The 144,179-nt window shown below is 36.9% G+C and overlaps 3 protein-coding genes and 1 long non-coding RNA gene across 16 annotated transcripts; 1 reads left to right on the top strand and 3 right to left on the bottom strand.

Moving 5' to 3' along the window:
• Window positions 1-1,244: 1,244 nt before the first annotated feature.
• Miga1 (mitoguardin 1) lies at window positions 1,245-71,437 on the bottom strand. 9 transcript variants are annotated; one of them, XM_074079705.1, is made up of 17 exons: window positions 71,373-71,437; window positions 69,541-69,656; window positions 59,987-60,164; window positions 57,480-57,616; window positions 56,304-56,430; window positions 52,524-52,657; window positions 51,658-51,781; window positions 29,574-29,674; window positions 20,534-20,707; window positions 18,281-18,399; window positions 17,956-18,028; window positions 17,087-17,173; window positions 15,014-15,112; window positions 12,981-13,115; window positions 11,175-11,228; window positions 7,027-7,143; window positions 1,245-5,069 (listed from the first exon to the last, which is right to left on the bottom strand). In XM_074079705.1, the coding sequence occupies exons 2-17, from the start codon at window positions 69,637-69,639 to the stop codon at window positions 4,851-4,853; spliced, it is 1,977 nt and encodes a 658-aa protein (XP_073935806.1). In that variant the 5' UTR covers window positions 69,640-69,656; window positions 71,373-71,437; the 3' UTR covers window positions 1,245-4,850. The 9 variants fall into 9 exon arrangements, with proteins under 9 accessions (XP_073935806.1, XP_073935804.1, XP_073935803.1 ...); XM_074079703.1 differs by having other exon boundaries at window positions 71,340-71,408; XM_074079702.1 differs by having other exon boundaries at window positions 71,312-71,394.
• LOC141424908 (uncharacterized) lies at window positions 37,111-41,564 on the bottom strand. Its single transcript, XR_012449854.1, has 2 exons — window positions 39,272-41,564; window positions 37,111-38,553 (listed from the first exon to the last, which is right to left on the bottom strand). It is a non-coding gene; the product is annotated as an uncharacterized lncRNA (long non-coding RNA).
• Window positions 71,438-81,419: 9,982 nt separating the features above from the next.
• LOC141424877 (uncharacterized) lies at window positions 81,420-82,181 on the bottom strand. The gene is made up of 2 exons (XM_074079577.1): window positions 81,965-82,181; window positions 81,420-81,847 (listed from the first exon to the last, which is right to left on the bottom strand). The coding sequence occupies exons 1-2, from the start codon at window positions 82,179-82,181 to the stop codon at window positions 81,420-81,422; spliced, it is 645 nt and encodes a 214-aa protein (XP_073935678.1).
• Window positions 81,635-138,431, top strand: Usp33 (ubiquitin specific peptidase 33). Of its 5 annotated transcripts, XM_074079714.1 has the most exons (25): window positions 81,702-81,835; window positions 96,826-96,994; window positions 97,978-98,109; window positions 98,280-98,333; window positions 99,070-99,132; window positions 100,163-100,315; window positions 101,822-101,924; window positions 104,104-104,173; window positions 105,857-105,970; window positions 106,554-106,632; window positions 108,062-108,479; window positions 110,974-111,114; window positions 114,160-114,272; window positions 116,029-116,201; window positions 116,300-116,394; window positions 117,387-117,420; window positions 118,953-118,998; window positions 119,623-119,803; window positions 120,540-120,666; window positions 121,250-121,419; window positions 125,095-125,176; window positions 126,380-126,488; window positions 135,316-135,418; window positions 136,776-136,844; window positions 137,265-138,431. In XM_074079714.1, the coding sequence occupies exons 3-25, from the start codon at window positions 98,029-98,031 to the stop codon at window positions 137,420-137,422; spliced, it is 2,736 nt and encodes a 911-aa protein (XP_073935815.1). In that variant the 5' UTR covers window positions 81,702-81,835; window positions 96,826-96,994; window positions 97,978-98,028; the 3' UTR covers window positions 137,423-138,431. The 5 variants fall into 5 exon arrangements, with proteins under 5 accessions (XP_020028917.2, XP_020028916.2, XP_020028914.2 ...); XM_020173328.2 differs by lacking the exon at window positions 96,826-96,994 and having other exon boundaries at window positions 81,635-81,767; XM_020173327.2 differs by lacking the exon at window positions 96,826-96,994 and having other exon boundaries at window positions 81,645-81,835; window positions 116,324-116,394.
• The last annotated feature ends 5,748 nt before the right edge of the window (window positions 138,432-144,179 follow it).

Raw genomic sequence — 144,179 nt, forward strand, 5'->3', positions numbered from 1 at the left:
ACAGTTAAAAGCAAAATGTTGAGGTGATATTTGATGTACCAATTGCTTTGCTATAGCTTTTAAGTAAAGAATAAAAAGCATCATAGAAGGAAGGTTTGTTCCTTTTCTTCTTGGTACTAAAATGCAGCTGATGTTACTGTGGATGTAGAAAAAAGACAAAGAACTTCAGCAGACCAAAGAGCTTGTGCAGCCTGATCAAAGATGTCAGTAGCATAGGAGAGTAACAGATCAAGGGGTAAGCAGTGGTAGGGTAACAAATGAAGGGGTACAGGAAACAGGAAGAAACTGGGGGGGAAAAACACAAGTCAAAAGTGGTGTAAGAGCAGTAAGAAAGACAGTCAATAAACAAAGTGTTTATACAGATTTCCAGCAAAACCCTTCCAATAATGTAGTAATAAGACACACATGCTTGCAGAAAAGCATTTTAGATACCTGAGAGTTCAGAGAGATGTTTAAAGTGCAAAACATTCAGTTCAGAGAGCATAATCAAAGAGGATGTATGAAAGAGCAAAGAATATGGAAGATAATGGCACAGAAAACAGAAAGTGAGACTGAGATGCAGATCTAGGGCCCCACTCTACTTCCCATGTAGCAAAAGACCCAACTCATGTTTGTATGACTTGCTTAAGTAAAACACTTCAGTCTATATGTCCAATGAAAAAACTTTGAAAACAGAGGTGGGTGAATGGTTCAGTGGGAAAGCTCTTGCCCAGCATGTACAAGGCCTTAGGGTCAGTCTCCAGCACTACACACACACACACACAGAGCAGAAATTAAGAATGTAACTGCACATGTATCTATATGAAACATATTTAATTATTCTAAAATAAACCAATTTATTGAATACTGTTTCATGTCTAGGTGAAGCCTTTCTGCGCTGTTAACTAGAGTCATCCATCCAGACAGCATCCCTCCCTCTCCCGGACTAAGTGGATCTGAAGACTTAACCAAGAAACGATGAGGAAGGAGCTTCAAATCATGTATTATATTCAATGGCATGGTTCATCAGAACACTTTGAAATTAATTAGGACACAAGTACTTTGTCTTTATTCATTATAAACTACCTTTTGTTCCATGTTAGTACATAATGACAATATTTGATAAAATTTTACTTTACATTTGAATTCAATGCTTCTGCAGTTTGTCTGTGTTCTCTATGCCTGCACATGGGGCCTTATGCTGACTGTAAGCTCTCACAGAGTCTAAAGAGACAACGTCAATATTGTTTAAAGTATGCAACAAGTCACCAAAATGTATCATCATTTTTATTTCACAGTAAGAGAAACACATCCATGTTACAGTGCTTATTTCAGCTAAAGAGCCAGTGCTATTTTTTTTCTGCTATTGTAGTGCTTCACTTTTACACAAATTAATGAGTTCAGTCCTTACATTTAAGCAATAGATACATTTCCTGATATCAGCCAAAAAAAGCTAAAACATGGTTGTTCTAAAACTAAACAAAACAAGAATAGGAACAAAGAATGTCCTCACTGCTATTTTGCATATTATATAAACTTTTAATCTCACATGTATATATCTTAATCTGATTAATACAAGTAAAAACAGAATTTGAATTTAGCCTAATTCTTATAATCACTTTAATTTTACATCCTAATTTCTGAATACATGTTCACATTAAAATGAAAGCAAATGGGTTATAAACATAATTTCAAATTTTTCATCATGAAAGGTTACACAGAAGTGTATTAAATATTACTTTGACATTTCTATTTCCTAGGCTTAAAAGAATAATAAGCAAATAATTCTTCTGTAATGCAAATAATCACTTTTAGAAATTAAGTAGAAAATGTCGTATCTTAAGGCAAGAAAACGTCTATATACTTTTCTGTGCTCAACAAATTAATAGAGTCATAGCAATTGGATGCAAATAACAAAATTCTTTGGAACTAACTGTAACAGTATGCAAAACATGGTATCTTTTTAAAAAGATAGTTGCATTTTGACATTTAATAAACAATAAACATTATTAACCTTCAGGAAGCAATAACTACCTTGTTAGCTGAAAAAATATAGAGAGAAACCAAATAAAAAAAAGAAATATGAAATATAAATCAACTGAACATTCATCCTTTTTCTTCCAGCAAAGAGGCAGAAGTAATCTCCTCAGGACTGATTCTTGCAGCTTACATCCGAAAGTCAGTGGTAAGACTGTTGGTGATAATACCACCATGATTAAGTGTTCAGCAGGGTTTTACCCTAAAAGGCTCTAGACTTTCATTTAAAAAAAATTTTTTAAAGCATTGCTTTTTCTATTTAATCCAGTTTTAAGGCAAATGAAAACTGGTATGTATATGTTAAATACCCTTCTGCAGTCATTAATTTTGTATTTAAAAAGAAGTTATCTTCCTTTAAAAAAAAAAAAGTCAAGTTTCTTCTTTTTCTTTTTCTGTGGTACTGGGTTTGAACTCAGGGCTTACACCTTGAGCAACTCCACCAGCCCTTTTTTGTGATGGGTTTTTTTTGAGATAGGGTCTTTCAGACTACTTGCCCAGACTGGCTTCGAACCGCAATCCTCCCCATCTCTGCCTCCTGAATAGCTAGGATTACAGGCGTGAGCCACCAGTGCCCAACTTCAAGTTTCTTTACTTAACAATAACAAGGGTTTTTTTCCCCTACACTTATTGCCCTGAAATCCTATTTGGTCATTCATATCTCTTTTGTCAAAGGCCACAAAGAAAGTACCTTGCTAATGTGGTAACTGTTGAACTGAGCAGAAGCTAATCAAACTGGCACTGAATGAGAAATCAACTTCCTGAAGATGGGTGATGTCTTTTTAGCTAAAATGTAAAAGGAGGAAAAAAAAACAAACCTAGACACCGTCTGGAAAGCCATTCATCTGATGAATATATTCCTAGGAATTTCCTTATGTAGTAGCAGCATTATTAAATAGTGCAATTCTGCAAGACTGATTTCAAACAATATTTTAATCAAATAAAAACTAAAAGGTAATTAAGTTTTACTTATAGCTTTGTTTATAAAACCATAGCATAAGACAGACCTGAAATGAGTAAATTAATATAATTACCAAGTGTCTTGCTTACATAGGAATGCAGATGCATGCATACACGTGAGTGTGTATCATTCAAAGCTAGTGATTCCTCAGCAACAAGGTAAAAACATATAAGATTAAAATAAAAAGTAAAACATTACATAAGGGAATCTTTCATTTTGGTACTTCTAATCATACTCCTCCATAGGTAAGAATCATGAATAGGCAATTATTAAATTAGAGATCTATGTAAGAAAAGTCAAGGAGCTACATACACAAAAACAATTAGAATAATATTTCATATGTTTAACATTCTAACCCATACAGTACATGCAAAACTGCATAAAGATTCTGAGTTTTATATTTTGAAATTAGTTTATATAATTGTTGCACATACATAAATGTGTAATCTTAAAAATTATGCTTTTTTCACTTTTTATTTTCTATTCACTAATCTGAATCTAGGCACTTTAATCTAAAAATGCATTTTTTAAAAATGCATTTTAGGCCCTTCTGTGTAGCTCACTCCTAAATGAATAAAGCCCACTTTACAAATCTAATCCACTAATAGGTACACTGTCAGCCACCTCAAACAAGCAGCTCTGAGAGGATCTATAATCTACTCTGAAGAAGGCTCACTGTTAAGACGACCCATTTGTTCATATACTTAAAGGACACACAGTATACTTCCATATCATTAAAAAAAATTTTGTTCTACACAAAAGAGAAAGAAAACCTTTAAAACCTAAGATTCATGGCTGGAGATGTGGCTCAGGGTAGAGTGCTTGCCTAGCTTGCACCAATTTCAATCCCCAGCATTGCAAGAAAAAAAAAATCGAAATATGGATATTTTTTAAAATGTGGGATAATACGATAAATTCCCAATGTGCTGAGTTCTCCATGGGAAAAACTAAAAGTCCATTTTGTGGAAGTAGAAAGGAGAAATTATTTTACTGTAGCAAGTTTAATATCTTCAGATGTTGGGAGCCAGTCTCAAAACTTTAGTAAATTTTATACTAAATTAGCCTAAAAATTATACTAAAAAAGAGTAAATTTTTAATTGCCTTTCTTAGTAAGCAAATGCTACCTTTCCAATCAATATTCACTCAAGAAAAAAATGTTCTAATTTATAAAATGATAAAAAGTATATCAGTCTCTATTGTAACTTTTATGACCAAAATAATGTATTTTGGAAACTATGGATAATCTAATATTAAGTTGTAAATTGTAAGCTTCTTTATGTCAATTCATTATTGTGTAACAATACTCAGTGATTACAATTTCATCGATTTAAATGCATGAGCAGATGCATAAGCAATAATGTAAGCAGTAAATATTAAATACCACTATTGCCTAAATTTGATTAAACAAATGAGTAACTTTACAGTTAAAAAGACATTTTCAGGCAAAGTTAAATGTTGGCACTGGAAGAAATATATTCTTGCGTGTGTGGCCCACACAGGTTTGGCTAAAATGTGTATTTTCAAGATGCGAGGCATAAAACAGAGGTTTTGAGAATGATAACAGGATATTTTGGACAGCTTGAAGACAATAAGCTCCCAAATACTGGCTTGAATTCAAGCAATATTCCTACAAAATACACAACATTTCACAACTTAAATTATTACCTAAGGACAATGAAGTAGTTGCTCTAGATACATTACATAGGGATTCAATGGAAGAATTTCTGTTTAAAGGCAGACAGTCATTCATTCTTTTTGAGTTTTTTTCCCCTCCCTGAGTCCACACCCATCAATTCTGATTTTGCAATACACATGCCAGAATCATAGTCATCTTAAAGTACTTTATATACTCTAACTGGATGGGTTCTTATGGTATTTATTGTGCTTTGGCTTCCAACAGCCCACTGGACATAACATGATCGTGACTACTTGTACAACTACTTGTGTGCCTCAGGGCATCTGCTCCAAGATATGCCATTAAAAGTTCAGTGCGACGAATGAGTAACTGCAGGAGGTCTTCAGCCAAAGTCTCTATACTTGAATAGCGCACCTTCTCAAAGTCAAAAATGTCTTTGAGAAAGAAAATAACTTGATTCTGGAAAAAGAACACAAATTGACATTTATTAGACCAAAGTTATATTAAAGAGTTAATAATATTGTAAAAGGCATTGAATCAGGAGTCAGAACATCTTAGTTCCGGGGCACATTTCCTGTCTCATTTGAAAAGAGATCTTGAACAAGAGACCTTTTCCTATAAATGCAGGATAATATCAGTCATCCTACTTACCTGACACCCTTCAAAAAGATCGTGTATGAGAAGTGCCTGTGAGCCTCTGAGCACTGGCACCACTTTAAGACAAAAGAATAAACCATTCTCAATAATCCTATGATTTTAGATATAATTTTTATGTACAAAAAACTTAAGAAATAAATAAAAATAATTTCAGGTCTAAAATCAGTAAAAAATCTTGAAGAATATTTCATTTCAGTAAGTTAATACTTGTACAAAAATACATTTTAAGTAAGTTGCATACTATAAAGTATTAAAACTCAGCTGTTATATCATTATGGAGGAGAAAAGTCATTCCAAACAGTAAAAAACAGGAATAATGAATTTCTGTACTCAGAAACCAAATGTTAAGAACAAAGACTTCACAGATTCACTTGAGTCATTAGTTAGCAACTTGTCAGGTCCCCCATTTTATAGATGAAGAAAAGGACCAAAGAATGATTTCCCCCAAGTTAGACTGCTTATTAATGACACTTAATTCCCAGCTCCAATTTTTTCCATTAAAACAAATGCCTTACATTTGGAAGGTCAAGAAAGCTGGTTAGGAGCCAGGTGTCAGTGGCTCACACCTGTCATTCTAGCTATTCAGGAGGCAGAAATAAAGAGGACCATGGTTTGAAGCCCACCTGAGTAAACAGTTCGAGAGACCCTACCTGAGTAAATAGTTTGAGGGACCCTATCTTGAAAAAACCCATCACAAAAAAGGACTGACTGGCAGAGTGGCACAAGTGGTAGAGCACTTGCCTAGCAAGCGTGAGGCCCTGAGTCAAACCTCAACGCCACAAAAAAACCCAAAAAACTGGTTAAAAAATAATGTCTTCTGAATGACAGTAAAATGAACAACTCCTAAATCCATTTACACAAATCTTATATTAACAGCATATAAGCATGATTTTAAAAAATGAATAGTATAATGAAACATCCAGAATTTCCAAATTTATATATTCTTTTGCTCCTTGAAACTCAGACCAAACTCAGAACTTGGCACTTTGCCAACAAGAAAATTCTGTAATGAGCCATGACTAGCCATGACATTACATGGCAAATGTAAATGTCTGATGTTAGGATACAACATTACACTCCCATGTTACTTCTCACAACTTGGATTTCATCACTCATATTACCTTGAACTAGAATTTATTTTAACACAAATACATTGATTGATACACGCACAATAAAGACAGATGTTATATTTCACAAGTGCCATTGTAACATGACATTACGCAAGGCCATAATAGAAAATTTGATGAGTGGATTTATTGAATCTATTCTAGAATAAGGCACGAAATACATATTTTAAAAGATTCATCATAATACTAGTGATATTATAAAATGCCAGTAATTTAATATTGGCATCTAAACACTTAATTTATGTGGCCTCTATAAGTTTTCTTTTAAATAACATTCTTGGTCCTGTCTGGAGGTTGGTACCAGTGGGAGGGGGGAGGATATAAGGAAAGGGTAAAGGAAGATGAATATAGTAGAAATATTATGCACTCATGTATGAGAACGGAACAGTGAGACCTGTTGAAACTATTCCAGTAATGGGGGAGGGGAATAAAGAAGAATGATGGAGGAGGTAAATTCAACTATGATATTGTAAGAACTTTTGTAAATGTCACAATGTACCCCAAGTACGTTCAACAATAATAGAAATAAATAATTAATTAGATTAGCATTCTTTTTTAACAAAAACGAAACATAAAAAACTGTATATGCTTTCTGATTTAGAAAAAAGCAACGATTCAAAGTCTGAACATACCTTAAAGAAGCAGCATAAATCATAGAGAGAATTTCTAGGACCCAAAAAGCCCCAGGCTAGGACAGGGCTTATGTGCTCACAAATAGCATAAAAATGGGCAAAAAATCCATGTGAGATCTGTTAGGAAATAAAGGAGAATCAAATCATTTTTACCTTCTTGTACTTGCTTTCTCTATCTAGTAAGGAACTGAAATTGCTATACATGAGCAGCATTTTTTTCCCTTTTTTTTTTTTTTTGGATGAGACTGTTTGAACTCAGGGTTTCATGCTTGTTAAGCATGCACTCTATCACTTGAGTCATACCTCTAGGTCATTTTGCTCTGCTTATTTTGGAAATGGGTCTCTCAATGTATTTGCCAGGGCTGGACTTGAATCAAGATCCTCCCGATCTTGATTACAAGTAGGTAGGATTAGGTGTGAACCACTGGCGCCCAGTTCATTGGCTCTTTTTCAGGCAGACCAACCATTATCAGCAGGCAGCCTATCAGGAAGGTTAATAAACTTACATGTAACTTTTACAGTCGATGTTTGTATGCAGATTTCATACCCTAGTCAATAGCTTCTGATGTACTGACAAAACCCACCATTTTCTAAGAGGCGTTTATTCACCTTATAAAAATACACGTTGAGTCTTCCTTATCCAAAATGCTTGGAACCAAAAGTATTTCAGATTCCAATTTTTTAAAAATTTTGGAATATATGCATATGCTTAATGAAGTATCTTGGGGATGAGATGTAAGGGTAACCATGTAGTTCATTTGTTTTATGTATACCTTATCACATAGCCTGAAGGTAATTTTATACAGTATTTTTGGTTCACCTGCATTTTGACTGCAACCCATTACATGAAGTAAGGTATGAACTTTTCCACCTGTATCATCATTTCAGCTCTCAAAAAAGTTTTAGAGCCAGGAAGCAAAGGCGAGAATCAGCACAAGTTTAAGGCAGCTTGGTGTACATAGTGAGTTCTAGGACAGCCTGGACTACAGAGCAAGATCCTGTCTCAAAAAACAAACAGGAGTTTCAGTTTTTAGAACATCCTGAATTTTCAAATTAGGGATGTTTAACCTGTACTTCATAAAAGAAGCAACCATATAATGTTGTAACAAAGTAACAACAAGAATGTTATGCTGTTCCTTAGTCACATCATTTCTAGGAGTACTATGACTACTGTGGTTCAAATTATTTAAAAGCCCTACTCAATCACTTAATTGTCTAAACCAAAAAAGACAAAAACAAGCATAAAATAATTAAGCTCTAAATTACTCTTACTAGAAGTTTTTGGTTTTTTTTTCTGTAGTACTGGGGCTTAAACTCAGCCTACAACTTGAGCCATTCCACCAATCCTTTTTTTTTTTGAAATAGGGTCTCATAAACTATCTGTCCAGGCTGGCTTTAAACTGCAATCCTCCTGATCTCTGCCTCCTGAGTAGCTAGGATTACAGGCATGAGCTATCAGTGCCTGGCTTCTTACTAGAATTTTAACCTTTACTTAAGAAACCCTATGTTATTTAGACATTTAATTGTACAATTGACTCTTTTTATGAAATATTAGTATGTATATTTATTTGTGTTTTAAGAAATTCCCTAAGTTTATTAGTAACTGAATTTCCTTTGTTAAATAACATTCTGTGGGATGCATCACAGAACACTGACTGGAGATAACCATGCCTGAAGATTCTGTCTTTTGAAGGAATTATTTTGTATTTACAATCTCCAGGAAAATCTTTTAAACCTCGGTTTAGAAAACATAAGACAATAGCAATTATCACTTAATGAGTACCCATAATACACCAGACAATATGATACTCTATTTAATTTGCTAAACATTCTTAGCAAAGTTGGTCATGTTAATACCATTTTAAATACGTGAAAAGTATACTTGAGAGGTTAAATAACCTGCTCTGTATCACACATAGCTAATTAGTGAAGGCCAAAGAGCAATCAGGGGTGTGCTGAAATTATTCTAGTCTAAAAGATGTTCTCCACACACAGTAAAATTCTAAATCTCATAACAGAGTCTAAGTGTATTAGGAGTTCACAGAAGTGAGAAGTGTGCTGGAGTAGAAGTACAAGGAATAACTGAGAGCTGAGCTCAATAGTAGGTAAGGTTAATTTAAGGACACAGTAAGTTTGGTCTTTCATGTATGGAAAAAGTTCTGCCAGAGGTGATATGTATATAGGTACCTGTGGCTATAGAAAGAAAACTAGACAGAGGCACAATGTTTATTCTAAAGAAGTGGGAAACAGACATATTAATAATATTATTATCATTATTATGGAAACTATCATTTACTAAACTCTTCAGACTACATTTAACTTTATGTTCAAATTAAGCTTGTTATACATTGTTGATGTTTTTTCACTTTGTCCTTACAGCAACTTATGAAGTAGGCATTAATTCCATTTTGCAAATGAGAAAACTGACTGATGGTCAGTCAGTACTTGTCATGATATTGTTAGCTAGTGAGAGAATTAAATACATGTCTTTAAAAGTCTGTCCTCTAGTCCTAAACCAGTGGTTCTCAAACATTATATTTTATCATTTGGGGAACTTGCTTTTAAAATACAGGGACTCTGATCTGATCAAAGTATGTTTTATATATATATATATATATATATATGTATAAAAATATCACAAAGAAAGTGTTTTTGCACAATACACACTTTTTAAAAAATAAAAATATACAGGGTCTGCAGAATAATTTTAAACAAGAATTATCAAAATATTAGAATCAATGGAATTATTTCGATTTCTTTTCTACACAGGTGCTCCACCACTTGAGCCACTCCACCAGCCTGTGGAATTATTTCTAATAGCACCGTGAGGCAAGCATCTCCAGTATGCTTCAAAAACCACTGTGCTTGGCATTATAGGCTCAAAGCTATTAACATTAGATTGAAAAATACGGATATAATAAAACATTACAGATCCTTGGGCAAATAACAATACGGTAACAGGCAGTACTCCCATAATACACTATTCTAAGCATTTACATTGAAGTATTTGCTTTTTTTTTTTAATTGGAAATACGAGGGTTGGAACCCAAGGCTTTGTGCATGCTGGGCAAGTGCTCTCCCACTAAGTTATACCCTCCAGCCCTAAGGACTTTACATCCAATCTTAAAAAACTTTATGAAGTAAATACTGCTACTATCTTCTATTTTTAGAGATGAGGAAATTGAAGCATAGAGATTAGGCAATGTCCAAGGTCACACCATAAGTAGCCTGCGATCCCAGCCAGTCTCACCGCACAGAACACATCCTTCACCACTAACAGTGTGTGGCAAGAGCAGCACTTGGTGGAGGAGATTGGCTACAGGGTATGGAGGAGAGGCAAAATATAAATTTTGCAATTTTGGGGGGTAGAGATTCTGAACCAAATAAAGCAACTACTAATCAAATCATTATTCCTCAGCTGGATTATATGAAGAAGAGGCCAGTATATTAAACAATTTTTAAAAATATTAGTATTATTAAGTGACAAAACCAAAAGCCAAAAGCTCCCACAGGGCTATTTCTAACCCTAACCCTCCCACTTAGCTGAAATCCCACACAAGCTTCAATACTCGTACAGAGCTGTACCGACACTGAGGAAAAGGGAGAAGGCACTCGGAAGAGCACTCAGTACTGTAAGACACTTAGCTAGCTTGAGAGACAGTTCCTGTTATTAGCTGCTATGCCCACACGTGAACTGACTCAGCTGTTCATTAACAGGCTCCTTGAATTATTTCACAGAGGAACTGCTATGGTATGAATATGGTTTATCCTCCACCAAAATCAAGCTGAAGCTTGGTTCCCAATGTAGCAGTGCTGGGAGGTGTCTGGGTCATGGGAGTAGAGCCCTCAAGGACGGATCAGTGTCTTTTCTCCAGACTCACTGGACACCACAAGAACGGTTGTTATAGAGCAAGGCTGTCCCCACTGTTTGCCCCTTTCACATATGCCTGCTTGCTCTTCTGCTTTCCATTATGCACTGAAACAGTACAAAGCTGTTTCATGTGCTGCTGGTAGGTTTTAGACTTTGTAGCCTTCAGAATGTGAGCTGTATAAACCTCTTTCCTTACAATTTAGCCAGTCTCAGGGTATTCTGTTATAGCAACAGAAAATGTACTAAAGATAGGAATCCAGAGCATGATGAATTTTACCTTCATCTGCTGCCTTTTCTGTTTCAGCACTGACCAACAGCTTGAAGCCACAGCCTAAGCAAATGCAGAAGAGAAAAGCAAGATTTAAATTTATAGCTATATATAAATATTTCTTTTCAGAAAAGAGTAATTTTTATTAGAATCAAAAGCTTACAGGTTTTTGGCTACTAGGTGCCAGTAGCTCATACCTATAATCCTAGCTACTTGGGAGGCTGAGATCTGGAGGATTGAGGTTTGAGGCCAGCCTAGGCAAATAGTTCACAAAACCCTTCTCGAAAATAACCAGAGCAAAATGGACTAGAGGTGTGACTCAAGAGGTAGAGCTCTTGCTTTCCAAGTGTGAAGCCCTGTGTTCAAATCCCCAAACTCCCCCAAATAAATAAAAGTTTCTGGGTCTAAAAAAATTCAAAATATTAACAACTAATAAGAAGTAAAGCAGAGGGTGATAGTGCACACCTGTAATCCCAACATTTGGTAGGCTGAGGCCTTGAGGCCCTATAGCAAACATCCCCTTTCCCCCAAAAAAAGAGTTAGTTCAGGCTCCTTATATCGTTTATAAACATTAATGAAAAGATACTTCATTTTTATAAATTTAAAAATTAAATACAAAGTCAGTAAAGGAAAAAGGTTGAAGTCTGATACCAAGGAGCTTGGCAATTACAACTCAGTTCTAAAGAATTCTTAAATTTTGTTCCAATGGGAAAACACTGAAAATACATGTAAAAAGACATACATAAGCAAATATTCTAAGTCCAATAATGAAGACAGTTATTTTTTTCATTCAAGAACAGTATTGCTGAAATATTTATAGGCAGAGCTAACAGTTTAAGAACTATTTCAACAATGACAAGACAAAAGCAAAATGTCGTCAGTGAATCCTAAAGAAACCTGACCCTGCTCTGGCATGACCCAACTTTGATCAAGGTCACTTTACTATATCAGTCACAGAAATGAAGAACATGTATTTTTTTATGATTAAAGCATACTTTGAAGAAGAAGTAGATTTACCTAAAATGCTTTAAAATTTACTGTCAGGAAGTTCCAAAATAATTATGAAAACTGCCAATTGGAACATTATTTAAAGGCATTCAAAGTTCATTATGAAGCACGATATCCACTCAATGTTACTTCTAGGTGTACACTTAAAGCCAACAAAACCTGTATCACACAAATCTGATATAAAAAAAGAAGAAACTAAAAACATTCAAAGTATAGAATATAGTTTAAACCTGCCTTATTTTTTAGTGGTACTGGGGTTTGAACTCAAGACCTTGTGCTTGTGAGGCAGGTACTGTACCACTTGAGCCACTCCACCAGCCCCCTTTATTTTTTTTTTAAATACTGTAACTACTGTATTTCAGTTTAATCATTTAGTTATTTCTGTTACTGATAATTTTTTGTTAGGTCAAACTCATTTGAAGTCTGGATTTATTCAGAAATAGAGACCTAACAAAATATTAGGTTCTCTAGGTCAAGGTTAAAACTGGCAGAAGGGCCAAAAGGAGCATTTGTTTTTGTTTTGAGACAGGGTCTCACCATGTAGCTCAGGCTGGCCTCAAACTCATGATCCTCTTGCCTCAGCCTCTGAAGTACTGGGATTTTTGCATCACCATACCCAGCTGCAAAAGGAGAATTTCATCTGAAGGCATTATATACTGTACTCATCTGATCCCAGTATCAAAGGATGAGATCAGTTTCCCCAATCTAGTCAGTCATTCCATAGGCAAGCATATATGTAAACTTTATTAATCTTCCCAGTTCTGACCATTTTTCATCAAATTTTAATGGTTAAAAATCACCACTCACTGTTTCTTTGAAGGAAGAATTTAGCCAGCGATTATTTACTACATTCTGTATGGATGTGGGTGGGTTTTCTAAATCTTCAAAGGAATCCATTAATATAAAATCCAGAACAACATCATAAAAATTTAGATTTTTCACCTGCATTAAATTGTAAATTAAAATAGAAATTATTGTTACAGAGAGCTGAATAAAATCGATCTAAGGCTTCATACTTTATAACAGCAGGGCTTTTTAAGTTGATCAGATTAAATCTCTGAAAGAAACAGAGGAAGAGATAAATGTGAAAATTTACCAGCGGAAATTACAATTCACATGGCAGCTGCTCCTTCCTAGCCCCGTCAAGTAAAATTAATGCTCCTATTCTCTATTTTAGGACTCTTGTACTCATGCTTCTCTTAGAGCATCCACAATGCTCAATCTGCTTTGTTACTCTGTGACTGATATGTCTGCCTATCACATGCTGTTCCAGGTACTCAGACTTCCACAGCAAGCAAACTAGTTGCCTATGGTCTATAGCAGGAAAACAGACAACAAAAGAAGCCCACAAATGTCTAAGTACAAACTCTAACAAGTACAATAAAGGATAAAGAAGCCCACAGTGGAGATTCCGATTTTAAGCTAGATGTCAGAGAGAGCTTCCGTTAGGGAGTGAGGCTTCCCAGAAAGAGGGCATTCCCATCAGAGGACTTCACGGGAAGAAAGAACACAAGGACAATGAATTGATAGAAATCGTTGAAAGTGTGATGCAGCTCTCCACAAGAAAAAGCCCAGAGGAAAATGGTGACAAACAAGGAAGGGTTAGGTCTTGCAGAGATTTATGGCTCAGATGAAGGATTTTTCTATTTATTCTCATGGTACTTGGGATGGGGGATGGGTTGGCAATAGTGGAAGGGAGATGGATGATCAGATTGTATCTTGTAAAGATCATTTTGTAGAAGTGTAGAGACTGGAATAGAGGGGAAAGAGTAATTCAGGGGAGGAGGGCAGTGGGCAGGGAATCGGAATACAAAGATACTGAGGTAGATCTGGGGAAAAATAGTAGAAACTTAGGTCAAGATAGAGGTGGCAGGAATAAAGAAAAGCTAAAGAAAAATTTTAAAAAATATTTAGAAGTTAGAGATGAATATGAAGTGGGTAAGGACCAAGGAAGAGAGTGAAGGAACGAGACTTGGGTTTCTGGCCTGCAGAAGTAAATGGACACTGACTCCACTCACTAAGAGAGGAACACTAGAAAGACCATGCCTCTGTGGATTTGTACCTACTGCTTTCTCTGCCTAGAATGCCTTTCAGGGCCTTGTAAATTCATTCTTTATGCTTCTACTACGAGATGCTCCAGGCTCAGTATCTATTCTTCCTACCTACAGTACTGAAATAAGCATTTTTCTAAGGAGTTCTAGTTCCATTATATTTATTTATTTTGGTGGTACTGGGGTTTGAATTCAGGGTCTCACATTTCCTTTTAGTGAAGTGATAGAAGTAGAGATCTGTGTGCTGGGATAATTTCTTTTGTACTGGTGCTGCTCCCAAGTTCTCTCAATGAACAAGGGTAGGAAGTATATTTAGGTACACCCAAACCTTTATATTTATTTCCATAACTATATATTACAACCTATGAATTCACCATGGCAGTTCTAACTTCAATTCTAACTTTTTATACCTCCCCATTCAGACACTGAGAATCTGGCTCTAATTCAGTAGATCTCAGTAGATTCATTTGTTCAATCCCTAGCTCCACTGAGCTGCTTGTTGTCCTGCTACAGCCTGACAATTAATTTGTAAATGAAAGGAAGAAAGAAAAGAAGGGTGGGAGAGAGGGGTGAACAAAGAAAAGGAATTATTTCTGAAAAACAATTATTTACAACAATTGACCCAATATATAGAGAATATAGTTTCTAATATTTAAGACTGTCAGAAAAATGATTTTGTCCAATTGGTTTGACTGTCATTTAACAAGGATAAAGAAACAGTGGCCTTAACTCATGTACACACGTGCAAATAACTAAGAGGAATAAATATTATATGAAATTTGAATTTACCCCTCTAGCAGCAAGCTCCATTTCAGTACTATCCCAATGATCAGTCTGCTCTAAAAAATATATCATTTCATCAAAAACGTCTTCAAACTTCTTTGGATTCTACAGAAGAAAACACATTTCAGTCCTAAACTTAACTTTATAACAAGACTCAAGCTTACAAAATAAATAAGTAATCTTCGAGTAAGTTGGTTGAATCGTCATTATTTTAGGTAACTGAATTAGAAAATATTTAAGGATTGTCAAATTATCTACTATTCATTTACTATTTTGTTGCTATTTTGCAGAAACCAAGAATCACAGTGTTAGTAAAACATCACAGCAAACTGTTTTTCACTCAAATGTATATGTTTATGTAGGTCATTCTTAAGATGAAAATGTGGTTGTTGTAGATGCCGTGTGATGCTTCTGATGAGCTCTGCTCCTTTTGGAAGCACTCTAGTGCAAATCCCTTTATCTGTTAAGGGAAGACTGAGAGAGCAATGTAAGATTCACACTGGGAATTGCAAGGGGTTCATACTGTGTTACATTTATTTATTAGTACTTTACATTTTCAATTACTTTCCCACTTATCATTTATTTCATCATAATAACAATCCTCTGAAATATGGTAAGATAAATATAATTCTATGATACAAATGACAGAATTGAGGTTGAAAGGGATTGGATCTGGAAACCAGGTGAGCAAATGGCTCCAGGAAGGCCTGTTTTGTGCTGTTTTTTTTTTTTCTCATCATCTGGAGAAACCTTGCTTAAAGTAAAGTAGTTCCTTAGAATCTGAATGAAGTACTTGTCATTGTTTCTCCCTCATTCAGACCCAGGAAGATGAGTAAGACACAGATAAATTTGTAGTCCAGATTTCTGAATACACTATTCCCTGTAACCCTGTTCCTGAATAGTACCGGGGGAGTTAAGAGGAGATATTAGAAATAATAGTAATTGTGGTTATAGCAGCAGCAAATTCTGAATAATTTATAAGAAACAACTTGGTCAAGAGAGTATGGACTTTATATACACAAAAGAACCCAAGTGGAAATCAATGCTCTTTGGATTATTTTTATTTGTTTATTTAGCTTTCTGATGGTACTGATATTTGAACTTGGGGCCTTGCTCTTACTAGGCAGGTGCTCTACCACTTGAGGCATGCCCCCGTCCTTTTTTGGTTTATTTTTTATATAGGGTCTTGTGTTATTTGTCCAGGGCCATCTCAGGCCATGATCCACTTGCCTATGCCTCCCATGTAGCATCGATGGAAGGCATGAGCCACCATGCATGCCCATTTTTGGGTGTGTGTGTGTGTGTGTTACTGCGGATCAAACCCAGGGCCTCATGCATGCTAGGCAACCACTAAATCACTGAGCTATATCCCCAATCTGATGCCCAGCTTTTTGAGATGGGGTTTGGTTGACTTTTTGCCTAGGCTAGCTTTGAACCACAATACTCCAGATCTCTACCTCCTGAGTAGCTGGGATTACAGGAATGAATCACCTTGCTCAATCCTTGGGTTATTTTTAATATGTGGGCCTTTCTAACCATCTACAAAAATTTTTCCAACTATTAAAATTTTAAAGTATTTTAGTGAGCTGTCAGTGGTTCACACGTATAATCCTAGCTACTTAAGAAACTGATATGGGAGGATCATGGTTCAAGACCAGGTAGGAAAAAAAAATATTAGCAAGACCCCTATCTCAATCAATAGCTGACCACAGTGATGTGTGCCTGTTATCCCAAAGTACACAGGAGGCTAAGATTGTGAAAATCATGGTTGCAGGTTATCCTCGGCAAAAAAATTTCTTGAGACCCCCATCTCAATGGAAAAAAGCTGGGCATCATGGCACATGTCTGTCATCCCAACTAAGGTGGAAGGAGGAAAATAAGAGTATCATGATCCAGTCTGGCTTGGGAAAAAGTAAGGTCATACCTCCAAAATAACCAGAGCAAAAAGGACTGACTGGAAGTGTGGCTCAAGTGGCTTACTAAGTGCAAAGCCCTGAGTTCAAACTTAGTACTACCAAAAAATTATTTAATCTTCAGTTAAACAAAAGCAGTAATTTAAAAAATTGTTTACAAGTTTACCTTTCGTGCTTTCACAATTAAAGCTGATAAAATTTTTCTTCCGCTTTCAGCAAGGAATATTCTGTTGGCTGTTTCTGAAAGAATTACCTAAAAAAAAAAAAAAATCCCCAAACAAAGCAAAAAGAGACCTATAATGAATGTGGAGAGCCAGTTTTATAGCACATCTATACAGAAATCACCCTAACACAGTTAATGCACTGCATGTGGTACTATGTCAACAGGCAGACCACAGAAAAAAGTCCAAATTTCCTAAAATAAAAAGAGCTCTTTATAGCATTCAAGGTATAATCAGAAAAAGATTAAAGGGAGATAAATATGAATTTAAATTTTGTTTAACATAAGTGGAAAGTCTAAAATTATTTTATATAATTTTAGAAAAGCATAAAAGATATTTCATTATAAATTGACCTTATTTCTTTTTAGAAAATCAGTAATTTTAATCACAGATTCAAATTTTAAAAACCTAAAATACAAACTAATTGATAATAACAAAGAAGATTTTTATTTTTTTTTCTTTTTTTGTGGCACTGGGGTTTGAACTCAGGGTCTTATGCTTGCTAGGCAGGCGCTTTTACCACTTGAGCCACTCCGCCAGCCCAACAAAGAAGATTTTTAAGCAGCCATTTTAATACACCTATAGCATCAAAAAATCCTGATCGACAAAGTGTGGTGGACCTGGGAAGCTGGGATAGGATGGTGACAAATGAAGACAAAGTGGTAGGAAGAAACAAACTTAGTAGAGTTCCCATCTGCCATCAGCAACAGGGATAAGATAATAAGAGCCAGGAGCTGTCTGCATATGTGCACTGGACTCTATAGCACAGGTGGAGATGGGTGGCCAGGCAAAGTGCTTCATGTTTAAAAAGTACCTGAAAAGCCTGTCGAACACAATGAAGCTTGGCAAGGAAATCACTGTCTCCTAGGCACTCCAACATTTCAGTTCTGTGTAATGAACAGGGGAAACAATTGTTAAGCTTCATTCATGATCAAACCTACTACAAATCTGGACTCAAACAAGGCTTAACCGAGCGCTTAATGTAAAACACATCTTCTCCATACTGAGAACAAAACTCTTTACTTGGACCAAAAGTGATTTTTTCTTTATTCTCATAAACATAATTTAATAAATGTCACATAAACACAGCAACAGCCCCTTAAGGCTTTCCACTACCATAAGCAGAAATGGAATGGCACCTCAGTACTCGGGAGTAAATTTTTCCTTCTTCAACTAAATGCATGGCTTCTTCGTAAAAAGGGCAGCGGCAAAAAGATTCCAGGCTGTAGGTATGCTGCACTTCTCTGTGGTCTGCAAGCTAAGAACATAGTGAATTAAAATAATTACACTGACGTAAGAACTATAAGGCAGGCACCAGCGGCTCATGTCTGCAATCCTAGCTACGTGGTGGGCTGAGATCAGGACATTGAAGTTTGAGGCAGGCCTGGACAAATAGTTCTATCTCCAAAATAAGCAGAGCAAAATGGACTAGAGGTGTGGCTCAAGTAGTAGAGCACTTACTTTGCACAAAGTCCTAAGTTCAAATCCCAGTCCCACCAAAAAACAAAACAACAAAAAAGAACTAAGAAAGAAAATAGGATTTCCCTATTATCAAAATATACTAAATGAGATTAAACTATAAAAATCATTCATTAATATTTTATAGCCAAGAAAACCTAAATTTATTTTACTTCAAAATGCAGTTGTTAGTTTCAGGCCAGTCTGGGCTACACTGCAAGATCCTGTCTCAAAAAACTTGAATTGTTAAAAAGAGTAAAACTTTGTAGCAAGCTTAGTTCATTTTGAATTCAACTATTTAAATCCATAGAATGCACAAAAAACAATGTATCTATCATCATACTTTTCACCAATAAGATGAAGAGTAAACATTAGAGAGAGGAGGATTTATATTATCCAAACAGTACTTAAAAGTACAGCCTATGAAACAAAACTTTCTACAAAGATACGGAAATAAGCTCAACTTGGCTGTCCTAAGGAACTCTGTCTCATACACAGCTTTGATAACCTTTGTAAAACTAAGATAGCCATGTTCTGTGACTCTACAAATAGTCTAACAACTAATTTCAGTCTTCTGATAGCTCATTAAAAACAACAAACACTATAGAGTAGGTGCCTGCTAAACAGACGTTCTATCATTTGAGCCACACCTCCAGCCAAAAATTCACTCTTTTAAAATACAGAACCTAGTGGGTTTTTTATTTATTCACAGAGTTGTACAACCAATACTACTTTCTAATTCCAGAACACTTTGTCACCCTACCAAGAAACACCTTCTCCATTAGTAGTCACTTCCAGCTCCCCCTGTTCCTAATTTCTGAAGAAACCGCTACTTCAGACTCCCTGGAGTTTCATATTCTGGAAATTTCATAGAAATGGACTCAAACCATATGTGGACTTTTGTGTTTGGCTTCTTTCATTTAGTATAATGTCTCCAAGACTCATCTACAAAGACCAAGTTTTGTGGCTGAATAAAATTCCATTGTATCGATCTACCACATTTAGTTTCTTTGTTTCTCGCTGAGGGACATTTGGGTTGTTTCTACTTGTTGAGTATCATGAATAGGCTATGAAAATTTGTGTACGAGTTTTTGTGTAGATGTATGTTTTCAATTCTAGGAATGGAAGGCTCAGATGCTAACCTACATTTTATTTTTTGAGGAAATGCTAGACAGTTTTGCAAAATGGCTGCTCATTTTCCAAATTTTTAGATATCCTCAATAACAACTGTAATTGCCCCTTTTCAATTTATTTATTTATTTATTTATTTTGGGTGGTACTGGGGTTTGAACTCAGGGCCTTACATTTGCCAGGCAGGCACTCTACTACTTGAGCCAGTCTGCCAGCCCTTCACCCATTTTCAAATTGAATTATTTATTATTGAGCTTTAAGAGTTCTTTATATATTCTAAATGTAAGCCCTTTGTTAGATATATAATTCACAAATATTTTCTCCTTTTTTGGTGTGACTGGGATTTGAACTCAGGGCCTCATACTTGCTAGGCAGGCACTCTTGCTTCTGGAGCCACTCCATCAGCCCTTTTGTGATGGGTTTTTTTCAAGATAGGGTCTAGTGAACTATTTGCCCCAGGGCTGGCTTTGAACCATGCTCCCCCTGATCTCTGCTTCCTGAGTAGCTAGGATTCCAGGAGTGAGCTACTAGTGCCTGCCTGGAAATTCTTTAAATACTAACCAGTTTTAAAGTTTTTACCACCTTCAAAACAAACAGAATCCATGTACATCTATTAACAGGGGAAAATCCAAAGAAGGAAATCTGGGCTTCAATTAAACCCTTTACATAAAATAATTTATACTATTAAGAAGTGAGCAGAATGGCTGTTCCCCAGAAGGCAGTGTCACTTTGTAACCTCTTAGCCTCAGTATCCAGAGCACCAGAAAAGGAGCATTTCAAGTCAGACAGAATTTTGTATGTACCATTTCTTTGGAACCTTCAGCCCTCAAGATCCCAACATCACAACCATCAGCTTCAGCACAGTTACTCTTAGTCCTCATTTCACAGCTCTTGGTTCTGCCTGACATGGAAGCGGGAGAAGCCAGAGATGATCTCGTGGTAGGTGTGGTTCTCAGCATTACAGGCACTGGTGCATGCTTGGAATGTAAGCATGAAAGAGAAATGGACAGATGTGACTTTCAAGGGCCTCCTGAATCAGACTTCACCCTAAAAAACCTTGTACTACAAAGCTACAGCTTTGCTACCTTAAGTTTCCCAGCAGTGAGTAAGGTGGTTAGTTGTTTTCCATGAAATGGAAACAGATGGGTGTTTGTTAAATGAGGAAAAATGTCTTCCTGACAACAAATAATGCCTAGAAAAGTGCAGCCTATAATTTGTATCTACTACTTAGAAAGTGGGTCAAAGGTTACTTAAATTTGAGTAATATTTCAGTTTTAGAATTCTCAAAGCACAAGAAATAGAGAAGCTTTTGCCCAGAATCTAGCAAATAATCACTGTCTCCTAAACCACTGAAGAGTCTTTTCCTTCATGTTTTATTAATTTTTATCTTTCAAGTTAATATTATACTTAGATATCAAATAGCCAAAAATTCTAACTTTTATCTCTGGGGAAAAAAGTTTAGAAAAATATATGCAAGGTATCTAATACTGAAATGGAGAAAAATTTAATGCTTAAAAAAAAAAAAAAAAGAAAAGAAAAGAAACCTTTAAGCCGGGTGCCTGTAATCCTAGATACTCAGGAGGCAGAGATCAGAAGAACCGTGGTTTGAAGCCAGCTGGGGCATGTAGTTCGTGAGACACTGTCTCAAAAAAAACCCAACACACACACACACACACACAGAAGGGGCTGTTTGAGTGGGTCAAGGTGTAGGCCCTGAGTTCAATCCCAGTAATGCAAAAAAAAAAAAAAAAAAAAAAACCAAACCTTTATACTGATAATGAAATGGAGAAGAAATTTAATTAAAAAAAAAACAAACCCGTACATCAATGGTGAGAAGTACTATATTGATTTAAATCCATTATGCTTCAAAAAATAAATCAGCAAATCCAACAATAAGATTCCAGAGTCAAATCTTGATTTAATGGCCTATCCTGCTTATTGTTGGATGGATTAAAGTATTTAAATCAGTCTCCTAAAATAGGCTTTCAGCTGAGAAAATGTATTAAAGATTTGACACTAGCTAACAGAAACAATTATTTAAATCTTTACTCTTAAATTTTTAAGCAAAAAAGTCACTGAAATGTTAGTTTAAATTTTCATTTTAGAATAGGCTTTATAAGAAGAAGTTTTCAACTTTTGAAAAAGTTTCAGAAAAGATTAATAATTAACCAGAGTTAATATGCTACCTCAGAAGCCGAAGTCAGAAATAATGGGCTGGGCTTGGTGGCTCATGCCTATAATCCCAGCTACTCAGAGGCAGACACTGGGAGAATCACTATTCAAGACAAACTCGGGCAAAAAGTTAGAGACCTCCCCAAAGTCAACAACCAAGCTGGGCAACTGGAGAAAGCCTGAAATCCAAACCAGTGGGAGACCCTGTAGGAAGATAGCAGAATTTACCTAGCACAGGCAAAAAAGTGCAAGATCCTATCTGAAAAATAACTAAAGTAAAAAGGGCTGGGGTTTGGCTCAAGTGATATAGCACAAGGCTCTGAGTTTAAACCTTAGTATTGTCAAAAAAAAAAAAAAAAGGAAGTCAATAATATGGCTTAATTCCAGATATGGAAACATGTAATTTATCATGAAAGGGATCACCTTTTTCTTTTTGCTAGCTCAAACTTGTTCTAAATATTTTGTTCTAAAATATTCTTTCTCAAAAGGGCACATTTCAAAAACTCATCCTTTCAAAAAGAAAAGTTAATACTATATTAATTTATATTGAAATATCATCCTGCCTTATTAGTTATCCCCCATATTTCACAAGTATTCGAAAAATAACCATAGAAGAAATCAAACAAATCAATAACAATAGCTACAATTTTTAAAAACCAGACAAAATAGATAAATCCCATAGATGAAGCAACCAGTGAAGGCAATGTTTTGAAATCAGATGAAGACTTAAGCATGCTACGTATTTCTCTTGTCCTCCATGAGGTGTAAGAGGGATGCAGTCTTATCTTCCTTGACATATGATGACGTCACTGAACAAGAAGTCATATTTTTAAAGTCTTAAAGTCTTAATCATGTTACTCCAGACCAGAGTATGAATGAAATAGCTTTGAAGTTCCAAATCTATTAATAGGCTAATTTCCATTTAAATATGGACCTCTTTTTACATGTTCACATTTTCCTTTCAAATCCACCACTTACAAGTAGGACCTACAGTTAAAGAAAGCAGTCTGTTTCCCTATTTCACTAACAGGAAAGAAATATAAAAGAAAATAAACCAACAATAGTTCCTCTTTAAATTATTGGTCCTCAATGATTCTCTCATTCATAGTCCAACACTGGACAGAGCTAACCAATATGCTGTAACCAACAGCATATTCTGGAAATGATGGAGTGTGATTTCTAAAGAAAGGTGGTAACAGTCATCCCTTCTACCTTGCTCACTTGTGGATCATTCTCCCTAGGGTGAAGAAACCAGGTGCCATGTCGTGAAGATAATCAGTCCTACAGAAAACTTGAGAAACTTAGGTCCCCTGCTAACAGTTATACCAACTTACCACTCATATGAGTGACTGAGTTATCCTGGGAGAGGATCCTCCAGCTCATCACACCTAACACCTCCATACTTTCATAGAAGAAAAACTTTAAATGGCAGATGCTATGGTTTGGACATGAAGTGTCCCTTCCAAAAGCTCATGTGTTAATATGCTTGATTGTCAGCTAGTGGGCTTCGGGGAAGTGATTGCACCATGGGGGCTCTGACCTAATCAATGGATTAATCCACTGATGGAATGGATTCATAATCCATCAGTGATGGCATTACTGGAAGGTGGTAGAAACTTTTGGAGGTGGGGCCTAGTGGAGGAAGTAGGTCACTGGCAGTGTGTTCTTAAAGGCTACATACTGCAGGGCGCCATTGGCTCACACCTGCTAATTCTAGCCAACTGGGAGACTGAGATCAGGAGAATCGAGGTTTGAAGCCAGCTTCAGCAAATAGTACATGAGACTCTATCTCCAAAATAACCAAAGCAGGACTGGTGGAGTGGCTCAAGTGGTTTAGTACCTGCCTAGCAAGCTTGAAGCCCTGAGTTCAAACTGCAGTACCACCAAAATAACCAGAACAAAATGGACCGGAGGTGTGGCTTAAATGGTAGAGTGCCTGCTTTGCAAGCACAAAGTCCTGTGTTCAAATTCCCATGCTGTTAAAAAAAAAAAAAGGCTATCTATTGTCCCTGACCCCTTCTTCATGTCCCTCTGCTTCCTGCTGCCACAAGGAACAGCTGCCCTCTGCTATGCCCTTCCACCATGAAGTTTCTGCCTTATCATGGGCCTAAAAGCAGTGGAGCCAGCAGACCATGATGGAAACCTCTGAAACCATGAACCAAAATAAATCCTTCCTTCCTTAAGCTGTTTTCTCAAGTACTTTGCCACAGTGACAAAAAGTGACTAATCCAGAAAAATTGTACTGAGAGGTGGGGTCATTACTGTGATTTACCTGACCATGATTTTCAAGTCTTGGGACCTGGTTTGCAGGAGAAATTTGGAAAAGTTTGGAGAAATGAGCTAGAAAAACCTTAGAATGCTGTAAGAGGTACTTAATGAGTACTTCTGATGGGAACTCAAAAGATCAGATTGCCGGGCAAAATGTAGACAGTAAAGACAGTAAATATTGCTAGCTGCTTTTAGCGACATTTTCAGTGAGAATCAGGAGCAAAAAGCATTTGAAAAACTTAAGTTTGGCCAGAAAAGGAGCATGGTTAAAGCTGGGGCCCAGGAAGGTATGCTTGTTAAAGAGATTGTTAAAAAGAATCCAAGTATGCACCAGGACAATAGAAAAGATAACTTGAGACTATCTCCACACTGACCAGACCCTACCCATTACAAGCTCCAGGGTGTAAAATCATAAGTTCATTTGAAAAACTTTCCCGAGGGCACCCTGCTGGCACAGGGCCACCTAGGAGTTTCCTCATGATTCATTTCACTCACTCAGCCCAGGCACTCAGAAGTTGCTGCAGTCATTGTCTAAGGGGGCCCAGACACTGCTCAAGCTGGCAGTAGACCTTGGTATTATCTACCTGATGCTAGTTTTGCAGGTAAGCAGAATTTAAGAGTTACTGGGTCACAGAGACTTCAACCAAGATTTCAAAGAAAGACCTGGGAGGCCAGGCAATGTGAAGCAGAGTAAGATTTCCTGCAGGCAGTCCCTTAGAAGATGATGCATGAAGCTGTAAGAGTGAAACCCAAGAGCCGCTGGAGGTCCAGGAAACTAGAGATGCAAGGAACATGTAACATCTCCTGTAGGAAGCAAGCAGAGCCAGCCCAGAAAGAGTGGCCACGTGAGCTACAGTCACCAAGACCACAGAGGCAAGACTGCCAAAACCTTCACATCATACTGTTATATGCCCTGGATGGACAAAAGCTGCAGGATTTAATGTTTGCCTTTCTGGGTTTGGATCTTGCTTTGGTCCAATCCTTCCTTGATAGTCTCCTATTCCTCCCTTTTGGAATGAGAAATTGACCTTGGGCCTGTCCCACCCTTTATGCTGGAAGTCTGTAACTTGCTTTTTTAACTTTGCAGGGGGCTCACAGCTAAGAGTTTGCCTTAAGTCTCAGAGTACACTTTGGACTTGGACTCTTGGGAATTGCTGGGGCTACTGAGACTCTGGGGATGGACTACTGCACTTTTGCATTATGAGATGGCATGAGCCTGTTGGGGCCAAGGGCAAAATGTTATGATTTAGATACGAATTCCCCCAAAAAGCTGATATGTTAAAATCCCAGTTGCTAGCTGATGGACTTTTGGAAAGTGATTGTATCATAACGGCTCTGATCTCATCAATGGATTAATCAATTCCTGGGTTAAATATTTGATGATATTATTGGAAGGCAGTGGGGACTCAGACAAAGTATTTCACTGCGGGGGGGGGGGGGGGGCGGGGCGGGGGGGTGTCTTATCCCTGGCTCCTTCCTCAAGTTTCTGCTTCTTGGATTTCATGAGGTAAGAAGCTCTTCTCTATCATGGCCTTTCACCATGATTTCTCTGCCTTGCCATGAACCTAAAAGCAATGGAACCAATCAGCTGACCATGGACTGAATTCTCTGAAACAGTAAGCCAAAATAAATCTTTGTCCTTTCCAATTGTTCCTCTCAGGTGTATGTCACAGTGGCAAAAAACTAACTAACACAGTAGCTATAGTTTCCCTTTTCAGATTATTATCATTCTAAATATCTTTGTCATTTTCTATGTTATTTTTGGTGTATTTTTTGCATTGCTATAAACAGATGCTGTAAACTCAGATTAATAGATATAGCAAAAAACTTCCCACATTTCCATCCAGAGTATGAGTAGAATTATAAAAATAAACTTTTCTCTTTAAAGACAAGTCTAAAACTTATAAAAATGCTACACACAGTGCAGAGTGATAATTCTAAGAAAAACTGAATCTATAGCTTAAGTTTCTCTTAGCACAATATTAGTTTCTATCTGTTAAATGACAATCTCTTTAATAGATGGGAGGGTTAGAAGCATAATGTGATGGTCTTCAAACATTAATAAGAAAAACGTTCATTAATTATCAGGAAGCACAAAAAAAAATCCCCATGGAATATCATCTCATTCTAGCTAGACAGGGTATTTCAAAAACCCAAGGGTTGGAGGTATGGTTCAAGTGGTAGAAAAAAAAAAACAAAGGTTGGAAGACTGTGTCAAGTGGTCAATATTCTATAACATGGTAGGGCAACTATGGTTGACAATTAGTTGAATATTTCAAAATAACTAGTAGAGAGATTTTTAATGTTCCCAACACAAAGAAATAAGTGTCCAAAGTGAGAGATATGCCAATTACCCTGATCTGGTCATTACACATTATATACCTGTATCAGCATGTCACCCTATACCCCATAAATATATATGACAACTAAGTCAATTAAAAAATACATACTAAAAAAAGACTTTTCAAAACTTGAAGGAAACCATAATGCAAAGTAAAAGCCAAATATATAATTTCAAATACTATATGATTCCATGTACACAAAAAGCCCATAATATGGCAAATTCAGAGTCAGCAGGTAGATTACTGACTTCCAAGGGCTGGAGAGAAAGGGGAGAAGAATGAATGCTCATGAATAGGGGTTTATTTTGGGGGTAATAATATTCTGGAGGGGCTGGGGTGTAACTCAGAGGAAGAATGCTTGCCTCGTATGTGCAAGGCCCTAGGTTTGATCCTCAGCACTGAAAAAAAAAAAAAAAAGTTCTGGAAGCCTGCCACAGTGATACACGTCTATAATCCCAGTACTCAGGAGGCTAAGGCAGGAGGATGGAAAGTTGGAGGTCAACCTGAGCTATATAGCAAGTTCGAGGCCAGCCTGGGCAACATAGCAAGACCCTGTCTATACATATATTGGAATTCAAAAATAGTGTTGGTCGCATAGGTCCAAGACTATTATTATTTAAAAACCACTAAACAGTACACTTTAAAAGAGTGCATTTTATGCCACATACATTACATCTTGACAAGCCATTATATTTAAAAAACTGTGGTTCCGAATCAATGTTTGGCAACGTTTATATTGAAAAATCTTGTTAATCACTTTCACAAATGATTAGCCTAACTTAGAGAAAAGCTCACTGCAGGAACTGTCTTAATCTAAATAAACAAGAAATCTTACTGCTAATCCTAAACAAAGCTCTCAAACGATTAAAAACTATTTAATTTTTCAGAATTCTGGTCCCATTTTCTTAATGACTTTTGGCATTAAAATAGCTTTCTCTAATTTAAGCATTTCATACAGAGTAAATATAGTTAAAAATAATTTAACAAACATTCCTTATAACGTAAAAGAATTTATCTTGGAACATTCGTATTTTGAGATCATACAATTGTACCCTAGAAGCATTCCTAGGATGTTTCTTTGATATTGAGTCGTTCTTGTATACATTCATATACTTTGTTTTCCATGAGAATTTTTTAAAAGTATTAAAACTCTGTAATTTAAACAAATTTAAAGTGAGTCCAATGAATACTTGAATTTTTTTCTTTTTGGTGGTACTGAGGATCAATTCCAGAGTCTTGTACATGCCAGGCAAACACTCTAGCACTAAGCTGTACCCCAGCTCCCAAAATATTTTTAAAAGTTATATATTAGAAAGAAACTTTAACTGACAGGCATGGTGTTATATGCCCGCAATTCCAGCACTCAGAAGAATTGTGAGTTTGAACCTAGTCTGAGCTACATAGTGAAACCCTGTCTCAAAAGAAAAAAAAAAAAAAAAGAAGCTAATACAAATCTTGAGAGGATGAAAGAGATTATATAGACAGTACTGCTTTAAAAAAGGGAGAAATGGGTTGTTTTCATCTTCACTCTAGAGACAAATAGCTTTCAGTCTATTGAAAATGTATTTTTTTCCTGATAAACTTTACCATTAGAAAAAGGGAGAAATAGGTAAGGGTATATGGTTGATGGACTTCATATATTTATATGAAATAGGACAAAGAAATCTCTTGCAACTGCTTTAAGGGGGATGGAGAAGACTGAGGGGGAGAGATGTTGGGGGGTGATCTAACAAATGTACAATATAAGCCTAACTGGAATTGTCATATGAATCCCCCTTTGAATAATGAACATACCAATAAAAAATTTATAATAATAAGGGAAATAATAAACAAATAAATAATTTTTAAAAGGGAGAATCAAGGTTCAGGATGCAAAGCTATGCCATACCTACAGTTTTCTGTACTATAGAATGAATTCACGCATCAGTTAAAGGTATGTAACACTACTTATATGAACAAGTCAACATCTAATATCCCAAATCTACCACAAAATGTAAATATTCTAGGATAAAATTGGACAAATGTGATTTTAAGCTTGTTTTTTGTTTTTTTGATGGGACTGGGGTTTGAACTCAGGGTCTTGCACTTGCTAGCAGGTGCTCTGCCACCTAAGCCACTCTGCCCCCCCAATTTTTAACGAATTAAAAGTAGAAAAAAAAAGAAAAAGAAAAGATGACTTCTTTCTAAGCAGTATCTTTTGGTACAATATTTAAATCTCATTAGAAAACAAATTACCCATTGATTTAAAATTTAATGGTCACTAGAGTTCCTGCCTAGCAAGCATGAGGCCCTGAGTTCAAACTTCAGTACTGCAGAAAAATAAAATAAAATTTAGTGATCACCACTGTTTACACATTAGTGTTTTTATATCTAGCTTTTTTCTTCTGCCTCTATGCCTGCATAATGTATCACTTTAAAAATTAAAGTCATACATTCTATATAAAACTTTATGAATTATACTTTACTTAATATATGTTCCCATGCCACTATAAATTATTAGAAAGATGTTTATGGTTATGTATTTCAAATTACAGATGTCCACAATTTGGCATTTAACTGTTTTCAGTTTTTCATTATTATTAAAATGCCATAGTAAATATTTTTATATATATGTTAGAACAGAAGTATGATTTGTGAATCTGAACATTTTCCCTTTGAACATAAACTGGAAATTGCTTTCCTTTAAGAAAGGACTTCATGTGCTTCATTCATAGTTCACTATCTAAGTACCCACTGAGCATACGTGTACATGTCCACCTCCTTACAAGACTCCTGTGGGAGGCTTATATTCATGCTGTATTCATCGCCGGATCTTGGTATTTACCATAAAAATAAACAGCAACTAGCCAGTAGCAGAATACACTTGTAATCCTAGCACTTGGGGGACTAAAGCAGAAGAATCACAAGTTCCAGGCCAGCCCAGGCTACACAGCAAGAACCTGACTCAAATTAAAAAAAAAAAAAAAAAAAAAAAAAGCAACGGACCTGATTTATAGCACAATGACAAAACTATACTCTCTTACTGAAAAAGAGATCCTCACTGCAAACATACATGTCTTACCTCTGCTGCTGAAGCAAAAGAATCAGTTGAGGCAGTGCTCAAGGTGTCTCGCAGGCCAAAGTCATCCATGGTCCCCTTCACTGTGGTATCTGTATTTTTATCTTAAAAGTGAAAAAGGTGAAAAGTTCAGAAATCAGTATTCTTTGTCTCTGCCATATTTCACTTTCTATAGCTTGATTCTTCCCCAGTCTTTAGTTAGACAGTTAGGATCTAAAAGGCAAACAGTAACAAAGCAATGGGGTATAACCTGGGACAAGACACTCAAAGTCTATCCACTGTTTAACTGACTCCGAAGCACTGCCAAACACAGGAGAAAATGCTATAAAGCACACTTCAGTTTTTAATTTAGAAAGAGATTAAGCATAATTTTAGAGTAAAGGGGCTTTTGAGCACATCTTGATTATCTACATTATTTTGATTCATGGTAAAATCAGAATATATCAAAACTAGTTTAAATCCAAATGATTTTTTTGCAAGAGGTCTTGTCCAAAATAGTAGAACTGTAAGGTTCATTCAAATCAACTAAATTCTTAACATAAAAATATCTGGTCAGTCACTTGTAGTAAGCTGATCAATTAAAACAATTCCAGAAGTTCGATTTTAAAAACCTACTTTAAGAGCTGGAAGCATGGATCAAGTGGTAGAGCACCTGCCTAGCAAGTATGAGGCCCTGAGTTAAACCACAATACTGCCACAAAAACAAATACGTAGATAGATAGATAAAAAGAAAGAAAAGAAAAAGTTACTTTAAAAAGCAGAACAGCAGTCAGGCACAGGTGCCTCACTCCTGTAATCCTATCTTCTTGGGAGGCAGAGATAGGAGGAGATAGGAGGACTGAGGTTTGAAGCCAGCCCTAGCAAACAGTGTAAGAGACCCTATCTCAAAAATATGCAACACAAAAAAAGGACTGGGAGCACTGGTTCAGGTGGTAGAGCCCTTGCCTAGCAAGTGTGAGACCCTGAGTTCAAAACTTAATATTGCCAAAAAAAAAAAAAACAAACCTGAACAGCCAACAAAGATCAGAACTAGGTCCCTGACATTCATTCTGCTTACTTATTTAAGGGCCAAATATAACTGCCTCAATGATTTAAAGGGCTGAATAAAAGCTTAAACAGTTTGGAAATTATTTATCTGGCCATACCAAGACAGGCTATTTGCAGTATACAGCATTCTGAATATGGATGTGAAGAGCTTCACATCAGGAATCTAGTCAATGACCCTTAAGTTTTCAAATAAACATTCTACTTACCCATGTGATTATACTGTAAAAACAGATGATATACATCAAAATTATCACAGGTATAAAAAGCAAAGGATAAAATATATACAGCTTTTTCCTATTTTGATTCTCAATGTGTTAAATTTGTTGAGCACTTTATCTCTTAAAAGAAACCAGAAATTTCCTTGACTTTCATTTATCTAAATTTCTATTCCATTCACTACCTTTACCAGAAATCTTTCAAGTTCTCTTTAAAACCCCTAAAGTACACCAGACACAGTTGGTTCATGCCTTTAATCCTAGCTTCTTAGGAGGCCAAAATCAGGAGCCTGGGCAAATAGTTCCTAAGAACTCATGTCCAGAACAACCACTACAAAACAGACTGGAGGTGTGGCTAAGTGGTAGAACACCTGCTTTGCAAGCACAAAGCCCTGAGTTCAAACCTAAGTCCCCTGAAAAATAATGAAAAAAACCTAAGTACCAGAAAACATCATTTGTGACTCACAGGGAAGTTTTTTTTTTTTTTTATTCAAAACAAGTTGTGCAAACAATTATATTCCAAATTCTAAGCCAAGCAAGAGAGGATAAGCCTCAACTTACACAAATTCACTCCTATTAAGCATCAAAACAACCACCCACATTGCATATTTTTTCCTACTTTATTTTTGGAAGGACCAGACTCCACATTTACTTCTAAATTTAAATTATAATTGTTTTCAGGTAAACTTTATATCAATCCTTTGGAAGTATCTAATTTTTAGCTTAAAATCATTCTACAAAGCCAGGCATGAGGGTACATGCCTATAGTTCCAGCTACTCAGGAGAAAAGAGGACCTCTTGAGGCCAGCTTTATGACACAGCCAAGCCTCAACTCAAAAATGAATGAATGAATGATAAATAAATAAATAAATAAATAGATCTTCTACCAAATGATTCTTAGTGGGACAAAATCTGAGGTGAAATTATTCTATTTCAAAAATATTATAGAAATTTACCATTTTCCATCAAACTAGAGAATAAAGCAACATAACTGCTTCACACTTATAGCTACTTATAAAATTGGTATCTTTGGACACTCAATTATGGGAAAACATCCAGTAATTATCTTTTCTGTGCATATAAAAGTTTTTAAAATTATACACACACCAGGCACAGTGGTAAATGCCTATAATCCCAGCACTAAGAAGGCAAAAGGCAGAACTGTGAGCTCCAAGCTGGCCTGTATTCCACAGCAAGATTCTGTCTCAAAAAACAAAATGAAAGAATATACATACTTTGAGATTATTTATGAAATTTAACCAGTATGTAAAACTTTTAGAAGTTTTATTATTTTCCATTCTTCCTACTACCTGTGAAAAAAAGAAATCACAGTACAATCTTCATTGTGTCACAGCATCTTCAAAGCAGGATTAAATTTACAACCATTTATCTCTTGGTTCCATATGCTTTTTTGCTATTTTCAGAGTGGGACACAAACGTTTATCTTCTGCCACTTTACCTTTCAGACAATACCCAGGAGCTGCTAAAAGTCTGTTTTACTTCCATCAACAGTACCAGCCATTCAATGTCATTCCAATCAGTTACCACTGTACTTTGAGGGGGGGAAAAAAAAAAACCTAACAAAAATGGTTCAATTCCAGAAGAACTAGATTTACTCATTAAATCCATCTCCATAAATCACAGAGCATACCTCTTATTTCAGTAATTGTTACGAATCATAACAATAATTATGAAGAGAAGTAACCCATCTGTTTTTCAGATGAGCCAATGAAAAGTAAAAAAGTAAGAATCTTTGGTACTATCCCAAACTAACTGCTTTCATGTATCCAATTAAAATTTTAAATACTCTTTCTAAGGGCCAGTGGTGTGGCTCTGTGGTAAGAGTGCCTGCCTAGCAAGTACGAAGTCAAATTCAAACTCCAGTACTGTCCCAACCCCCAAAAAACTCCAAACAACAGCAACAACAAAAAACTCTTTCCAAAACATACCAAGTCTTTTTTATTTGTTTCTTTTGTTTTGTTCTGAGACAAGTTCTAACTATGTAGTCCAGGTTGGCCTTGAACTTGTGATCCTCCTGCCTCAGTCTCCCAAGCCCTGAGATTATAGGCATGTACTATCACACCCCACTTAAAAAGTATCAACTTTTGGTTGTGATACTGAAAGACAGGGTCAGCATGAAAATTTGAAAACTAAAGCTTTCATCTTAGTCAATAGTTTTACAAACTGCTTATTAAATTTGTCTTAGTAGGAAAAAATGCTAAAACCATAATGAGGTATTTATATACCAACCAGAATGGCAATAATTGGGAAAAGATGGCAATTTTTTTTCCAGAGGTGTACTGCAGTGGAAACTCTAACATACCACTGGTGAAACCATCTACCACAGGTAGAACTATTTTAGAAAGGCTGGTATTATCCACAGAAGCTTAAGATTGTGTTCTCTATGCCCTAGCAATTCTACTCTTGTTTGTTTCATAGAAATGAATGCTTGTATACATAAGAATGTTTCTGACAACTGTTTAGCTCCAACTGGGAAAAAGCTGTCCATCTGCCATAGAATGATATACAAGTTAGTATACAATGAAATACTATGCAACAATAAGAATGAATTGCTGCTACACACACGAACATGGATGAATATTACAATATGCTAAGTGAAGGATGAGATGCATGACTTCTTTCATGCAAAGCTTAGAAACAGCCAGAACTAAACTACAGTGGTGAAGGCTACAAACTTCATCAGTAGAACTATGAAGAAAAGCTAGGTTATGAGCATCAGGGCAGTGGTTAGTTCTGTGGGAAAGCAGGATTGGGAAGGGGTAAAAGGGCACCTGGGGAGTTGGTGGGATGTTTCATGTTTTGATCTATGTGATAGTTATATAAGACCGTGAGATAAATCACTGTACTTTTTTGTTTTCTGCACTTTCCACTAAGGATATAAATAGGAAAGAAAAGAATGTTGATTATATATCTTGGCCCCAAAAGGCTGAGAGCAGAAAGGCGCCTCAAGAAGGGGAAGAGGGAGACATAGGGGCAAGACAAAGAATGCTTTCCATATTTCAGTGCTGGCAATGGTGTTATAAACTGTTATTAGACATGAATTTTATTGCCTGATAGAGGAAGAATCTGTAATGATGCTAGGCTCAAAAAGTCAAGACTTTTAAGTCTATTAGGTATAATAGCTAACTGAAAATAATTTATCTGCACTTTATGGGGAAACATCAACAGTTGTAGAGGTAGTAGTGGTGGTTGTTGGTGGTAATGGTTATTGTAATAGCAGTGCTGGTGGTAGCAGTGGTGGTGGCAGTGATGGGGGTAGTAAAAGTGGTAGTGGTGGTGGTGGTAGTGATGGTGTAAGCAGTGGTGGTAGTGATGGTGTAAGCAGTGGTGGTAGTGGTGGTGGCAGTGATGGGGGCAGGTGAAGCGGTAGTGGTAGCAGTAGTGGTAGTAGTAATAGCAGCAGCCATACAGTAATTATCATGCCAAGCCAATACCACTCACAACCTTTTTTTCTCCTAGCTCATTTACTTTCCTTTGCTATTTAGTGCCTGGTTTAGAATTTAAATGGAAATATTTGTTTATCAATCTATCTGCTTTAGCCTCCCAAGTAGCTAGGACCACAAGCATGTACCAGTACACCCACTTTAAATGGGAATGTCTAGATGAACAAACAGAAATATCTTTGAGAAGAAGAAAACATGGAAACTAATGGATGTTTACTATTTAAGAACTAAGATAAGTATGATGGCACACACCTGTAATCCCAGCATTTGGGAGGCTGAGACAGGAGCTTTGCAAGTTTGAGGCCAGCCTGGGCAACTTAGCAAGACCCTGGGGATATACCTTAGTGACAGAGCACTTGTCTGGCATGTGCAAGGCCCCAGGTTAGTTGTCTGGTACAAGGAAACAAAAAACAAAACTGCACTGTAAATTACCACAATTAACACACAGTGTGTGAAGTAAAGTGCCTTTGTTGGTAATCTTTTAAAATAAGTAAATCTAAAAAAAAAAGTTTTTTCTTAACCTGTCTCAATCACCCTAAACTTTTAAAACATGCAGAGACACAAACAGTGTTCTTTGGAAAAACACTGAAACTGTAATGTTTACTTTTAACTAAATTGTCACATTTTAGGCCAAAAATCTGACTGGATTCAAGCCTTCTTTCTTTCACAACCTCATAATTCAAATATTACTTAAGATTTTTTCCAAAGAAGGATTTGTTTTAAAAGCTTTTTTAGTTTTTGTTTGTTTGTTTGTTTGTTTTAACAAAGAAGAAGAAAGAGAAAACACTTCAGGCCTTGGAACTTGGAACTTGAGGCCTGGATCTATTTCCTCAGACCAATCCAAGTAGGTTTTCTGTGCCTCACTCTTGCTGTCTCTAGGCACATTCTATTTTCTGCACTGAGAAGGCATTGAGTCTATTTTAACCTCAGCAGGCTCTAGTTGAGATTCCAAAGATGCCACTCTTCTTTTAAAACCCAAGCTGTCCACTGTCAACTTTATAACACAAGCACGAAGACGAAGCCTGACAAATGTCTCAATGTCATTCTGACTTCTATGCTGATGGCTATTCTCTACCTGACTTTTACCAGGTTAAGTAAGATTTAGAACTTTGGCTTTTCTGTGGTTTTATTAAAAATGAACAAGCTTCTGCTGCCAGCAAGTATTTTAAAAAGTCTACTGTAATTTTTTCAAATAACCGGGAGTCTAGAAAACTGCTGCTCTGGGTATTTTGTGTAACAATTTGCTCATCCACACTGTAAATAGCTGTTTTCTAATTTGTTTTTAAATGCCAGAGTATAGTTTGAAAGAAAGAACAAAGTTGAGTACAAAAATCAAAAACAACTACTTCAGAAAGTGACAGAACTTAAGTTATGAATTATTTCCTCATTTTCCCCTCCATGTGCTTTCATATTGCAGTGGCACTGAGATACACTGAACCAAAAGAGGACTGCTCAGCCCTTGATGTGTTTTGACTTAGACAGCTTCACCTATGTGAGAAGATAATACATGTACAAAAACACTCACTACTATGACTCCCCAAAAGGAGGTTTCTACAACTGTTGTCTCTGACTTTCCTTATTTATCAAAACTTTCATATACCATAATTGGCCAACATAACAACTGTGATTCCTAACTGGGAAATACAGCTGCCAGGAACAGGAGGAAAAAGGGGCCACTCATATTTTAGATGAGTAACAGCAAAGAAATGACTGGAACAAGAAGTAATCATGATTAGGTTTCCAGTTATAAAACTTTAATAGAAAAACTTGGTAACATTGGTCATTCTATACACTATAGCAGGGTCCCAGGTCAAAGGGACAAGTGGGAACAGAAATCCAGTCCAAATACTGAGTCTTTGTCTTCCTGGAGAAAGGTGAATCTTTTTCTTAGCACCAAAGGTGTCTTATGCAGGCCTTTTTCCAAATCAACAAAGGCCTGTTTGGCCTACTGAAGTCTAGATCATGGAAATCCAAGCTGTGAAGATTTAACTTGAATTAAGAGGAAAAGGCAAGCACTGGGAATTGCCCTTGTTTCTGGGATCCCAACAATTTTCATTGTATTGCTGTATTCTCTGAACCTATTTTGACCTGCAGAAAAACATAGCAGTTAGGCTCTATTTTGTGGCATAATTATGGCCTTTGAAATTAAGATTATGAGTCTTACATTTGAGAGGAAATTACTAAGCCACTTTCTCATGTTGTGCAATTTGCCCTCTGCATAGAGAGCTGAGTATACAACTTAAGTATGCAATTCATATCACTCCCTAAAAATAAATCCTCAGGGAGTTTATCCTCCTACCACCATGATTCTGCAGGAAAGGGGAGGACTAGCATCAACTCTGGGCTGACATTTGATGCAAGATGACAGGGTGAGGTGCTTCCTCTTGCAGCCTAGCTCATTTAATATTTCTAAATGTTCTATCTGTCTGCTTACCAAAAAAAGAATAACATCTCTCGGGTGGTCAGCAGGTCCCACTTTACAGCCTTTCCTATTCTTTGCCAGAGAATTTATGCAGTCAGTACTAGGCCAGAGATGTCTCATTGACTCAAAAAATCTTATATAAACAGGAGGCACAAGAAAGACAGATAAAATATTTAAACTGTACTGACCACCATTCTAGCTTCTCCTTCAAGCATATAAATTTGATCATGATTTCTATATAATCTCCAAGGGTTCTCTTTTGCCTTAAGGGTGAGAAAGTACGGAACTTCATGATTTACCTCTTACCACTCTACTATATATTTTGTGTGTAATTGCCTAGATACACTCCTTTCTGTGTCTTGATCCATGTTGTTCCCTCTGCTTAGGAATGCTTGTGTGTGTGTGTGTGTGTGTGTGTGTGTGTGTGTGCACGCGTTTGTACTACTTTGGTTTGAACTCACGGCCTTGTGCTTACTAGGCAGGAGCTCTACCATTTCAGCCATACTTCAGTCCAGACATCTCCATTTTTATCCCTCCAATGCCTTTATACCATTTCTGATATACACTAAGGAATTAAGTGTGTGCTATTTCATATTTAAGACTCTATGAGTTCACTCTACTCAAAAAATAGATTATGAGGAGGCCTAATATCTCAAATATGCATATTTTATAGCAATGCTTTTAAGCTATAAAAATTCCTGCTTTGTTTTTAAGGTCTAAGTTTGTTCCTACACATCAGTATAAAAGAATCTCAAAGACCTTTGCTTCAGCCAAAAAAACCCAACATTTATCATACTTACAGCTTCAGAACTATCTGCTAAAACTGCTATTGCAAATACGTACCACTTTTTATAAGAAAATATAAATACAAAAAATTAATCTTGGAAAGAAATTAAAGTATAGATTAATAAGCCTGAACTTTATTCATGTAAATCATTATCGACTAAAATAAGGTACCCAAGAAATGGTGAGCAAGCTCCACCTATTGCTAATCAGTTTATTTTTAAACTGTTACTAAATTCAGTGATTTGGTCCTACCCAAATAGGACCTCTAATTAAAGAGAGTAAAGACAATCTTGAGGCTGGGGTATAGCTCGGTGGTACAGCACTTGCCAGCATGTATGAGGTTCTGCGTTTGATCCCAGCATTCCAAAAAAAAAAAAGAAGAAAAAAGGAAAAGAAATCTCAATTCCTAATTATCCTGTTAATTTTTTGGTAAGGACACATACCCTGCATAACATAAATATAACACATACTCTATACACATACAATAACAGAAGTCTCTTTTTAAAAATAAAAAATCATTCCTTGGTAAAGGTTTTAGTCCCATATTCTACCAATCTAAAGTCTAATTTCTACCAAAATAATTCAGAAAACATAGTCCTGTTTACTGTAAGATACACATAGATACTTTCATTGTATTTCACATATATAAAACTATGTATTTTTATGTGTATGTGTATGTGTTTGGGTTTTGTGTGTGTGTGTGTGGTATTGGGGTTTGAACTCAAGGCCTTGCACTTGATAGGCAAGTACTCTACCACTTAAGTCATGCCCCAGTCCTAGATGTGAACCTTGAATCAAAATAATACACATTTGTGAATCTGCTACACATTTATACTCACTTTATTTTTTGGTGGTGCTGGGGACCAAACCCAGGGTGCATGCTAGGTGAGTTCTCTACCCCTGTTCCATCCCCTATTCTTGTTTTTTTAGTTTGACACAGGGTATCACTATGTTGCACAGGCTGGCTTCAAACTCAGATCTTCCTCCCTGTGCCTCCTGAGTACTTGGATGACAGGCATGTATTCCCATGCTCTGCTCACTTTTCAAAACTTACAAAATTTATTTGTTAAGGAAAAATAATATAATTGTGCAGAAAACACTACTGTACATGGCTTTTTATTTGATATTCATGATATTTGGTTCTCCAAATGAATTTTACACATCTTCAGAAACAGCAGCAGATAACCAAAGAATTAACTCATGCCTCCAAAACCAGACCTGTTTACTTTCACATTCTTATCTCAGGCTCTTAAACAGGCAGCTTTCAGTTGTGAGGATGGGAAAGAAAAGAGGTGGAGAGGAAAAGTTAAAGGCTCTTCTACTTTCCACATATCCAAATCTAGATCTGTTTACTTTCAAGTTCTTATCTTATGCTGTTAAATAGGCAACTTTCAGTTATGGGAATGGGAAACAGATAGAAAAGAATAGTGAAGGGATATTCTGATTTGTGGTGGGAACTTTAGGCCCTGAGTCCTATGAAACAGCTCAACATTGAAGAACATGCTAATCTATATTGCTTTCTAATTGCTTCATAAAACCAAGTCCTAACTGGCCAAGCAACCTGAAGATAAGGACCTTAGCCTTGTTGCTTACATATTCACTTCTTTGATCTTCTAGTAGTTGACTTTTTAAAATGTGTATTACTGTAACAATTAAATAAACACTTGCAAATTGATTTTGAAGCTATATTTGCCTTAAAAAAATTCATGTGACTCCCTCTGATGAACATTCCTTTTCCTTACAGGAAGGCTATAGTCACAAGGATACAGTTTTTGATTCTATGCAGTAGGCCAGCTAATTTATGGTCCTCCTTTTTACATAGCTCTCTTCAGTGACAAAAACAGTGTAAGGATCTACATAGAATAGTAAGATTGGGGTGGGAGAGGAAAGAAAGCATAAGGGTTAGAAAGAAACAAAAATAAACATGCTATCACTCACAGATAATGCTCACAGAAATTCCAAAAGAACCCATGACAAATTACTAGAAGTAGAACAAATGGGTTCATCAGTGTGTTAATATTCAAATACAAAAATCAACACTAAGGTACCACCAATAAAAAATCAAAAATTGAAGACTTTAAAGAACTCCATTTAAAATGACAATGAAACTATAAGGGACCTACGGAAAAAGCTGTATAAGACCTTTAAGGGGAAAATTATAAAGCATTATGAAAGACATAAATGAAGACCTAATTCAAGAACCGTATCATGTTCCTAGCTAGAAAGATAAATATGATGAAAATAAAAATTCTCCTACAGTTGATCAATAAATACAATGTAATAATTAAATCCCAAGAGAGTGTTTCATGAAACTTGACAAGCTGTCCTAAATGTCACATGGAAAAGCAAAGGGCTAAGAATAATCAAAGCAAGTCTTTAAAAAAAGAACATAGTGAATGGACTCACTCTGGAAGGTATCAAGATTTAATATAAAACTATATAAAGTACAATAATTAAGACACTGAGAAACCAATGCAGGAATGGATAAATGGACCAACAGAATAAAACAGCCCAGAAAAGACACACATATAAAGGAGATTTGACATATAACAGAGGAGGCATTTCAAATCAAGGAGAAAAAGATATATTATCCAATGAGTGGTGCTGAGGCAACTAGCTATCCAGATATTAAAAGAAAAACAATAATATACATTTTTAAAACATCAACTTCTATAAGATCAGACAAAAATATGAAAACAAAAACTTTCCAAGGAAAATACTTAAATATTATCTTATGCCTTCTAAACAATACTCAAAAAGTCCCAACCATAGAGAAAAAACTGATAATTTTGATGTTTAAACATCAAAATTCAAATTTTTAACAAGGCATGGCAGTAAGCACCTATTACAGCACTTGGGAAGCAGAGGCAGGAGGATCATTTGATGTCAGCCTAGACTACACAGTCGTCTCAATAAATACACAAACATCTTGGTGCAACCAGACAGACTTTAAACAAAATGAAGATATGAAAGGGAATTCTCACATACTGCTGATGGGAATTAAATTTGGTATACTCTAGAGAAACTTGGGATATCCACTAAGGCTGAACCATGGCATAAACTCACAAACAATTCTAAAACAAATTAAGAACCAAAAAATTAAGATGGCTTCTGCATGCAAGGAGTTTAAGATCTGGTATAAGAGATTAGATATGTATAGAAATAATTACAATGTATCACCAAAAGTAACCAATGCCCATTAAGGAAAACATTAAACCCTACCTACATAATTTCATAGGGGAATTCCATCTGTCCTCCGAAAAGCTCTACTTGTTTATATTTTAAGTAGCTCCCTTCACCTCTTCATTTGCTCCTCCCTATGTGAAGAGCTGAAGCTGAGAACCTGAGTGCCATTAAGCAAATGGATGAAAGTGAGGTAAAGTTACCGTCTACTACGTGGCTTTGAGTGTGCACCAGTACTCTCCCCCTCTCAGACCTTCTAGAAAAATGTGTGGATCAACAAACCCATCACTTTTGTGCTGGATCTCACCCTCCTGAACTAGAGGGAGTGCTGCCAAGGGTTTTAAGACAGGCAGGGAAGCCCTCCCAGCTGGCTGGGTAAATGTGCCAGGAATTTGCTCTGCATTCCCAGCTCTTCTCCAGAGATTTTTTTTCTTTTTTTTGAGACAGGATCTTCCTATAGCCCAGGCTGGTCTCAAATTCATAATCCTCTTGCTTCTGCTACTATAGTGCTAGAACTACAGTAATGCACCACCACATCCAGCTTTCCAGAGAATTTTTTTTGAAGCGAAGGGAGGATGTCTTAAGAAGCCTTACCACATTGTTCAACCCAGTTATTACGAAAAGGGTTTTTACACAAGGGGATTGGACTTTGAGCACATGATAAAAGCGAGAGCATACAAGGGAGGGGTGAGGATAGGTAAGACACCTAAAAAATTAGCTAGCATTTGTTGCCCTTAACGCAGAGAAACTAAAGCAGATACCTTAAAAGCAACTGAGGCCAATAGGAATAGGGGACCAGGAACTAGAGAAAAGGTTAGATCAAAAAGAATTAACCTAGAAGGTAACACACATGCACAGGACATCAATGTGAGTCAACTCCCTGTATAGCTATCCTTATCTCAACCAGCAAAAACCCTTGTTCCTTCCTATTATTGCTTATACTTTTCTCTTCAACAAAATTAGAGATAAGGGCAAAATAGTTTCTGCCGGGTATTGAGGGGATGGGGGGGAGAGGGAGGGGGTGGAGTGGGTGGAGTGGGTGGTAAGGGAGGGGGTGGGGGTAGGGGGGAGAAATGACCCAAGCCTTGTATGCACATATGAATAATAAAACAATTTTAAAAAAGGGGTTTTAAAAGTTTAATTTTATAATTTTAAACATTAAAAAAAAAAATGTTTTGGTGGTATTGGGGCCTGAACTCACGGCCTTGTGCTTGTCAGGCAAGCACTCTACCATTTGAATCATACCCCAGTCCTTTTTGCTTTTGTTATTTGTGGAACAGGGTCTCAAGTTTTTGCCTGGGCTGGCCTGGACCTCAACACTTCTATTTAATCCTCCAACACAGCTAGGATGACAGACATAGGCCACCATGCCCAGCTTTTTTTGGTTGAGATAGAGTCTCATTAAATTTTTGTCCAGGCTGGCCTTGAACTGCTATCCTCCTAATCTCTACCCAAGTAGCTGAGATTACAGGCATGACTCACTGTTCCCAACAATATCAAAAAATTTTAAATGAGGGCTGGGGGCATGGCTCAGGTGGCAGAGTATCTGCTTAGCAAGCAGGAGGCCCTGAATTCAAACCCTAGTACCACCAAATAAATAAATAAATAATAAAGGCCATTTGTGTTCTCAATGTATTGTTTGTTTACTTATTGGTGGTACTGAGGTTTGAACTCAGGGTCTCTGCTTGCTGGCAGAAGCTCTTCCACTTGAGCAAAGACCCAAACCCTTTTTTGCTTTAGTTATTTTTTTATATAGGGTCTCATGCTTTTTGCCTGGACTGTCCTTGAACCACGCTCCTCCCAATCTCTGCCTCCCAAGAAGCTGAAATTACAGTCGTTAACCACCACACCCTCGCCCTATGCTCTCAGTTTATCTACAGCCCAGAAACTGGTGAGTCTTTGAATAACACTTCAAAGATCAACAAATGCCATTACAAAGAAACAGAGAAAGGTATGAAAGGTTTCCTCTGGCTTAAAATGCAGATATAAATACATGGAAGAAGTAGCTTTAAACAGAATTATGTTCTATAGACAAAAAAGAAAAAGTTAAGAGCCTGCTGAACTATGCAAACAAATAGCATCAGCAAGAATGAAAGAACAAGGGAAATTTACTATGTTGTTGAAGGTGATTATAACACTGAAAGAGACTTTGTACAATTTGGCTGGAGTATATGGGAAGCTATAATAAAAAAAATAGGTTGGAAAAGTGGTCTGAGAACCTGGGAGTGACAAAATCAGAGCTCTGCATCAGAAGGTAACTGTGGAACACGGTGCAGATGTAGCAGGAGGAAGGTCAAATAAGAGGTGATTGAATCCAACCAGGATATAATGAGGGTGCAAGGAGAGTGCATGAGAGCAGGATGATGGTGGCAGAATTTACTAAATAACTGGATGTTCTCATAAGAAGGAATATATCCAATATCATTTTTTATTTCCCCGTGCATGGCAAGATCAGGGATCAAAGAAAGCCCAAATTCAGGCTATATCTAAAATAATGCCCTTTGTAAACCTTTTGAATGACATTATTTTTCTAACACAGAAAAAGTAGATTTAGCTTTTTGTGTGTGTGTGTGTGGTAGTGGGAACTGAACTCAGGGCCTTCCACTTGCTAGGCAGGTGCTCTACCACTTGAGCCACATCCCCAGTCCAGAGCATCATTTTTGTTATTGTTTTACTTTCCTGAATTAATGACTTTAAACATGGCTTAAATGTCCTGTTTAAGTAAATGCAAATATATACTATTACTCTGAGAAAAACAAAATTAATTCTCAGAAAAAAATTAATGTTTTCTGGAGAATATGGCTGAACGGTATTACTATAAAACAAGTTATGAATATATTACACCCACCTACCCATAACCACACAATTTTTAAATCATCCTAGAATAGGCATCTTTAAACTGCTAGAATAAAATTACAATAATAGATAATAAATGATCACTATTTGTCTATGTTAAATACAACAAATGTTATCTTACTTCATCCTCACAATTCTACAAAGTTGATCTAATACAGTCTTACATCTTACAGATGAAGAAACCCAGTTTAAGAAAGGCCAAGGCTGTTTAAGGAAGAGGGGTAGAACTAGAATTTTTTTTTTTAACTGATAAAATCTTTTATTTCACTTTTGAATTTTTATACTAATCTGTGTAAGGTGAAACTAGAACTCTTTAGGACATACACAAATCTAGTTTACCAATAGCCAGGGACTTTTCTTCTTTCTATACTATTTAACAACCACAGGTGTGCTCGCTGGACAATATAACCATCACAGAAGCAAACATTAGGCAGAACACTAGTAAGGAAAAACAAAAGCAAAGAGCTACCAGATATACAGACAGGTTTGGTTCCACATTCACTATGGCATTTATGTGGTACTGCACATTTTTGCATAACCAGGATTTGAAGCCATGTTTGTTCAATGTCAAAGCTCACACTCCTAATTACTAACCTATACCATCCATAACTGAAATTATATTGGAGGGTTTGGTTGATTGAGCCTTCAAAATTACAACAAGAAGCTGGGAATGATGGTACATACCTATAATCCCAGTATGTAGGAGGCTGAGACAGGAGGATCATGAATTTGAGGTCAACCTGGGCTACACAGCATAATCCTGTCTCAAAAAAAAAAAAAAAAAGAATTACAATAGTAAAATTATAACGTGACAAATGTAATTTAAGAATCTTTTGAAAAACAAAAACTACAAATAAACATAATACTTCTGGATGCCATTGGCTAGAAAAACTAATACAGCAATGGAAATTTACACATTTACATTACTATTATTTGAAGTCATCTGTGCATAACCTTCATGCTTTTTGTCACTTTGAGTTACAGCAGCAGGTGTACATAAAACGAACCAGAGAAAATGTGTACCTAAATTTAACTCCCAGTGTTACCAGCAGTACAGCATGGCACTCAGGAGTCCTAAGTATCCAGTGGGTAGTAAACTGTGCTGCCCTCTAGTGATTTTAGCACCGCACTTAACACTAAACTCAAAAATGACTAAGGAAGATGCTTTCATATTACTAGAGAACTAATTCAACTCTTCATTTGTTTGTGATCATCTGACTCCTACAATAAGAGGAATAGAACAAATAATTATTGTTTAAGCCAGGAGTAAGCTTTCAGTGCACAAGAGCTTAGAAATACATCTAATAAAGATTCTCTAATTCAGAATGGTTAAGGAAATGCCAGCACAGGACGGGGCTAAAAAAAAAGTTACAGAATATGGGTGGTTACATTTTATGGGCAAAGCTCATTCCTTAAAACTTAATTCATAGCTATTTCCTAATCAAAAGAATAAATGAGAGGTTGAAATACCATATAACTACTCTACTATATTTTTGAAGCATTTTAAAAATGTACAATCAATTATTGTAATAAATCTGCTTTTAAAACACAAAATATTTGGAGCTTGCATGTAGTTCAATGGTAGAGCGCTCACCTACTATGTGCAAGGCCTGGAGCTTGATCCCCTCACCACACACACACACACACACACACACACACACACACACACACACACACAAATAAACAAGATATTTGTGGTAAAATTTTTTGTATCAGTATCACCTCCTTTCCAAATATCAAAAATATTTTCTACTTTAACTCAGCTATTAGCTTGGCTTAGGAGTACATTAGAATTGTTGAAATTTTAGAGCCAGAAATTTTTCATTTTTAAAGTATAAGTGTTCCTACTTCAATGTTCCTCTTCTGATTTTCTCAGCGTTAGTTCAATGTTTCCAACATGTTCTCTCTGCTAAATTCACAGGAGAAGTACTAGCAGTTATCTGATCTCTCAGCACTTATCATATTTAATGACCATTTAGATGACAATGTTCAGAATATTAAAAAAACAGTCAATTCAAAGTAAAAATAGATTACTTGGAGAGAAGGAGGGCTCAGTAGGAGAAGGGAGTGGGAAAAGAGAAGGTTAATGAGGGCTTAAAAATAATGGAAATACATTGTATACATGAAAATGTCATAATTAAACCCATTATTCTGTACAATTAACATACACTAATAAAAAATTAAGTGACATTAGAAAAGTAAAAATAACAGCACAATAATCACTCAAACCTCTTGCATAAGTTCCCATGCATGTAAACACTAGTATATTTCACAGATATTGACAAAAGAAAGCTGGTATTTCTGGTTACCAGCTGAAGCATAACTACCACAGTGTCACAGCAGTAACATAGCTCTTAATTTCAGGTTACCAGCTTTGAACCTAAGTGATTCTTAATGAACTTTCAAATTTTTCTTGGGATTTGCATTAAAATTTTAGTACAAATTGCTATTTTGAAGTATTACCAATTAATGAAGATCTACTTACTTAACTATAACTTAATAGCAACCATTCTGTATCTTTGTACAGAATGTATAAATATGTATTTTGTTGAAGTACAATTTACACATCACAAAATCCTCTCCTCTTAAGTGTACAATTCAGGGAATTTTAGTTAAATGTATACAACTGTACAACCATCAGCAAATCCAGTGTATCATACCATATGTTCTTTAAAAATTTTTGTTATTAACTTAATCTACATAAAGTAACCCAATAATTCACAGTACTACCAACTCAAAGCCTTTGGCAAGGTTTAAAAAAAAAAAAGAGTAGGCATCACTTCTTAATAAATACATTGTTATCTACAAAGAAACAATGTTAAAACTATTTTAAACATGCTAAAAGAATCATGCTGAGGACCTGAAAGAGTGGCTCAAGTGGTAGAGTGCCTGCCTAGCAAGCTTGACACCCTGAGTTCAAGCCCCAATATTATAAAAAAACAAAACTAAAAAAATCATGCTGAGAGAATTTAAACAGTCTCTCTCTATTGTCATCCAAATTTAACTTGGCAAACTACTCTATGCTTCTATAGTTAGTACCAATGTACAATTAAGTGCAGCTTCTATTCAAATTCTGAATTTCACATTAGTGAAGGAAGTTTTGCTTTGTTTTGTTACAGAAAATAAAATCTGACACATGTGCCCTCTAAAACTCAGATGATCACAACTGAGTAAAGCAGCTAGGAACACTTGTTGGCAAGTATTTACCTGCAAAAAAGCTTGGCATTGGCAATATTTCCAAATAATGTGAACTGATATTAACCTCTTTTTCAGAGTCTATAGTTTCCTAAATTACTAGATAGGCAGATAAATATAGTTACGTTTTGGCATAATATACAATAAAGTATCCCATGATCTCTCTGTGATCAAGATGAAACGATGTAAGAATAAGTTGAATTTATACCTGATTAAATAAAAAGTGTCTTGGGCTGGTGGAGTGGCTCAAGCGGTAGAGTGCCTGCCTGTCTAATAAGCATGAGGCCCTGAGTTGAAACTCCAATACCACCAAAAAAAAAAAAAATTTGAAAAGAAAAATAAAATAAAAAGTGTCTTTTTAAAAATCAGTTTTGTGGTACAATTAAACACATAAAACCATGTATCTTTAAGGTGTAAAATACCAAGTTTTCAGCCATGGAACTATAATCCTAACTACTCAAGAGGCAGAGATCAGGAGAATTGAAGTTCAAAGCCAGCTGGGGCAAATAATTCAAGAGACCCTGTCTTGCAAAACCTATCACAAAAATGGGCTGGCACAGAGGCTCAAGTGGTAGAGTACCTGCCTAGCAAGCATGAAGCCCTGAGTTCAAACCCCAGTACAGACAAAAAAAAGAAGAGAAAAAGAAAAAAAAAAAGCCATGTTTTAATATACGTATACATTGTGAAGTGTTCACTACAATCAAGCTAATTAACATATCTATGACATCTATAGAGTTACTCTGTGGGGGATGGGCAAAGATTTAAGATCTATTCTTAGGGCTTGGGGATGTAGTTCAGCAACAGCAGGTGCCTTTCTAGCAGGCCCAAGGTTCTGGATTTGATCCCAGCACTGCAAACAAAACAAAACAAAACAAAACAACAAAAACCTACTCTTAGTAAATTTTGCATATATAATAAGGTATTATTAATAATGTCACCATGCATTAGGTCTCCAGGATTCATCTTACATACCTGAAACTTTACAAAGCATCTTAATTCTTTGTGACCTACAGAAACGTGGATGTGTCATGCCTCAGTTCTGTCTGTCCATTTTAACATTTTTTATTAAAGGTTTCAAGGCCTGCACTGATAACCAACATAATTAACCAAACTAGAGAGTGACAAAGAGCTGGGAGGAATAATTTATACATTAGATACCAAATCAAAATCTAAAACTACTTTAACAATTCAGAATGACTCAGAACTGATAATTTAGTGAAACAAATAAATATAACATTAAATTTGGGGTCCAAAAAACAACTACACAGCAACAAAGGAAGGAAGATGTAGTTTAACAGCAACAAATCCAACACAGCAAAGAACTTAGAAATTCAGTTAACCATAAACTTGACATTAGCAATGTTACAAAAATCAATATACTCTTTATTCAGAATTTCTAGCTCAGGATGACAAACAGAACACCTTCTACTTCAAAAAGATACTACTGAGTTGTGAACAGTAGTATGCTGGCATGAGACCCTGAGTTCAAACTTCAGTACCACCAAAAGAAAAGTCATACTGAGTGTCCCTGAGAAGTTCCAAATTTCAAGTCACTACAAATCAATAAACATTACTGCCCTGTCCTAGAACTTTGCATATAACATTTTACTCAAGTCTCACAATTAGTTTATAAATAGGTATGCTATATGCCCATTTTGCAGATGAGGAACCAGAGGCTTGGACACATTATACAATCATGCAGCTAAAAAATGGTAATGCCAGGATTTGAATCCAGTTAGTAAGAATGCAATGTGTACTTTTATTTTTATTTTTTTACAAAACTGGGGTTTGATCTTGGGTCTTTGTGCTTGCAATGCAGGTGCTCTACCATTTGAGCCATACCTCTAGTTCATTTTACTCAGGTCTCTCAAACTATTTGCCCAGGCTGGCCTCAAACCATGATCCTCCTGATGTCAGCCTCCCAAGCAGCTAGGATTACATGCATGAGCCACTGGTGCCCGGCCAGAGTGTGTATAGTTATTATATAAATGTAAGCCAAAAGGTAATCTGTCAAAGTTCAACCAGCACAGTCTACCTCAAGTAAACAGAGTAGCTTTCTTCTTTTATTATTTGATTATGCTTTAATAAATTCTATAAAATGTGTAGCCAGCCTAGAGAGTCTAAAGGGCCTGAAAGAGAAGGAAAGATGAATGAGTTAACTTCAGATCCCCACATAGGTACAGAAGAAGAAAAACTTTATAAACAAGGGCTGGGGATATAGCTCAGTGGTAGAGTACTTGCCAAGCATGTACAACGCCCTGGGTTCAGCCCCCAACACTGCAAAATAAAAAGAAAAATAAAAAGGAAAATCCACACTAAAGCATACCACCACCAGAAATGAGATTCCTTATTCTGGCAGTGTGAGATTTTTAGGCTGCCTACTCCAATCCTGTATTTCCTACAGTGAATTTTGTTTACAGATATACTATGCCCCCCCAACAAGAGTTCATAATCAATCCTCCTATTCAAAAATGCCTGTCTTATAAGTGGTCCCTACAGTGTGGTGATTAAGAGTGGACTCTGAAGCTGGAATGGACCCATAATCTGCCTAGGTCCAAATGTGGGTTCTTCTACTTAAAAGCTGTGCAACTCTGAGGATGTCACTTAATGTCTGCACTTCACTTTCCCCACTAAAAACAGGGAGGATCCCATAAAAGGTGTTATGAAGATTAAGTGAGATAATTTTCACCAAGAATAGTGAGAAGAAACTATAACGTGCATAGTGCTCAACAGAAAGCTGGCCCATGAGAACAAGCAAACATTGGCAGCTATCAGATCATAAACACAGAAGAAGAGGAGAGAAATTAGAAACTGTCCAAACTTGAAAGCCTATCAAATTCTTGAGAGAAAAATTAATTTCATCAAATAAGACAGAGATTCTAAAACAACAAAGTATTCACTAAAGCCGCATCAATACTTGGTTTAAATTCACCTCTTGAGCCTCTGAAGGCATTTAAGCTCTCTTGATTTACGACTACTAACTATAAGTTACCTTTCAATAATACAAATTAAATGTATGAACTGAATTTAGAAAATGAGAAAAGTTAACTCCTAAGCAACTTTGATTAATGGCAGGTAATAGATACAAAGAAGCTACTACTCCCTCACCAAAGTGCCAGACAAAGTCAGTTCTCTCAATCTAAATGTTCAAAAATAGAAACTTGCAATATACAAACAATTCTTGAGAAGGAACAAAATATAACAGCTTCAGGCCAACTGGATTCTCCAGAGAGACAGTGAAGCTGCAGGTAAAAGCCAACCAGCCTAGTCGGCAGTGAAAGCCAGGTTAAGACACGTGGGTCAGGAACACATTCCAGACCTAAGCTAAATGTTTGGATTAACTTTAGGGCCCATTCTCAAAACCTTATTTAGAGTTCTAAATTAACAATGATTTCCTCAGAAACAACTTGAAGACTTGAGAAGTTAAGCTCCTGGCCTGGAGGTCTTCTTGTCTAGAAGCAATGTGAACTTAAAAGCAAATACCCTGGGGTAGTAGCCAAGAAATTTTTTTTTTTTTTTGGTGCAAAAGGGCTTCACGCTTGTAAAGGTACTCTACTGCTTGAACCATACTGTACCATACCTCTAGTCAATTTTGCTCTGGTTTTTTTGGAAATGGGGGCATCATGAATTATTTGCCTGGGCTGGCTTCAAACCGTGATCCTCCCAATCTTAGCCTCCCAAGTAGTTAGGATTACAGGCATGAGCCACTGGTGCCCAACTCCAAGAAACCTTTGTAACATGAACAGATGACAAATGGACCTCACCAACCTCAAAGGAAGGTGACAGAAAAGAAATGAAACTTTGGGCATGCCAAACAGAACCAAATCTGAGCTACATGGCACAAGACTAAAAAACCAAAAACTACACATTTACATTATCCTTCTCACAAGGCTGGCAGAGACTAAAACAGAAGATTAGAACAGTGTGTGCAAAGCATTTCTACAGTCAAACATTTAAACTCCCAGTTCTATTCCTTTTCCTACATCATTTTTTCCTATTTTGCGTTCCCTGTGACTTTCCTTGTCATTTTCTTATCCTTTCTAATTGTGCCATTTCCATTTTACATAGAAAAAAAGTAAGGCCTTTATTATTCTTGTCGACAAATTGTATTTGTCGACAAATTCTATTTGTCGACAAGAATATTGCCTACTTGATGGAAGTATGGCTCAAGTAGTGAAGCACCTGCCTAGCAAGTACAGGCTCTGATTTCAAACCCCAGTACTGCAAAAAAAAAAAAAGTTGCCTACTTCTTTTCTCGTCCATACTCTCCTAGATATGTCAAAATATTATGCCTATATTAATAACAGAGGAACTATTAAAAACACTCATCAAGCTGGACGTGGTGGTTCAGTATTCAGGAGGCTAAGGCAGGAAGATTACAATTTCAAGGCCAGGCGAGCTTGGACTATGCAATGGAATCCTGCCTCAAAAACACCAAAAAAAAGCCAGACATGGTGGCACAGGCTTATAATCCTAGCACTAGGGAACTAGGGAAGATAAGGCAGGAGGATAGCCAGCCTGAGCTAGATAGGGAGACACTGTCTCAAAAAAATAGAAATAAAGAAAGAGGAAGAGGAGGAAGAGGCCACCAAGAAAGCAGGACATTAACTGAAGCTAGGACAGCGAGTGGAGAAAACAAAGAATGCCATAAATGATGAACATTATTTTTTCATCTAGAGTATATTTTTAAAATGTCACAGCCCTACTATGGTAACTACTTTAATTTACACTTTAAAGACATCAAGTTCACTTGAAAAATAAAACCAAAAGAAAAAAAATACCATAGAATTGCTTCCCCTTAGCTATCTTGTAAAACATGTAACTTATTAATATACAAGACACTTAAGCAAATGACTTCAAGAATCTGAAAGAAGAAAAGTCATGCATTTCATAAAAACCACAAAAAATATCCACATTACCAGTATCATTAGCAAGAGAACTAGGATCAGATCCTCCAAGGGTAGCTTCAAACTCCTCTTGGAGCCGATATGCTCTTTGCAGCAGAGCTTCAAGTTTATGGATGAATTCAGTGCTAATGATATCCTACGAAGACAGAAAAAGTACACACAGCAAGTATCAGATGTTATTAAAATTCTAAACATAGAAAATGTGTACTTTTTAAATAAAAACAAGGAAAGAGAAGGACATTAAAACAATTATTAGGCAGTAGAAAGAAGTTGTGAGGCTTGGGTTTTAGCCGTGTCTTTGACAAAATTATCTTCTTTCCTCAGGAATCAGTTTCTTTATCTGTAAAATTAAGAAGTTAGAACAGATCAGGGGTTCTCAAAGCAAAGTACCTCGACCAGCAGCATCATTAACCAACTGGGAACTGTCCAGAAATGCAATTCTCATGAGCCACTCCAATCCTGCTGCATTAGAAACCCTGGATGTGGAGCCCCTAAATCTGTGTTTTAATAAGCACTCTAGGTGATCATGATGCATACTCAAGTTTGAGAGCTACTACTCTACCTAATGATCAGTAAAGACCACCCCAGTTCTACCTTTAAGTGATTTTTACGAACATAAGAATACAATTAAATCCAAAGCGCAAAAGAGACTTTTAAAAAATCTTCTGGAAATCATATTCCACAATTCTAGAAAAGTCAAGAAATTTGATGAATGGAAGCTAACTAAACCAAAAATACCAATAGGGAATATGTGAGGGTGGGGGAAAAGAAAAAAACAGTTCTTTTAAATGCCAAAGAAAGCAAGTAAACTGAGTCAGCATTAAAAACGGTTTAACTCTTCCAATATCATAAAGACCACTCCTCAATAAATCACTCACATCTACACTTTCTTCAGCAATGGCATCTCCTGCACCCAGTTTAACGGAACTGCAGGCTTCATCTTCAGCCTGCCTATTGCGAAAGGTTAGAGCTTGTTCCCATCGACGCAATGCCTCTTCAAACAACTCCATACCTAAAAATTAACAGTAGAATGATTATAATGTATAGTTATCACCAATATCATAGTCTAACTGTAATTCTGATACTAAAAAATGATTTCATGGGCTGCGGCTAAAGCTCAGGTGGTAGGGCGTCTGCCCAGCAAGTTCAAGACTCAGAGTTTGAACTCCAGTACTGCAAAAGAAATTTAATAATATGCACATATTATCTCACAGCAGGATCTTGATTTCCAATATATGGTAGGCCTACGGTTCTAGTGAACCAAAAATCAGACAGAAAATGACCAGTGTTTTTATGTTTTAAAGTAACGTAACTCAGGTTGGGCACCAGTGGCTCACACCTATAACCTTAGCTACTGAGGAGGCAGAGAGAGATTAGGAGGATCATAGTTTGAGGCCAGCCCAGGCAAAAAGCGACACCCTATTTCAAAAATACCCAGCACACAAAAAAAGGGACTGGCAGAGTGGCATAAGTGGTAGAGCGCCTGCCTAGCAAGCATGAGGCCCTGAGTTCAAACCCCAGTACTGCCAAAAAAAAAAAATTAAATTAAATAATATAGTAACTTGGGCTGGAGGTGTGGCTTAAGTTGTAAAGCACCTGCCTAGCATGCACAAAGCCCTGAGTTTAAACATCAGTACTGCCAAATAAAAAAGTAAAATAATGTAACTCAAATATATGTGATGCTTAGAATTTTTCTAGAACATTATCATAAATTCATCAACTGTTCAACATTTTGACTAAGTTTTAGTCATACAACTATATTTCAAAATATTCCCCTAAGATATACCCAAAAGACTGTGACACAGGTTACTCCAGAGGCACCTGCACACCCATGTTTACTGCGGCACTATTCACAATAGCCAAGTTATGGAAACAGCCAAGATGCCCCACCACTGACATGGATTAAGAAAATGTGGTATCTACACACAATGGAATTTTATGCAGCCATGAAGAAGAACGAAATGCTATCATTTGCTGGTAAATGGATGGAATTGGAGAACATCATTCTGAGTGAGGTTAGCCTGGCACAAAAGACCAAAAATTGTATGTTCTCCTTCATATGTGGACATTAGATCAAGGGCAAACACAACAATGGGATTGGACTTTGAGCACATGATAAAGGCGAGAGCACACAAGGAAGGGGTGAGGATAGGTAAGACACCTAAAAAATTAGCTAGCATTTGTTGCCCTTAACGCAGAGAAACAAAAGCAGATACCTTAAAAGAAACTGAGGCCAATAGGAGAAGGGGACCAGGAACTAAAGAAAAGGTTAGATCAAAAAGAATTAACCTAGAAGGTAACACAAACGCACATGAAATTAATGTGAGTCAACTCTCTGTATAGCTATCCTTATCTAACTAGCAAAAACCCTTGTTCCTTCCTATTATTGCTTATACTCTCTCTTCAACAAAATTAGAGATAAGGGCAAAATAGTTTCTGCTGGGTATTGAGGGGATTGGGGGGGAGAGGGAGGGGGCGGAGTGGGTGGTAAGGGAGGGGGTGGGGGCAGGGGGGAGAAATGACCCAAGCCTTGTATGCACATATGAATAATAAAACAATAAAAAAATTCCCCTAAATTAGAAAGAATACTGATAGATTAACAAGAAAAATCTATAAGCAGCTATAGAGTTTATAAGTTCTCAGGAGGAAGCAGTAAACTGAGAGAAAAGATAACAGCATAGAAGTACAAAATGAAGTCTTTGTTAAAACTGCCCCCACCAAGAGTGTCATAAACTATTATCTCAATTTACTGATCTGAATTGATAAATGGTGTCCCACAGTTAAAAATGTACAAGAGAGTGAGTGACTCCATAAAGAGTTAAATACAGTCCAAGCGGGAATTTCTCAGCCCTGCTGAAAGCTCTTACAGGGAAAAAGGTGAGTATGTACAGCTTGTTCTCTAAGTAAAAACAAAATAATTATGCACTTCAGGAAAAAACAAAATATATTAAAACTTCAACTTTTCTGCACATATTAAAGGAAAAGACCTTTAAAATCTGTTAAAGAATCTAGGCAACTCATTCTGAAGATGTTTTAGGATCTGGTAGGGAAAGAATCCCTCTCCTCCAAAAGCACTTTTTCAATTAGCTGTAGAATGTAGAAAACTAAACAAACAAAATCTTCATATGCAATGCAGGCCTTTCCTTTTTTGATTTTCTGTAGCAAGGGACGTCCTTTTGATTTTCCTCCTAAAAAAAATGTTTGTACTTAAAAGAAAATTATACCTATTAAATTACATTTAAAAAATTGTATCTACCCTCCTTTCTAAATTCATTTCTTTTTCACACTTTCACTCTCTATCCATTTGATTATTTTGGCTGAAGACAAAAGAATTTTCTAGCAGCAGAGTTGTCTAAAGAGAAAGTACAGTGTCCGTCTTCCTACAGAACATAGCGGAGACTACCACTTATCATCAGTGTTGTAAGTTCAAGTCAAATGTCACTGATTTCTTTTAAATGTCATCAGTTTTAAAAACAGAATTGAAGCAATAGATAAGTAACCAGAGTAGGTCACTTATCAGAGCCATAGGGCTCCTACTCATCTGAATTCTATGATACAGAAACCTTCTGCAACTTCTCTAGTTTTACCTTTTCTTTAATTCAAACTCTGGGTGTTTCAAATACAAGCTGGGAGTACAGGTCTATTAGCTATAGCTACAGTAACCTCTAAGAATAGTAAGCTTAATTCTTTAAGAGACCTTTGGAGAAGATGGTACAAGAACTAATCTTCCTTTTTCCCACAGAAGTACTTCTATGGTACCACTGGGGGTGATGTAGCCTAGATATCCAGAGTGTGGGAATACATTCAGAAGTACACAGTCTTCTGCCAAATCCACCCCTTTACTGCTTGTTGGCCAGAGATAGAGCAAGAATTTTTGGTTTTATTTTATATTAGGTCTTCATTTCCTTTAAAGGAATGTAGCCCAATGCCTGTAATCCTAGCACTTGGGAGGCTGGGGCAAGAGGATCACCAATTTGAGGCTATCCTGAGCCACATAGCAAGTTCAAGGCAAGCCTGGGGGCTACACAGTGATATGGTAAGACCCTGTCTGAAAAAAAAAAAAAAAGAGAGAAAAGGAAAGGAAAAAAAAAAAAATCAACCAAACCAACAAAAGGAATGTAGCCTAAAACAGAGAAGAATGATGAATCCTCTGATTCAACATGAGGCTCAGGTTAGGCTTGGACTAAGAAGAACACTGTGTGTGAAACATGGGTTTTCTGTTTGATTTTTTTCTGCCTATTGGAAGAATGTATATGGTAGCTATATAAAATATTATTCAAAGTGGATTCTGACAGATTCATTAGCTGTTATGTAGATTGGATTCAACATATGTAAGAACATTTTAAAATTACAATTGCTAGGGCTGGAAGAAGGGCTCAAGCAGCAGAGCACCTACCTAGCAAGCATGAAGTCCTGAGTTCAAGTCCCAGGCTAAAAAAAAAAATTACAGTTGTTTCCCTTTGAATAATTCAGGAGGTTTCTTGTTGTTGTTGTTGTTGTTTTGTTTTTTGCATGCTGGGGATCAAATCCAGGGTCTTGTGCATACTAGGCAAGCATTCTTACCACTGAGCCATATCCCCAGTTCCAATTCACTGTTTTTTTCAGTTTCAAATTAAGTATGAGTACAGTGTCTTAAAACTTTGTAATGTTATTCCTACCCATTAAGTATAAGTTCTCAGGAGTGGTCACAGGAATATTGACAAGTTTAATATCATCTTCATCTGCTTTGTCCCATGAATTAGAATTGCCACAAGCACAGCCAGGACAAGAATTGACACTCTGGACCTAAAATTAAGATTGATAGAAGTTATTTCAAAATCTGTGTCAGACAGGATGTTGTAATGTTTCATATTTACCCATCATTTATATACTCCTATTTATATACATTACAATCCAAGTAATTCCTACCTGAAGAAATAATTCAGATTATCTTCAATATCAAACTTAGCTGTTTGCTCAAAAATACACAAGCTGAATGATATTTTGAACATAAAACCAGTTATTTCCATAGAAAAATCAGGCAGTTATTTTTATGTTTACTGTTTTAAGTAACTATTTATAAAATTTATCTATACCTACTATACTCTTTTAAGTTTTTAACAATGACAGCTCTCTGCTAAATGATAACTAGAAGTCATCATCATTGTATATGCCTTTCCCCAGCAAGGTGTACTGTGCCCATCATTTCAATCACATCCATAAAGATGATTCCCACACCCCTAATTCCAGTTGTTCTCTTGAGAAATCAAGACCTACATTTTCATATGCCTACTAGGTGACTCTGCTTGGCTTTTCCGCTGGCATCTCAAACTGCCTTATCATAAACAGAGTTAAGCATCTTCCCATGATAAAAAATTTTTCCTCCTCCCAGATCCATTAACAGTACTCCCATTCCCATAATTTCTCAAACTAAACACCAAAGATCCTCCAGATCTCTGCCTCCTGAGTAGCTAGGATTATAGGTGTGAGCCACCAGTGCCCAGCTTTCTTTTTTAAATAAGAAAGCATCTCATTATAATACCCAGCCAGCCTTGTACTCCTGGGCTCAAGGGAGTCTCCTGTCTCATCTCCAGAGCAGCTTAAACTGTAGGTGTGTGCCACTATGCTCAGCAAAATTATATTGATTTTTTTTTTTTTGAACTGGAAGTGTGGCTGAAGTGGTAGAGCACCTGCTTTACAAGCATGAAGCCATGAGTTCAAACCCCAGTATACATACATATACATACATACACAAGCACACACAGCTATAGGTGTGTAACACTTTTGAAACTAATATTCAAAAAGAGACATATAAACAAACATAAGAAAAATAATAATATATACTTTCTACTCACGGAGGCCAAACTCTGTGCTGAACCTGAGTATTTACTGAAAAGTCCTCCATTAGCATAGTTACAAGACTGAGATCCTTTGTCTTTGGTGGAACTTAAAGATAATGTCAAATTGTGTCTACTACTGGAACAACTTGAACCTATTAAATAAACATACAAGTATTAAAAGTATCAACAAATCAATGATAATTTTCAGGTAAAATTTGAAGTTATATATTACATTCATTCAGAAAGCTTCTAATTTTTAAAACATACAGCATTCAACTGTATAAATGACCAAATGTGAAACATGAAGTCCTAGGTTCAATTCCCCAGTACCAAACAAAACAAAACAAAGCAAAAAAAAGTCTGATGTTTTTTGCACTGCTAAAATCTCCTCTTTGAAATGAAGAGTAAAACATTCACCTAATTAATTGCAATGCTTTTGAATGGCCTATTATAATCAGTATAAAAATGTTAGCAACTATGGACCTTCAAAGTATAAATTTAATAAAATATAAGTATTTCCCCTCCTGAGTATACTTAAACCCCATCTACTTGCATTAGATTGTATTTAGTTTTCTGTGTTTCCATTCATCTTAACACATCAGATAAAACACTCTTGGTTTCAAACTCCAATACTTATAATCTGTATGACATTGGATAAGTCACTTAACATTCCGTATCTCTATTTTCCTTTCTTCCTTTCTTTTTTACCCTCCTTTCCTTCTTTTTTTTATTTTTTCCTTTTCTTTTTGGAAGTACTTGGGTTTATTCTCACAGCCTTGGGCTTATAGGCAGGTACTCTACCATTTGAGCTGTGCTCCCAGCCCTTTTAATTACTTTAGTTATTTTTTAGGCAGTGTCACATTCTACCTAGGGGGCTGGGCTAGCCTCAGACTGTGTCCTTCCTACCTATGCTGTCCCGAGTAGCTGGGATCACAAGGCATACCACCACACCAAGGTTATTGACTGAGATGCGGTCTCACTAACTTTTTGCTTGGGCTGGCCTGGAATCTGAATCCTCCCAATCTCTACCTCAGAAGCAGATGGGATTAAAGGCCTGAGCCATCTTGCCTGGCTACATTTCATTTCTTTTTTATGTATAAAATGGAAGAATAATGTAGAATTGTAGGCATAATTCCTAGGACTGCTGTAGAATTTAAATAAAATACTGAATATACAACACCTGATAAAATCTCAATAAATGACAGTGATCACTATTGCAATGCTCATTAAATTTGGCACAGTGACTTATTATGTGCTGGGCAAATCAATCACTAAAGCATAAAATTCACTAAATAATTAAAAACCAAGAAATGTAGCATGTGCAAGAAATTATTTTTATTGCTAAAATTTAGCAATAAATAGCATATATCTAACAAAAATTGCAAATCCTTTAAAAGCTAGCAATTGTTTTAGAATTTTAAATACTATGGAAATAGACAAATATACACAAAACAAGAGAAACACAAGCATCCTGAAAGGAGCAATTAAGTAAATCAGATTACATGTGTACAAATTTAACACTAATTATACATTTAAAATGATAGCATAAACATTTATTTATTGACCTGGAGAGATATTCATATATAAAAGCAAGCTATGAAATGTATGGTTAGATTTTTACTTTAAATATATAATTTACCTACATATAGTATAAAATTTTACATCTCAATTTTACAACACACCTGTGCCAGGTATGGTGGTACATGTCTATAATCCCAGTACTCAGGAGGCTAAGATAGGAAGATAGCAAGCTTGAGGCCAAACTGGGGCTACACAGGCTAGTGCTACATTTTCTCAAAAAGAGAAAAAAAAGAGAAAAGATATTTAAATAGAAATATAAATGGATAAATATACACCAAAGTATTATCAGCAGTTATTCCTGGATAGCAGAATTTCAAGTGATTTTAATCTTTTACGTTTATTTATCTATCTTAGCTAATCTTTCTCTAATGTTCTTTTTGTTGTTTTGAGATAGGATCTCCTTACGTAGCCCAAGCTGACCTCAAACTCAAGTCCCTCCTGCCTCAGCCTCCCCAGTGCATGGATTGCAGGTGTGTACCACCACGCTCAGCTTTAAATTTTTCTATTACTTTTGAGTTCAATAACAAGGAAAACAAATTGGAGGGCAAGGCATGATGGCTCACATCTGTAATTCCAGCTACTCTATAGGCAGAGACTGGGAGGATCACAATTTAAGGCCAACTCCAGCAAAAAGTTAGTAAGGTTCCCATCTCAACAAATAAGCTGGGCATGGTAGTACACACCTGTTAGCCCAGGAATGCAGAAGGTGTAGGTAGAAGGATCACAGGCCAAGGCCAGCCCTGAACCAAAAAACAAAAAAAATCTTGAAACCCTGTCTGAAAAACAACAAAAGCAAAAAAGGGCTGGGGAATGGCTCAAGTGACAGAGTACCTGCCTAGTGTGACACCCCACTCCAAATCTGGAGAATAAATCACTGTACTCAAGCTGTAACTGACACATAGGATTTCTTTTCTAGACTTAATTCAGCTATTTCCACATACCTTTGTCTGACGCTGCCCTTTTAGTATATTCAAGTATTAGGTGCTCTGGTTCCCATGGCAATATTTTTCCTTTCTTCTTTCCACGTTTTCTTTTAAAGTGATGAGCCAGAAAAATTACAGATATAGCACTCACAGCAGTAACCACAAACAACTTCTTAACTATTGGTGAAAACTTGATCTGGAAAAGATGTAGTTAGTTTGAAAAAAAAAAAAATCTTATTTGTTCACTATAAACAGAGACATAAGAACTAAACTTATTCTGAATCTAACTTGTTTCTAAATATTATGAAGAGACTGTAATTTTACTCATTCAATGACAGTTAACCCATTTGGTTTTTTAAAAGATTTTTAATGTGTTCGGCACAGTGGCTCACACCTGTAATCCTAGCTACTCAGGAGGTAGAGATCAAGAGGACTGAGGTTTGAGGCCAGCCCAGGCAAAAAGTTAGCAAGACCCCATCTCAACCAATAAACAGCTGGGCATGGTGATTTCAGGCCTGTCACCCCAGCTACAGAGGGAGGCATAAATAGGGACATTGTAGTCCAGGCTGCATGCACATAAAAGAGAGACCATATGTGAAAAATAACTAAAGCAAAAAGGGCTAACAGCCTGGCTCAAGTGGTAGAGTGCCTGCCTAGCAAGCACAACTTCCTAAGTTCAAAACCCTGTACTGTCAAAAAAAAACTTTTTAATGTAATAATTTATGACTCACTGTATTCAAAAATCAATGGGAGCTGGTGTCAGTGGCTCATGCCTATAATCCTAGCTACTCAGGAGGCAGAGATCAGGAGAATCAAGGCTCAAGACCAGCCCAGGCAAATAGTTTGTGAGACCCTTTTCGAAAAAAACCCTTCACAAGAAAGGTGTGGTGGAGTGGTTTAAAGTGTGGGCCCTGAGTTCGAATCCCAGTATCACAAAAAGAATTTAAAAAGTCAACAAGAAAAAAAAGTCAATGGGACCACAAAAGAATTCAACCCCATGAAGATTGTTGAGCAAGTAATTATTTCATGCAACTGAATCTACTGTCTGAATCATAGCAATATTTTTAGCTATAAGAATGACCATTTAATTTATATTTTGCAGGGCTAGGGATGGAATGCAGGGTCTCATGCAAGTAGGCAAGTGCTCTACCATTAAGCCACAACCCCAGCCTGTAACTATAGGAATGATCAAATCAGACTTTTAAACTGAGCCCTTTTTTTTTTTTTAACTATCTAGGAATGTGAAAAAACAGAAGCTAACTCAACTTCTAAATACCATATAAACAAACCATTTTACTCATGAATTATTCAACAACTATTTCTGAGAATCTTACAAATTAGGTACAGTAGGGTATGACTGTAATTTCAGCACTTAGGATGCTAAGGCAGAAGGATCAAGAGTTTGAGGTGAGCTACATAGTTTCAAAACAAAAATGAAAAAAAGAATCTTAAAAACTACCAAGACTAGGCTAGAGGTGTGGTTCAGTATTAGAAAGCCTGCCTAGCAAAACAGTTTCTGCCTGGTAGAGAGGAGTTGGGGAGGTAAGGGAGAGGGCGGGGGGAAGGGGGGAGAAATGACCCAAACATGAATTAAATAAATAAATAAATAAATAAATAAATAAATAATAAAAGAAAGCCTGCCTGGCCAAGGAGAAGAAATAAAAGGAATACAAACAGGTAAAGAAACTGTCAAAACATTTCTATTTGCAGACGACATAATCCTTTACCTCAAAGACCCTAAAAACTACCCAAAAACTCCTAGACACCATAAACAGCTTCAGCAAGGTAGCAGGATACAAAATCAACTTACAAAAATCATTAGCTTTTCTATACACCAACAATGAACAAATTGAGAAAGAATATATGAAAATAATTCTAATCACAACAGCCTCAAAAAAAAAAATCAAATACCTAGGAGTAAACTTAACAAAGGATGTGAATGACCTCTACAAGGAGAACAACAAACCTCTGAAAAAACAGATAGAGGAAGACTACAGAAGGTAGAAAGATCTTCTGTGCTCATGGACTGGTAGAATCAACACAGTACAAATGGCTATACTACAAAAGCAATCTACATGTTCAACGCAATTTCCATCAAAATCGCAATGACATTCGTCACAGAGATTGAAAAATCTACCCTAAATTTCATTTGGAAACACAAGAGACTGCGACTAGCCAAGGCAATACTCAGTAAAAAGAGCAATGCTGGAGGTATCACAATACCCAACTTCAAACTATACTACAGAGAAAAAGCAGAAAAACAGCATGGTACTGGCACAAAAACAGATATGAAGACCAGTGGAACAGAACAGAGGACCTGGGTATGAATCCACACAGCTATGCCCACCTTATTTTTGACAAAGGCATCAAAAACAATAGCCTCTTCAACAAATGTTTCTGGGAAAAGTGGTTATCTGCCTGCAGAAAACTGAAACAGATCCATGTTTATCGCCCTGTACTAATACCAACTCAAAATGGATCAAGGAACCTTCCTATCAGACCCAAAACTCTGAAGCTAGTACAGAAAAGAGAGGAAACACTCTGGAAGCAAAAGGTATAGGCAAGGACTTCCTCAATAGAACCCCAGCAGCTCAGGAACTAAGAGAAAGGATGGACAAATGGGACTACATGAAATTAAAAAGCTTCTGCACAACAAAAGAAATGCTCTCTTAACTGAAGAGACCACCTACAGTGTGGGAAAAAATATTTGTTAGCTATACAACAAACAGACAAAGGACTGATAATCAGAATATACAAGGAGCTCAAAAAACTAAACCTCCCCCAAATCAATGAACCAATAAAGAAATGGACAACTGAACTAAACAAAACTTTTTCAAAAGAAGAAATCCAGAGGATTCCAAGATGGTGGCTAGAGGGAGGAAACAGAAAGCGAACCTCCTATAGTGAAATCTTGGAGAGACACCGGAGACACACTTTGCAGGCAAAATCACTGAGAAGAGGTTAGATCAAAAAGAATTAACCTAGAAGGTAACACACACGCACAGGAAATCAATGTGAGTCAACTCCCTATATAGCTATCCTCATCTCAACTAGCAAAAACCCTTGTTCCTTCCAATTATGGCTTATACTCTCTCTACAACAAAATTAGAAATAAGGGCAAAATAGTTTCTGCTGGGTATCGAGTGGGTGGGGGGGAGAGGGAGGGGGCGGAGTGGGTGGTAAGGGAGGAGGTGGGGGCAGGGGGAGAAATGACCCAAGCATTGTATGCACATATGAATAATAAAAAAATAAAAAATTAAAAAAAAATTTTTTTAAATAAAAATAAAATAATAATACCTCTACCAAAAAAAAAAGAAAATGTGGTATTTATACACAATGGAATTTTCCTCAGCCACGAAGAACGAAATCCTGTCATTCGCAAATAAATGGATGGAACTGGAGAACATCATCTTAAGATAAGTTAGCCAGGTTCAAAAGGCCAAAAATCGTATTTTCTCTCTCATATGCAGACTTTAAACCTAAAACAAATGCAGTAATATTATTGGACATGGGTCACACACTAAAAGGAGAACACATAAATGAGGAATAGGGAAAGGTAGGAAACCCAAAACTTGAAAGTGTTTGATGTGTCCACTGTAGAAGAGTTAATATAGTATCCTTAAAATGACAGAGGTCACTATGGGAAGGTGACTGGGAAGTAGTGAAGAGGTCTGCTAGAGATGAATCAATTCGGGTTGTAATACACATGTGCATGGAAGCAATGCTAGGAATCTCTCAGTATAGCTATCCTATGTCAAACTAGAAAAAAAGCTATGTCTTATTATTGCTTATGTCTTCTCTTCAAAAAAATTGGAGAAGAGGACAGAATAGGTTCTGCTAAAAGTGAAGGGAGTGGGGGAGGGGGTGGAGGAGGGGATGGGGGAGGAGTGGGGGAGAAATGGCCCAAACAATGTATGCACATATGAATAAAAAAAAAGCCTGCCTAGCAAGTGCAAAGCCCTGAGTTCAAACCCCAGTACAGCCATAAAATAAACAAAAAAGTATTAAGACTGCACTATGAATTAAAATCTTATTGTAATTCTATTCAAGAACTGTATGTTGAGTACCCACCACTGGTCATGAAATGACAGTGTACAGAAGGCAAAGATGTTGCTTCCCTCAAGCAGTGTGAGAACCAATAGTAGACACAGATAAACTGGTGAATAATTACAACATAGCATGATACACACAGTTATACAAGGACTATGTACTAACGTGAGAGCAAGAAGAAATTAACTTTCTCTTGGGGGACAGATACTGCAGAAAAACTGTAGCGTTAACAGAGTGCAATATATAGTGCTGTAAAAAGTTACTGCTGAGGGCTGGAGGTACGGCTCAAGTGGTAGAGCTTCTGATTTGCAAGCAGGAAGCCCTGAATTCAAACCCCAGTTCCGCCAATAAGAGTCACTGCCAAACTTTCATCCAGACAAATGGCAAGTTCTCAACTTTTCTTGTACCCATATATCTAAACAAAGTATTAAGAAAGATACAGTAGAGCTGCAGTTTACTCGAGACCAAATGCACCTAATGGACATATACAGAATGCTGCACCCCACACCTGGAGAACACACACTCCCGTCAGCACATGGCAGCTCATGCATGGGCATCAAACAAGTCTCAACACACTTTAAAACTGAGATCATACTAAGTGTCTTTTCTGACTACAGTGCAATAGAACTAGCAATCAATCACAAGGAAAACTGGAAAACACAAGTACATGGATATTAGACACCTTACTCCTGAATAACCAATGGATGAAGAAATCAAGAAGAGGGCTGGCACAACGGCTCACATGGTAGAGTGCCTGCCTAGCAAGTGTGAGGCCCTGAGTTCAAACCCCAGTGCTGTCAAAAAAAAAAAAAAAACAGAAATCAAGAAGGCTTGAAAATTTCTTGAAACAAATAAAAATAGAGTCACATACACACAGAGCCTCAGCAGTGCTGATGGGAATGTCAGTAATAGACGCCCATATCAAAAAACAAAACAAAACAGAATGATCTCAGAAAAACAATCCTTTGCCACATCTCAAGGAACTAGAAAAGGAAGAACCAAGCCCAAAATCAGAAGGAAAGAAGTAATAAAGATCAGAACAGAAATAAGTGAATTAGAGACTAAAAAAGCAATGTTAAAGATCAATGGAATGATGAAGAGCTGGTTCTTTGAAAAGATAAAATTTATAAACCCTTAGTTGGTCTAAAAAGGAGACTGAAGATTTGTGTTAGCCAAGCTTTCCATTACTGTAAAAAAATAAAAAAATAAAATAAAACAACCTAAGACAAACAACATATAAGCAAAAAAAAGACTCAGTTTCTCAGTTGGCCCAGTTGCTTTGGGTCAGGAGCACGTCATGGAACAACACAACACATGGTGAAGTAAAACCACTTCGGGGTTAGGAAATGAGAGGGAGAAGGGGGCTAGGATCCCACAATCTACTCAAGGGCATGGCCCCAATAACCTAAAGCTCCTAAAGCTCCACCACCTTCCAATAGTGCCATGAGAGGGCTAGGTGCTATGAAATGTGGCTTTTGCCACATGAGCCTTTGAAACACTTACCAAACTATAGCAAGACTCAGCGATAAAAGGGACACATTATAATCAACATCCCAGAAATCAAAAGATTAGAGATTATTATGTATAATTACACACCAATAAATTTGATAAAGTAGAAGAAAATGGACAGAAGCCAGGCATGACAGTGTATACTTATACTCCTGGAACTTGAGGGGCAGTGACAGGAGGATCATGAGGTCAAGGCCTCAAAAAGCCAGAAAAAGAAAAAGAGAAAAAAAAAAGTCAACAAATTCCATATACTTTATCAAGGTTGAATTATGAAGAAATAGAAAACCTGAACAGACCAATAACATATAAGAAGATTTTATTACTAATAAAAAGTCTCCCAAGGCCAACAAAACCAGAAAAAGGTAAACAACAGCAAAAAAAACTACAGGCCAGTATCCTTGATGAACACAGATGCAAAAATCCTCAACAAAATACAAGCAAACCTAATCCAACAGCTCATTAAAAAATTATTCAGACGCAGGTACAGATGTGGTTCAGTGGTAGAGCATTTGCTGAAAACACTGAACAATGTTTTGAAGAAATATACCTTAACATTATAAAAGCCATATACGATAAGCCAACAGCTAACAATATACTGAGAGGGAAAAAGCTGAAAGCTTTCTAAGATCTGGAACAAGACAAGATGCCCACTTTTAAACTTTTGTTAAATGTGGTAGTGGACATCCCAAGCAGGGCAATCAGACAAGAAGAAATAAAGATTATCTAGCTGAGAGTGATGTCACACACCTGTAATCCCAGCACTCAGAAGGTTGAGGCAGGAGGATTGCAAGTTCAAGGACCGCTTAGGCTACATGGCGCATTCCAGCCAGCCTAAGCTACATAATTAGACTGTGTCTCAAATAAACAGAAACAAGAATTTGTATGGAACGACAAAAAAATCCCAACTAGCCAAAGCCACCTCAAGTAAAAGGAACAAAGCAAGAGACATTACACTATCTAACTTCAAATTATACTATACAGCTATAGTAATCAGAACAGCAAGGTACTGACACATAGCAGACACAAAGACCCATGGCACAGAACAGACAACTGAGATAAACCTACCTATTTCATCCAACTGATTTTTTTTTTTTTTGGTGGCACTGGGGTTTGAAATCAGGGTTTCACACTTCCTAGGCAGATGCTCTACCATTTGAGCCACTCTGCCAACCCTTTTTTGCTTTAGTTTATTTTTCAGATAGGATCTCATGTTTTTGATGGGGCCACCCTCAGACTGAGACCCTCCTACCTCAACCTCACATGTAGCCAGCTTTTTTTCTGGTAGGATTGGGGTTTGAACTCAGGGCTTCACACTTGCAAAGCAGGTGCTCGACCTTTTGAGCCACACCTCCAGACCATTTTGCTTTGGTTATTTTGGAGATAGAGTCTCATGAACTATTTGCCTGGGCTGGCCTCTAACCTTGATCCTCTTGATCTCAGCCTCTCAAGTAGCTAGGATTTCAGGCATAAGCCAGCATGCCCAGTCTGAGTTTTGAAAGCTGAGTTTTGAAGCCAGCAGAGTTTTGAAAAATGTGCTAAGAATACATATTGGGGAATGTTGTCTTTTCAATAAACAGTTCTAGGAAAATTGGATATCCACATGCAAAAGAATGAAACTAAACCTCTCTCATCAATTACAGAAATCAGTAGATTAGATTATGAAACAACTAGAAAAAATATAAATGAAATGCTTCAAGACATTGGGATGAGCAAGAGTTTTTGGGACAAGACCACAAAAGCACAGAACAAAAATAAAATAGACAAATGAGATCACATCAAACTAAAAGGCTTCTGCATGGTAAAGGAAACAATCATTAGAGGGAAAAGACAACCTACAAAATGGGAGAAAATATCTGCACAATATACATATAATGAGGGCTCAATGTCTAGAGCACAAAGAACTCAACCTTAAAGAATTCAATTAAAAATGGCCAACAGGGAGCTGCAGGTGTAACTCAGTGGCAGAGTACATGCTTAACATGGGTGAGGCCCTGAGTTCAATTCTCAGTACCAGAAGAAAAAGGAAAAGACAACAGCTGGAGTGATGCCGCACACCTATAAAACCAGCACTTAGGAGGTAGAGGCAGGAGGACTGTGAGTTCAAGGCCAGTCTTGAACTACACAGGCTACACAGACCCTTCTCAAAAAAAAGAAAAAGAAAAACACAACAGACCTAACTAGATATTTCTCTAAAGACATACAAATGGCCAACAGCATATGAATCATCAGGGCATTGAAAATCAAAACCACAACCAGAAGGTGGGGGTGCAGCTTAGTACAAGAGCACTTACCTACTATATGTGAGGCCCTGGGCTCAATCCCTACTACCAGGAAAACAAACAAATAAACAAAATGACAACCACAAATCATCTCACTCTAGGAAGAATGGCTATTATCAAAAAGACAAAAGCTAACAAATGCTGGCAAGGATGTGGAGGAAAGGAAACTCCCAAACACTATTTGTAGGAATAAAATAGTACATCCATCATGGAAATCAGTATGGAGGGTCCTTCAAAAAAATAAAAATAGAACTATCATATGATCTAGCAATCCCACGACTGGATATGTATCCAAAGCAAATAAAACCAGTTTGTTGAAGAGACAGCTATGTTCTTATTGGGTCGGGATCAGAAAACAAAAATGAGCAGGTGCCCTCATCCCCCATGACAACACTGTGAGCCCTACATCCTGTAAAGGGACATGTGGTTTCACAAGTTATGGCCCCTTGGGGAATGCCTCAAAAATGCCACAAGGCTGATAAACAGGAGGCTTTCACAGGACTGTGTGTGTGTTCCTGCAGAGATATGTTAAAAGGCCACTCCACCCCTGGCTCCTGACTCCCCTCCCCAACAAAAAGGACCAAAGAAAAAACCCCTCTATGTAAACAACAGAGAGCTACCGATTTTCTGGGCTCCTTGTCCATCTCTAGGGGCAGCTTTTCCTTTCTCTCTAAAAAATCGTACTTTATGTGCTGACCTTGTGGTCTCACAAGTCGATCCACTGCCTCACGAGCCAATTCTTTGGCCCGTGGAGGCAAGAACTCTTGACACCGGCCAGCAACACTCTCATATTTACTGCAGCACTATTCACAATGGCCAGGAGGCAGAAACAAGCTAAGTGTTAAAGAAACTGTGGTACATATATATACAATGGAATCAACAGGTAAATACATAAGCAAAATGTGGTATATGCATACAATGTATTATTAATTCTAACTTAAAAGGAAAAGAAATTCTGACTTGTGCTACAAATTGAATGAGCCTTGAGGACATTAAGCTAAGTAAAATAAGCCAATCACAAGAAGATAGTCTGTATTATCCCACTTGAGAGGTACCTAGTCAAATTCACACAGACAGAAAGTAGAATGGTGCTTGCTGGGAGCTGAAGGGGAATTGTTAAAAATGATTATAGAGTTTGAGTTTTACAAGATGAAAAAAATGCTAGAGATTGGTTTTACAGCAATCTGAATGCATTTAATGCACCTGAACTGTACACTTAAAATGGTCAATTTTATGTCACTCATATTTTTACCACAATAAGGATTACAATAGTGAGAATGAGTGTTTTGAAATAATATGATTCACTGAAAATAATTGTAATGTACCAAGGCTAGTAGAGAGGCTCAAGTGGTAGAGCATCTGCCTTGCAAGCATGAGGATCTAAGTTCAAACCCCAGTTTGAACTGGGGTTCAAAAAAATAAATTTTAAAGTAATGCAAGTCCCTTTTAAGAATTATAACAAAAACAAATTATAAATATAACCAAAAACCCAGCATGAAACAATTAAAAAAAAAAAGTAGGTTTTAAACTACTTTAATAAAGATTGTACTATATAAAAACCTTGGAGGTTGGGAGTGTAGCTCAGGAGTAGAGCACCTGCTCAGCGTGAGCTGGGTTCAATCTCCAGGATTACAAAAATAAAACAAAATACCCTCAATTGAAACTAAAATACTGGAAACAAAATATGCACTAAACAGTAAAATTATTATTCGAGTTGATGCTACTTTTGTTTACCTGGGAGAGGGAATAGTACCAAGACAGAGGAAGATCAAATATTCGCAGTGCTGCCACCTTCAAGGGAAACTGTGATTGGTTTCCTGTGTCTTCTGACATGACTCTTCCAATCTCCACTAAAGGAAACATAGAAACTTACTAGTAACAGACATTTCTGATTACTTTACCAATGAAAATTAAACTCTACAAGACTCCAGTAGACTATTCCCTTCTGTTAACATTGGCTGGTTTTTTTTTTTAAGAAAAGTGTCAAAACCACAGATTAAGTTGTGGTTTACTTTAAATCAAAGACATCACTCCTCCTGGTGTGGGTTACTACTACTGTCACTGATCTTAGTCCTTACCAGTGATATTACAGTGTAAACTTTATAAACTTAATTCTCCCATCTTCTAATTAGAACTTTTAGGCAGGTGCTCTACCACTTGAGCCACTCCACCAGCCCTAGAACTTTTACTATCATGTTCTAATCAAATATTTTTCCAACCAACCATACTGAGAAATACAGAGGAAATCATGAAGAAACCCTTAGGCTAGTGAAAAATGTCCCTGAGGAGAATAAGTGGTGTAGGAGGTTTTTCTGTAATATTAAATAATTTTTTAAAACTGCCTATACATAATTACTTTTTTTAAAATACTGCAGCAAAAAGAGTGGGGAAAGCACATTTATTCTTCTCCTTCCCTAAAAATTAACAACTTTTTTTTTTTTTACTAATTAAACATTCTAGGTCCTTAAAGCAATTTATGTTTGTGACAGCAAAAGAAGAAATACTGAAACTAGGTCACCCAAATAGTTTCTCATTATGGCATTCCAAAATCTTAAGCAGATGAGAAACAAAAACGTGAATTTACTGCAGTAGTTGGCTTAAACAATTTTGACAAATCTCTCCTTTTGCATTCTAGATACCTCATTCTTTCACTAAAAAAAAAAAAACAAAAACAAAAAACCCACTGAGCAAGCTGATTCCAAACTTGACCATTATTGACAGAGTAACTTTTAAAAACTAGGGACTTCAGATGCCTACTGAAATAATATGACAGCAGCTTTATGATTGTTGGAATTTATAAAACAGGTCTAAAATATCACCAAAAACTCTGTACTGTGTAGTATTATACCATTGTGTTCATTCCAAGCCCTGGAGAGTTAAAAGTGTCATAAACAAAGAGTTTGCATTTTAAACACCTTAAAATTCCATTCCACAATTTTGCCTTTGTAACCCAAGCAAGAAAGTCAATCCGAATACCAAGAAAATATAACGTGAAGCACAAACCTAACCCACCTAACTCTGAGAAGCTATTTTAAATGCTGCGAAAATGCTTAGTTACAGTAACAAATGATTAAGATGGTGGTGATGGTGATGATGATGATTCCAAGGATCCGAGCACGAACTAGACCGCTAGGATCCTCCCAACAGAGCAAGTTTAACACTTCTAACCAGGGAGGGGACCCCACGCCACCTCCTCCCGGCGCGAAGGCTCCTCTGAAATCGCCTTCCTCAGCGTCATTCTCCACACCCCGAGCCCGCGCCCCGCTCTAAAGCACCGGCATCCGAGCGAGCGAGCGAGCGAGCGGAACCTGCGGCGCTCTCCCGAGCTTTTCTACACTCGGAGACCCCACCGGGCGCCCTCCCCGCCGGGCTCCGCGCTCCCCGGCGCGCCTCCCTCGGGTGGGGCCGCCCGCTCTCCGGAACGCCACCGGGACCCGGGGTCCACACCCGAAAACGGCGTCCCGCCAAGCCCCCTCTGAGCTGCGGCTCCCCCGCAGCCCTATACCTGGCACCCGAGGCCAGGCGCAGCCTACCCACGCCCGTTTCCCACCGCAGCCCGGGCGCACCGGCAGCAGGGCTGCTGGAGGCGGAGTCCTTCCGGGGTCAGGAGGGAAGGTGGAGGGGGATTGGAGGGGACCGCAGGCCTCCCTACGTGGGGGCTACGTGTGAAGCCGCTTCATCCATTTTTGTTGTGGTAAGCGGCTCTGCAGCATCCTTTTACAAACCTATCAATAGCTAGCTAGTATCGCACTTGGTAAGCTTTTAGTGGATCCAGGAGCGTTCTGCTAACTGAAAACTACGCAGCCTTTCCCAAGAAAAATGCACATAGACATGCTCATTACTCGTACATTATTAAAAGAATAAGAGGCTGTCCACGTACCTCAAATGGTAGAGCGCTTGCCTAGCAACAGTGAGGATCTGCGTTCAATCCGCAGTTCTGCACACACACACAAAAAGATATATGTGTGTGTGTTGTAATATGCGTGCATGTACATATACACGCATACAATTTCAAACCCCAGAAACCAGTCATGGATCCCAAATTAAGAACTTCTGGGCTGGGGAGTAGCTCAATGGTAGAATGTGTGGCCTGAATACAATCCCCAGGACCAACAAATGAACTTCTACCATAGACCTTCAGTCCTCCAACAAATGAGGTTAGCATGCATGACATACCTGTGTAAATGATGCATTTAGTTTTTCTCTACATTTCCCTCTGAATTAGGCCACCAAAGAATAGTGACAATGGCTAATTATGAGGGCTCAGACAGAGTAGTCATTGCTTTGGGGAGCGGGGTAGGAAAAAGAAACAAAAAACAATCGAAGTAAGTTAGACACACAGACATACATGCACATACATCATGTGTACATATATATGTATCTATGAAAATAACATAATGAAACCTACCAAATACTGTTTGGGGGTGAAGGAAGAAGGGGTTAAGGGAATATAATAGAAGGGGTGAACTTGTTCTAAGTACACTATACACATCTATGAAAGTATCACAATTAACCTCCCTTAGTACTAATGCTGTTTCTATATGCAGTCCTGAACCAAAATATTCCATCAGAACCTCAGACTTAAGAATTACAGTTGATGATTAGAGATGTGACTCAGGAGTAGAGTGCTGCTTTGCAAGCAGGAAGCCCTCAGTTAAATCCCAGTCCAAACAACAACAACAAAAAGAATTATAGTTGATGAGCATATTTGTAGTGAAAAGTCAAAATAATTTTATAAGGATATCTAAAAAGGAGAATGATGGAGGGTTGAATTAAACTATGATGTATCGTAAGAACTTTGGTAAACATCACAATGTACCCCCAATACAACAATAATTTTTTTAACTATAAAAGAAAAAAAAGAAATTAAAAAGGATATTTAAAGCATGAGAGCAAATGTTACTATTCCTACCAAAGGAACAAGAATGACCAATCCTTTCTGTTTTCAAAATCCCTATTTAGCCAAATGGAAAATAGGGAGAATGACAATACCAAAGTGATGTTATTAGGTGAACAATAGCATAAAATGGACAGAATGAGTTGTATATGAAAATGTTTTGCACTTATGAGATAATGGAGTGCTTGAGAATTGAAGAACATGGAATCTATAGAGTTTTGTTTTGTTTTTTGTGGTGGTACTGGGGTTTAAAACTCAGGGTCTCACACTTGCTAGGCAGGTGCTCTACCATTTCAGCCACTCTGCCACCCTTTTTTTGTGAGTTGAGTTTTTTCAGTACAGGGTCTTGAGAACTATTTGCTGGGGCTGGCTTTGAAACACAATTCTCCTGTTTTCTACCTCCTGAGTAAGTAGGATTACAAGCTTGAGCCACCAGCACCTGGCTTGTAAGGCCATTTTTACTTCCTCAATCTCTTCTTTTCTGCCTCTTCCCTACTTAAACCCTTTTTTTTTCTTCATCTATTTAAAGTGTTTCTAGGCTGGACTGGCAGAGTGACGCAAGTGGTTGAGCACCTGCCTAGCAGGCCCTGAGTTCAAACCCCAGTTCTGCCAATAAAATAAAATAAAATAAAATAAAATAAAGCCAGACCTAAAGTGTTTCTAGACCAACACAGGCATCTAGAACTCAGAGTATGGTTCTAGATCCTAACTTAGAACATTTCTTCAAAGTACAGTTGTCCATACAAACATCCAAATTGTGAAGATTCAGTTCCTCAAAATGTTAAACTTAGAGTTATTATATGACCTAGGAGTATTTCCTAGGAAATACCAAACAGAAATGAAGCATACATCCACAGAATAACTTATAACTGAATATGCATAGCAGCATTATTCTTAATAGCCCAAAAGTGGAGACAACCCAAATGTCCAACAACTGGTGGATGAATAAGTAAAATGTGTTATATCTTATTGTAAAATGTTATTTTTTCATAGAAAAGAATTGTGTAACGGTAAATGCTTTAACGGGGCAAGTCTTGAGAATATTATCTTAAGTATATAAAAAAATCACATACTGAGTTGGCACGGTGACTTAAGCTTCAAATCCTAGATACTTGGGAAGCAGAGATCAGGAGGATCCCAGTTCCAGTGGCCGCTGCAGGCCAACGCTGAGCAAAAAGTCCTTGAGACCTCATCTCAACATGCTTGTCATCCCAGCTACACAGGGAGCATAAATAGGAGGATGACAGTCCAGGCTGGCCTGGGCATAAAGGGAGACCATATTCAGAAAAATAACTCAAGCAAAAAGGACCTAGAGCTTGGCTCAAGTGGGAGAGTGTCTGCTTAGCAAGTACAAAGCCCTGAGTTCAAATCCCAGTTCCACAAAAAAAACCCCACATATTGTGTATGATTCTATTTTTATCAAATGTCCAGAATAGGCAAGTCCATTAACAAGAAATAGATAATAGTGGCTGTCTAGGGCTGGAAGGGTGGGGGGAAATGGAAGTGACTGCTAAATGGTACAGCTTTTTTTTTTTCCCCTGAGCTTCTTTTGGAGGTGGTAGAAATGTTTGAACTTGGATCGTGGTGAATTGTATAGTATTTAAATTATATCTCAATGAAACTGTTACCAAAAAAATTATTATTGATAATTTTCTTTTCCTTCTCTTATCTTTTCTACTCCTCCTCCTTCCTCCTTCTTTTTTCCCTCTGTATGTTGAGGATCAAACCCAGTACCTCACACTAGTGAGGCAAGCACTCTACCACTGAGTCATATCCCCAAACCCTATTGCTATTTTTATTTTTTGGATTAAGAAATACATTTATAAAGATTTTGAAAGTGGCAAAAACTGGAGATCTAAGGTCAGAAAATTATCTGGACCATGCTTTCACTGTACTGCCTTAATAGTTGTAAAAATACTATGCTGCTCCAATAAGAGCCATGTGTTCTATTAGGAGGTATTTACATAAAAATGCAAAATAAATACCAGACAATACTTAGGGAGAGCTCAGGCAAGTTTTTTTCTGAAGGTATTTTATTATAAAGAAAATAAAATTTAAGTTAAACCTCATGGGGGGAGGTGGCCCAAACAACATATACACATGTGAGTAAATGTAAAAACAATTAAAAAAGAATAAATAAATAAATAAATAAAACAATTATTAAAAAAAAAAACTTCATAGACCCAAGCATTAATATTTTGCATTTCCAACAAAGTCTTGTGATGCTTCAGGAGTCTAGAAAACCACATGCCATTGCTAAATTGAATCTGAAAGTTGAACATGGTGGCTTGTGCCTGTAGCCTCTACTACTCCAACAGGGTGAGATAGGAGGATCACTTGAACCTAGATGTTCAGAGCCAGCCTGGGCAAAACAGCAAAACCCCGCCTTGGGCCTGGAGGCATGGCTGAAGCAGTAGAGCACCTGCCTTGCAAGCATAAATCCCTGAGTTCAAATCCCAACCTCACCAACCTGCCTCACACAAAAAAATTAAAATTTGGTTGAAAAAGCTGCCTCTAGCCAGGTGCCAGTGGCTCACACCTGTAATCCTAGCTACTAAGGAGGCAGAGATCAGGAGGATCACAGTTCAAAGCCAGCCCAGGTAGATAGTTCACAAGACCCTATCTTGGAAAAAAAACCCATCACAAAAAGAGGGCTGGTGGACTGGTTCAAGGTGGAGGCTCTGAATTCAAACCCCAGTCCCAGGAAAAAAAAAAAAAGTGCATCTGCTCTCTATGTATTTAAATGATGGAAAATTTGAAAAGTGTAAGTTGATTAGTACCTCTTCAAATTAGAAGTTTTATCTTTATTTCTTTTACTTTTTCTCATTCACTTGTCTTTTCAATTATAAGATTACAAGTTTGTTCATTTCCTACATTGTGCCATATACTGTGTTAAACACTGGAAATTCTAGGATGAGTAAGAGAAACCCTTGTGAACAGTGTGGCTTAGGAAGTAGAAACATGAGTATTGCTAGACAATGTACATAGAGCATAATACAAGGAAAAGCCCACATGGCTTGGAAAAGTCAAAACAAGGCTTCCACTAGGAAATGTGCCTTAAATGATTAGTGGAGCTCACTTTTTTTCTTTTTTCTCTTTTGGTTTTTTGAGACATAGTCACACTATGTAACACACAGGCTGGCCTCAAACTCAATCCTCCTGCTCACAGTGCCCTTTGAGAGAGAGACAGAGAGAGAAAATAAAGAGAGCATTGTATACCTAAAGAAAGCAGCACTCAGGAAGAGTGAATGTTTTGCTTTCCAGGAAAATGGAATGTAGATTAATAGCTTGAGGATAGGATGTTTGATTGGGTGCAGTAAAAGAAAATATAAGGGGAGGCCTGGGCACAATTGGCTCACACCTGTGATCTAGCTACTCAGGAAGCAGAGTTCAGGAGAATCGAAGTTCAAAGGCAGCCCCAGGCAAATAGTTCATGAAACTGGGGGAAAAAAAAAACATCACAAGTGGCTCAAGCAGTGACAGCACCTGCCTAGCAAGTGTGAGGCCCTGAGTTCAAACCCTAGTGCCTCCAAAGAAAGGAAAAAAAATTTTAAGCAAAGCCTTTCTATTCTTGTCTTCTTCAACCTTTGAGGGCACAAAATGAAAAGCTAGTCAGCCAGGGAGAAGATAGAACAAAGTAGGAGGCTTGGCAAAGAATTTTTAAACTGTAAAAGTTTGAGATTTTTAAGATGAACTGGACAGGATTTTTTAATATACTAAGGAAAAGATCAATTGTTTATCACTCGAAAACAACTGGAGGACTTTAATTACACAAGAGTGACTGGAAAAGCTAAAGGTGTTGCTTAAGATTTTTGTCCTACATTGATCTACCATTTGATGCAGCAATACCACTCTTGGGGATATACCCAAAAGACTGTGACACAGGTTACTCCAGAGGCACCTGCACACCCATGTTTATTGCAGCACTATTCACAATAGCCAAGCTATGGAAACAGCCAAGATACCCCACCACTGACAAATGGATTAAGAAAATGTGGTACTATACACAATGGAATTTTATGCAGCCATGAAGAAGAACAAAATGTTATCATTCGCTGGTAAATGGATGGAATTGGAGAACATCATTCTGAGTGAGGTTAGCCTGGCTCAAAAGACCAAAAATCGTATGTTCTCCCTCATATGTGGACATTAGATCAAGGGCAAACACAACAAGGGGATTGGACTATGAGCACATGATAAAAGCAAGAGCACACAAGGGAGGGGTGAGGATAGGTAAGACACCTAAAAAACTAGCTAGCATTTGTTGCCCTTAATGCAGAGAAACTAAAGCAGATACCTTAAAGCAACTGAGGCCAATAGGAAAAGGGGAACAGGTACTAGAGAAAAGGTTAGATCAAAAAGAATTAACCTAGAAGGTAACACCCACGCACAGGAAATCAATGTGAGTCAATGCCCTGTATAGCTATCCTTATCTCAACCAGCAAAAACCCTTGTTCCTTCCTATTATTGCTTATACTCTCTCTACAACAAAATTAGAAATAAGGGCAAAATAGTTTCTGCTGGGTATTGAGGGGGGAGCGGGAGGGGGCAGAGTGGGTGGTAAGGGAGGGGGTGGGGGCAGGGGGGAGAAATGAACCAAGCCTTGTATGCACATATGAATAATAAAAGAAAAATGAAAAAAATAAAATAAAATAAAATAAATTGCTCATAGTATAAAAAAAAGTTTGAGATTTTTAAGATGAACTGGACAGGATTTTTTAATATACTAAGGAAAAGATCAATTGTTTATCACTCGAAAACAACTGGAGGACTTTAATTACACAAGAGTGACTGGAAAAGCTAAAGGTGTTGCTTAAGATTTTTGTCCTACATTGATCTACCATTTGATGCAGCAATACCACTCTTGGGGATATACCCAAAAGACTGTGACACAGGTTACTCCAGAGGCACCTGCACACCCATGTTTATTGCAGCACTATTCACAATAGCCAAGTTATGGAAACAGCCAAGATTCCTGACCAGTGACGAATGGATTAAGAAAATGTGGTATCTATACACAATGGAATTTTATGCAGCCATGAAGAAGAACAAAATGTTATCATTCGCTGGTGAATGGATGGAATTGGAGAACATTCTAGGTGAGGTTAGCCTGGCTCAAAAGACCAAAAATTGTGTGTTCTCCCTCATATGTGGACATTAGATCAAGGGCAAACACAACAATGGGATTGGACTTTGAGCACATGATAAAAGTGAGAGCACACAAGGGAGGGGTGAGGATAGGTAAGACACCTAAAAAACTAGCTAGCATTTGTTGCCCTTAATGCAGAGAAACTAAAGCAGATACCTTAAAAGCAACTGAGGCCAATAGGAAAAGGGGACCAGGACCTAGAGAAAAGGTGAGATCAAAAAGAATTAACCTAGAAGGTAACACACAGGAAATTAATGTGAGTCAATGCCCTGTATAGCTATCCTTATCTCAACCAGCAAAAACCCTTGTTCCTTCCTATTATTGCTTATACTCTCTCTACAACAAAATTAGAAATAAGGGCAAAATAGTTTCTGCTGGGTATTGAGGGGGTTGGGGGGAGAAGGAGGGGGCGGAGTGGGTGGCAAGGGAGGGGGTGGGGGCAGGGGGGAGAAATGACCCAAGGCTTGTATGCACATATGAATAATAAAATTAAAAAAAAAAGATTTTTGTCCTAGGAGTAGAGAGGTATCCTCAGAGATTTCCTGGGAAAAAGAATAATGCTGGTTTCCATTTGCCACCTGCCAAATCCAACTTGTTTAGCCACTTAAGAACAAAAGTTCTCTTGGCACTTGCAATCAAAAACATATTATAAATATTAAAATGGGGTTCAAGAGTAGCACTAATGGTGTTTTGGACCCTCCTACCTCATCAGGACAAAGGAATGTGACTAATGCCTTCTCACCCCAGTCCTCCTCAGGATATTAAACATCCATCTGGGGAACAAAATGATGGCTCACCAGCTGAGAATGAACAGATATTTGAGTCCTGCCCTGGGAGGAGGCTGTGGGACTATTGTGAACAAGTCAAATAGTCACTGTTCTCATTGAGCTTAAGTTCAGACAGGGGGAAAAAAATCAAGCATACAAAAAAAGTGAGGTAATTAAATATTATAATAAATTCTCTGATGAAACAAACAGGATGTCAAAATGGGAAACATGAGGTGAAGAGAGCTATGTTAAGAGAGACTATCTAGGTAGGAGTTAACTGGGAATGGGATGGGACTATCTGTAAAAGTGTATCTGACTAAGAACAGCATTTGCAAAGTTTTGCTCATTCCCGGACACATGAACATCAAAATGTATTCTGTACTTTGCCTGCCTATTGTCCTAGCTACTGGGGAGGTAGGGGCAGGAAGATCCTTTGAGCTCAGGGCCAGCCTGGCAACATGACAACTCTCTCTCTTTCTCTCTCTCTATGCTGGGCTGGGTGATCTAACCCAGTGCATGTGCTCTGCTACTGAGCCACACCTCCAGATTGCCCCTCCCCATCCCCGTCTTAAAAAATGTATATTTTGTGTATTTTATTTATTTCTTTGTTTTGTTTGTTTATTTATTTTGGTGGTACTGGGGTTTTAACTTGCTAGGCAGGAGCTCTACCACTTGAGCCACTCCACCAGCCCTTTTTTGTGTTTGAAACCCAGGGTGGCTTTAAACCTCAATCTTCCTATTCTCTGCCTCTGAGTAGCTAGGATTATAATCATGAGCCACCAGTGCCCAGCTAAAACAAATTTCTCTTTCTTTCTTTTGTTTTTAGCAGGACTGGTGTTTGAACTGTGGGCTTCACGATTGCAAAGCAGCCCCTCTACCACTTGAACCATACTCCAGTCCACATTGCTGTTTTTATTTGCCATTAATCACTTGAATAAGAGGGTTTTTCTTTTGATATGGTCATTTAATTGTCTTGCTTCCATCTGCCTTCTTTCTACCTCTCTTTTTCTCCCCCTTGTCTTTTTTCCCTTCATTTTCCCCTGTGCATTAGGAAAGTTTGTAGTACCTGGCCTGATACATAATTCCAGGTCATACAATTCACATCATGTTCTCCACAAATGGCCCTTCTAGAATTCCACTCCAAAATCATTGAGTGACTCAGTATTCATGTATAGTCTCTTCTCTCAGAGAGGAATTGAGTGCTTTATTTCCCCATGGTAGTGTGCTCCCTTATAATCCATCAAGAGATGTTGTTTGGGCTGGGGGTGTCGCTCAAAGTGGTATAGTACTTGCCTTACATGCATAAGGCCTTAGGTTCAATCCCCAGCTCCTCAAAAAAAAGAAAATAATAATAATTGAGGGATAAAAGGTTAAAAATTAAACACCCAGGCATGAACAAGGATTGTGGGAATTGTGGAAAATTGGAAGGAGTATTTGATCATGTCAGAGGGCATTTGCTTCATGAGGACTATTATCCTGTAAGAAGCTGATCTGGTGTCCACATGCTGTCATCCAGTTACCAGTGGCATATATCTTGAACAGCCATGTTTTTGCCTTCTTTGCACTGACAGTGCCCTGGAACCCCTCCAGGACAGGTAAATCCAAAGAGGACCTTGGTTGCCAAGTTGGGGGGTGGGGGGTGGGAGTGGGGGTGGGGGTGCAGAAGGTGTGGCTCAAGAGATAGAGCACCTGCCTCACAAGCATGAAGTCCTGAATTTAAACCCCAGTATCACCAAAACAAACAAAAAACAACAACAAAAAGAAATCCAAGCAGGGTGGTGAAGGGTCTCAATTTTTTAATTGAATAACTACAACACTGTAAGATGCATACCCCTAAAACATTTTCAATGCATAATTTCTGTTATCTGGTTACCTGTCTTTCTTATTGATTTGTGGAAATGCATATGTTGTATATGTGTATATATATATATCAAATATGAGCTCTTCATCAACTATACATATTCCAAATATCTTCTATATACTAGCTTGATTTTTCATTTCTAGTTTTTTTTGTTTGTTTTTGAAAAGTTTTATTAGCATATATTTAAATGTAAGTAGAAGCCCCTTAGTTTTTAACCTGCTCTTGATGGGGATTGAGCATCTTGCACAATTTGTGGGTACATGCTCCCATATTGAGAACAGAGTTGGAGCTAATAAGAAGAATGAAACTGGCAATTTTAATCTTTTTTTTTTCTTTTTTTGAGACAGGGTCTCAGTGACGTCTTTAAGTCTTGATCCTCTTGCCTCAGCTTCCCAAGTGCTGGGATTACAGGTCTAACTACACCATTACACCCAGCTAACAATTTTTTTGTTGATTGAATGAATTTTTTCATATATTATAAAATCAATCCAATTAATTTTATTTTTTTTGTGGTGCTGGAGTTTGAACACTGGGCTACCAGTTGAGCCATGCCCTCAAGTCCTCCAGTGAATTTTAATAGTTACATAATTAGAAGGTAAGTCTCTTCTAGGGTTGGAGGCACTAAACAGATACTAAGGTTGCAATAAATATTTCATTTGATCCTGATTTTGGCCTAAGGGAAAAGAGCAGAGATGAATTTCTCCTTTGCATAAGTGGAAAAGAGAAACAATTGCTTCCAGAGGCTAGATTTTAAAGAAGTTAGGAGACTCGAGGATGAATCAAGGTAAATCTAATGTTTCTTTGCACAAGGTCGGAACCCTGAGGCCTTTTTGTGGCCATCTATAATGCAGATTCTGTAACACATTGAGAAAAGCCCATATGATTGTCGAAGTATGACTGAAGAACAGCGGGACAGTAAGTGTAAAAACGAAAAATGCGCTAACCTTGAACTGCACGCACTAAGCCTTGAACAAGTGCACACTCTGGGAGGGTCCGGGTACCGCCCAAGTCTCTAGAGCAGGTGGGCGGGGCGGGGCACCTGGGTCTGGCGCTTGGCCCCGCCCGGGGGCGTGGCTCTCCGAGCGCCCCGCCCCTCCGCGCCGCGCCCGCCTGAGACGCCCGAAACGCCAGAGACGCCCGCGACGCCCGCCGCGGCCGCGGAGACACCGGAAGGAGCCGTGGTCGGTGAGGGAAGTGGCCGGCTCGGGAGGCGGGGACCCCGCGGGCAGCGCTGCGGAGCCGTTTCTCCGTCCTGCCGACGCTACAGGCCAGAGGAGGACAGGAGAGGTTTGTGGAGGTGCGGCCGCAGGCCACCGAAGGCCGCGGTGGCGGGGCCTGCGGGGAAGGCGGTGGAGGTGAGCGCGGCGCTGGCGGGAGGGGCGCGGGGTCGAAGGGCTCCGTTCTGGCTCCGCGCGCGCGGCGAAGTGACCGCTGCGGCGGCCTCTAATTCCTGGTCCCGGGTAGCGGCGGGAACGCGGCCTGGCCGCTCGGTGCTGGGCGTTGCAGCGATAACCCCGCGGCCGCCCCGCCCGCGGGCGACGGAGGACGCGAACCGCCGTGGGTCCGGGGAAGGGGCCGAGTTCCCCTGCTCGCCTCCACGCCGGCTGCGAACCCCACTTTGGGGACGCCGGGCCTGATTTCTGGTTTCTCTTTGCGGCGCATTGGGGTGGTCAGACCTGTTCTTGCCGCCCCGTTATTCATTGTTGAGAACGGGAAAATCGAGGTGTCATTTGCCCTGTCATTTTTCTTCCACCGATGTTTTGTTTGGGTCAAGTCCAGTTTCACCGTGTGTCCGTCTGCAGCTTTTGTGGGGTGTGATTTCCCAAATCTTTACTCTGAAATATTCCTCAGATGCAAAACCCTCCTTCTTTGAATAAATATATGGTGCAAGTTAAGCTGTTTGGATAATGCGATTTTCCTAGGTGTTTTGCACTCAGCCTAAGTATTTGTGGGGTTTATTTACATTCTCATGTAATCAGTATTAGGCCTGGAAAAAATTGATCCGGGGTGAAATTCTGACAGGAGCATAGAGTGTAAACTGAAGGTGAATTTTGCCGTAAGGCTCTCTAGATTTCTTGCTTAATAGAAATGTAGCATTCTAGAATTTTTTCGTTTGACCGATTATTTTTCCTTTAAGAAAAACCTGTTACAAGAGGTAAGGAGGCCGTCTTAGATCCATTTCCGATTGAAACAGTTGTATCATCTGGAAAGGTCTGACCAAATCAGATGGTCATAACAGGCTGTTTGATTTGAATCTAAACAACTATTGTTAGTGAATTCATACTGTTACTAAGGGGAAAAATAGAAATCTTATTAAAAGACAATGCTAATTTTAAGCCAAAGTAAGTTATACTATTCTGGAAGTTTTATGTTGTTTCATTTACTTTCGAAAGATGGGGGGAGAAAGTACAAAAAAATTCCTGGAATAAAATATTTGACCTGCTATGTGCAAGAGGGGTAGTCTATTTAAGATTGCTTCTTATTTTCTGTCTGGTTTATTGTCATTTTCAACTTTTTTCTTTGCTTGGCTTTTGTTTTTCTTTTTTTGAGCTCCTTGTAACCAATCAGTAAGCCATTTTTTTTTTTAAATGGCTGCAGTTTAGTGGCATTGGATTGTCGTAAATAGTGATTTAGAAAAATTTGGAGGGAAGGAGATGAAAATTCTTACATTTATGTATTAGAATTTTCAGTGACCTTTCACTTACACAATCTTGTTTGATCCTCATGCCAATCCTCTGAGGAATGCCAAGAAATAAAGTCCCCATGCTAGAGTCATTTCAAGATTGTGTAAGAATCAGAATTTTCTTAAAGACTGAAATAATATTGCCAAAGCAGCCTTTGTTATAAATTGGAATTCACATAGATTAAGATTGGAATACTGTGACCTGTAACATATGACAGACTGGACTATTTGCAGTATGTAAATGCTGAAAGATTTGGGGGTGAGAAATGTGAAATGTTTTCTTTTAAAGAAAGTAATAAGTAGCTCTTTTCTTTTTTTCCTTTTTTTTTTGGCGGCACTGGGGTTGAAACTCAGGCCTCTCACATTTGCTAGGCAGGTGGTTTTACTGCTTGAGCCCCTCTGCCAGCCTTTTTTTTTTTTTTCCAATGCCCCCACCCCCCATAGGGTCTCCTGAACTATTTGTCTGGGGCTGGCTTTAAATCCCAGGCATGAGCCACCAGCCAGAGACTTTTTTTTTTTTGAGGCAAGAGCTCACTGTGTGGCCCAAACTGGCCTCAAACTTGTAATCCTCCTAAACACCTGGAACTGCTGGTGTGAAGCACCATGCCTGGCTGTGGCTCTATTTCTTTAGTTTTAAAACTTCTTAAAAGTCTATATGGGATTTCAGGAGGATTTTGTTAAGCAGAAAGCCCCAAGGAGTCTGAGATGAATACATTGCTTTAACTGTCTACAAGAAGGTATATGGATTATGTGCAGTATGGCATATATATGTAAATGAGAATCAGTATTTAAGAAACAATGCATGTATCAAAGTCAATTATTACATTCAAATATTACTTCAGAAGATGAATTAGGTAAATAATTTCATTCTATGAGGGCATGGCCCCCTGAAATATAAAAAAAAGAGAATGGAACATGGCTTCTGTCCTCAAAGAACTTGTAGTCACGGTTGTTTTTTTACCTAAATTCAGTAAGGGCCTTGTGGGAATTATAAAAATTCTTCAGGAATTTGGGTGAGGGAGACATTACACCCCTTCCCATCCCCCTCCTGGCAGAATGAGTTGTGATTGAGAGAAGATAGCTGAAAGATTACTTGGGTAGCTTTAGGTTAAATTAGATCTTGACAGCATCACTTTCTAAGATTAATCCATATTAATTGTACATACTGAGGGGGTTCTGTGTGATATATGCATACATTGGACGGCATCATTTTGGGGATTTCTCTGAAGTGTATCTTGAACTCAGATCTGGAGGTAACAGTTAGAGTGCAGTTGAGATGCCAAGAAGCGTAAGTGAGGGAGCATTTAGAGTCAGAGCAGGGAAGAGCCAATAATGGATGGGCAGCCGAGATCCTAATGCTGTGGAAATTTTTGTTTCACTGACTCAGAATTATTCCACCAATGGAACTGGGGCATGGTGTTTTTCTACCTACCCAGAGTCTTTACTGATTGCAATCAGATCGCCACTAAAATGTTCCCTGCACTTCCCAGTTGCCCTGGTTAGGGCTAGGCAAGCTCCTCAAGAACTTAGGAGAGAAGCAGTGAGGTGGCTGAGGTGGAAAGTTGCTAGTGTGTCTGGAAACTGTCCATAGCAGTTGCAGGTGAAAACTGAGATGAACTAAAAGATTATGGGGGCCAGGGAGCAACTACATCTATTAACAGGCATTGTTGTTGAATAGTCCAGGTGTGAAATAAAAAAGGCTCATTTTAGCTGGTGACTAGAAGAAATACTAGGAGAGAAGTGGTGGAAAAAGCAGTAGAATATGGTAAGGAGGGAATTTTAAATGGTTTTGACTTTTGAGGGCTGGGGAACATAGCTCAAGGTAGTAAGGTCCTGGGTTCAATCTCCAGTACCCAAAAAAAAAAAAAACTTGTGACAGAGAAGAGTTGACAGGTCACTGATGCTCTTTTTTTTTTTGGTAGTGCTGGGATTTGAACTCAGGGCCTACACCTTAAGCCACACCACCAGCTCTTTTTTGTGTTGGGGTTTTACATGATAGGGTCTTGTCTTGCAAACTGTTTATTCTGGCTGGCTTTGAGCCTTGATCTCCTAATTTCTGCCTCCTGTATAGCTAGGATTACAGGCGAGCCACTAGCACACAGCTTGCTGACTTTCAAATTAGTTTTTTTCAGAAGATTAAAAGAATTACAGGGTGTTGAGAATGTGGTAATAAAACAGAGTGTAGATGAATAGTCATTCAAAAAGGAGAGTAGGGCCGGATATTTGAACAGTGCTGCTCCTGACTTTCAGAGTGTCTGGCCCATACTTGACTGCAAGCCTTTTATGAATTAGTGTTTATATTTCCAGGGCTTAGCACAGCCCTGACATACAGTAATACAATAAAAATGAGAGACTGACATAAAATGAGACTATTCCCTACAGTTTTTTAATAAAATTCCAGATGAGAAATTTTTAATATTTTTGGTAGAGGTGTTATATAGATGAATAAAGATTTATTCATTTTATTATTTTTTGCTTTTTTTTTTTTTTCCTGAGATAGGGTCTTGATATATAACTCAGGCTACCTAGAATTAACAATCCTGCCTCAGCCTCCTGAGTGCTGTTATTGCAGGCATGTACTACTATGTCCAGCAATGTTTTATTGCCTTTTTGATCACCAGTATTACAGTCCAGTAAACAAACAAAGTTAGACAATTTTTCTTAACAGTGGTTCTCATTTGAATATAATGAATGCATTTGTTTTTCCATGTCTTTTTTTTTTTTTTTTTTACATGCAGGGACACTTTAAGAGACAATGACGATGATCTTTTTAACAGAAATCTCAGGTCATTTGAGAGACCAAAAGAATCCAAGGGAAAAAGATGAAAATTAAATACTTAAATTAGTCAAAAGCCACTGTGGTACTGCCTAAAACCTATCACTGCAGTGGTAGTAGGCTAAAGATTAAGCTACAGTGAATTACCTAAGGTGAATGTTAGCATTTACACAGCAGGAAGCAAGTTTGTGTTCCAGAAGACTATATAGTGCAATGACTAGTTGGGCTCAAGAGGACATTTGGCCAGGTTTCCCTTGTTTCTTATGTCTACAAATGTTTTTAATGACTATCTTTAAGGCCAGTGTACTGTTACTCATCTTTGATCTTGCTCAAAGTGAGAATTAGGGTAAAAATTACCACCAATGTATTTGAGCCTCTTATTAAACCTCTGTCATGTTCATTAATTCATCCATATTTTCTCTTTCTTTCTGGCGTTTGTCACAATTATTTCAACTATATAAGATTAAAATTGACCATATGTTATCATTCATTGGGCAGATTGTTTTCTTACTGAGCAGATTTTTTTTTCTTTGTAGGATATGCTATTTAATATTCACATATTTTAAGGGATTTTATTTGGATTGAGGGTTGCCATTTTGGAGCTATGCTTTAGGATGATTAATTGTGGCAATGTTAACAGATTCTGGAACAGATAGATTGCAGGTAGAGAAATCAGCTAGGCAAATCTACAGTTCTCTGAATAGACTTTTTTCTTTTTCTTAGTAGACTTACAGCTCTCATTAATTAGATTGCTAAAGGTCAGCTATTTCTGGGAAGAGAGAATAAAAAGATTATAACGGAATTTCTTTTTCTGTGTTATGTTTTAACTGAAAATTAAGAATGATTAGGCAAATATTTTAGGACTGTTGGTGAGCTCTGCAAATCTTCATGCAGGTTTGAAGGAATTTGCTCAACAGAGTATTTGTGTAAAGAAACAGTTCTTTAAAATGCTTGGTAGTAGATTTCATAGGTTAAAAGCCTTTACTTACTGTGTATTGATTTAGAATGAAATAAGTTTTTCTGTTTCTTATTACACTCTTCACTGATTTTTTCCATTAGTCAATTTTTTTGACTTACCTTTGTTGGGTAGCAGCTTTCTTCCATTATAAATATGAAAATCCAAAAGTTATTATCGTATTACATTTACTATTAAAATAATTTTAAGGAGTATTTGCTCCCATTTCCTGTGTGGGGAACAGGAAATGTTTCTCTCTCTTTCTCTCCCCCTGCCCCTTGTCTGTGCTTTATCCTATTATGCTAAAATAAATCCTTGCTAAAACTTTAAAAAAAAAAAATAATTTTAAGCCTGGCACTGGTGGCTCACATCTGTAATCCTAGCTACTCAGGAGGCAGAGAACAGGAGGATTGCAGTTTAAAGCCAGCCTGGGCAAATAGTTTGTGAGACCCTATCTTAAAAAAACCCTTCACAGCCAGTGGAGTGGCTCAAGTGGTAAGAGTACTTGCTTAGCAAGCATGAGGCCATCAGTTCAAACCCCAGCACTGCCGGGGGGAAAAACAAAACAAAACAAAACCAAAACCCTTCACAAAAAGACTGGTGGGGTGTCTCAAGGTGTAGGCCCTGAGTTCAAGCCCCAATACTGGAAAAAAAAAAAAAAACCCAAAAAACTGAAAGCATATGTGATGCCAATTCAACATAAGATAGGTCAATGGATTAGAAAGACCAGAGGAAGGCTGGCAGAGTGGCTCAAGTGGTAGAGCACCTTCCTAGCAGTTGTTCCTCCTAATAGTGGACATTTATTTAATATGTACTCTCTTCTAAGCCCATTAGTATGTTACATATACATATATGTATAATCCTCCCAGAACTCTACATAGTAGATATTTGTTAAAAAAAAAAAAAAAAACCCTGAGGGTATTTATTTTTATTACTGTTGTACTGGGGGGTACATTGTGACATTTGCAAAAGTATCTCAGGTTTTTAGATTAGGGAACTGAGGTACAGAGTTCAAACACCAGTTGTGCCAAAAAAAAAAAAATCTGAATAAATGATCATCATCTGTTACAGGATGGTAGTGTTAGAATTTCAGTCCTGAAACTTGGAGACTGTCCCACTGAAATATTCTCCCCTCAAAGGTAATATCTTCAGAAGTAGTTTTGAATCCACTTTAATGCAGATGGGTAGTTGAGCTCCCACAGCTATACATTAAAAGGTAATGAATGCAATAATTTCCATCTGGAAAATTTTTCAGTTGATGTTGTTATCCTTATGGTTAAGAATTTCAAACAGTCCACTTAAGCGTAGATAGAAGAAAAATCTGGCCTATGTAAGATCTGAAAAGTAAGAACAAATGAAGTTTAAATTATGGAAAGCCTTAGTTTCAATACTAATTTGGAATTTTCTTTTGCTTCATTGGTGATTCCTAACCTGCCAGCCACAGGATTCTAGAGGCTGAGTTTTGAGGGATCCACTTCTGTGGATTGGACAAATAACATTTCCATATGTAACTCTTTTTACTGCCTCATGTTTAATATCTGATACTCATATCTTCTAATAAAACTATGAGACTAGAATGAAAGCAGGTATGCCTTCTTTATTTTGGGGTATACTTTGGGAAGAAATTCAAGTAGTTAAGAATTTAACATTCTCTTACCCTACTACAACTGAATACCTTAATTTAACATCAGCAAATCTTAGTCAAATGAAAGAAACCTCGGTGTTACCATAGTGAATAAACTTAATAAAACTGTGAAACTAGCATAGCCTTCTATTTTGATAGCAATGTGTTTAATTGTAGAGAATTCTTAGTCTTGGTACAGATTGTCAACATTTGTTTACATGTATTGATTCTCATTATTTTGATGCTACGTCTTCTATTTTGATGTTGCTACTTAATAGCAGAACAGAGAGAACTTATTTCAGGCTTATTTTTGCTTGAGACAAAAAAAAAAAAAAAAATCCATCTTAGAAGTTTCTTTTCAGTCTCCTGGCCCCCTTTATTTCCTCTGAGGCAACATTCAGAGTACTATTTAGAAAACAATGTGAACATTTCCATTGCACTGCCAAATAGTAAAAGTCATACTTAGAAGGAAATGTATATTTTTATTTTGTTTTATGCAGGGTATTGCTATGTTTTCCAGGCTGGCCTTGAACTCCTGGGCTTAAGTAATCCTCCTTCCTCAGTACTCACTCCCAAGTAGCTGGGACTACAGGTATGTGCCACTGTGCTTGGCCTGAAAATGTAGTTTATTTACTTTTATAAAGTAATTTAAAAGAGCTCAAAACTAATCTTTAGGGATTAAGAAAGTAAAACCAAAACCAAGTAGGACATGAATGAAGATTAAGATTAAACTATTTAATGGAATTGGACACAGCACAGAACAAAAATAGTGGAAAAGATAAATAAATCCCAAAGCTGCTTTTTTGCAAAAACTAGTGAGCTAGATAAATCTCTTGTAGGAAGAAGAAGAATGGAATTAGAAAGCTACAAGATTAGGAATGAGGATAAAACCGTATGCCCTGAAATACAGGCGAGATCAACCGAATCTTTTTCAGACCTTTTTAAGAATATACATGCAATGCTCTGTTGGTAAAAGTTATTTCAAAAGGAAATGGAAAATTTTGTCATAGCAAGATATAAATGAGTGGATTTTGCTCAAAAAGTAAAAACTTGAATTAACCAGTTCCTGAAAAAAGATTGAAAGATGTGTAAAAGACAGACATTATGCTGTACATTAAAAATCCCAGTTACTTGGGAGGTAGAGGCAGAAGTGCCTCTACCAGGTTCCAGGTTAGCCCAGGTGAAGTTAGTGAGACCCTGTCCCAAAAACAAAAGGGCTGGGGGAGTAGCTAGGTGATAAATTGCTTGCCTAACGTGCTTAAGGCTAGATTCAATCCTTGGTACAATGTGTGGGGATGGATTCAAGATTTACCCTTGAAAAAGGCAGCCTAGCAGATAGTTTCATAGCTAGTTTAATTTATGAAGAGCACATCTTTGTAATAAAATAGAGCCCCACTCTCCACCGTTGAAGATGCAAAGCTACTCAATGCATTCCGTGAAACACACATATTTTTATCTCTGATAAAAATGCTACCAAAAGATCGATCTCACTTATGTCTAGAAATACAAAATTTCTAAATACAATATTAGCCAACAGACTATAAATATAAAGCAAGTAATATATTTGACTCAATGGGGTATATTGCATCAAAGGATCATTATGTATTGAAATCTGTTGTATAATAGATTATATCAACAAGTGAAGCAAGAAATATAGTAATCCATCAAAGCAAAGTTCATCAAGACCATTTCTTTTTTTTTTTCTTTTGCAGTACTGGGGTTTGAACTCAGGGCCTACACCTTGAGCCACTCCACCAGCCCTTTTTTCTGAATGGTTTTTTGAGACAGAATCTTGCAAACTATTTGTCCAACTGGCTTGGAACTGCTAGCCTCCTGAATAGCTAGATATGGATGTAAGCCACTAGCACCCGGCTTGAGACCATTTCTAACAAAATATGTAAGTAAATTAAGCATTGAGAGAAATGAGAGAAAATATCTTTAAAAAAAAAAAAAACTGTTAAAAATAGGAACTTGAGGGTCTGAGGGTTTGGCTCTAGTGGTAAAGTGCCTACTTAGCAGGCATGAGGCCCTGAGCTCAAACCCCAGCATTGCCAAAAAATAGAAAACTAAACAAAATAGGAACTTGATTGGGATGCCCATGATCACTTTTGTATCTAATATTTACTTAGAGGGTCAAGTAAATTCATTAAAATGGTGAAATTAAATAATTGGTATTAATATTAGGAAATAAAGTATTCCAGTATTTTCAGGGAATAGCTGAGAAAACTAAGAAAAGGAATACTAAGGAGTTATGTCTTAAAGTTATCAAAATAGTCTGCATTGCCTCTGTAATGAGATTAATATAGTATTGGATAGTGGAGTGAAATTTAGAATCTAGAAGTCTATTATGAGCATTTAATAAAGGATGAAGGTAAGCTGGGCACCAGTGGCTCATGCCTATATTCCTAGCTACTCAGGAGGCAGAGATCAGGAGGATCGCGGTTCAAAGCCAGCCAGGGCAATTAGTTCGCAAGACCCTATCTCGAAAATACCTAACACAAAAAGGGCTGATGGAATGACTCACACTCAAGGTGTAGGCCCTGAGTTCAAGCCCCAGTACCGCCAAAACAACAAAAAAAAAGGATGAAGGTAGTGTTATAATTCAGTAGGAAATAAGTATATTATTTAATAAGTGGTGCTGGAACAGCTTTCTGCTCACCTGGAGGAAATTGAAATTGGGTTCCTGTCTTAACATAAATTCTAGATGGATTGAAGCTTTGTAAAATATTTAATGATACTCCACAGACCTTGTAACACTAGAAAGAAGGAAATGTTAATATTAGAAACTCTGAAGTTCATTATAAAAGACATTTCATTTTATAAAAATTAAGGCCTTTTGAGCTGTAGTAGTAGCTCAGTGATAGAGCATGTGCTTTAGCATGCACAAGGACCTGTGTTCAATCTCTAGCAACAAAAATTAATTAAAAACCTTTCAGTGGTAAAAGACACTCTAAGAAAATTAGTAACAGTATTGTCATTAAGCTAGACATATAAACTAATGGAATAGAATACAGATATTCCAGAAATAAACTCATGTATATGGTCAAATTATTTTTTGAGTATGGTACCAAGGCCATTGAATGAGGAAAAGGACAGTCATTGTCCTCTTTGTCGTCGTTATGCTATCTTTTTTCTTCTTCTTTGCTGGATATTGAACCTAGGTCTTTATTTATCAAGCTCCTTCCATCTGGCAGGTGTTCTGATGTGTGCCCATGTAGAAAGATAAAGAAATGGCATACACACACACACACACAAATAAATGGCCAGAACTTCAAGTTGTTCACTGACCGATAATACAAGAGGAGGTAAAACATAGGGGAAGAAAACATAGGGGAAATGCTTTTTGATATTGATCTGGACAATGATTTGTTGGATTTGTCTGTGAAAGCACATAACAAAAGCAAAATTAAAGTTAAACTAAGAAGCTTCTGCACAGCAAAGGAAACAATCAATGAAATTAAAAGACAAGACATGGAACAAAGACAATTATTTGCGAGCTCTGTATCTATTAAGGGGTTAATATACAAAAGAGATAAGGAACTCCGCAGCAAAACATCAACAGATTAAAAAATGGGCAAAGGAAGCTGGATATAGTGGTATATGCCTATAATCTCAATACTCAGGAGGCAGAGACAAGGAAGATTGAAAATTCAAGGTTAGCTTGGGCAACATAAGTGAGTTTGAGGTTAGTCTGGACCATATACAGTGTGATGCTCTCTCAAAAAACAAACCAAAAGTAGGGGAGAGAAGCAAAAGACTTGTTAAAGAAGGCATACAAATGACCATCAAGCATGTGAAAAGATACTCAATATCCCTGATCATTAGGAAGTACAAATCAAAACCAAAGAAATACCACCTGAAACCCTAGCATCCACCAACAAATGAATGGATAAACAAAATTGGCATATGCATACAGTGGAATGTCATGCAAGGTGGAAAAGGAAGTAAATTCTCACATACAAAGTACAACATGGATGTATCTTGTATTATGTTAAGCAAAAGATGCCAGTCACAAAGACATATTGTATGATTTCACTTGGAGATTTTTAAATACAGAGCAGTGGTTAAAAAAATATCCCTCTTTTTTGAGACAGGTTATCACTATGTAGCTCACCATCCTCCTGCTTTAGCCTTCTGAGTGCTGGGATTACAGGGATGTGACAGTACACCTGGCTTGAAAACAATACCTTTTATTAATAGAGAAAATGGTGTTGCAGTGCAGAAAGTATATTCCCTTACATTGTTAGTAGAATAAAAGTTGTTTTATAGCTTCTTTGGAAAGTAATCTTACAAAATATTTTTGTGAACCAGTCCTTAGCCGGGCACTGGTGGCTCATGCCTGTAATCCTAGCTATTCAAGAGGCAGAGATCAGGAGGATTGAGGTTTAAGTCAGTCCTGGGCAAATTGTTTGTGAGACCCTATCTCAAAAAAACCCTCACAATTAAAGGGCTAACTGGTGGCTCAAGTGGTAAGAGTGCCTGCCTAGCAAGCGTGAGGCTCTGACATCAACCCCCCAGTGCTGTTTAAAAAAACAAACAACACCCCCCCAAACAAACAAACAAACAAACAGCCTTTGGAGATTGGAGGTATAGCTCTGTGGTAGAGCACTTGTCTAACATGTGCAAGGCCCTGGGTTTAATCCCAGCAAACCCCTTTCCCCCAAAAAACAAACAAAACAGCCCTTGTAAGGTTATAATTACAAGGATTTTTTTCATGGACACAAAATATTTCATAATTTGTGCACTGCACAATTATTCAATCAAGAAAATCAAGCTTGCTACTGGCAGACATTCACTTTGTTTCCATTAAAGTATAACTGCATAAGGGAGGGGGTGGACTGGGGGAAAAAAAAAGTGTGACTGAATAAGAAAAGCAGGATTCAGGAAAGAGATCGTTAAGGTATCAATGATTTAAAGACTATGTATCTCTGTATCACTATTTGTGTATAATTATGTAAGCATGGAAAAAATAGTGGAGAAATACAACAAGCTTTACAATGTGGGTATGCTGGTGATAAATTCTGCCTTTGTATGGCTAAAGTTGTCTTTATTTTCATTTTTTTGTAAGGTACTCAGTAGGTGAAGAATTCTCTTAACAGTTTCCCTTCAGTACTTTAAAAATGTTGCATCATTATTTTCTGGTCTACATTATTTCCAGTGAAAAGTCAGCTGGCATTCTTTGTTCTACTGGCTACTTTTAAGGTTTTATTATTGGTTTAAAGTAAACTTGGTTTTTTTTTGTCTTCTTTGATGCTGGGGATTGAACCCAGGGCCTCACTCAGGCTAGGTAAGCAGTTTACCACTGAGCCAAATCCCAGACCTAAAGTAATTTGTTTTTAATGTGCATAGGGTAGTTTATTCATGTGTCTTATGCTTTGAGTTTGAGTTACTTGAGTCATTAGGTTTATAGTTTTCTTTTTTTCTTAATTTAAATTTTTTATTAAAATTATTTTTTATTGATTTTTCTAACTGATATGTTAAAAGGTAAGTTATACATATTAATGTACCATGTAATGTTGATACATATACACATTGTGTAAAGTACACATTGATCAACATTTTTCCCTCTATCCCCCATCCTCCCTCCATCTGGTAACGACCTTCTTACTCTCAACTTCTGTGAGATCACATTTTCACTTCTGCATATGAGTGAGATTATGTAGTATTTGGTTTTACTTAGCATAATGATCCCCAGTTTTATGTATGTTGTCATAAATTCCTACCTTCCTCCCTCCTTCCCTTCTTCTCTTCCTCCCTCCCTTCCTCCCAAGGGTTTGAACTCACAGTCTCATGCTTGCTAGGCAGGCTCTCTACCATTTAAACCATGCCCATAGTCCTTTTTGCTTTAGTTATTTTTTAGGCATGGCTTCAGGTTTTTGCCTGGGGCTAGTCTCAAAGCTACCCTCTACCAATATCTCCCATGTAGCTGGGGTCATGTGCCACCATGCTCAGCTTATTTGTTGAAATGGGGGTCTCACTAACTTTTTACTTGGGCTGGACTCAATCTGTGATCCTCCTCAACTGTGCCTCCCAAGTAGAGTAGTTGGGATTAGAAATATGAGCCATCCTACTGGCCAGGGCTTTGTTTTTCATGACTGAAGAGTATTCCATTGTGTGTAGTTTTATAATTTTCATTAAAGTTGAACATTTCCCTGCAGCTCATTGATCTCTGATTTTCTTTCAGTCTTTTCTGTTTCAATTTGCATAGTTTCTTTTGCTGTTCATCATAATCATCATCATCATTATTATTATTATTTTGGTGGCACTGGGTTTGAACTCAGGGCCACACGTTTGCAAGGCAGGCACTCTTACCTCTTGAGCCACTCTGCCAGCCCTTTTTCATGCTTGGTTTTTTTTAAGATAGGGTCTTGAGAACTGTTTGCCTGGGGCTGGCTTCAAATCTCAATTGTCTTTAGTAGCCAGGATTACAGGCGTGAGCCACTGGTGCCCGGTAACAGTTGTGCTTCTTTTAAGACTTTTTTTTTTTTTTAAGCCATATCCTGGGATCAAATTTATCTTTATTTAAAATTTTTTTTTATTATTGTTGAGCTGCTGGGGGTACATTGTGACATTTATAAAAGTTCTTAGAATATATCATAGTTGAATTCACCCCCTCCATTATTCTCCTTTACACCCTCTTCCCCATTCCTGGAATACTTTCAGTAGGTCTCATTTTTCCATTTACATGCATGTGTACCCAATATCTGCACCTCTTTTTAAGCTTTTTTTTTTTTTTTTTTTTTTTTTTGGTGGTACTGGGTATTGAGCTCAGGGGCTCAATGTTGTTAGGCAGGTGCAGGTGCTCTACTCTTTGAACCAGTCCACCAGCCCTCTTTTTAAGCTTTTTAAAGGCAGTACCAAAGGAGCCATTAGGGATAATCTTTTTACCTGTTACTGAGACAATACGCTTCTGAGTATTCTATTCCTCTGTATTATTAAGTCTTTAACTCTGGCTGGTGGGAGCTCAAACAAGCCTGTATAAGGCTTTGAGACTTTTCCTTCCTACTCCTTTCCTGTGGTCCTTGCCTTATCTTGCCTTGCCTTGCCTAAATCACACGTATGTGCTCATTAGTGCTCAGCTGAATGAATATGTAACGGTAGCCCTCTACAGATTTCCAGAGCTTGGTTGTTGTCCGTGTTTTCTTTCTTTTTTAACTCTACACTGTGAGTTGTAGGCACTGTGGCTTGTCTAAATTCTGCACTCTGTCTCTTCAACTCAAAGAGACTGCCAGTTCTGTTTGGGTTTTCCTGTAGCTACTCTGTGGCCTAGAAATTCTCTCCAGGCTGAGTTGAGGCAGTGACAGGGCTCACCTTGTTTTCATGTTTTTTGGCATCAGTGTTCTATATTGCCTGTTGTTCAGTGTCTAAAAGCCATTGTTTTATATATTTTGTCTTTAAGAAAAATTTTTTTTTTTTTTTTAGTAAAGTAAGAGTAAATCTAAACCCTTTTATTCAATCTTAGCCTGAAGTAAAAGTAGTTGGGTAGAAAAGGTGAGAGATGAGAAATGGAACTTTCTCCTAAACATAGTAAGAAATGGAAAACATTAACAAAAAGTTAAATTTAACTCCATGCTCTGAAAATCTAGTAGTATTTTGTATTAGCATGACATTTAGAAATGTTCTTACTGTTAAACCTAGAGTGGTTCCTAGTATGTTTTGTACATTTCTGTATAATAGTAGATTGATTACTTTATTTGACTTTGCCCAATCTTTTTTTTTTTTTTTTTTTATGTCAGAATTGGTGGCAAATGCCTGTAATCCCAGCTACTTGGGAGGCGGAGGCAGGAAGATCAGGAGTTTGAGGCCAGCCCAGGCAAAGTTAGTGAAACCCTGTCTCTAAAACTAAAAAAACAAAAAAAAACAAAACAACAGAGTTGGAGGCAAAGCTTTAAGTAGTAGATTATTTGTCTACAAGTGCAAGTTCCTGGGTTCGATATCTTAAAAAAAAAAGTTACTATTTCAGCAATTTTTTTGCAGTGAACTCAAAAGGCAGACAAACACATAGGCTATGTAGTGTAAACTATTACATAGACTGGTGAGATTAAAGGAATAACTTAAAAAACAAAAACATAAATGTATAATATATTTGAGTATAAAACTTTTAACTTTTTCATTCTTAGTAAGTTCCATAACTTTTTTTCAAATACTGTCCTCAAATTCCAAAGATGAATTGCACCACCAAAGGAAGATGAAGAAATGCTGAGCTAGACATGAGATCTTTATTTGAATATCATGGTTACTGAACCAGACAGGTAGACTTAGTCCTAACTGATATGCAAATGAAGATGCTAATGGTTTCTATTTCAGGGTTGTTGTAAGGATCCTGATAATGGAGTTCTAAACCTGGGGAGATTTTGTCCTCCAGAATGGTGGTGGTGGTAGTGTTCTGACTCAGTGAATAGAAGCAGGAATACTGCTAAATATCCTGCAATGCATAGGGTGATCTCCACAGCAAGGATGCATCTGGCCCTAAAGTGTAAGTAGTGTCAGGATTGAGAAGTCCCTATATAAAATGCCTACTCTGATATAATGCCAGAATACCACATGATTTCATCAAGTAGGGGCTGCTATTGACGTGAAATTTTCTTTCCACTTTCCATTTGAGGATTAATCTTCCAGAAAGGCAAAAACTTTAAAATTAAATAACTTGAAATTTCCTTTTACTTATCTATAAAAAGTGAAATGGAAATGGGTGGTGGTGGCTTACACCTGTAGTCCTAGCTACTCAGGAGGCAGAGAGACCCTATCCTGAGAAATTCCCAATCCCAAAAAGGGCTTGCAGAGTGGCTCAAGTGGTAGAGTACATGCTTAGCAAGTGTGAGACCCAGAGTTCAAACCCAAGTGCCACCAAAAAAAAAAAAAAAAAAAAAGTGAAATGGGAGTTGGTCATGTTGTGCATTTCAGCTGCTTGGGAGGCAGAGACAGGAGGATTGCAAGTTTGAGGCCAGCCTGAGCAAAGTAACTAGACCCTATTTCAAAAACAAAATATAAACAAAAGGGTTGGGGGTATGGGTCAAGTGGTAGAGCATTTGGCTGGCATGCCTGAGGTCCAGGGTTCAATCATCAGTACCACAAAAAAAAAAAAAAACAAACAAACAAAATGGCAGACAAAGCAGTAAAAATCATGGAGATCCAAACTCATGTTTGTTCCTAAGAGTCAAATTTTTTTTTTAAAGTGGTATTGAACTCAGGGCATCACGCTTGCTAGGTAGGCACTCTAGTCACTTAAGCCACTTTGCTGGCTCCTAAGGGTCAATTTTACTAAAATCACTTTTTGGTAAAAAAATTTCCGGTGTTCAAATTAGCTTTGATTATAAAGCTGAGCTAGGCTAGACGTCTGAAGATACATTCTTGCAGAGCAGACTTGTAAACTTGTATCATTCTTAAATTATCTTCTATTTTAATCATATTTAGCATGTTAACATTTTCTTTTTAATTTTTGGGTCACTTTTTCTATAGGTATTACCTCATTTGGAAAGCCTTGTGAAACAGGAAAAAAATTCTAACAAAATGTCCAGTTTTCTAAATCATTGTCCACATCTGGATTCAGTTGGTGAAATAACAAAAGAAGATTTGATACAAAAATCTCATGTAAGATACATGCTAATATTCCTTAAAAACATATCCATTTTTCTCCTACATAGGCATTTTGTATAAATTACAATTCCCTGTTCATGAGTCTCATTTTTTAAATATATGATGTTATTAGTGAATTGTATATGTTAGTATAGTCATTTTGTCCCTTATATTTCTTTTCCTAGGGTACTTGTCAGGATTGTAAAGTCAGAGGACCAAATCTTTGGGCATGCCTGGAGGTATGTATATGTTTTTTCCTGAAAAATTTTTTTTTCTTTTTTTTAATTCATTTATTTTTTGTTTTATTATTCATATGTGCATACAAGGCTTGGTTCATTTTTCCTGAAAATTTTGCTGTTATAAATTTATATCTGAATAATGGTAACCAAAAAAAATTTTGATGCTTAAAAATTTTGTAAATGAACATTAATTTTAAAGCAGCATTATTGATAACAAAAAATTATACTTCAACTTTGGATGGATCTTAACTTGTGCTCGTACAGAACTTTAGTGAATTACTTTTATTTTCTTTTTTGGTGGTATGTTTGTTTGAACTCGGGGCCTCATGCTTGCGAGGCAGGCATTCTACCCCTTGATCCACTCTGTCAGCCATTTTTTTGTTGGGTATTTTTGAGATAGGGTCTCAATTTCATTTAGCCTTTGCTGGCCTCAAACTGTGATTTTCCTGATTTTTGCCTCCTAATTAGCTAGGATTATGAGTGTGAGCCACCTGGCTACTCTTGAAATACTTTATGCTTGTTTTTTATTAGAGGTGGTATAAATTTCAGCTTAGAAATACATGTTCTGGTTTTAGTTTGTTCCTGGTACCTTTTAGTTAAATTAACTGACTGGAAAGTAATTTAATCATTGAGTTAAAGTATATAATCAAAGCCTAGTTATAGATATAATTGTTATACTAATTAAAATATCTGCATGCTATAAAACACTTTATTTTTCTTTTTGTATAATTTATAGAATAGATGTTCATATGTTGGCTGTGGTGAATCACAAGTAGATCACAGCACTATACATTCTCAGGTATGTATGTAATTGTGGAATGAAAGACAATTTTATTGATTGGTGCTGGGGAGTGAACCTAGGGCCTTGTATAAGGCATTCATTGGAGATTGAAGTCATAGTAGATACTTAGGTTTATGACATGATCAAACTGACTTATTTTTATTTCAACTAATACTGTATTGTGTTTTTCCTGAACATTCATTCTGACTTGAGTGTCCTTTCTACTTTGCTGTGATTGTTTGGTGCTTCCCATGTAACTCTGGCATTCATCTTTTATAGTGTTAGGTAGATCTCCCATTCTGAACTGTAAAGTTCCTGAATGAACTATCTTAAGATACATAATGGTATCTCCATTGAATCAACTATTCTCAACTAGGTTTCATCAAGAGAATTAAGCTCAAATGCCCAAAGCTTTTAAGCACCTCTGTACATAATTTGCTTCTCTGTGGTGCAGGTAGAATGGTACTTGTTATGAGCCATTCTTGTGAAAATTGAGAAGTTAGCCATTCAAATCATTTTCTTCAGGACCAAACGTTTCACAGAACTCTGCTTGAGAAAGGCTAGAGTTTTATCTATCCAAGAGCTTATATTCCCCATTGCTTATGTTTTTTGTGCTTTGACTTGTGTCATTTGTGTTCTTTTAGACATTCTAATTTCCTAGAATACTTTTTATTATTCATTATTTTCTTATACTTATTTGCTAACTGTAGAGCAGAGTCTAATACTCTTGCATTTATCTTTGTGTAATGAATAGTGCGGGGAAAGGGATAATAGAATAACTTTTAAAGTAGGCCTAGATATTCTGTATATACATTAGCAGTTTATCTCATTGTGCTCTAGATTAGCTCTTGTGAGCAGGAAATCAATTTGATCAATGTATGTTTTATGCATGTATAGAAATAGCACAATGAAACCCTTTTGTACAATAAATAGATACTAGTAAAGAAAGAAAAAAGGCCATTGGTTATCTTCTGTGATCTTTCAAAGAAGTATTTTCAAGTATACATAATTTTGGTTCTTCTTTTCCCTCTCCTATGAAATTATATAGGAGACAAAGCATTATCTAACTGTGAACCTTACCACTCTTCGAGTATGGTGTTATGCTTGCAGCAAAGAAGTTTTTTTGGATAGAAAATTAGGAACTCAACCTTCATTGCCTCATGTAAGACATCCTCAACAAACACAAGAAAACAGTGTCCAGGTAATCTAAATTCATTTAGTTAAGATATCTGCTTCTGTTTCTGCTGGTATAGATTAAGATTGCAAATGCTGCATCTGATAGAATAAGTATGCTAATATTTTCTCTGGCTTATAAGTAATTTTCTGATGATTTATAAATATGCTAACACATAAAGGCATTAATTTAATTCACTTAATTTCCTGATGATGAAATTAATATTGAAACATTTTATCATTCAGAAATTACTCATAAGAAAAGTTATTTATAGATTTCTTTAGAAATACAAATTTTATGGGTTCTTTGAACACAGTTCAGCAGAGCATTATTAGAAAAATTTGGAAACCATGCAAATGTCATTAATAAGATTTTTCAAATAGAAAGTTTTTCTAAGTGGTAAGATTTTGATTAATTTTTAAGCCTCCATACTTCTCTCTGTTTAAGTATTTTGTAAGAGCATGTACCATTCTTACAAAGCAATTATTTTACAAGTATAAAATGAGAATATGGGACCTACTCAAATGTCCAGTATCTATAGATACAAGGAAGGAAAGTTAATGTATAAAGTGGGTAGATATAAGTGCATGTACCTGCATTGTAGAGATGGAATAAGGCTGTAAGGGCTGGAGAGCCAGCATACGTGCTGATGTGGTTAGCACACATCCCAGTGTTACTGAATATGTTTCAGTGTAGTTTTGATCTTCTGGTATTACAAGAGAATTTGTAAATTCTGATTTTTTATGTGGTTTCTCACTATTTTTATACTTCAAATTTTTGTTATTTTGGGTTTTTGGGATTTGAAGTTTGAACTCAGGGCCTCACACTTGCTAGGCAGATACTCTACCACTTGAGCCACTCCACCAGCTGTCTTTTTTTTTTTTTTTTTTGCAGTTCTGGGGTTTGAACTCAGCCTATATCTTGAGCCACTGCATCAGCTCTGTTTTGTGATGGATATTTTCAAGATAGGGTCTCTCGAACTATTTGCCCAGGGCTGGCTTCAAACCTTGATCCTACTGATCTGTCCCTCCTCAGTAGCTAGGATTACAAGCATGAGCCTGGATTGCTTAGGCAAGTGCTCTGTTTCTTCAGCCATGTCTCTCCTATTCCAGTCCTTTTGCTTTTACTCTCTTTTTCAGATAGTATCTCAAGCTAACTTTGTTTTTTTTTCCTATAGAAAGTTAGAAAGATCTGAAAAGACAATGTAGGATAGTGTACTTTGGAATTTTCTTTTTGTATCTGAGATGTGATATCACTGAATTAGATTGAGTTATTTGTTCAGAAAAGTCAGTTACAAAAAAGACTTTTTATTCAAGTAATTATATTAATAAAGACTAGAGGATAATGCTACCCATTCACTGTTTCCCAGAAAATATAAATGTAAATTTTACAATAATTGTTAATACCACAAATTTCTAGGGTTCTAAAAATACCATCTTTTAATAGTCTTTATAGTGTAAATATTATAAGTTAAAATTAGAGTGTTTTTCACTATAAGGATTTGCTCAAGTATGCTATGCCTTTGTTATTAAGGACTTTAAAATACCTAGTAATACAACATTGAAAACTCCTCTGGTTGCTGTATTTGATGATCTGGATATAGAAGTGGAAGAAGAAGATGAACTTAAGGCAAGAGGTAAAATAATTCTTTTGTGTAACACTCTCTTTATTTGGGAATGCCGTATCTTTTAGAAACTGTGTAATAGAAAATTTCAAAATCTAGAGAAAAAAAGGGACTAGAGATGATAATTACAAAAAACTCAGTAATAAAATTGTGTTTGCAGATAAAGCAAACTTTTGGTTTCTCTGGAATCACTTTACCAAAACTGGGATCTTACTCTTTTGAAATTGAGCCTTAAGACCTTTTGCTAAACTTGTCTCTTGAGAGCTGTTGGATCTCAGTCTATTTTTATATTCTTGCCTGTCAGTGATAGGAGTTAGTGGGGAGATAATAAGGGTTCCCCTTAGTGGAATTTACAAAGGAAAGCAGGGTGTGGTGGTGAATGCCTGAAACCCCAGAAGGCTGAGGTAGGAATGAGGATTGCCAAGTTCGAGGTCAGCTTGGGATACATAGTGAGACCCTGTCTCAAATAAATGAATAAATAAACACAAGAATTTTCAAGGGACAACTTTCATTTGAACAAGGAATCCAGTGATTCTGGTAGATCCTCTCCTACTCGCTGTCTCACTCAACCCCAACATTATGAACTAGTCTATCAGTATTTTCCATATCCTTTTTAGTCCCACAGTTCTAAATATAGACTTTAAATTTTCTACTTTATAATTGATGTTAGATGTGTATTTAGTATATATTAATTTCCTAGAAATAAACACTTTGGTATAAGTTTAATCCTACTAGAGATAATACATATGTACTTTATATATTTCATGTTTCAGCCCATTTAGCCCACAGTATTAATTTTATTGAATTCTTATTGACTAGTGTTAATTCAGCTGTTTTAGAGATGCTTAGAAATTAAAATTTCTGAACTGGGGTATAGCTTGGTGGTACAACAGTTGCCTAGCATGTACCAGCCCTGAGTTTGAGCCCTAGTACTAATGAGAGAGGTGGGGAGGAGAATAGTTTAAATTCCCTTTGTTCTGCTCCAAAGAGCATTTTTATTTATTTGTTTATTTATTCATTTTAGTGCTGGGGATCAAACTCAGCACATACTTGTACACATGCTGTGCAAGTGTTCTACCACTGAGCTACATCCCCGGCCTTGTAATTTTATTTTTGAAGTATTTGTTATTTCATCTTTTTGTTGTTATACTGGGAATCAAGCTCAAAGTGGCACATATGCTAAGCTCATACTCTACTCTGAACTACATTTTTCATTTTTTAATAGTGAATTTAACTGATCGGTGCTGGTTGCTCACACCTATAATCCTAGGAGAGATCAGGTTGGAGGTTCAAGGTCTAATAATTTATGAGACCTTATCTCAAAAATATTCAACACAAGAAAGGGCTGGTGGAGTGGCTCAAGTGGTAGAGCACCTGCCTAGCAAGTGTGAGGTGCTGAGTTCAAATCTCAGTACCATTTAAAAAAAATTAATAAATGGATTAAACTGATGAAAGTGAGCTTAAATATATACAGAGGAGAGTAATATAAATGTAATGCAATGAATTGGGAAGGAAAAGGATGTTTATCATCTTTCACCATATGAGATTTTAGTATCATCAAACTTTTAATAATTAAACATTGGTTGTAATGAAATTTAAGTCTCAACAAGTGCTCTTTAAAACTATATATTCTGAGTTAAAAATCAACTTAAAGATTATTTTTCTTCTTTTTTTTTGTGTGTGTGCTGGGGATTGAATTCTGGGCCTATACCTGGAGCCACACCACCAGCCCCCCTTTTGTTTTCTTTTTTTGTGATGGGTTTTTTTGAGATAGGGTTTTGCAAAATGTTTTTCTGGGCTGGCTTCAAACCTCTAGCGTCCTGATCTCTGTCTTCTGAGTAGCTAGGATCACAGGCATGAGCCACCAGTACCAGCTAAGGTTATTCTTCTTGCGCAAATTCCAGAGGTTGAGCTAATTAACCCTTGATTTTATCTGAAAGCTCAAAAATTTGCTGATTACTTTCTTATGTGAGTTGGTCAGGTTGCTATGTAGTGTTTCTAATTTTTTTTTTTTTTTTGGCCCTGGGTTGAACTCAGACTCTTGGGAATGCTGTGCAGTTGCTCTACCACTGAGCTACTCTCCTAGTCCATTTCTTATTTTTTTTGGAACAGTTGTACTCAATAAACATCCAGAAAGTTGAATCATTTTTGCATTATTGAGTGATGGCTTAGTTTATAATTTTCTTCATAGGCCTTACAGGTTTGAAAAATATTGGAAATACTTGTTATATGAATGCAGCTTTGCAGGCGCTTTCTAATTGGTAAGTAGAGTAATTGATTTTGGTTTTGCTTGTATAGATCTTAAAATTCACTCTTTGAGCAGAAAGCTATTACTGCAGTAGCTGACTAACTCCCAAGGTAGAGCAGGCAGGAATCTGGGTTAGGGCACAATCCATTGTTGGCTTAGTGAGTTTACTGTTTGTATGCCTATAGTTTTCCAAGACTGCTGGTCCTGGCTTAGACCTTAGGTACTTCTGTATCTTTGAGTAAGTTAACTTATTTTTGTTTTAATGGTGTTGGGGATCAAAGTCAGGGACTTGTGCATGCTGAGCAAGCACTCTACCATTGAGCTATGTTCTTGGTAAGTTTTTTTTTTAAACATATTTCTAGAAAATAAAGAACTTGAATTAATTCCTTTCAGTTTAGAGACACTAAGAAACAATTTGTGTTTTTCTGTAGGTGGAAACCCTCTAATAATACCTTCAGATTTTGTTTTCTTTTTTGGTGGTACTGGGGTTTGAACTCAGGGCTTCCTACTTGCTACACAGGTGCTCAACCACTTGAGCCATACATCCAGGCACCCCACCCTCCCACTTTTTTTTTTTCTTAATCATACCAAGTAGGTAGGACAGGTACTACTTTTAAATATAGATGCATTCAGTCAGGACCAAAATTCAGAATCACTGACCTTGAGATTTCAGGAGTATTGCTTTGTAAACAGCCTTGGGATGAGAACAAACTTGACACCTGGCATGGGAAAGACACTTGAATTGGAAAATAGGAGTATAATATGATATGATTTATCATAGGAGTAAATAACACAGGTCTGGGTCATGTAGGGCAAATTAAAATTTAGGTTGTTATCTTCAGTGTAGTAAGACATCATTGAAATGTTTTTCAACAGTGTAGTTAGATATTCCATTTAATGTTTAAAAAATATCACTGTGATTGCCACATGGACAGTGGATTGGAGGGTGTAATTTAGAAGATAAGCTAGGACACTGTTACAGTAATTGAGACAAGAAATAGTGGCGGCTTAGGGCTAGGGGCATGGCTCAAGCGGTAGAGTGCTTGTCTAGCAAGTTCAAGGCCCTGAATTCAAACCCCTAAAAATAAAGCAAAGAGAGAAAAAAATGGTGACTTGCTCCATTCAGAATGGTAGGAAAGGAGTGGATGAATTGGAGGCAAAAGATTTTTAGAGGAGTGATTGGTTGATAAGATATGGCTAGATATGTAGAGAAGGGGAGGAGATTTGAAATTTAATAATATAGTAATATGATGAAAGAACTGGAGGTCAATTCTGTTGTGGGTCAAGAAGTTTATTTAATAATGAGGGGTTAGCTGGGCATGATGGTCATGCTTGTAATCCCAGTACCTGGAAGGCTGAGGTAGGAGGATTGAGAGTTTGAGGCCATCCTGAGCCTCAACCCTGTCTCAGGAAATACAAAACAAAGAATGAGTGGGTAGTCATCTGTAACAAAGGTTACTGAGAGAGAATTGAAAGATGTTCCGTGGATCTGGCAGCATGGAGAACTCATACTACTGGGCCAAATTGGACTTATTGAGTTCCTTAAGGATTTGAAGAAATGACTGTGAGGCTGTAAATAGGAAGCTAAGAAATAACATTCAGGGGCATGTGTGCTGTCAGTTCACTGGATGACCAGAAATTAATGAGTATTAAGCTTTGATTCCTCTCTTAACATTTTTTCTCTTTTTTAAATTAGCCCACCTTTGACACAGTTTTTTCTTGATTGTGGAGGACTAGCTAGAACAGATAAGAAACCAGCAATTTGTAAAAGTTATCTTAAACTGATGACAGAATTATGGCATAAAAGCAGGTATGTACTTAATATATTTATCTTCTTTATTGTATTTAGAATGAATATTCTAAATATTAAAAATATGTAGGCGGAAAAGTGGAAAAGAGATTTGAGACACTAGTTAAGTTTGGGGATGTCACATTTGAAACTGAACATCCAAATGAAGGAGTCAGAGTCAATTAGAAGTGCTGAATTGCTAAAACTGAGTGGCAGTCTCATAAAGCTAAAAACAGACCAGAGATATCTTCATGAGTGTCTACCTGCATTTGATTATTTGCTCTAAAGTTTAGCATTAGGAAAATTATTATTTGCTATAATGTGTTCATTTTGTTTTAGAACTATTCAGGAAGTTGCATTTTTAAAAAATAGAAGAAAACAATAGCATTTAAAATACAATTCTAAAATAAAAATTAAAAATTATAAGAGTTTCTTTAAAAATTCTTTTCACTTTGGAAGGCCGGGAAATGGAAGGAGATGAGTGGAAGGGGAGATAAGAGAGGGTAATCAGGATGAATGTGGTCAAAGTATATTGTATACATTATGACACAACCAAAAAATGTACAAAAAAATCAGTTGATAAAAGTTTTTTTCTTTTTTTCAGGCCCGGATCTGTTGTGCCTACTACTCTGTTTCAAGGAATTAAAACTGTAAATCCAACATTTAGAGGGTATTCTCAGCAGGTTAGTCTATTGTTTTTCACTCATAATTTTAATTTTTAATAAATTTGTTAAAAGCTATTCTTTTTTATTTGTCCATTTTTGTTTTTTGATCATTGCTCCTTGTATCTTCACTTATCAAGAATATTAGCTCTTTATATTTTTTCAATTTTCAGTTTTATTAGTTTTCTAGAAACTTTGAGGGTAGATAAACATGTAAGTATATTTCTTCTAGTTCTTCTAGCTTTGAGTTCTACATACAGAGATCAGATATGTTCTCACCTGTATTTTTAGTTCTTTAATGCTTGAGGCATTTATTTTATAATTATAATGTAATCCAGATTTCATTCTTTTTTTCCACAGGTGAGGAATTGTACAAAACTATTAGTAAAAATTTTTCTTACCTAATTTAAAATTTTCTTTGCTAATTTTTTCATGTGTATATTAATATGTGACAGGATCTATCTCTGAGCTTTTTGTTGTTTTCTGCTATGGATTTAACACAGTGCCTGGTGCATGCTAGGCATGTGCTATACTGCTTTTTTTTTTTTTTTTTTTTTTTTTTTAAGATACTGGGGTTTGAACTCAGGAACTCACGCTTGCTAGGCAGGTGCTCTCCCACTTGAACCACTCTGCCAGCCTTCCTCTGGGCTTTCTAATCTATTGACCTATCTTATGTTGAATTGGCATCACATGCACTTTTAGTTTTTTTTTTTTTTTCTGGTACTGGGGCTTGAACTCAGGGCCTTCACTTTGAGCCACACCACCAGCCCTTTTTTGTGAGGGTTTTTTCGAGATAGGGTCTCATGGACTATTTGCCCAGGCTGGCTTTGAACCATGATCCTCCTGATCTCTGCCTCCTGAGTAGCTAGGATTACAGGCGTGAGCCACTGGCACCCAGCCAGTTATTTTAATTTTATGTATTATCTTTAATATTTGCATCTGATCCTTACACATTTTTCTGTTTTCAAAGCATTACTATTAACTTTTCCCATACAAGTTCCTGGATCCTCAAAGATTATAATTTGGTGCTTTGAGTTAGGGCACAGGAATTTTTATTTTCAGTAAGCATTTCAAGTGCATCAGGATTTTTCTCTTGAGATACCATGCAAGAGTGGCTAAAACTCTGACCTAGCCAGCTTGTACAATATTTGGATTTAGGACATCTCTCATATAAGACAAATCCTTTTTTCTCTGTCTTGTCCATTCAGTTTATTAATAGCACTAATAAAAGGTGACTTCCAGATCATCTTCAGTTTATTAAAACTTTGTTTTATTTATCTAACTTTAGAACTTAGTGTCTTATCTCTATAGTGCCTGTGTTTTACAAATTGATAGTTCTTCAGTGTCATGCTGTGTATAAATCAGTTGATAACCACATTTTGTGTATTTTCCCTTTAGTATCCACACATGTATGTAATAAATTGGTAACTTTATGTTGTCAATATGTTAGGATGCTCAAGAATTCCTTCGATGTTTAATGGATCTGCTTCATGAAGAATTGAAAGAGCAGGTCATGGAAGTAGAAGAAGATCCTCAAATCATAACTTCTGAGGAAACTGTGGAAGAAGATAAGAGCCAGTCAGATGTAGATTTTCAGTCCTGTGAATCTTGTAGTAGCAGTGATAAAGCAGAAAATGAAAATGGTTCCAGAAGCTTTTCTGAAGATAATAATGAAACAACAATGTTAATTCAGGATGATGATAACAATTCGGAAATGTCAAAAGACTGGCAAAGAGAGAAGATATGCAATAAGATTAATAAAGTAAATTCTGAAGGAGAATTAGATAAAGATAGAGACTCTGTATCTGAAACAGTTGACTTAAACAATCAAGAAACTGTCAAAGTGCAAATACACAGCAGAGCTTCAGGTGACTGATAATTTGATCATAAGTGATAAATATTTCATTTGCAGACATTGAGTGCTTAAGTAATTGTTACTTTTGGAACTTTTAGTTAATAGACTTATAAGTTAGTAATATCTGCGTGGGAGTGTTAAAGTCAAAATTATAGAACGTGAGGATAAGAGGAGTTTTATGGGTTTAATTATTTAAAAAATTCAAGTCAGGCATGATAGTACAGGCATTGATGCCTGTATCCCCAGCACAAAAGGAAATTCATCCTTCTTTTGAACTATACATTCATCAGAATTTTTTATATAGCTTTAAGTAATTGAAATTAATTTCTCACTGTTCTGAAGGCTGGGAAGTCCAAGATTAAGGCACCAGCAGAACTGGTGTCTGGGGGCTACTCTCTGCATCTAAGATAGTGCTTGTTGCTGCCAGGAGTGCCTTACTGTTGCAAAAGGGTGGACACAGGTCCTCATATGTGCAAGGACAATGCAAGGGCCAAATTGAAGCTGGGTGCTGGTGGCTCATGCCTATAATCCTAGCTACTTGGGAGTCAGAGATCAGTAGGATTGTGGTTCAAGGGCAGCCCTGGCAAATAGTTCATGAGACCCTATCTCAAAGATACCCAACACAAAAAAGGACTGGTGGAGTGACTTAAGTGGTAGAGTGCCTGCCTAGCCAGTGTGAGGCCCTGAATTCAAATCCTAGTACCACACACACACACACACACAAAAGACCAAATTGGAATTTGTATTTTTATATCAAGAAAATTTTGTTGAGATCCTGGGAAAAACAAAACAAGTCAAATCGTAATTTTCTAGTTACATGCACATATTAGATTATGAGTACTGCCATTGGACTCACATGAGGTACGTTTTAGTGTAGCAGTTTAATGTACACTGTTATAGATCATGCCATAATATTGCATTGCTCATTTGAGAAAGAACAAGTGGCCACATGAAAGATAGTTGAGTTAAATTGCTTTTCATATTAAGAGTTAACTTATCTTGACTTAATGTGGTATTTAGTTCTCTACAGTATGTAAAATTAAAACAGCAATAGTTCACATTATGTGATTGTAAGGTAAATGGCCAAAAAATAACAAAAATTTTTATCTCTCTAATTACTAAAGAGTGAGAGCTTTTAAACAATTTAGGTGTTTGAATTAATCTAAAATTCCTTCTTGGCTGAGTGTGTTGGTGTTTGCCGTGATCCCGGTACTCAGGAAGATGAAGAGTTACTGGCCAGCCTGGACTATATAGTGAGAGCCTATCTCAAAGCAAAACAAAGATCCCTTACTACAGTAGAATATTTCATTAGCCTTTGGAAGACTTACAATTCACCTGTATACAGTATGTAAATGCCTTTTAGTCAGGAAAAGTAGGAGTGTTAGGTTCTTTAATTATGCTTACTTTATATAGAAGTTTTTTAGTTGCTAGGTATATGAAATGTCAGTACAGAAAGATAGCCTGGAGTGCTGTCCAGCCTTTCCTCGTCCAAAGCCCAGTTAAACCTGGGACATACCTGTTCTATATTGCTTGGTAACAGGTTTGTTCTAGTATATAACAACTAGGTAGTATTCTAAACCAGGAGTCTGAGCTTTTGTGTGTTTTAAAGCCTTCTTAAAAAAATGTGACCAAGACCATGTGGCAGACAAACCTAAAATATTTACTATCTGCCCATTTACAGGAACAACTTAGCAATCTAAACATTGGCTTTTCTTTCCCCCTTTAGAAAGTTCTATTATGAGTCTTTCACTCCCAATATTATGCAGTCTGATTTAGTCACATTTGATATATTAAGAAATGTCATTGTCTGGAAAAATTCTTGTAGGTGTTGTGTATGAAGGTCTTTATTAACAACAGTTTTTGGTTTTCATTCAAATAACTCATTGAGCACAGTCTCTTGCCTTGGAATGTATGTTAGGCACTAGGACTCCAACACCAAACTATCAAGATACTTCTGATGAAACTTATGGTTTGTGATTCTTCTTATAATTTAGTTCTGAAAAATACCTTTTCTTGAGGAGGTGCATTTCCTTTTTATCACAGTAAGAATAAATATGATTAATTTATGTCTGAATCTCTTATCATTTAAGAAAGAACTCTGGGCTGGGGGAGTTGCTTAAGGGTAGAGCACTTGCCTAGCATTTATGAGGTCCTGGATTTTAGCCCCAGTACCATTAAAAAATTAAATTTAATTTAAAATTCCTTGATATAGTTTACAAAGTGCTAAATTTGGACCAATAGGATCCTCTTTGTATTTCCACTGTTCACTTGGAAATACTGGATTGCCTACAACAGTAATGCTTTGTAAATGTTAATTGGGTTCCTTGATGGAAAGTCAGCTATTAATTTGCTTAGCAATCACTTTGTCTATCAAATATTTCACCTGACATTTGTTAATATTTGTGTTCAGAATAGCAAATTACAAAACATTTACATTAATTAACATTATTAGACAAGTAGAGTAATTTCACTATTTAAGGTAATAATACAAATTTTAAATATTACAGAATACATCACTGATGTCCATTTGAATGACCTATCTGCACCACAGATTGTTCCATCAAATGAAGCTGTTAATCCACGTTTATCAGCAAGTCCTCCTAAATCAGGCAGTTTGTGGCCGGGCTTGGCACCTACTCACAAAAAAGGTAAACAGTTTTCCTTAATCAGGTTCCTTTGTTTTGAGTCTTAGTTGAAAATGCTGATGTTGATATTTGATAATTTAAAGTGTTATGAAATACTATTTGATCTTTTAAAATTGATAGTAGAATATGCAACCATGATTAGAAATTTTTATGTGCATGGTACTCTTTTTAAAAATTTTCTTACTGTTGAATTCACCTTTTTAAAAAAAAATTGTTAGCATATATACAGGGGGGATTCATTGTGACAATTCCAAATAGGCTTATATTGTATTGATTAGATTGCCCCCACCATCTCTCCCCTTTCACCCCCTCCCTGCTTCACTTAAATCAATTGCAAGAAGTTTCATTGTTCTATTCGTATAGATATATGAAGCCCATCAACTATATTCCCTTACCTTAATCTCCTTCATTCACCTTACCCCTCCCCAAAGTTATCCTCCTTATACTTTTTTAACAGTCCTGTCTTTCATTATTAATTTCTTAGTTAATGTTTGAAGGGGTTTCTTGATGTATCCTCGCTGTGAGTGTACTTTGGTCCATTCAACCCCTTCCATTACACTTCTTTACCTCTTCCCTTCCACCCCCTATTTTTCAGCAGCTTTCAATACATATGTTTAGATTCTTTACCTTCACAGATGTCATGTTTTATGATATTGTTGATGCTCTATCATTCTCTTTTCCTTTCCCTCCTTCCCTGAGTTCCATAGAGTAGTTCCACTATTACAAACATGTTCTACATATGTATATGATTACATTTGGTTTTGTGTATATGTTTATTTTTGGATAAACAGATGAGAGAAAACATGAGGCCTTTGTCTTTTGAGCCTGGCTTACTTCATTTAACATGATGTCCTCCAATTGTATCCATTTACCTTCAAACCACATTGTGTCATTCTTCCTTATGGCTGAGTAAATTTCCATTGTGTATGTACATCAATTTCTTGATCCATTCATCAGTTCTAAGGCACTTGGGTTGTTTCCATAGTTTGGCTATTGTGAATAACAATAGTTATTGTTTGGCTGTGATGAGCATTGGTTATATAGGTGTCTCTGTTGTATACCGACTTAGGTTCCTGTGGGTAGGTGCCCAGGAGCGGTGTCACTGGATCATATGGCAGTTCTATCTTTAGCTTTTTGAGGAATTCCATACTGCTTTCCATAGTGGTTCTACTAATTTGCATTCCCACCAACAGTGAATAAGGGTCACTGTTTCACTACATTCTCACCAACATTTGTTGTTTTTGCCCTTGAAGTTGGCCATTCTGATAGGTCAGATGAAATTTTAATGTAGTTTTGATTTGCATCTCTTTTATAGCCAGGGAAGTTGAACACTTCTTCATGTATTTATTGGCCATTTGTTCCTCTTCCTTTGAGAATTCCCTGTTTCATTCATGTGCCCATTTCTTCATTGGGATGTTGATTCTTTAGGGGTTGAGTTTTTTGAGTTCCCTGTAGATTCTGGATATTATACAAACATGACTAGAAATTTTCATAAGCATGGTGCTCTTTAAGATTCACTTACAGTTGAGTTCACTTTTTAAAAAAAATTCTGAGTTTTAACAGATGTGCATTATCACCAACATAATACAGAACAGTTCTAATACACTAAAGAATTCCCTCATATTCTTCTTTTGTAATCAGCTTCTCCTCCTACCCCTAAGTCCTGGCATTGTTGATACTCTCTTCCTATTGTTTTGCTTTTTCCCAGAATGCCATATAAATGAAATCATATAGTATTTAGACTTTTGAAGTAGGCTTCTTTCACTTAGCATAATGTATTTGAGAAACAGTTGTATTATTGCACGTCTGAATAGTTTGTTCCTTTTCATTACCAAGTTGTATTTCATTGTATGACTAAATCACTGCTTATTCATTCACTCATTGAGGAACTTCTGAATTGTTTCCAGTTTTTGGCAATTAGAATTATGCTGCTGTAAACATCGTGTATAGGTTTTTTTATTATGGAAATAAGTATTTGTTTGTCTAGGATAAATACCTATTAGTGGGTTTGCTGGGTTTTGTGTTAATTTTATGCTTAATATTGTGCAGAACTGCCATAATTGTTATCCAGAGTGTCTGTATCATTGCACATTCCACTAGCTATGTATGAGAACTTTAGCATTATAAAATACAAAATTATAAAACTCTTAGAAGGAAATATAGGAGAAAGTCTTCATGGTCTTGTGTTAGGTAAAGTTCTTATAGACATCAAAAGCATCAAAAGCATAATCCATAAAAAGTTTAAAATTCTTGGCAAAGGACAATGTTAAGAGAATGAAGAATACTGGCACCAGTGGCTCACGCCTATAATCCTAGCTACTCACGAAGCAGAGATCAAGCGGATCACACTGTGGAGCCAGCCCTGGGCAAATAGTTCGTGAGACCCTATCTTGAAAAAACCCAGTCACAAAAAAGGGCTGGTGGAGTAGCTCAAGCAGTAAGAGTGTTAGTTTAGCAAACATGAGACCCTGAGTTCAAACCCCAGAGCTGCAAAAAAAAAAAAAAAAAGAGAGAGAGAGAATGAAGAGGTAAGTTTAGGAGGAAATGTTTACAAGTTACTTAGCTGACAAGAAATATAAGAAAGCTCTCAGTAATAGAGTCTTCATACAGAGCCTTACTTGGAACCAAAAACAAACAAGTAAAAGCAGAATTGCCCTAAAATAAAAATGAGGAGACTGAATCCTCCTATTTTTCCTTAGCTGCCAAACCCCACCACTTTCTAACCTCTTTCCTTTCTTCATTTGACCTGCTGCATATGGATATACCAGTGATAAGGTTGAACTCCTCATTTTTCATATATAGCAAATGACCTGAATGTTGTGGTAAATCAGGATTTTTTTTTTTCATTTTCCATATGTACATTTATGGTGGCCAAGAGTCGTAAGTACCTTTTTAGAAAAATAAAACCAGCTTAAGCCTTGTCTGATAGGTTTATCTGTTTGTTTAAAGGAACACTACTAAAAGGTATTTTTGAAAATTTCTCTACAGCACACAATTTTTACTACCTTGATTTTTTTTAATGTTCTACATTTGTTTTTTCAATTCTAGCTCAGTCTGCATCTCCAAAGAGAAAAAAACAGCATAAGAAATACAGAAGTGTTATTTCAGACATATTTGATGGAACAATCATTAGTTCAGTACAGTGTCTGACTTGTGATAGGGTGAGTATGTGGGAATTATAATTCACAGAAAATTTCTGTCTGATGTTCTTTTAAAACTGAAAAAATGGTAGAGAAATTTAATTCCTTCTTTTTGCTGCTATTGATCTTACATACATTTACATCAATATAAATTGATTCTAGGTGTAGAACTTACTTCTTCAGAAGTAACAGCAACATCCTTTTAAAAGGATGGGTTTTGATTCATAATTGGACAGGTTTGCATTATCAGGAAAAATTACTAAGTTCTTAGTCTATTTTGGCTACTTATAAAGATGAGAAGTTGCTCAGCAAAAAGAATTGGTCACACACGTGTATTCTCCCAAGGCTGATAAAATTAGTGTGCTGGGAAACTGTTGCAGTTCACTGACGTAAGGCAGTACATGGATCTCTGACATTTGGTTTACCTTGTGGCTTGTAAATATTTTTCCCATTAAGATTGGATTTCAGATAATAAAGGTAGTGTCAGATTCATAGATAATAACAAGGCATAAATTTGAGTCATCATGTGTTTTTTTAAATAACACTTAAATCCATCGAAGTTTCTTAGCTTTTCTTAAGAATGGTTTTACTTTAGCTGGGCACCAGTGGCTCCCACCTGTAATCCTAGCTGATCAGGAGGATTGTGGTTCACAGCCATCCTGGGCAAATAGTTTGTGAGACCCTATCTCAAAAATACCCATCACAAGAAAGGGCTGGTGGAGTGGCCCTGAGTTCAAGCCCCAGTACCACAAAAAAAAAAAAAAAAAAAAGAATGGTTTTACTTTAGTGTGTTAATAAATATGAAATAATGTCTCAAAACTTAAGAAAACTCAGTTTCCAATAATTTTGTTATAATCTTAAGTCAAATTTAAGGGCATCCAACCTATAGAATAGATTATATGTGATCCAGAAATGTTTTCAGCTGCAGTCATGTGCCATAAAATGTTTTAGTCTGGGCAGACTACATATATGACAGTGGTCTAGTAAGATTATATCACTTAAAGACATTGTAACTATTTTAGTTTGTATAAGTGTATTCCCTGATATTTATATGGGACCACCCAAAACAGTGCATTTCTCATAATGTTAAGCACCATATGATATCAAGTTGTGCATTAGACACACACACACATCCCCACACACACTTTAGACAACATTTAAAAACTGTTACTAGTCTGTAGTCCCACCTCCTCAGGAGCCTGAGGCGAGAGGATCGCTTGAGTGCAGAAATTTGAGACACAATCTGGACAACTTAGTGAGACCTGGTCTGGAAAACAAAACTAAACAAAAAACCAGAAATGAAGCAAACAAAAAACTTTTATCACAATTCAGTTTCCAAAAAATACATACGTTAGTTCTGAACAGTCTGGATTTTGGGCTCAGAATGTAGCCCAGTGGTAGATGACCTCCTTTAACATGCACAAGGCCCTGGGTTTGTGCTCCAGCACTCAAAATAAATGAATGAATGAATGAATGTATAGCAGAGAGTCTGGATTTCTGGCTTTAAGCTACCACATCTGGATTTGGGGTACTTAATGCTACATGATCTCTGACTTTAATGGGGATGTTAGTGGCTTTGTACAGGGTTTATATGAAGATTAAATTTAGAATAACACTTGTACAGAACAAGTGTATTTTGCTGGTATTATTATAAAAGCAGTTTCTTTTGTTTCACTTATTAGAACTTGCTTTAATCTTTGGAGTCTAAAAAGCTAACCTTGTAAATATTTGTGCTGGATTATTTTCATCCCATTTTTAAAACACAAAACAATTTTAGGTGTCTGTAACCCTCGAGACCTTTCAAGATCTGTCCTTGCCCATTCCTGGCAAGGAAGACCTTGCTAAGCTGCATTCATCAAGTCATCCAACTTCTATAGTCAAAGCAGGATCATGTGGCGAAGCGTATGCTCCACAAGGGTGGATAGCTTTTTTCATGGAATATGTTAAGAGGTATGTATTTGTTTTCTTTGTTTTCATTGATTATTGTAACTGCTGTTTCTGCTGTACTGGCAGAACACTCCCTTTTTTTTCTGTCAATGATGTTTCAGGTTTGTTGTCTCATGTGTCCCTAGCTGGTTTTGGGGTCCAGTAGTAACCTTGCAAGATTGTCTTGCTGCCTTCTTTGCCAGAGATGAATTAAAAGGTAAGAAATGTAATCATATCTATGGCTAATTATTGAGGTAAAAGCTGAACTTTAGGGCGGCTTTTTTTTTTTTTTTTTTCATTTTTCTTTTATTATTCATATGTGCATACAAGGCTTGGGTCATTTCTCCCCCCTGCCCCACCCCCTCCCTTACCACCCACTCCTCCCCCCCTCCCTCTCCTCCCCCCTCAATCCCCAGCAGAAACTATTTTGCCCTTATTTCTAATTTTGTTGTAGAGAGAGTATAAGCAATAATAGGAAGGAACAAGGGTTTTTGCTAGTTGAGATAAGGATAGCTATACAGGGAATTGACTCACATTAATTTCCTGTGCATGTGTGTTACCTTCTAGGTTAATTCTTTTTGATCTAACCTTTTCTTTAGGGTGGCTTAAATCGTACTTGCTCATATTAACATAGTGCCAGTATCTATCATGGCAATAAAACTATGAGAAAAATCCTGAAGGAATTTACACATATTTCAATAGTATGAGATGATGTGTCTTCTTTTTTTCTTTTTCTTTGTCCTTTTTTGTTTGTTTGTTTTTGGTTTTGGTTTTGTGAGATTAAGGAAGAACAATGTGTCCTAAAGCTGTTCTAGGATTCAAAAAAGGAAAAACTCAAATCAAAATAATGGACTTTTTTGTGTATCTTGAATTATCTGTGAAGTCTTCCATATCATCGAGGGTCCTTCACGCTTCTTGTGTGTCTAGAACTTTGCTTGGACATGCAATAGGCTGTCAGTAAATTTTGTTTATTGGGTAAATGAAAGATGTTGTTTGAGGAAGGCCTTCAAGGTTAAAAGTAGAGTGAGGGAAAGGATGTTTTAGGTAAGGTAAACATCATGAGCTGACTCATAAGCAGACACTAAAAAAGTGAAGCCTGTTTCATTGCCTTGTGAGGTCAGCCTGTGGTAAAATCAAAGAATTGCAGAACCAAAAGAAAACAATTTGCAGTTAATTTGAGAGGAATGACTAGATCTGTTCTATTTGCAGGTGACAATATGTACAGTTGTGAAAAATGCAAAAAGTAAGTGACATTAACAATGCTTTTAATTTCATATTTTGCATTTTTCTTGGTTATTTGAATTGGGCATATGGAGTTACAGTTGACACTGCTTAGTAAATTAGGCCAGAAAGCTTTGTCCTAGTAATAATAAAGAGCTTGGTTATTTTGTGGAAAAGTTTGAGTAAAAATTAATAGGCTTATGAAATATGTTACAGTGTGTATTTTGAGACATGAAACAAGTGAGTTTGCATTAAACATTTTCTAAAATAAGGGAACATTCTCTTCTGGATTATCATTTTAACAGGACAGATTCAAGAAATGAAAGGTATATAGTTTAAAATCTGCACAACATTCAGTAATTTTATGCCAACTTTGATGTTATCTACTATTATAATGGCAGAATAGGACAGTTAAGCCTATTCTGATTTGTATATATGTAGTACCAGGTGCCTTTTTATTTTGTAATACAGTCACTCTTAATGCCTTTTGATAAGTCAGAAAAAATTATTAGAGACTTGATAAAAGCAAATATTTTTGAGGTAGAAGGAACTGGAAATTTTTTCTGAGTCTCTATAATAAAAAATAATGAACTCCTAATAAGATTTGTAATCTTTAATAATGTAGATCTTTGACTGTTGTCAGAAACCCCAGGAAAATCTTAATCTGCAGCAGTTGATTATTTTCATGACAAAGGAATGGCGTATTATTGGGTAAATAACAATGAAAAAGCTGCCTTGTATCATTGGAAAGAGTTTATCAGTTTGTCCTTGAACTCCTGTCTGTCAGCTGTAGAGGGAGTTGGCCTGGATAGGGATCTGAAATTGACTAGGATAAAATAGTGAAGTGGGAACAGAGCCTGTATCCATCTCAAATCCAAAGTAGACATCCATCAATGGATGTATGTTAGTATTGATTATTACTAATAGTCATTGTTTATTTGATTTTTTCCCCATATTTAAGAATAAAGATTTTGGGCTGGTGGAGTGGCTCAAGTGGGAAGAGCACCTGCCTAGCAAGAGTGAGGCCCTGAATTCAAACTCCAGAGCTGCCAAAATAAATAAATGAATAAATAAAGATTTTGAAATCAAGTATGATAGGGTACTCCTACAATCCCACCTGGCAGGCTGAGGCAGAAGGATAATGAGTTCAAGCCTAGCCTGAGCCATGTTGCAAGGTTTTTCTCAAAAACAAAACAAAACAAGAATTTTATACAAATAGGAATTTGCTTTATGCAGTTTAGTTAATATCTGAATGTTACAAAGGTATAGCTAGACCATAAACAGAAACACATTTGTGTAAAACATTTTTTCAACAAGAAATTACAGAACTCCCTGTTTTTATTGTGGATATCGTGGTTTCAGTTATTTTTCACAATAAGGATGACAGTGCTTTGATCATTAGGATATCTGATGTAAATATATAGCAGTTTAGTAGGGAGCATTTCTAATCTGATGCCTTTTTGTCTTTGCATTTGCTAAAATATTTTTGTGCTCTATTTAAATATATTAAATCTTTTACAGATTCATTAGTTTTTTTTTTTTTTTCACCCTTAGGTTGAGGAATGGAGTAAAGTTTTGTAAAGTACAAAAGTTTCCTGAGGTATGGGCTTTACTTTAACTCAAATTTCTTTAATGTGGTAAAGCATTAGTGTAACACAATGTAATAAATTCTCTTAAAAGCATTAGTGTAACACAATGTAATAAATTCTCTTAATATGGTTGAAGAATGAATGGTTCTATTGATAAGTTGCCATGTGTACCTTTAGGATTTTTCCTTTTTAAAATACTGGGTTAAATACCACAAGTACCCTTAACAGTGTACTATGCTGAACATGATGTGATCAGACATTTTAGGATCCTGCCAGGTATAAAGAGTACAGATAGAAAGACAAATAGTAGTGAACTTAGGAAGAGCCATGTTTCACCATTTCCACATTTGAAAATCTCTGGAATCGGGTTATAACTGGAGGCCAATATTTAACCTTGACATTTAATTCAATATGAATATTCAATAGACTCCTTTATCTAGTATATAAAACTAAGTCAAATATTTTTCAGTAAACTTTTAGACAACTCTACCTTTATCATTTTATTTTGAACATCTCAATTTCTTCTGTAAAGAATAAAAATCTTTAAAAGAATTAGTGTACTAATTTTTGCCACTTGGAATGCTTTTAGTCTGCAGTAATGACAAATTAGGGTTTTGAATTTTATTCTCTTTTAGATTTTATGTATCCACCTTAAAAGATTCAGACATGAACTGATGTTTTCCACCAAAATTAGCACCCATGTTTCATTTCCACTGGAAGGCCTGGATCTTCAGCCATTTCTTGCTAAGGATAGTCCAGCTCAGATTGTGACATATGATCTTCTGTCAGTTATTTGTCATCACGGGACTGCAAGTAGTAAGTGTACAGTTTTGAAATTTGTTCTTAGATTGAAAAATAGGTGCCTGAATTAATTGCTTAAGTAAAACCAGCTTGTTCAAACGAAGAGAAAAATTAAAAACAGATTTTACTGCTGGTTATTAAAAACATGTCAGACTACCAACACAAGGAAATGATACATATTTAAGGAAATGGATATATTAACTACCCTAATTTAATCATTATACATTGTATACAATGTATGTATATGTATTACATATACATACATTGAATACACTACTTCATAAGTATATACAGTTACTATATGTAAGAAAAAAACATGTCAGACAACAGGAATTTGAATTTTTTTTGTCGTGATGTTTGGAATATTGGAAATTATATTGTATAGGGTTAAATGAAAGGATTTTAATATAATCATTTTTATGAGTTTTAAAGACTGCATTCTCTAAGCTGGTATGGTGGTGCACACCTATAATCCTAGCACTTGGGAGGCTGAGGCAAAAGATTGTGAGTTCCAGGTTCCAGGTTAGCCTTGCTATGTACTGAGACTCTGTCTCAAAAAAACAAAAGACCCAAAAATTAAAATTTCTGTCCTTCGTTACCTGAAGTGTTGGTGGTGGTGAGGATACATAGCAAAAAAGTAAGATCGGCTATATTTCAGCTGCTGTTCTAGGCACTGAGGACACAAAAAGTTTATCCTTGGTTTTTGTGTTAATTTGTATCAGTGTAATGATTTATTTTCCCTTTAATACAGGTGGACACTACATAGCTTACTGCCGAAACAATTTAAATAATCTCTGGTATGAATTTGATGATCAAAGTGTCACTGAAGTTTCAGAATCCACTGTACAAAATGCTGAAGCTTACGTTCTTTTCTATAGGTAATGGGAGTAACTATCTCATAAATAAGCTATTTTTATAATAGCTATTACTGACTTCTAAGAATTTCAAATGGATTGCTGAGTAAAGATTAGAAATTGTTTTACCCATGAGATTGAAAGTAAAAGGTTGGCTATGGAATGATTCTTTGTTTAGAAAATTTTAAATCATTTACAGGGAAGGCAAAAATATTTTGTTTTAGAAAGATTGGTTCTAATAAAAAAGCTAGGCAGTGGCAGTTGGAATTAACTATCAAATATGCTCCTAAAATAGCTAATAAAGGAAATATTATTATAAAAAATCTGTGGTATTTTTCATTATCTTATGAAAGAAAATGCTAGCTGTTGAAACAGGAATACAGATTAACTGTTTAGCATGATCATTAACAAACATTTCAATGCTTACCATGTGCCAGTAGTTGTGTGGATACCAGTAGTCAAGATGCAAAGTATATTTCTCTTGAAATTTCCAAAGACTGATAAGATCTACAGTATCACTGTGTATGCTAAGTCTAATAAGGAGGAGCAAAAATCAACCTACTAGTCTAAATGCACATTGAAGTTAATGAATCATTGTCCTTAATAGGAAAAGCAGTGAAGAAGCACAAAAAGAGAGGAGAAGGATATCAAATTTGTTGAACATAATGGAACCAAGCCTCCTTCAGTTTTATATTTCTCGACAATGGTTAAATAAATTTAAGACCTTTGCTGAACCTGGCCCTATTTCAAATAATGACTTTCTCTGTATTCATGGAGGTAAGAAATCCTGTCATGCAAAGTAGTGGTCTGTGTTGTTAAATAATTTGCAACTTAGGAAAGAGCCAAGAATTTTCTTCTTTCATTTCCCCATCTATAGTTCAGTTGAATGTATTCCCTGTAGCTTCAGAAATTGGCCTTGTCTGTTCCTCCCTCCTCCCTTTTTTATTCTCTCCTCCTTGTCTGTCCCTCCCTCCCTTTCTTTTTCTTCTGTTTCTTTTTTTTTTCCCCCTTCCTTTTTTTCTGTTTCTTTTCTTTCTTGGCAGGGTCACGCTATATATCCCAGGCTGGCCTCAAATTCCTAGTCCTCCTGCCTCAGCCTCCTGAGTGCTGGGATTATAGGTAGGTACTACCACACCTGGCTTAGCCTTGTCTTTCTAATCATAGGCAGTATGTAGCCTCTCTATTGAACATATACTTATTAAGCTCCTATTTGAAACACTGTGCTAAAGCCTAAGGATATCTGAGACCTTATTTCTGTTGTCAAAGCTTTAATTTAGACAGTAGAGTTAGATGTACAAACAGCTAATTACATTACAGTGAGTCTTCCATAACATGATTTTTCTTGGGTGAGGGCTAGTGATTTTAGCTACTGCTTGCACCTGTAGTTCTTACCCCCTTTTTTTTATTGTTTTATTATTCATATGTACATACAATGCTTGGGTCATTTCTCCCCCCTGCCCCCACCCCCTCCCTTACCACCCACTCTGCCCCCTCCATCTCCCCTCCACCCCCTCAATACCTGGCAGAAACTGTTTTCCCCTTATCTCTAATTTTGTTGAAGAAAGAGTATAAGCAATAATAGGAAGGAACAAGGGTTTTTGCTAGTTGAGATAAGGATAGCTATACAGGGAGTTGACTCACATTAATTTCCTGTGTGTGTGTGTTACCTTCTAGGTTAATTCTTTTTGATCTAACCTTTTCTTTAGTTCCTGGTCCCCTTTTCCTATTGGCCTCAGTTGCTTTTAAGGTATTTGCTTTAGTTTCTCTGCGTTAAAGGCAACAAATGCTAGCTAATTTTTTAGGTGTCTTACCTATCCTCATCCCTCCCTTGTATGCTCTCGCTTTTATCATGTGCGCTCTCGCTTTTATCATGTGCTCAAAGTCCAATCCCATTGTTGTGTTTGCCCTTGATCTAATGTCCACATATGAGGGAGAACATACGATTTTTGGTCTTTTGGGCCAGGCTAACCTCACTCAGAATGATGTTCTCCAATTCCATCCATTTACCAGCGAATGATAACATTTCGTTCTTCTTCATGGCTGCATAAAATTCTATTGTGTATAGATACCACATTTTCTTTTTTTTTTTTCATTTTTCTTTTATTATTCATATGTGCATACAAGGCTTGGTTCATTTCTCCCCCCTGCCCCCACCCCCTCCCTTACCACCCACTCCACCCCCTCCCGCTCCCCCCCTCAATACCCAGCAGAAACTATTTTGCCCTTATCTCTAATTTTGTTGTAGAGAGAGTATAAGCAATAATAGGAAGGAACAAGGGGTTTTGCTGGTTGAGATAAGGATAGCTATACAGGGCATTGACTCACATTGATTTCCTGTGCGTGGGTGTTACCTTCTAGGTTAATTCTTTTTGATCTAACCTTTTCTCTAGTTCCTGGTCCCCTTTTCCTATTGGCCTCAGTTGCTTTAAGGTATCTGCTTTAGTTTCTCTGCATTAAGGGCAACAAATGCTAGCTAGTTTTTTAGGTGTCTTACCTATCCTCACCCCTCCCTTGTGTGCTCTCGCTTTTATCATGTGCTCATAGTCTAATCCCCTTGTTGTGTTTGCCCTTGATCTAATGTCCACATATGAGGGAGAACATACGATTTTTGGTCTTTTGAGCCAGGCTAACCTCACTCAGAATGATGTTCTCCAATTCCATCCATTTACCAGCGAATGATAACATTTCGTTCTTCTTCATGGCTGCATAAAATTCCATTGTGTATAGATACCACATTTTCTTAATCCATTCGTCAGGATACCACATTTTCTTAATCCACTCGTCAGTGCTGGGGCATCTTGGCTGTTTCCATAACTTGGCTATTGTGAATAGTGCCGCAGTAAACATGGGTGTGCAGGTGCCTCTGGAGTAACCTGTGTCACAGTCTTTTGGGTATATCCCCAAGAGTGGTATTGCTGGATCAAATTTTACCCCTTTTTTTTGTCTAAATGAATAACTTGCTCTTAAATCAGGCATGGTGGTGCATATCTATAATCCCATCTGTTTAGAAGATGGAGATCAGGAGGATCTTGGTTCAAGTCCAGTCCTGGGAAGAAAGTTTGTGAGACCCCATCTCAGCCTGTAACCTGGGTGTGATGGTGTGCATCTATAATCCCAGCTATGCATCTGACATAGATAGGAGGATTGTGGTCTGAAGCTGGCCCTGGGTGAAAACATGAGACCCTCTCCAAAACATAAGTAAAGATGAAAGAGGTTAGGGTGTGCCTCAAGTGGTAGAGCACTTGCCTAGCAAACACAAGACCCTGAGTTTAAGCCAGGTGCCAGTGGCTCATGCCTATACTCCTAGCTACTTGGAAGGCAGAGATCAGGAGGATCACAGTTCCAAGCCAGCCTGAGCAAATAGTTTATGAGACCCTATCTCAAAAAAAAACCTTCACAAAATAGGGATGGTGGAGTGGCTCAAGGGTTAGTCCCTGAGTTCAAACCCCAGTACTGAAAAAAAAAAATTATTCTTTTTACTATGGAAATGTATTTGAGGTTTAACAAGAATGCTTCATATAGGCCTGGAGGTGTGGCTCAAGTGGTAGAGTGCCTGCTTTGCAAGTGCAAAGCCCTGAGTTCAAACCCCAGTCCCACCAAAAAAAAAAAAAAAAAAGAATGCTTCATATGTGTTAAATGTAAGTTAATGCCTATGTGATTGATTGATTGGTGTTTGTTCCTACAATAATAAATAGGACATTTATATGATACCTTGACCTTTATAGTTGAAGACTGTATTTTTTTTTTTTCCTTTTGTGGAACTGGGGTTTGAACTTAAGTTTTCATGCTTGCAAAGCAGGCACTCTGCTGCTTGAGCCACACCTCCATCCCAAGTCTATATTCTTGATAATTATTTTTGCATTGAAATCACAAGGGAGAGGAATACCTTGTACTGAATATAGAATACTAAACCTTAAAAAAAATATTTTTGGGCCTGGGGATGTAGTAGTGGCATAGCACAAAGCCCTGGGTTCAATCTCCAGCACCAAAAAAAAAAAAAAACAGGGCAGGAGGGGGGCCCATTAGGAGGCTTGGCTCAAATTGTCTTAAGTGGTAGAGAACCTGCCTAGTAAGCAATAGGTCCTGAATTCAAATGCCAGTACTGCAAAAAAGGAAGCAAACAAATGTACTATATGTAAATTTCAGTCTATATGTTTTTCTTTAGAAAACATAATCACCAAAAATGCTTTTTTATTTACCTTTTTGTGAGGAAAGTTTTCAGAATAATTATTGACCAATCATTAGCTATCATTTAAAAATGAGTTTATGTGTGGGGGTGTAGCTCAATGGTGGAGTACTTCTCTAGCATATGCAAAGTTCTAGGTTCAATCCCCAGCACTGCAACAAAACCAAACTAAAACAACATCCCCCCCAAGAAGAAAAGAGTTTAATCTTGAAGGTAATATGAAGATATTAAAGAATGAGGCAGACTTCTCTATAAATTTTTTTTAGGTGTTCCTCCACGAAAAGCTAGTTATATTGAAGACTTGGTTTTGATGCTGCCTCAGAACATTTGGGATAACCTATATAGCAGGTTTGTATTTTTAAATCAGATAATACAGTATTATGAAAACCAATTAGAAATGGTTAAAGGGGGATTGGATTATTTCACAGATGTTCTTTGTGTTGTATGCTGCTTATGTAGAATATCAATGTTTCCTTAATTTATTCATTCTGAATTGTGAGTAGAAAGACTTTGTAGCTAGTATGGCCTTGTCTAGATAATTAACTCTAATTTTTATGTTCTGATTTTTCTGTAAAGATATACTCTGATATTTAATTTAACCTTATTAAAAGATGTTATATGTCTTCAACACTAAAATTTTATATGTATATACTCCCCAAATTAAATATTTTTATTCCTAAATTTTAAAGTTTTACGTTTTATTTTAGAATAATTTTTATTATAATTTCCTTATTATGTTTTCCTTAGTTAAATATTAAAAATACTCAGGACTCTTTATATTGTCAAAAAAATTAAAATATCTAGCCACCAGTGGTTCATGCCTATAATCCTACCTACTCAGGAGATTTGGAGGATTGCAGTTCAAAACCAGGCCAGCCAAATAGTTCTCAAGACCCTATCTTGAACCCAACACAAAAAAAGGAGTGCCTGAATGGCTCAAATGGTAGAGCGTCTGCCTACCAAGTATGAGGACCTGAGTTAAAAAAAAATTAAATAAAAAATTAAAAATGCATGCCTTAAATGCTGCTTACTTGAGAGGCAAGGGAACTCATTCATCTGATTAAAACTGGACTATGACTATTTATGTATAACTGAGAGTTCTATGTTGTATGCTTATTTTTGAAAACCACTTCTTTTACTTTGTTGTTGCTTCTAACATTTTATGGCAGAAGTGGCTATAAGGAAAAGTTGAAATATAGATAAAGTTGTTTATCTATAATGATAATGATTTTTGCCCTGATAAACAAAATGCAGTTCTTTTTTTATTATCATATTATTGTTGTACTAGGGGGGTACATTGTGACATTTACAAAAGTTCTTAACAATATATCTTAGTTAAATTCACCCCCTCCATCATTCTCCTTTATCCTTCCTCTCCCCTAAAATGCAGTTCTTTGTGCAACTTTTAATTTTCACATTATTTTGAGAGTTTACACAATAGGATTTATTCTTAACTGGGGATTTAGCCATTGACTAAAAAGCTAGAAATGATTTCGTAGAACATCGGTTTTCTTTGAAATTGTCATAATTTTTCAATTCTTTGTACTTTAGGTATGGAGGAGGACCAGCTGTCAACCATCTGTACATTTGTCACACTTGCCAAATTGAGGCAGAGAAAATTGAAAAAAGAAGAAAAACTGAATTGGAAATTTTTATTCGGGTAAAAAAGTAATGCTTTTCAAATTGTAAATGATGTAGGATAGAGATGAACTCCTAACAATTAGCAGAACTATATTTGTAAAGGAAATGATGGGCTGAAAAGAGTTGTAATGGATTTCAAGTGTCCTGGGTGCATGACAGTGGTTGACCATAGGCAGTTCACTACAATTCCAGTCTCCCTTTGTGGGCTTTTGTTTTTATGAATTGGCAATAAATTTTGTTTTATATATTGGCAATGGCAAGAAATCTCTTTATTAAAGTGAAAAATTTTAGATTTCCTTGTTAGTGTTGTCTATAGTTTACCCGGAGTATATATTATTCACACTGTACTTCTAGCTTTTTGTGAAATATATCATTGTTTTGTCTTTTGGGGGATTCTCTGTACTGTAAATATATGCAGTTTCATCAAAGTGAGTGTATGATGATAGAACATTTCTAGGTTGTAAGCAACAGGAAGCCTGGTCACAGATTCAAAAAGCTGAACACTCACGTTTTATAGAGGACTAATGTACATCAGTGATCTAGGTAGCAAGACTTCTTCAGTGTACTGCTGTCAGTAAGACATCTTCAGCTATTTAAAACAGTCCAAATGTTTGGCTCCCCTGAGAGGTATGTTCATTTACGACTCTGTTGGAATGAGGAGGGGGAATAGTACCGTAAGAGAGAATTAGGATTGTCTTAAGAAAAGCAGGGGTGAAGACACTGATCAGACCAAAGTAAGATGTCGAGTTCATTTCACGTTATGTCTTCTCAGAGTGTTTGTATATAGACACATGTCTTCTTCTCTTTATTAAACTCAGTTCCTTTTTTTGTGTGGGGAGCAGGGCTTGTCTAAAGAAAGTTTCACTTAAGGAAGATATAAGTATGGATTGATTTTGTTAATTTTACTTAGGCCTTGTGTGCTTCTTGAGTATGTGGAAGCAAGTTTTAGTTGAATATTAAAAATAATTCGTTGTGTGGTGGCACACTCCTGTAATCCCAGCATTTAGGAAGCAGATGTAGGAGGAATGGGAGTTTGAGGCCAACATGGACTATATAGCAAATTTGAGGACAGCCTGGGATACATAGACCCTGTCTCAAAAAAAATTCATTCAGGGTTTGATTATCAGAAGCCCTTGTAAGTGTTTTGAATAGAATTAGAATATAGGGAATGAGATACATACACAGCCACTGAAAGTTCTGGACAATGAAGATCAAGATGTTGGTTGGCTTTCAGGAAATGAGGTAACCTGCCACCTGGTAGGTAGGAGGGGGGCAGTGGCCATGAATAGTGTTCAGAGAACTTCTGTATTGCATAAGCCCAATCAAGGGTTTTGTGGTCAGACGAGATGAGAAGGGATACCCGTGGTGGTCACAGATTGGCAGCTACAGGTGCATAGCACAGTGGTGCTAGAGGCAACTAGAGACTGAACACATACGGAGAATTTACCAAGTAATAAATGTAATGAGCAGGCTTTCACTTCAGAGTTAGATATACATGAAGGGAGAAAACGAAAATGCACTGTGTTACTGGAATGGAGTTGCAGGTATCTTTGTGAATTTTATGGTGATTGTTAAATATAGAGGTGATTACTCCAGTAGGATTGAACATACCTGTCAGATTTTGACTTCTAAGCATCTTTTTCCACTAAAGGGAACCAATTCTCCTTGGAGAAATGACTGAGTCCATGACTAGGACAGGGAAATTACAATAAGAGGCTAGAACATTTTATTATGTGAGAAACTAAAAAGAAGTCCTTGAAGAATGATTAGGACACTTGAAAAGTACACAGAAGCAGCTTGACAGGGCTTCTACTGGCAAATTTGGGACAATTTGAATTTTATGATAAATTATAGTAAGCTATAATTAAATAAAATTGAAGTTGTTGTGTCCATGTTGATATAAATAAATAAATGAATAAATGGAAAGGCCAAAAAACAGGATAGTTACTTCATTTCAACTTGTTCTCCACGAAATATGAATTACAAGGGGAAGACTTAACTTTCAGCAGAGAATCCTGGCAGCACCACAAGGAAGTTATTAAAGTGAACCTCATTAGAAATGGAACAAATCAAAATAATGTGTTGGGATAGGATATAAAGAGAAGAACTTGGTACACAGAAAATGACCTGAATCTCCAATGAGGATACCCAAATTGATAGACACAGCATATTTGAAGGAACATCTGTTCAGCAACTTTCTGAAAAGAAAAAAAATTGTACTGTAACTGGAGTTTTTCTGTAAGTTTGAGATTGCTTCAGAGTTACAAGCATTCTTTTGGTCAGGTGTGTGTTGGCATATGCCTGTAATCCCAGCTCCTCAGGAGTCTGAGGCAGGAGGATCACTTGAGCCTGAGAATTTTTTTTTTTTTTTGATGGTACTGGGGTTTGAACTCAGGGCTTTGCACTTGCTATGCAGATGCTCTACTGCTAGAGTCACTCCTCCCACCCCAGGAATTTGAGGCCAGCTGAGAAAGACCTCTTCTTGAAAAGAAATGAGAGAAAATTGCACAAAGCCTCTGGAAATTTCAACTCACTGCCTTTGGAGATTGTCAGGAGAATATGCAGAAACCTGATGAGCAGCTTTTGCTGCTGCTGCTGCGTCCTAAGTGGGTTATTTGGAGGATGCCCAGAAAACACAAAATGCTTCTGTTAAAGATGTTAAACTAGTAGAGGCTGTCTACCTCACTAGTGAAATAAGAATCTTAGGAAGATGCTTAGAAGTTTTGCCAAAATCATATTTGTGCCTGTCCTCAGGTACTGCCAGAGGAAAAAATAGGCTTTCATTCTTTTGTGCCTTCCATGTATTGCAAATAACATTGACATTTATCTAATCTGGAACACTTCTGGTAAAGGACCTTGGAAAATGTAGGCTTCTCTTCGTGGAAGAGAGTATAAGAATGAATAGAAATGATGCTCATGAGTAGAAAATACAGTAACTTGATCCTTTGTCAACTCAACATCCATATGTACTCATTCATCCAAACAAGAGGAACACTGTATTTCTACCTAACCATGGTGCATTAGCTCATATATTGATACATGTTGCACTTACCAAGTCCCTAAATTTGGAAGACAGACCCACAGTCCCATCTAGATTATGTTCATTGATCTTTTAGGTTAATCAGTGTCATTACAATCTTTTTTAAATAATCTGTAATCTAAAGAATACTAAGAGCTAGGGCTGTAACTCAATGGTAGACCACTTGCCTGGCATGCACAAGGCTCTGGGTTCAATCCCAAGCACCACAAAATAATAAAGCTAGCCAGGTATGGTGGTACATGTCTATAATCCTAGCTACTTGAGAGGATGAGACAAGAGAATTGTGATTTTGAGGCCAGCCTGGGCAACATAGCAAGGCCCTGTCTCAAAAAATAAAAATCAGTCAGTAAATAAAAATAAAGAGTACTGTGTTAACCACCACTATTATAATAGTACTGTAATGAGAGAAAGGAATAAATAAATTAATAATTATTTCAAATTTGGTAGGTAAATGTTATTAAATATGTAGCTGGAACAAGGAATAAATATGTATCTATAAATGATCACTGCCCCATTCCATATTCCCCAGCACATCAGGTGGTGGTTGTAGCTGTGTTTACCTGGAAAAGTAACTCAAGCCCTCATTCCTGAAGGATCTGAGCCCTTACGAGTCTTATATCTATTAGATTTCTCTAGCCAATTAACTTTGAACCCATGGGTATGGAAACACTTAACTAGTGCCTATAGTGGGTTGAGTGGGGTTCCCCAAAAGATATTTCTGTGCCCTAAGTTCTTTGAATTGATTTTATTGATGTACTTTACTTGAAAAAAAGTTTTTGCATAGGATTTTGAGATGAAATCATTCTCAATTATATATGAAAGCCCTAAATCCAGTAGGTATCTCTTTAAAGGCAGGTAGTAAGAGTGATACACAGAGAAAGAGGTGAAAGTCATAACTATAAGGAGGTAGAGGCATAGATTGGAGTGATACAACCATGGGCAGAAGCTTGAAGGAAGGAATAGAATCTCCCCTAGATCCTCTACAGGGAGCAGTTTTGCTAACACTGATTTTGGATTTCTGGTCTCCCATAATTACAAGAAAACAAATTATTTTCAGCTACCAAGTCTGTGGTAATTTGTTTTAGTAGCACTCTGCAACTAATGCAGTGGGTATAATCCTCTGGTTTCCAGATAGAATTGTCTTTGCTCCTGTAGTAATCATTTTTATTAGTAATAATAAAATGTAGTAGTAATCATTTTATTTACCCTTTATAACAGGGATCAGTCACTCTAGCCTATACAGTAAACCTTTCTTTATTTGGTGACTTTACTTGAAGAAACCCAAAATAGTCATGGTACTATCTCAATTTCCAATCCAGTAAAGCTGTCTTTGTATCCTTTTGGGAACTAAGTTCTCCAAAGTACTATAGGCCAAAGTTGTGTATATGGGAAGCAAAGGTTTTGTGAGTGTCAGTATGTAGTAATAGATGAGCTCTCCTACTTCCTTTACCTGGTTCCTAATCTCATGTAATCTGGTTGTGGGGGGAAAATAAATCACAAGACACTGGTTTCTAGTTTGGAACATAAACTACATCATGTAGGACAACAGTACCATGCCTATAGAGTGGTGCCACATGTACAAAAATTGAGTCTTTGATAGGCTACTGGCTTTTGGGAATTAGACATGGCTCATTTCTTCACTTGTGTGTAGGTCAAAGCAATATGAAAGCAATGAATGAGACATTCAGTAAGTCTAGAAATGGTGATACAGGAAGAAACAGTGAGGTTTAGGAAGGTAGGCCCAAAACACAAGTCATATGTCATCAAATTTTAGGCATCAAATATGTAGGCAAATATTCCAATTAAAAAAAGATTTGAATAGACATTACTCCAAGAAGATATGTCTAATAAGCACCTGAAAAGGTACATAGTTAGTTAGTAGGGAATTCTGATATGAACATTGATGGTAAGAATGCAAAATACTACACACCAAATGATAAAGTTTGGTAAGGGTTTTTTGTTATTGTTTGTTTTTTTGTGGTGCTGGGGATCTAACTTGGGACCTCATGCATGTGAAGGAAGTACTGTACCACCGAGCTGTGTCCCCAGTCTGGTAGTTTTTGGTTTCTTTGATAGATCCAGTATTCCCACTCGTAGTTATTTACCCCAGAGAAATGACAACTTGTATTCACATAAAACTGTAAACAAAAGTATATAGTAGTATTGCTCATAAGTTGCCCCAAATTGGAATCAATTGAAATGTATATTAGTTGCCAAATGGATAAACAAAATATGTTATAGTCTTACAATGGGAAAGTACTCAGCATTTGTTTTATTCTTCTCATGGTTAGGCCAGGCATGGTGGCACATGCTTGAAATTTCAAGCACTTGAGAGGCTGAGGCAGGAAGGATCTTGAGTTTGAATTTGTGGCCAGCCCAGGCTACACAGTGAGACTTTGTTTCCAAGAAAAATTAAAAAATAAAATAAATCATGGATTGTTGCAATAACTGAATGAATCTCAGAAGCAGAATGCCAAATAAAAGACATAAGAAGACTAATGTCTGATTTTACTTACATGAAATTTTCTTTTTTCCTTTTTTTTTTTTGTGGTACAGGTTTGAACTCAGGGCCTCATGCTTGCTAGGCAGACACTTCATCACTTGAGCCACTCCACTAGCCCTTTTTTGTGATGGTGTTTTTTTGAAATAAGGTCTTGAACTATTTGCCCAGGCTGGCTTTGAGCTTTGATCCTCCTGATCTTTGCCTCCCAAGTAGCTAGGATTACAGGCATGAGCCACTGCTGCCCAACCAGTGAAATTTCTAAAAAGAGAAAAATTGTAGAGACAAAGTAGTTCAGTAGTTTCAAGGGCCAAGAGCAGGGTGGCTGATTGCAAACTGCTCCAGGGTTCCAAATGTTGTGAACTGGATCATAGTGACATGCACATCTAACTTTATTGAAAAGAAACACTGAACTTCACAGTAACACTGGGAAGATTATACCTTAATAAAGCTATTTTGTTGGTGTTTGTTTTTCTTTTTTTGAGAGAGAACCTTGCTCTGTATCCCAAACTAGCCTGGAACTTGCAGTCTTCCTGGCTCAGCCTTCCAAAGGTTGGGATTATAGGTGCGTGCTACTCTCTTGGCAATAAAGCTGTTTTAAAAATATACAAATCTGACTGGGGGTATAACTCAGAGGGAGAATGCTTATCTAGCATGTATGAGGCCCTCGGTCTGATTCCCAGCACATCCTTCCCCTTCCCCAATAAAAAGTAATGTATGATTATTCTATGACATAGGTTTTTTGTTTTATTCTTCTCCACTTCCCACCTTAAAAAAAAACAAACAAGTATATTAGTATTTAAATAACCTACTGACATACAAAAATAAGTATATTTGGTGGCCTGGAAACTAAGTAGAATTTCTGAAAAAATCCCGAAAAGCAAATAGGATCAGTTCAAAGAAGCAAATCAGAGGCCGCAGGAAATGAGCATAAGGGCTTTAGGTTTGGAAGTGGCAGACACTAGTGAGGACCTTGACATGCCACCCAGTTTTTCTACCAGTTGGGTTTCCTTTACTTTTATTTTTTGCTATACGGTCTTGCTATGGAGCCGAGGCTGTCCTTGAGCTTCTGATCTTCCTGCCTTGGCTTCCAAGGGCTGGGATTACAGCTCTATGCCACCATGCCCAGCTTCAGTGTGGTTCCTTTAGCAAAATAGTGTTGTCTGGATAGAGCAGTGAATAGATGTATGTAATGTGTGTGATCCTTAGATGTGTAAGGATATTATATACGAAAACACAGTAAGCCCAATAGATGGGTTGATTATATACTTGAATAAATACTGATGTAAAGTAAATTAGTATGCTGAAAGATCTAACAGGAAGATTTTTGTTAAGATGAATATGAATATGATAAACAGGTGGAAAGTTTTGACATGTTGCACAGATACAGAATCCAATATTTTTCTAATGCTTATTTTAGAATAGAGAGTAGAGAAGAACTATTTTTAGAGCAACAGTTTAGAGAATTTTTCCAGAACTGAGAAAAATAACATGTCTCTATTGGAATGACTGTGCTTAACTAAATCTTGAAAATCCCACTCCTAGACACGTAAGGAAGAAATGTCCTAAAGTCCTGGGCTGGGGATGTAGCTTAGTGGTTTAGTGTTTGCCTAGCATACATGAGGCCCTGGTTCAATCCGCAGTACTTCAAAAAAAAAAAAAAAAAGATACAGTCATGAAAGTGTATTAATTTAATGGATGTTATAATTCAGTATCTGGCAGAATCAGTCTGACATTGTGTTTCAGAAATTTCAGTTCTCTAGGGACAAGTTGTGCATCACAGAAAGTAGTAACTTAAATTTTGTGTCTTGAGACAAGAATGCCTTGGTTTCTTCAATAACCATCAGAGATAGCCGCAGCATATTTTATTTCTTTTCATTGTTCCAGTTAAGTAGCTACTGTGTGTCTCAGCAGGGTCCTGCTCTCAAAGAGCTTACATTTAATAAATATATTAAAACACCATATACTGTGGAATAGGAAAATATTGAACAGGACCAGAGGTTAGGAGTAGAGTGTAAGAAACAGGTCAGGTTGCAGTTTTAAATAGAATGGTTAAGGTAAACTGCACTGAGGTGACAGTTAAGCAAAGACTTGAAGGAGGTAAGGGGGATAAAAACAAAGCAACAAAAATAACCAGAACAAAAATCTCGAGAGGCAGGCATGTATCTGGGTGGTTTGGGAAGTAACAAAATGGTCATTGGGAGCACCCATGGAAACATTAGAAGATAAAGTCAGATTGTGGAGGTATTTCTGGGCTATTATAAGAATTTGGGGCTGGGTACTGGTAGCTCACCCCTGTAATCCTAGCTACTCAGAAGGCAGAGATCATGAGGATTGTGGTTCGAAGCCAGCCTGGGCAAATAGTTTGTGAGACCCTATCTTGATAAAACCTATCACAAAAAAGGGCTGTTGGAGTGGCTCAAGGTGTAGACCCTGAGTTCAAACCCCAGTTCTGAAAGAAAAAAAAAAAATTGGGGGGATGGTCACAGTTTTGATTACATTTATTTGAAAGAATGGCATAATCTAAACTTGGTTGTTTTTTTCATAGTATATAGCCTAGGCATTCAGTTGCCTACCACGAAATACTTTTAGGAGTCTTACACACTACTGTAATTACTTTCATTCCCTTAAGACTCTTGTTGCCTATTCCTCTTTCTATACCAGTTTTTCTATCCATTGGGTTTTCTTTAATTGCCAGTGGTACAAGCCAGACTGGCTAACTTAAGCAAAAAGGAAATTTATTGAAAATAAAAATTGAGTAATCTCATTTCCAGAAATTTGAAGGCCAATGTAGCCCTGGGTTTCTGATTGACATCAGAATGACTCCATTCCTACATTAGGTCGTGCCCTTAAAGATTTCCATTTCTAGTAAAGTTGTGCCTAGTTCGAGTCACATGCCCATTGCTCAGGCCTTAGTGCTGGAGGAGGGAGCGGAACATCTTTAGGGACTGTCCCATCAGTTTTGAGGAATTACTTTCATATTCATGTATATTGCCTGTGAAATGACATGTACAAGATTATTCTTTGCAGCATTGTGTTGGTAATAGCAAATTGTCTACCAATGTAAGTGAACAAAATTAAGGTGTATGCAGTGGTTATAGTATGTTTAAGTAAAGTTTACACATTAGGTTTTTAATAAATATATGCACTATTTATTGTAATTAGCATCAGTGTATCTATGTGGTACCACATAATGTGGGTATGAGAAAGTGGCTTATTGGAGATGAAGAAGATTGATTGTGTTTGTTCTGCTACAAAGTAAGCTGGATCTTTTGTGACTGATTTTTTTCCCCCCACACTCTGTAGCTCAACAGAGCATTTCAAGAGGAAGACTCTCCAGCTACTTTTTATTGCATCAGTATGCAGTGGTTTAGAGAATGGGAGAGTTTTGTGAAGGGTAAAGATGGAGGTAAGTGGTTAACTGAAAAATGAAATTCTCTGCAAATTTTTTGTTTATTCACTTGCAAAAATTTCTTGAGTGTTTATTTGCAACTTGGAATTATACCAGTGAACAAAAAAGGTCCCTGCCCTCAGAGGTCTTATAATCTAGTTCATATTCTTGTTTATAAGTTTTTGTAAACTTATGAATTATAGCATATTACTGGCAAGAATAAAGGAACTGGAAAAAAACTAGTCTGTGATCTTAATATTGAAAAATTATAAATACTATACTGCCATTGAGGGTGGTTAAGTTATGGCTTATCCAATACAGTGGAGTAGGATGTGGACTTTTAAAATAATTTGTGTGATAATACATAGTAATTTGAAAGTAGGATGTTCTTGATACAGGAAAAAGATCGCAACACAGTGTGCACAGTTTGAACCCTTTATTTTTTTTTAAAGCAAGCATATTATGTAGAAGCAAAAAACAAACAAACAAAAAAACAAGCCTGGAGCTGGTGGCTCACACCTGTAATCTTAGCTATTCAGGAGGCAGAGATCAGGAGGGTTGTGGTTCAAGTCTAGCCTAGGCAAATAGTTTAAGAGACACTATCTTGAAAATATCCAACATGAAAAAGGGCTGGTAGAGTCACTCTAGTGGGTAGAGCACCTTTCTAGTAAACATGAGGCCCTGAGTTCAAACACCAGTACTGCTAAAATATATTTATATATCAAAACAGTTTGCCAGTCTTTCTTGGGTTACAGTAATTTTTTTCTTCCTTGTGCCTGTTTTATAGCTTGTGATAATGAGCAAATACTTTGCTTTTATATTCATGGGAAGAACAAATAATGCTTTCTCTTTCCTAAATTAAAAGAAGGTATAGTTTAACATTTTGTTTTATAATTTTTATTGTTCATAATTTAAGTTATAAAAGTCTGAAATAAATTGAGAATTGTGTGATTTTTTTTAAATTTCAAAGGAATTGTTCTTTCATAGCATTAAATCTACATTTTGATCAGTAATCCCCAAATAGATAGTTAAGAAACCATTTCTATTCAATTTTGGGTGATGCTGAGAGAACATCTCTTACCTTCTTTCTTGGTTCTACTTCAGGGAAAATAAGACCCAAAAAGGGAACTGGAGGTGTGGCTCAATTGGTAAAGTGTCTGCCTAGCAAGCGCAAGGCCGTGAATTCAAACTTCAGTACGGCAAAAAACAAAAACAAAAAAGGAAGATCAGGAGAAGACATTAAGAATAGACTATAATAATTTAGCTTTTAGAAACCAATATGATTATATGGCTATAACTCAATTATTTTAAGCATAAAATTATGCATTTCTTTGAAGAGTATGCCTTTTATAATTCTTTTTTCCTTTTGACATAGATCCTCCGGGTCCTATTGACAACACTAAAATTGCAGTCACTAAATGTGGTAATGTGATGCTCAGGCAAGGTAAGGCTGACTAATATTAAAGCTTTTACTTGTTAGTAATTTCTCATTGTTCGGAATATATAATCACCAGCCATCTTGGTATTCTTTGTTTTTTTTTTTTTTTTTTTTTTTTTACCTGGCTTAAAAATGTAATTCAGTTTTGGACTAGGACAAACAGTGGAGAGCAACTAGAGTTTAGTTTTTCTCTTAGGAAGAGTTTTAAGGCTGTTGGGAGGAAATAGGAAAAAGTATCTGTAACTTTTTAAGATAGCCTGTATGCTGCAGCTTATAACAACATAAACTGATGGGCTGAAGAATTGTGTTTCAGAATTTCTCAGTTATTCCTAAATGATTCATCCTGGTGGGTACATCATAAAAGATTGTACAATAAAAATATATAGGTTTGTAAGCATTATTCTTACTCTATATACATGATTTTAGGAGCAGATTCTGGTCAAATTTCTGAAGAAACATGGAATTTTCTGCAGTCCATATATGGTGGAGGGCCTGAAGTTATCCTACGACCTCCAGTTGTTCATGTTGATCCTGACATTCTACAAGCAGAAGAAAAAATTGAAGTAGAAACTCGATCTTTGTAATTTTGAGGCTAGCAGAGTTCTGAAAAATCACTCACTTCCCTTGACATGTACACATTCAGAAACATTCCTTAAAGCATGTTTATTTTCTTGATTTTTCATCTTCTATCAAATTTATTCCTTCTTACTGGGCATTATGGGAGAATATATGTAATATACTGTAGGCTGGTGTATTTAATGCTGAATAACTTACGTAACGTTTCTCAGTGTAATATTTTTGGAAGAGAAGGGGAAATTGTGACCAAATGGTAATCAGTGGGTTATCTTGAATTTTGTACTACATGCAGATTCATAATATCCTTTGTAGGGATGTAAATACTTTTGCTTTGAAGCCTTTTTCATTATCCTAAGATACCATAACTGACCAATCTTTTCAGTTCTCCAAATACCTAACTTAATTGTATAGTTTTGACATGGCTTTGCCTAATAAAGAGCCTATTTTGAATTGAGAGTAGTAAGAAAGTTGTTAATTTCCTAAAGCTCAGGAAACATTAGAGTGTCACTTCTTTTGCACTGCAGCATATAAACTAGCATATTAAAATTTACAAAATGTCTTTTTTGAATGTATTAAGGATGTATTTAGTTTGAGTGGATATCAATAACTTATTGCCTCTTACATTGTAAAATGTTAAACTTCAATTATTATAACCCTGAATAAGTATTCATTAATGTTAGTAGCTAAAAAAATCCTTAAAAGTTAGTTTTAGGCCACTTTTTATTTTGAGAGCATGAAGTGTGGAATGTGACAATGAGATTGTTCATAAATTGGAAACCACTTGCAAAATGATTTTTTAATGAAATGCATAAAGTCTTTTTGAATAATATAGTATGTACCCGTGTTTGCTTGATTATGTAATGTCAAATATTTAACTATGTTCCATGGACAAAAACATACTGGATTACATTGAGGATATCAAATAGCATTCATGATGGCTTTGTTTCAGTTTGGGGCAGCTGCCACCATCTAAAGCAATGTTACTAAAATTAGTTCAATAAAAAGGATTTAAAAATGTGTAACTAAATTTTGAATTTATTTAATAGACCTTAAAGGTGAGGGGCATAAAGTTTGTTAACATTAATACCTTTTGTTATTTCTTGCTCAGAAGTATGAAAATAGGTTATTTGGTATAGTTTTGATGTTTAATGAAATGATGAATTTATTAAACAGCCATTTAAGGTTGGGAATATACCTGTAATCCCAGAACTTGGGAGGTTGAGGCAGGAGGATCTAGAATTTAAACCTAGTCTGGACTACATAGTGAAGCACTGTCTCAGAGAGACAGACAGACAGAAAGGCATGTGTGTGCGCACACCCACACGAAAACCAAAAATACCCCTGGGTGCAGTAGCTCGTGCCTGTAATCCTAGTTACTTGGGAGGCCAAGATCAGGAGTATGGCCGTTTCAGGCCAGTCTGGCAGAGATAATTGGAGAGATCTCATCTCCAGTACAACCAGAGCAGAATGGACTGAAGGAGTGGCTCAAGGAGTAGAGTGCCTACTTTGCAAGACTGAAGCTCTGAGCTCAAACCCTAGTGCCACCAAAAAAACAAAAAAAAAGTCCAAACAAATTCCCTGGCCATTTAAGATCTTTAAAAATTATCTTTTTATCTTCTTCATAATTGGATTGTGATTCTATTCAAGGAATGAATAATGTTTCTGACTAGTCTCCGAAGCACCAGCATTTAGTGTAACAGCTGGCACATTGTTAATTTTTGAAAAAAGTTTGTTTTTAATAGTCCTTATCTGTTGAATACTTAGGATGCTGCGATCACTTTACTAATGTGCTTTATTTACATTTAATCTTTGTAACAACCTATGTCTTAGGCTCAGTGGCTTGCCCTGGGAAGCAGTGGCAGATAGGCAACTCCAGTTCAAGTCAGTGTGACTTCATACCAACACTCTTATTCAACATGATATATTATTTTCCATGAATTCCCTTGAAAGTAGTTGTGGTTATCAGTCACATTCATTAATAGAATGCTATTGAGATATATCATGTAGGAATATTGGTTGCTAAGCTTATGAGTTTTTGCATTGTAATTGGCAAAATACATACATAATTAGTAAAGTGGTAGCAGTACCATATTCTGTCAACACAGGTTGGCCTGTGTGTTTGCTGACAGGTGTGGGATAAAAGAAATCGTCTAAGGTTTAATGTAAGCTGAGAAAATAGGAAATTGTAGTTAGTGAATATGTTAAGAATATATAATTTCTAATATGAAGGTGATTATTTTGGGAGCCTTGAAATAAATTTTTCCCCAATTCAAATCCTAGTAGCTATTATCACCTTCCAGCTATGATTTGGAATAATATTTAAAGTTCTTTGATCTCTAGTTTTCTTCATTTGTTAAGTGAGAATGGTGCTAATCACGTTTTCTGGAAAGCAGGCACTGAGATGGTATTAAGAGTATGTAGAATTTGTGGGGCGTAACGTGGGTGGAAGAAAATGAGGGGGTTGAGCAGTAGCTCATTTTTAGTGTGTGCTTAATATGCATAGGTCTTTGGGTCCAAATCTCAGCACCCCTCCCTGACAAAAAAATAACAAGAAGCAGGACTGAATAGAAGGAGTTACCGCAGTGATGCAGACCTGATAAAAGTCTCAGATAGTCCCATAAAGACATCTGGAGCAAGATAACCCATGGCAGCACTTAGAAGGCCAAGGCAGGATTATGAGTTCAAGGTCAGCCTGGTCAACATAGCAAGACCCTGTCGCAAAAAAAAAAAAAAAAAAAAAAAAACAACCCTTTACGCATTAGAGAAATGCTGCACTGGGCAAAAACTCGTAGGCCTTTGTGCTCTTACTAGGCCTTGTATTGTCACTGACTAGTGGCTATCTGGTAAAAGAGAGTGAACTTAGCTTGACCTTGGAGGAGCTAATGGCTAGAGGCCATCAGTCAGCCACACTCCAACCACACTCCTTGGCTGGCAGCAAGTGCTTTCTTGAAGAATCTCCCATGTCTGCCACATTCAATCATGGAATTATAATAATTATGTATATTACTGTATATAATGTACTTAACATAATTGGCTTTCAGTGATGTAATCCGCTACTCTCTTTTTCCTGTTCAAAATGTAACTTCTCAAAAAAAAAAAAAACAGAAAAAGAGGAAAACCCCAAAATAAAACAAAATGTAACTAGAAGTTACATAGCACTATCTATGTCAGAGTCTTGCCAAAAATGTTCACTCTGAATCTAATTATGGTGGTGGGGGGTGGATCTCAAGATAATTTAAAAAGGCACATTGTTAAAAAGGCACATTGTACAAACACAGCTGCCCTGAACTCTTTTAAAAAATAGTGTTAGCAAGGGAGGGGTGAGGATAGGTAAGACACCTAAAACATTAGCTAGCATTTGTTGCCCTTAACGCACAGAAACTAAAGCAGATACCTTAAAAGCAACTGAGGCCAATAGGAGAAGGGGACCAGGAACCAGAGTAAAGGTGAGATCAAAAAGAATTAACCTAGAAGGTAACACCCACGCACAGGAAATCAATGTGAGTCAACTCCTTGTATAGCTATCCTTATCTCAACCAGCAAAAACCCTTGTTCCTTCCTATTATTGCTTATACTCTCTCTACAACAAAATTAGAGATAAGGGCAAAATAGTTTCTGCTGGGTATTGAGGGGGTGGGGGGAGAGGGAGGGGGCGGAGTGGGTGGTAAGGGGGGGTGGGGGCAGGGGGGAGAAATGACCCAAGCCTTGTATGCACATATGAATAATAAAATTAAAAAAATAGTGTTAGGAAGGCCTAGCATGATGGTGTATGTACATCCCAGCTATTTGGGAGCCAGAGATCAGGAGGATCGTAATTCAAGGCCAGCCTGGACAAACAGTGAGACCTCAACCAACAAGCTAGGTGTGATGGTACACCTGTAATCCCAGCTATACAGGAGGTACAGGTTGGAAGATCACAATCTGAGGCTGACCCCTGGCAAGAATGCAAGACCCCATTTGAGAAAAAAAAAAAAGGGCTGGAGGTATGTGACTCAAGTGGTAGAGCACCAGCTTAGGAAGCATGAGGCTAGCCAAGTGTGGTGGAACATGCCTATAATCTCAGCACTCGGGAGGCTGAGAGGAAGGAAGACCATGGATTCCAGGACAGCTTGGGCTACACAGTAGGATTTGTCTAAAAAAATAAAACAAAAAATAGGTGAAGACTGAGAGAACATGGAAACTAAATACAGTGTGATCCCTGATAGGATTCTGAATTGGAGGGAATAATTTATAAAGAACAGATGGAGAAATTTGAATATGGAGTATATATTAGATAACAGTGTTATATCAATGTTAAGTTTCCTGAGTATGAAAACATACTATAGGAGAATGGCCTTGCTAGGAAATATATACTGAAATGCTGCTATTTTCAGGAGAATCATACAATATTGAGGAAGGTGGAAAGACATTTAATCGTCTCCACCTTTACATGGTAATCATATAATACTTAGTTTTGCATTCAGTTCAGCTCTCAATGCTGAACTTTACGTCAGTTCCCTAGGACAGCATACTATACCAGCTCTCCTTGCACTTCCCTGGGTTCACTGGATAATCTTGTCCCTGTTTTGCTGAGATTTCATTGCTACCTCTTAATATCTGACATTTTGTCTTTTTCTAGATTAGAGAAAGAAGTTCTTCTCCCTTTCCTCTGGCTTTATTAAAGTATAATTCACAAATAAGAAGTGGTCCCTTCTCTAGTTCTCTCTCCATCTGTTAATTCTTTTTTTTTTTTTTAAGAGTACTTTTGATGCCCTGTACTTTTTTGGTGCATTTTATTTTCTTATTATTTCTTTTTGGTGGCACTGGGGTTTGAACACAGGGCCTTGAGCTTTCTAGGCAGGCACTCGACCATTTGAGGTACACCCCTAGCCCTTTTTGCTATAGTTACTTTTCAAATAGGGTCTCAAATTTTTGCCCCACCTGATCCCTCCTATTTATGCTTCCCACATATTGGTTGAGGTACGGGTCTCCCTGGTCTTGAATGGTGAGCCTCCTGATCTCTTCCTCCCAAGTAGCTAGGATTAAAGACATGAGCCACTAAGCCCAGCCCCTTTTTAATACATTATAAATATCAATTATCAGATAATTTATTAATTTATTTCACAAAACTGTGGCTGATTTCATCTGAGCTCACTGATGATGTATCTGCTGACCTTTTCTGGGCTTATTTGACTTGTCTTGGGTTTGGATGATCTGGGATGATTTCCACTGAGATGACTAGAGCAAACTAGCTGTTTTCCTATGTCCTTCAGCAGGCTATCCTAGGCATATTCTCTTGGTTATGGCAGAGAAGTAACTCAAGCCAATTCATGTCACATCTGCTAACATTGCATTGGTCAAAGCAAAGTTACACGGTTGAACTCAGAATCAAGGAACAAGAAAATAGATTCTACGTTAAGTGAGAAGAACTGCAAAGTCGTGTAGCAAAAGGCAAGGCAATTAAAGTTATTAATTCACTCAGTCTATCATAGTCAGTTAACCTGTACTTTACTACAAGCTCTGCTACTTACTATCTCTGAGGCCTTAGCACCTTCTCTGGCCTTAGTTTCCTTTTCTGCAAAATGAGTATTCTTGGGTTGTTGTAAAACTATAATGCTTAGCTACAAAGCACATAGTAAATGTATACTAGCCCTCTTCCTAGTTTTTGGTGCAGCTATTATGCCCTGCCAGTTGCAATGTCCTATAGTGCTTTTCCTTTGTCACCAATGGCAGAAAATCCAGGATCCTAATCTGGATAATGACCTTGATTCATGTCAGAACTGTGAGTTTGGTAAAGTTATGGAAGCACAGTTATTTATGATAATAACTATACAGTTATAAATTTATCAGACAAACCCTTTGGGTTTAAGTTCCTTCAACTATTTGCCTCTCATCCACATGAAATCCTGCTACTGTGTACAAAAGTGTGAGACTGTCTATGAATATTGGAAGCAAGTGTAATTCTCCAACACAGTCATGATGCTACTTGGGTTTAAATCTATCTTTTCTATGTGACAGAGCACTTCAAAGTTTAACTGGCATAAAACAATGATTTATTATTTCTCACAATTCTGTGGATTGTATGGGTAGTGTTGGCTGTCATCACTCATCTGATGCCATTCAGCTAGTGGATCGGCTAGGCTGGAGGGTCATTGAAAACCTCTCAGATGGACTTGGGGATAGCTCAAATGATAGAGCATGAAGTCCTGAGTTCAATCCCCAGCACTGCAAACAACAACAAAACCCTCTCACGTGACTGGGGCCTTGGCAAATTTCTCTCTCAAGGTCTGTCTATCCCCATTTCACCCACCAATACTTTTTGTGTGGTTTCTCTCTACAGCAGGATAGCCTGATCTGTGGCAGCTGAGTTCCAAGAGGGTGAAAGTGCTATAGGCTTCTACTAAAGGGTTAGGACCGGAATTGTCACAATGCTATTTCTGCCATCTTCTGTGAAGATACAACTTCATGAAAGCATGAGTAGTAGGAGGCACAGAACATGGGGAGCTACCAGGGTGAGAGTCTACCAATTTGGCCTAGTGAAGCAAGAGGGAAGAAAAAAGTGATGTTGGGAATAAAGTCTGGGATATTGGGACTCCCAAATGGTGATTGAAATAATGCTCGAGAATTGTTCAACAAGGCCAACAGTTTTACTTCTGCAAACGGATGCACAACCGACAAGAAGTCTGGTAAGCAAGTACCCTGTCCGCTTAGGCTTTAACACTGCCCCTCCACGAGGATTAGCCCACTTGGGTTCACTATGTTTGCAGGCTGGCTATTACTCAGGGT

This window comes from Castor canadensis, chromosome 7, assembly GCF_047511655.1.
Source record: "Castor canadensis chromosome 7, mCasCan1.hap1v2, whole genome shotgun sequence".
NCBI lineage: Eukaryota > Metazoa > Chordata > Mammalia > Rodentia > Castoridae > Castor > Castor canadensis.

Coding starts and splice junctions, on each gene's coding strand:
- Miga1 (XM_074079699.1), bottom strand. CDS start 71,044: ATGACGCTGAGGAAGGCGATTTCAGAGGAGCCTTCGCGCCGGGAGGAG. Junction 18,029..18,280: donor ATTTACTCCCGAGTACTGAG/GTGCCATTCCAT, acceptor TTCATTACACAG/AACTGAAATGTTGGAGTGCC. Junction 17,174..17,955: donor GTGTTCGACAGGCTTTTCAG/GTACTTTTTAAA, acceptor TTTTTTTTTTAG/GTAATTCTTTCAGAAACAGC.
- LOC141424877 (XM_074079577.1), bottom strand. CDS start 82,181: ATGAATAACGGGGCGGCAAGAACAGGTCTGACCACCCCAATGCGCCGC. Junction 81,848..81,964: donor GCAACGCCCAGCACCGAGCG/GCCAGGCCGCGT, acceptor CCCTCCCGCCAG/CGCCGCGCTCACCTCCACCG.
- Usp33 (XM_020173328.2), top strand. CDS start 98,029: ATGTCCAGTTTTCTAAATCATTGTCCACATCTGGATTCAGTTGGTGAA. Junction 98,110..98,279: donor ATTTGATACAAAAATCTCAT/GTAAGATACATG, acceptor TTCTTTTCCTAG/GGTACTTGTCAGGATTGTAA. Junction 126,489..135,315: donor AATTGGAAATTTTTATTCGG/GTAAAAAAGTAA, acceptor CACACTCTGTAG/CTCAACAGAGCATTTCAAGA.